Source organism: Lutjanus erythropterus, chromosome 17 (genome assembly GCF_056507025.1).
Source record: "Lutjanus erythropterus isolate fLutEry1 chromosome 17, fLutEry1.hap2, whole genome shotgun sequence".
NCBI classification, from domain to species: Eukaryota; Metazoa; Chordata; class Actinopteri; order Lutjaniformes; family Lutjanidae; genus Lutjanus; species Lutjanus erythropterus.
The window spans coordinates 35,408,567-35,549,034 of record NC_139333.1 but is presented as its reverse complement, the minus strand read 5'-3'; the positions used below and the strand labels follow the sequence as shown (position 1 = coordinate 35,549,034).

Below are 140,468 nucleotides of genomic sequence, written 5' to 3'. Positions count from 1 at the left end.
TCTGTATGCAGACCAAAGCTTTCCATTGAAACCACTGAAATTCATTTAGCTAACAGTTTCCAAATAGCTACAATCATGACTTCTCCTATCGAGAAAACAAACTGAGCTTAATCTAACACACAAAAAGATCACAACGTCCATTTTCTTGTTTTTTTCCTGAGTTTTCAGCCACATCTCATGGCCTTTGTTTGTAGATTGTGTTCTATCTGCTGTTATGTGTGACTGAAAGTGGGTTTTGTGATAATATTTGGCATTTATTTTTTGTCAAACTGCTGTTTTCATTTCTAGAATGAACCTGAAAATATTTTTTAAAGAGTAACTGTAGTATTTTTCAGCCTGGACCTGGACCTGGGAGAGCGCTGCAGCCAGCAGGAACAAAACTGAGCTGCATCACAATCCCTCCGGACAAATGAGCACCGTCAAAGTACGTCTGTGAAAAGTGTCTGTCTTTGCCACTGATAGTAAGCTGTGCATTGGCAATATGGCAATATGTATCACGATACAGGAGGTTATGATTCAGTATATTGCAATATACGATAGATGATATATCGCTATTTTTTATGTAATTTAGGAAAACTGCCACTGCCAGGAAGCACATTTGATACAGCATCACAAAATATAATATCACGATACTCAATATTTTCTTATATCTCTGACAATGTCTGACAACATGAAAAAAATCCCTACAGAGACAGAGCTTTTTATTGAGTGACCAGGCCCCACAGACACAAATAGTCATTTCCCCTCTGGTCTACCACTGCCTTGATCGCTTAATTTGTTTGTGACTTTGGTGCTTTTGTGTATTTGTGTCATTGTGTGAATGTGGTGATTTTACTTGGTGTGTTATTGTGTGACGTCTGGTGTTTTGAAGGGTTTAACAACTGATGAAGGCAGCAGTAGACCTGAGAGGTAAAAATGTCAGTGTTTGTCGGTGGAGTCTGGTTGGTTTGAACAGAACAATATAACAGCTGTGTCTGAATACAAAAACAGTTATTATTCTTTTCAAAAAGTAGTCTTTGAGTAAGGATCCTTTCCATAATGCTGTCAGACACTTAAAATACCAGTCTGAACCTGTCAGTGGCAAAACCAAACACTTTGATGGCGCTCAGTTACCCAGAGAGTTCATCATTTGATTTCATTCCTGCTGGCTGCAGTGTCGACCAATTTCAAAAATGATTGTCCATATTAGTCACTTAAACACAAAAGCACAGGAAAATATGGTTAAGATCAAAAAATAGTTTACCCTTTAATATTTTTATCCCAAATTTGATATGCAATGGTTACAAATGGTTACTCCATGATGAAGCAATCCTGGATAGACCATGAAGTGTGGAAGGCAGGGCATCTTCTCTGTCTCGTTTGTAGTCATTTAATTCATTTCAAATCAACTTATTTAATTCCAGGCCAGATCATTTAAAAAGGCCAAATACTGTGTGTCAGTTTGTATGATACTGCAGTGATGCACATCACCAAACAGTTGTAGATTGAAGCTTTCACAGCAGCAGGTTTTACAGATCGACACCTCTAAAAAAAAGTCAGTTCAGCTCCTCCCTTCAGTCTCATCTGTAGATTTCCTTCCTTCTGACAGCAGCTGTGTGTTTTTCAGATCATTTAATCATTTCCAGTTTGTTGTGGAGCCTCTGTCTGGTCCTGAGCTTTCTCCACACTAACACTGGAGCTACTTTAACACATTGTGTTCCATCTCACTGCTACTTTCATTCAGACCAGTTATATGCACAGACAGGCCTCTTCAGTTCATGTAGCTTGTAATATATGAATATAATGAACCATATGAAAATCCTGATCTTTTGTAAATTAACTCTATTAGATGTATCCTGATTTTAATCGGAACCTAAAGAGACGGGAACTATTGGAATATAATATTTTCTCTAACGTTGTTTCTTTTTAATAAACTTGCTGATGTGTTTGAAATAATCAGAGACAGTTTAGGAGTCTTTTAAAGGATGTTTACACCAGTTGATTTGTTTTATTTCTGCCTTATTTTCTGTTCATGTCTCCATGTCATCTCTGTTTTGAATATTGATTATTGATCATTCCGGCAGCTTTGTGAATCTCCTCTGTGTAGCCTGTCGTGTCATGGCTAACTTACAGAAAGCATATCATGCATTAGTCCACAGGGCATTGTTGATGGACCTGCTTTAATGATCGACTGACTCGTAGTGATGCAACTTCTGACTTTAACTTCCTTCAGTCGGTGTGAAAAATCAGAAAATCGTCATCAATCAATCAGTGTTACTAAGATGTTTTGTGTCGGTGGAGGTGGGCAGGTTTAACAACTGTGTGCTCAAGATCACAGTGGTGCATTTTGGTCTATTTTAAAATGAAGAATGTGTGTATATGTGTGTATGTGTGTGTGTATATATACATAATCTAAAATGAATATCTTTTCACCATTTTTTTTTGACATTTTAGAGTCCAAACAGCTAACTGATTAATCAAGAAAATAATCGACAATGACAGTAATTGTTAGTTGGAGCCCTACATAAAACTAGCCACCAGCAAATGTGGCTCCAGAGCCCCAGGTTACAGACCCCTGGGATAGATGCTAAAGGCTGCCTAGAAAGTAGAAGACAAAATAATTATATAAAGTATATGCAGTTTGTAATAAGTGTTTACCTGATACCAGACTGAATCATCAACTCGTTAGTCCATTTAAAATCAGTGAAATGGAACAGTGCCCACCTCCTCTGCCTGAAAATGTCTCAGTAAAATGTGTGAATGCACCTTTACCTCCACTGGAAACTGATGTGACACCAAAACATTACAGTCTGACGGACTGAATATGATACCAAGAGTCTTACATACGGCATTATATTGATAAGTGAGAACAGGAAACACTGACTGATGAGGGTCCAGCTGTGTCAGTCCAGCTGTGCTTCTGTTTTTCTGACTTTTCCCTTCCGATGATGAGAAAGCTAAATGTCAGACTGACAGTGATTGGACGAGACGGTCACAGTGAATCTGTATGTTGCTCCTCCTCATTTGTTTACATTTCAGTTGCTCTCCTGGTGAGCAGGAAGGTCAGTCTGAGGCCAGAACGTGATCCGTGTTCTTCTCTTTGGTTTGTGTGTCCATCCTGCTCTGCAGACCGATGAGCAGCCGCTTTATCACACTGTTCTCTCTCCTTTCAACAAAACACCCAACATGTCGCTCTCCATTGAAGGAGCATAGACGTGCTGGGACATGTTTTACACCATTTACACAACTGGTGTACTGCACATCACTGCCAGCCATTTTTCAAAGCCTACTGTACACTGTAAAACCTCAGTCGGTTAGATTAATTCAACACTTCTTTTGTTCCTATAATTACATATACCTTTAATCATTTAAGTAGAAATGATGAGTTGATTAAATATCACTGAATTCATCGCATCAGTTGTTGGTTTTTCAGAAATGTTGTCAGCTTCTTGTGTGTACATCGGTCCTGCTTTGTATTTGTCTTCAAATACCCTCTGCAGTATTTGAATTTGAATTAAATTAACCAAAATGAAAATTCAAAGTCGCTGACAAAACTTTAAGTTACTGTAATTTGGAGAGACGTAAACAGAAATTAGACAAACTGAAAGAGAAGCCTAAAGACATCAAGTTAAATAGTCTTATAATGATCTTAAAACTTATGGAACTTTGTTGCTGAGAATCATTTAGGTTTCCTTATTTTTTATCATTTTTACATGTACATGTTAGATTAGTATCTACTGAAGAGGATTAGTGCCTCACTTGAAAAAATAAGTTCTGTGTTTACAGTCAGAATTCTGAGAATTCAGTCCAACTTTGTTCTCAGAGTTCTGAGTTTAATCTCACATTAAAGTCAAAACAAAGAGAACATAATTGGAATTATAAGAATTAAGTCAAAATTTTGAAAATAAAGTCAGAATTATGAGTTGAAATTTAGAATTCTGAAAATTCAGACCTTATTCTCGGAGCTGAAGTAAGTTTTTCATATGTGGCCCTAATCTTCTTCCATACCTTTTAAAAAAATCTTACAGACACCTGAAATTTTGTGAAGATCAGTAAATATTTATTCACATTTAGTTTTTGCCAGGGACATTCTTGAGGTGCAGTGTTACAGGGTTAAACAGGAGCTCTTTATATTTTATGTCCAAGAATACTTTATCAAAAAAAGACACATTTGTACATGATGAAACATCCAAATTCAAATCATGTTTTTATAACATCGATAGGAGGATTTTATCTGTAGATACACAAAGGAGCAGTGACTGTAAGTGGTGCAGCAGCTGCAGAGTGACTGCTGCCTGTCAGGCTGGACATGAGTCCAAAACCTGCTGGGATGGCAGTAATCTGAGTAAATGGGATAAAACATGCCAAAGCAGCAGTGTGCTTCCATAATGGACCTATGAAGAAAAAAGTGAAGGGCGAGGACAAGTGTCTTCTCAGCCAATCAGAATCCTTTGCTTTCAGTTAGGACCACAGCTCACCTGTGTCACTTGGGCTGTTGGAAGAATCATCTCAATGTGAACATCTGAGCTTCTGATTGGCTAATGTCCTCCAACACGTTTTCTTCTGGGTGACAACTTTTGATCCACTTAAGTGTCTTCATGTGATGCCTGATGAACGTTGATGTAAATATACAGTGAGCGGCTGACTGTCGAGTGCTCTCTCTGTGAAACATGAAAACAAACCTGTTGAAAGATTCACAGTGAGTCAGGTCCAGTTCAGCTGCTCCACCAGTGCTGGACTTCTGTGAGTCATCTGCAGACAGACAGACAGACAGACGTCCAACACACAGAGCTGGAGTGAGGAACTGGACCTGGTCACTCTTGTTCTGGTGGATTTTGCAGAGTGTTTGATTTACTGGATTGAACATGTTGTCTTCTAAATGAGCCTGAAGCAGAACAGAAAATATCATGAGTGTACATAAGGAGAGGACGTCCCTCTACAACTACAAACCTGATACTTATTATTTTTTCAGCAATAAAAATATTAATCAAACTCCTCTTGTGTTTTAGATTCTTCTGTTTTGTATTATGTTTTAAAATGTAAGCAAACCACTTTCTGCTAAGAGTGCTTTATATTTCACATTTCACTAGAGATACATCAGTGCATTGATTATTAATTGATTAATAAACTAATCCCCAACTATTTTGATATTCAATTAATCATTTTGAGTCATTTTTTTAAGAAGAAAATGTTCAAATTCTTTGATTTCAGCTTCTTAAATGTGAATATTTTCTGGTTTCTTTTCTCCTCTCTGACAGTAAACTCATGCACATTAGGCTTTGGAAAACACTGATTGATGTTTTTCATCATTTTTTGATGTTTTTACAGACCAAACAGCTAATTGATTTATCAGGAAAATAACTGAGTGATTAATCAACAATGATAATAATCATTTGTTGCAGCCCTACTGAAAACCAGACAGACTAGAGGCTGGAGCTGCAACGAGTCGTCACGTAATTGATTAGTTGTTGACTATTTTGACAATCACACACATCACATTTCCTGAAAAAATAATTGACAAACAATATTAAATAAATAAATAAATAAAACAGATAATATGGCCTCTTTTGACTAATCCAACAAATGAAATACCAGACAAAATGAGGTTCATCATCACATGGGTGCAAAAATCAAAAAGTCTGTAACTGCCACAGAACAGTTCTGCTTATTGATGTGCAACATTCAGCCATCTGATGAAGGCAGAGAGCTGTGACAGTGTTTAACAAAATCATCATCTCATGATATGTGACTGGAGTATCTACGTACATGTATAAAATGTATCTAATATCTCACAAAATGCAGCAAACATTAGAGAAAATCTGAAAAATGACAACAGTTTTGTGTAGCACAGGGGTCTGCAACCTGTGGCTCCAGAGCTGCATGCAGCTCTTTAGCAGCTCTCCAGTGGCTCCCTGTGGCTTTTGCAAAAAAGTATATGGAAATGAATAATATATATATTTTTTTTAACACAAGTTTCATTTGTCATTGTTGTATCACTACACTGTAAAAACCAAAACGTTGAGAAAATGAAACTTTCAAGGCAACATGCTGCAATAGATTTGAGAGTTCTGAGCCCAGCTCAGATTCTTAACTTTTGAAAATGTTTTACCAACTACCGATCTTTTATTGAGATAATTAACTTTTATTCTTTGGATAAACTTAAATCTTTGACTTTTAGAAACCCAAGAAAGTTGTATTTTAAAAAATCACTGAGTTAATTTATTCAAGTGAAAGTGACTGGTGGTTAAAATTATTATATTTTCAATTAAAACCATTTATTTTCACCCCCAAATGCTGACAAATCAGGCTCACAGCTCACTGTGAACAGTTTCTGAAATACATTTTTCTTTTAGTTTCTACAACTCAAAGATTCAAGTTTATCCAAAGGAAATGAAAATCTGAAATGTTGCATTGTTGCAACTATATTTTAACAGTATAAATTCATTCTTAGTTTGTCGTCTAAAATGTGTCATTGCTCACATCTATGGCTCGGTGCCGTTTTCCTTTAGCTCCTCTCTCCAGTCAGGGAAGAGAGAAAATTTAATAGTTGTGGCTCCACTTTTTTCTGTTTTTGGCCAAGAATGTCTTTTTTGATTGCACATGCTGCAAACCTCTGGTGTAGCAGGACTATCTCACTGTCTACAGTGGATACAACCAGCTCCACCTGCAGCCACAACTGTAGAATGCTGCTCTGACACTGATGTATCAGTATTAACTATCAGGGTTGGGAGGGTTATTTATTATTATTATTATTATAATTATTACCTGTTGAAAAATGTAATCAGTATTGTAATCCAAGTATGACAATATTAAAGTAATGTAACTTGATTCCTTTCCATTACTTCCTTTCACCTCAATTTAAAATATGGTGAAATTGTTTAGCCTAATATAATGTTTGTAGGGCTGCAACTGGTGATTATTTTCATTGTCAGTTCATCAGTTGATTATTTCTTCAGTTAATCGAGTAGTTGTTTGGTCCATGAAATGTCAGAAAATGATGATCAAAGTCTAAGATGACATCCTGAAATGTCTTGTTTTGTTGATTTAAATACAAAGAATTTCTACCCACTGAAGCATTTTTTCACTAGAGGTCATGATAATGTGCAGGTTGAATATCATCTTTATTTTAAATGTATAATCCTATTAATAATTCACAGTTTTATTACATGACATGTTAATGAGAGCACATACAATTAAATATTTTAGAAATGTGGATTAAATGCATTTAGGCTGAACTAACAATCCATCTCATTGTTTTTATTTCCTCTTACCAGGAAACAACAACAGACACATTTTAAATGTTTTGTAAAAGCTGTACAGCAGATATAAATCTTATATTTGCAGAATTTCTTCCATAGTTTTTAGTTCACATACTGCAGTATGGATACACTAAAGTGTGAGTATACTGTGTGTATAATATAGCATGTGAATGCCTTACTGTAGATTCACATTTTATTGTCATGTATGAATATGTGGTCCATGCTATTGTTGTAGCGCCCTCTGTGGGTCATGTAGAAGAGCACCACCCACAGACCCTGATGAAGACCTACAGTTGATACATGTTGCTGTTTGATGATGGAAGCCCATTTCTGACAGTCAAAGAAAAAACATCTCCACGGTAAGTCTTAATTATGAGATTAAAAAGTCAGAATTATGAGCCGAAATGTGTTAAATAGACAGTTCTTATCTCATAATTTCAACTTTTTTTTTTTATCTCAAAGGTTTTTTTCTTTCACTGGCTGTGTTCAAAGAATACATTCAGAGAATTATTTCATGAAAAGACTGGACCAGTCAATATACTATAATATTAGTCAAGACATCCTGGACTAAAGAAAACCTGTTGTTCAGCCATCAGATGCTTCATTCTTCTATTGAGTTCTCTTGCTTTTGATAATTTAAGTTCATTTTGCTATAGTAACATTTTTGTACTTTTACTTTTTTAAGGTTTTTTCCTTGTGAGAGTATTTCTCCAGTGTGGTATTACAACTTTTAATGTAAAGTAAATGATCTCATTACTCACACAACTGTACTTGATAAAAACATCCAGCTGTATGCTCTATTCATTTTTATGGATCACTAATAATGATTTACAAAGATGTCTGGAAGAAACATGATAATTATTAATTACAAGTTTGACCTGGTTTTACACCTGCTCCAGTTTCCTCCCACAGTCCAAACACATGAAGGTGAATCAATGATTGATGAATTGACCATTAGGAATTAGATTTATAAAGCATTTAATTGATCTACTATAAAGGAAAGATCTGAAATGTAACAGATTATTTTGATGAGTGCTTTTCATGTTGGCTGACACTCAAACGTGTTTAATATGTAGGCCTTTACATCTATATGTTTCATAGTGTATGTAATGCTGTCAGAGAACATGCACCATGTTGCTGTGGAAATAAAGCTTTGATTGAGGAGGAAAATGCATTTGGTGTTGTTTGTCAATCTTTTAAAAATAACAATTAATTGTTTGTTAATGTTACCAACGATCAATTAAGGAAAGTGCTTATAATTTGCGATCCTACTGGAAACTCTGAATGGAGAGTGTGAACGATTGCCTGTCAGTGTGACAGAGTACCTGTCAGGTTGTCCCTTCCCTCTTACCCAAAGCATGCTGGGATACTCTCCATCCCTGCCCTGCAAGGATCAGAGGATGGATGGACATGTACACTGAGCAAACACAGACACACACAACACAGAGATGGAGAATGAAATCACTGTATTAGTCACACAGCCTGAAGACTTTAATGACATGCCTGAGTTGAATTCATCAAAATACAAAAATAATATTTATAACAAGACAAATCAATCAAATCAAAGTGTGCACTGTATGTCTTTTAGTGACTGCTACAACACTCATAATAATCAGTATTCTCCCAGAGTGTCTGGTAGTAAAACCACAAAAATCTCATCTACACTTCGGTCATCTAAAAGAAAACCAATGTGACTCATTAAAAAATGTGGAATGTCTCTATGAATTTTCATATAAAAATAGATCTTTTAAAAGGACATACCATCTAGGAAGAAAGCAACATTACATGATCCACTAAGGTGCACCATGAGCCAATTTGTCCCAACAATAACTCAGCATTAAACAAATCCCTCTGTTCAGAAAATTCATAAGCATGAAATTGTAAATTAAGATCAAAGCCATCCAGATTGTTTGGTAACTAAGCTGCTAGCCTATGAGATGTGATGATACTTCTGCTCAGATCAAGACACAATACTCGTATGAACTTTACACTGAGGTATGGTAGTGTCTCATTAATGGCCGAATGAGTGTTGTCCCTGTGATTTAAAGGAATAGTTCAACATGTTGGGAAATTAGCTCATTTCCCATCTTTATGAGACCAAGATGTTCAGTCATCAGATATTAGTTTCATGTCTTAATGTTAGAGGACCAGTATGTAGGCTTTAGTGGCATCTAGTGGTGAACTAGCAGACTGCAAACACCTCGTCTCTCCCTCCTGTTTCAACCGTGGAGGAGAACGTGGTGGTAGTGTGAAACTCTACAGGTCGTTTGTCTGTTCTGGACTGCTGTAGAAACATAGCAGTTGCAAAGGACTGATTAAAGTATGTAAAATAAAACTATGTAAAATAATGTATGCATTTCCCAAAATATAAAACATATAAAGTCAGTATCTGAACACAGACTGCGCAGTAGAGACTGGGGACAACCTTTCAACGTTTACTGATAAACCTAGGATGAAATTACCATGTTTCCACCCAAAGTAGCTGGAACTTTCAGTCCCAAGAACTTTTAAAGGAACTAAAAGGTTCCTCCAGCCCACTGCTGTCTGTGTTTCCACCATGATCTTAAGACCTGCAAGACCCTGGTCCCTGTGGTGGAAAATGCACTGAGGACCTCCAAAGGTTCCTATTCCCTGGGACAGTTCCTGCAGTGGTAATGAGACTTAAGAGAGTTTAAAAAACACACTGGCATTACAGAAATCTTGAGAAGAAGTTGTGTAGAAATTGTGTGCTTACTCCTGAGAATGGGGGAGAGCGTAGTTTCCGGTAACGCATAGGTTTGTTAGCACTTGTTCTCAGCAGGGTTCAAGCAACTACCTTACATTGAGAAATCCTTAGATGATCGGTAGGCATCGAGATCTCTGGTTGTCTGGTATCACTAGGGTCAGGCTAGCTGTTTCCCTCAGTTTCCAGTCTTTACGCTAAGCTGCTACATGCCGATTCCAGGTCTGTACTAAACACACAGGCACTAAAAATAAAGCAAATGAAGAAGTGCCAAAAACTGCAGTTCCTGGAATGGCCACTCGAGGATTGCCCCAAAAATAAGTAAATCTCCACAGAGCCCCATATTAAAATGTCCAACTTTACAGTAGAAATAACATGTTTACAGCCTGGCATGAAAAACAGTTTTGGTCTCTACAGCTATTTTCCCCATTCATGACAACTGTACAGGGGAGGAATTTTTACACAACTCACTTGTTTAAATTATATTACAGCTTAAAGTTATGCATAATTAAGGGCGTGCATGCTTTGAGTGACAGGTGGGAGCCGTCACAGATGGCTAGCAACTTGGTAGCTGCCTCAGTTCCACCTTTTTTGCTAACTGTAGGATTATCCAGGAGTTAAGATGGTATTTGTACTTTCCATGTCCATGAATGCATCAGGGCCCGCTAGGGTCCATGTACTCTGTGTGGACATCCACATACCCCCAATTCATTTGTTGTGATTGCTGACTTTTCCATGCGGACACAACAGATGGCTGTGTGGAACACGTCTTACAAGCAGGGCATGTTTGTACCAAGATATAATAATGCAGATGATTGGCTATCAGGTGATTGGCTATCTACCTTTATACGTTGTAGATTCATGCAGGAAAAACACTCCCAGAGTCAGGCACTGTTTTGGTTTCTTTTGTGAGTAATTGTACCGTAATGTGTAATGTAATTTTCCTTTTGCTGAAATGTATTGTTCATGAACCCGTATTGAAGTCAAGGTCTCGGCACCAGCACTGGTATCAAACATTTTTGAACAACACCCAACAATAGCTCCTCCATGGACACAGGCACAAGCAAGATGGTGAAGGCCGCTGCCACCACACTCACAATAGCTCCTCAGAAACCCGTGGGACGTCACAGAGACATCCATGTTTTATAAAGTCTATAGTGTTTCCAAAAATGGTGAACTACTTCTTTGATATCAGTTAAAAATAGTACCAAGAGATGGACACATGAAATTCTACACAAACTCAACACCTTCACAGTCTGCTGTAAGTCATTAACATGTCTTCATTTTTTCTCCCTCTTCTGTTTAATAAGGCATGATTGGATATTCGATCAATATAAGGTGAAAACAAGTTTTTCCTAACTCTAAAACATGAACAAATATCAATTACTGATTTACTACATGTGCAAAACGGGTTGTTCCTGTAATTTCAGGCTGCTGGATTTTCTGCATCACAAAGTTTTGGGATCGCCATGGAAAACTGGAGGTGGATGAAGACATTCTTCTTGCTGCAATTTGACAAGTTTTTTCCAAACTGTCTCTGCTCACTTTAGTCTCTTCAGAGCCTGTGGGTAGTATTTGAGGAAGATCCTGTGGGCTATCTCATATGTGTCTCCCTGAGGTATGGTCGGATATTTCCGGCCGTTGTAAATGAATCCCTTCTCTATTTGAGACACTGCCTGATTGAAGGTGTCCTGCTTGTAAGGTCGTCCGCTATCCAGACACTCGACCAGGGTGTGAACAAACAGGCCCCACCGCTGGGCATAGTAGTCCTCCATGAGGCCTCCCCACTCTTTGTTGGCGTAGTCGAGGATCTCACCAGTGGGACCCCACAGAGTGAGCTGGTTTCTCGCATTCATGTCATAGAGCTGTGCCTCCTTCTCATCTAGGGCTATGGACCGGGCCCGCTCCAGCCACGTCCCCAACAGGAAGTTGCGGTCACTACTCAGCAAACGATTGAGCTCAGGCAAGAGGTCATAGACCAGAACTCCGCCTGCAGTCAGCAGCTCTGGCAGCTTCTGCTTTTGGAAAGCATCAGTGATATCCTGGTAGAAAGATGTAGTCAGGACTTGTAGGACCTGCCGAGTCACATCTACAAGATCGGCCCGGAAGGTCTCCTTGGACATGAGAGAAGGAGCCGCCTCAATAATGAGCTTCCAGGCTTTGTACAAGTCAGCTGGCTCATACCAAAGGTCAGGATTCATGTGAAAGGAAGGCCGGCGCACCAGTGGGCTGTGGTTGTGGTTCCGGTAATGCGGTACGGTGCAGTTGTAGACGCTGGCGAACAGGAGCCTCCATGCAGCTGTCAGGTTGTCTTGTGTGCTGCCATAGCGGCGTGCTGCATACAGTGACGCCCACTTGGACAAGTTGACCGGCTCCTTGCGCCAAGCCAGCTCACTCATCAACTCGAACATCACAGGATTCTGCTCAATGCCCTCAGGTGTCATGCCCAAGCCCACCATGGTGGAGTTGGGGAAATGTAAGGCCTTGAAGGGCCCTGAGTTGATGCTCTCCACTGTGCCAAAGAATCCACTGTTGCCTCCAAAGTTTTGCAGCATGCACCAGATAAATGGCTGTCCATAGAACGACTCGGTGTAGGAGAAAATTGGCTCGGTCTCTGCAAACAGGTCCAGCACGATCATTCTACCAAGGGGTACTCCGTGTAGTAGGGCCTGAATCTGGGCTGGCTTCCAGAACGCTGCATCACTGAAGAAGAGCCAGCCCTGCATCAGCCAAATTGCCTGGGGATCAACTGGGGATAAAAAATGAGATTTGGATGAGGAACAAGAAGGGGACAGTTTTTGAACATGGCTGAAAATCAGGCGGAAGCTTGAGGGGAGCAGTCTGTGGACAACAGGTCATCTTTGGGTCATCAAACTAGGGCAATTACTGAACTGGTTACCCAAAATATCAGAATTCAGACAGACACTTGCAATGTGAACAGGATGTTAGTCAGGCGGACACTCACCTGCAGTCATTGAGGCAAAGACAGAGCGACTGACTGCAGACAGGTAGGTGGGGTCAGAGGAAGGTGGAGTCATCTCATTGAAGGTGTCTGTGTTGTAGATGTGATCTGTACCAAACTGCTTCACCACCTGGGACAGATAAAGGGAGCCAATCTGGAGGAAAAGTGGGTCCCGAGGGTCTAAGATGTAGGAGCATGAGAAGCTGCAGTTGAAATGAGCCCAAGGCCCCAGCCTGGTTACATTGGCCTGTGGATACAACCTGAAATACAAAACACACGAGTTATTCAAAGACAGTAGCACTACTGTCCCCAGACATACATTTAACTTTTTTTCAACATTTTTTCAACAGCATTTGTACGTGAATGATTCTGTCCCAAGTTTTTTGATCCATACAAGCCATTTTCACTGTAAATGTTAGGTAACATGTTTAGAAACACAGCATAGATAGGTGCAAGCATCAGTTTGGACTTAACAGATAGCTACCAAATATTAAAGGACTCAGATCGGGGTCATTCCTATTTGAAATATCACTATCCATCTAATAAGTCCCATGGTGGTCAAGCTCTGATGCTGACTTGTGAACAGAGCAGTAGACAGGGTTCATAACCTTTTCAAAGTCAAATTCAAGTATTTTCAAGGTGCCTTTTCAAGCTTTTACAGCACCTTACAACAGCAATAAATAAACAAAATAATGTTTTGTGAGAGCATTCTAAAGAAGGGTGACAAATTAAAGGAAAACACCGCATAGTTTCATGTTCCAAAATGTGTCTGTAAGTAGAGTTGGCAGCCTGTACAACCAATATGAAACAGTGACTAGACAAATAACTTCAATTTCAATAAAATTGTTACCACTTTACCTTTACGTTACCTAATGATGTTCTACACCAGAATGTAAGCAGCAGTCTAACCTAAAACACTAAAATAATGTAGTAGGCTACACCTACAAATGTTATACAATGTTATATATATCGCACAGGTATTTCATATGATGCAACAAACAACAAACAGTGTAAATAAAGCAGTCTGTAGTTTACATGTCCAAAATCTGTAAAGCGTAGTAAAAGTTAGCCACTAGTTGGCAAGGTATTATTGGTCTAACGTTTGCTACAATTACAGCTGTGGGAAGGAACTAAGTTACTGTAAACATTATTAGCTACGTAATTTCAGGTGCAGTGACTGACTAGTAGGGCTGAACTGATTTCTCAAGAAATCTGAGGAAACTTGATCACTAAGAATAATAAATGCCAGTTCTTCACACAGAAGCTCTGTTTAATCCATCTATACAGAGCAGTAGTAGTAGAATGTAGTTGATGGTTCGTTTGGATTCCCCATGGGTCAGGTATACACCCCATGGGTCAGGTATACACCCCATGGGTCAGGTATACACACAGTATGGTTGGGTGATTGGAAGATTATCACCTATCGATGATGGGCTGAATCCATTGCCATTTGCCATGGCTATTGCTATTTGCTATTTGTCACTTTATTTTGTTAATGTAGTAGTCTGCAGAGTGACAGTCACTCTGCACCACGCTCTCATCCAGCAGCCCAATACGCACCCACTCGGCAAGAGCAGAGTGCTCTGAGCTGAGTAAGCCTGCAGAGTCAGACTGTTTGCATTGTTTTCACGCGGTGAATTAAGGATTTATTTTGACCAAACCAGAGTTGGTGATTGTTGGAAGAGAGGACAGACTAACAAAGCTTTTCTGTCGAATTTGAATGAAGTGCGTTTTTACAAGGAGTTAACAAGCAAGTTAAGGTCATCTTAGATCTGTAAAAGAGAGAAATTTGAATTCAGAAGGTGTGCAGTTGTATTTCTCTGTTTAAAAAGGAAACTAGGTGTGAGAATATTTAATTTCTTGACACTTGATGAGTTTATTCGCATAGAAAACGTTTGCCTGTGCACATCTCCCAGCTGAGACTTTAGAGAGGACAGGAGGAGGTAAGAAGATATTGCCAGTCGCAGAGTGATGGGCTGATGATGGTCGTTTGGAAAATTTTAAGATTTCACCTAACTCTGACACAGAGACTCAGAGTGGCGAGTCGTCTTCATTTTGTGTGAAACTACTCCGTCAAAGAGCAATTTATTATGTGAGTCATGGAGGTAAACACCAAATTCAAGCATTTGCAAGGATTTCCAGCACCTGTAGGAACTGAGAGTTTAACTCTGAAATGTTTGAAATGTAAATAAGCAGGAGTCACCTGAGGATTCCCTTGGGAATGTTCCCAGAGAAGGCCGGCAGCACTGGGATCATGCCAAAAGATCTCATTCGCTCTAGGATTTTAAACTGCAAAAGGAGAGAAAATGTTATGTGAGAGGATTCATTTCAAAGTAGCTGGTGAAGTAAATTCATCAACTACATTTCACACATAACCATGATTTCATCTTTTTCTGTGCAGTGATGAAGAAGAAGAACATTTTATATCCAAATAAAGTGGTTTACATAATCAGGCCAACCTGGGGGTTGATTGTCATTCTAGTGATGCCATGTTGTTAATTTGAGATCTCAGATATTACTTTTGTACAATGTTATAATAAACAATAGGAACTACATTAAAACCTACAAAAATAAGACCCAGGTTGTGACAAACTGGAATTAACCCTTAAGAACTTTGGGTCCTGTAAAAACAGTCAAACAGTCAAAGCGTAAATTATTTTTATACTCTGAAGCCACTATATGTAGAATAGTGAAGTAATTATGGTATTTTTGAATGATTGTGAGGAGTAAAGTTTATGCTTATTGAACAACCCAGGCTACAATTCTGCATGTTGCTTTCAGACCATTCATTCTCAGTCTATGACGTATGTATGACGTACTTATCCGTAGTCAGTGTATGGCCTACAGTAGGTGGAGGTTGATACGCCCGAGTTTGGAAACCCAGTGGGAGTAGTGGTGTAGTAAGCTAAGCAATATTTTCACTGCTTGACCTTGCTGTCAGACAGACTGTTCTGATGGGACAGCACAAACACTAACAGATAAAGGCAGCGGCAGACCAGCAACTCCATTGTTCTGTGACGTAAAATTATTGATTTCACCAATGGAGTTTGGTTGGTTTGCAGAGAGTGATATGTGGCTTATATAACAGCAGTTTCCCATCACAAAAGTCTGTCTGACAGCAAAGTAAAGTGGTGAAAATATTCTAAAGATAGGGTACGTACATAGATAGGTACACATAAACAGATTTTTTTAGGTGTCTAAAATACATTTTGCTGCTGAACCTGTCCATAGCAGGACATTGCCCATCTTCCTACACCGGCACTCCTGCTGCTTCTCCAAACTAAGAATGTGTTGACCGCCATCTACTGTAGGTTACACACTGACTACGGATAAGTACCTCACACAACCAAACTTCAAATAATCCACACTATCTTTTTAACTGTTCAAACTAAAGTCACTGTATGTAGAATAGTTTCTGTGTATTGAAACACTGATTGGTGCAGTCGACGTGCTGCTCTCAGCCCTTTCATTGTCAATCTGTGGTGCCAAAGTCAGAAATGTCTTGATTCTTCACATAGTGGTTTTAAACTGTATTGACAAGGATGGAGGTTTTCAGTACTTGGAGAACGAGCTGGTTCACATGCCAGGACTGCGGCAGAGGCCCACCAAACTTGAACATGTTCCCCATACGGTTCCAGGCAAGAAACGCCGGGCCAGAGAAGAACTCCTCAATCTCAGACTGGTTTAACCCAAGAGCTCTGTAAACCTGAAGGTACACAACAAGTTAATGCTCACACGCTGCCGCACAAATCAAAGTATGTATCAAATGTCTGCTCCAAAGACATCAGAGTCATTGCAAAAGTCAAATTAGAGAAGTTAGAGGTTTCTCTTCCTGTTCTTATCTTAATGACTCTGTGTCCTGCCTTCACTTGGAATCTCTTCCCCTTCCATTTCATCTTCTTCCTCTTATTGCTCTGAATATAATGAATGGATCTTGTTAAACAGACTACAAAACTAAATCTACTCCTTTCTCATTTGATATGCTGCAGTTTTCTGTCAAACACCATCTCTTTAGAAGCACAGAACCATTTGTTGTACCATCTGTTCCAGGAAATATATATATTTAAATCCAGGAGCCAATAATGGAACATACATTGATAGTAGTTGTTTTTAACTGTGTTCCTGTGGTTTCATGTAGGTACTGTAAGGAAGCATCACTTTCAGCCAAACAGGTTCACTCGTACCTCCTGCCACAGGGCTTCTTGGCCAGTAAAAGCCAGTGGCAGATTGATTCCATTGAGCGCCATCCAGTCGATCTCTCTCTCCCATCTTGGCCAGTCCCACCACACAGAGGAGTAGCTGACAGTGCAGACGTTCTGGTAATACCGGAATCTACATACAAACACAAACATCTTATTAGAAAAGCGATAAAATAATAACAAAGGACATTGTGTAACAAAGGGATGCAAAAAAAAAAAAAAATCTAAAATCCAACCCCTGACAATAATGAAGCAGATGAAAACAATGAGAAATGAAATGAAATAATTCAAGCAGATGTAAAGTTCATACACCATCTGAGAGCAAAAAGGTGTTCTCCTCCTGCTGCGCCTCTCATGTATGATCGCAAGATCTGAGTCACAGAGCCTCAGAATCTCTGGTACTGATATTAGAAAAAACAACTTTGCTGCTATTTGGAGGTGTTCTTGGTCAAAAAATATTCCTTGAGCTCATAATTTCTAAACTATTTCAAGATTTATGTTTCCTAATACACACTAATACAGCAGCTTCAGTCTTTATAAGTATGGCACAATATATGAGTGGAACAAACACTTGACTTGAATAACTATCATTCATTCATCTTTATGCTGAAGGACTCACTCCATCTACATGAACTGAGAGTCTGTGATGGAATAAATACCAAACTACAACATCTGATAACACAGGAGGCTGGTCTCAGCTCAGGTGTGTGATCAATCAATAATCAATCAAGCTCAATATGTATGACAGATAATTTAAAAAACAGACAGAACTAGCTACAATAATGATAAAACAAAGTTAGATAAAAGCTAAAATTAAACCAAATAAAATTATAAAAAGCAATGAAGGACAAAACACTAAATAACAGATGAGTAAAATAAAGTAAACAGAATACAAAAGAATAGCAACATAAATACAATAAAATAATTGAATGATGTAAGTTTATAATTAAAGTACAGGATCATGGTACTTTCCCACAGGCATCACAGGTCTGATCTCTGTATGTCATCTGTAGTATATCAGCTAATTAACAACATGCACTCTCAGGATAACGTCAGTGTCCAGTTTTTAGTGCTGCAACTGATGGTTATTTTCAATGTCGATTAATCTGTTGATTATTTTCTTGTTTAATGGATCAGTTGTTTGTTCTATAAAATAAAAAAATGTTGAACAGTGTTTCCCAGCTTGACATCCTCAAATGTCTTGTTTTGCCTACAATCCAAAGATATTCAGCTTACTGTTATAAACTACAGGTTACATGAACTTCTTTTTAAAATATAAAAATACATGCATACCTTATTTTTAAGTGTATTTATTGCTTGAGACTGAACCAAAATCAGTGGATTACTGTACATTGATCTGAGCCTCAGTTACCTGCAGCAGCTAAATGACTGAAGCTTCTGGATAAGAGCTGCTTCACCACTAACTTATAGTCATGGGAAAACTAAACTGTGCCACTCTTGCCATGGCTGCTTCAATCTAGCTACTGTGCACATGACATAACTGGGGTGAGCTGATGCGGTTATAATGCACAACAGATAATTGAAAGGAAGGGTTCTTTAAAGGGCCCGGCCTCGCTACAAGTGTCCATAGAGCTCACAGTAAACAATGAAAAATAATGTGTGACAACGCTCCATTTGTCAGGCACCCATGCATTTTGCTGTGCTGTGTTGCAGGGGAGGGGGGCAGGGTTACATGCCCCCCAAACACTGCCATCACAGAATCCAAACACATAGAAATACACCCGTTTTCTCTACACACTGATAGTGATTCCATGACAATATATAATTGTGTTTAATGTACTGGCCAGCATGCAAACTTTTTAGATGTTCTTTGCTGCTGATAAAATCCATTAATTATCTCAGAACCTCTATGACTCCCATGATAACAGGTCAGTCAGCAGGAATGGCTGCTCTATGTGGTGCAGCTCTGCGGCTGCCACTGAGGAGCTGGCACACAGGCCATGCAGAGCGGTGTGGAGTGGATTTGGTGAGAAAACAATATTTTCAAAGACGGCGTTTTGCTGATGTCAGTAAAATTATTCCATCACTGAATTCTACAGAGCACACATGCACGCACACACACACACACACACACACACACACACACACACACACACACACACACACACAGTCTTTATCTACCTTTGTCTAAATATGGAGATCATTTTTAATATTGTGACATAAATGTTTTGTTCTTTAAAGCCACTAAAAGGAGCTTTCATATTATGTTGATTTTGGAGGCCTCTGTGGACAAAAGCAGTAGTGTTTCCATCATAGTAACAACAAAATAAGAGGGTTGGATGATTATTCACAAAAAAGTCATGAACTCAATTAATGCATCTATACAATCTCTTCTAAATGACAACAATTTGCTTGTTCCTGTTACACTTAGCACTTTAATCGTGCCTGAAAAGTTGAGCCCATTGAGGCCCAATGTCCGAATGAATCCTACCCAAACCTCATTAGCATATTTCAGCCTAAACCCAATTACATGCCGACATTTTTCTTGACAGGCTTTTCTCTATGTACCAAACATTAGGAATTTTCAGTGACACAATATAGGGAACTGGAATTGGCAATGACTAAGCTGGCCAGAAAAATGAAAAAAAAATGGATAAATAAAATATAGTACAGCCCAAACCTGATGTGAGCCTGTGGAATATGTGAGAAATAAGGCTTGACCTGACCTGCACCCGTTGGGTCCCACTGGGTCCGGTCACAGATCTCAAGTTCTAATTATGCTATGCATTCATGTCACACTGCATTCACATTTTGACTGATGAGACTTAAAAAAATGTTGAAAAAATATGAATCATGTGAGAAAATCTTAATTCTTACTGAGAAAAATTGTGATTCAAATCTGAGCAAGTATCATGCAGCCTTACAAAACATAACATCAAAATTTTTAATTATCTTACAAAAACCTCCTCTTTCTTCTTTTAAACTGGCTAATCTACAGCTCACTATGACTCTGCCTGGGAAAAACACTGGCGCCATAATATTTTGGAAAATATTATGGTACAATATTGTCACAATATCAGTGTATTTGGTCAGAAATATTGTGATTTTTGCTCAATTTATCACCTTAGCTTCTTCCACCTTTTAGAGTACACAACATGTTGTCAGTCACAACCAACATGATCACTAATTATCAATACTGACCAATATGAAACTTCACTATCGTGGTTTTTCAGCTATATCACCCAGGCCTCATAACTATACAGAAATAGCAGATCTTCTCGTGGATGGTCTCAGTAACTTATGTCGGTCAAATAGAGATATCAACAAGAAACTGAGACTGTGTTAGTACTAGTTAAAACTCCTTGTAGTAGCTAGGGATGCCACAATACCAGCTTTGCTTGCTTTTCTTTGCCCCCTGAAATAGAAACTCTTCTGAGCTTCACTGAGGGGGAGATTTACTGAGCCACAAATCACTGTCAGGAGAGCATGTTGCTACATCTTGAAAGTAATGCAAAAGTGATTTCTGTCTGTCGCTTTTTCTCTCTCCTTCTCTCCCTCTTTTTCCCTTCATATTTTAACTGTTAATTTTAACAATAGTAGTACACATCTGTAGGTCTATACTGTAGTTTTAGCCTGGTGTTTGACTGCACTGTGTACAAAAAGAACCAAGAGAGTCCACAGTTTCAAGATTTAACCTATTCTGTTGTGCTTCGAGCAGCAATCAGCTGAGCTGACAGAGCGCACTGGATGCGTCACTGTGTGTGTTGCTAGAGAGGAATGTAGAGGGACTACTGCATGCAGTCTTTCTGGAAGTCATTAATTAATACTTACTCAGACTGCTGCTTTGTCACTTCGCTGCCTGTCCAACCCATGGTATTTTCTAGAAAGTAGATCCGAACATGCCTGCCCATTGAGTTAACTAGGTTGAGTGGCACATCACTACTTTATCTTTTGGATGCATGAACATGGAGCTGTTGTTGCAGCTTCACATGTTGCTATCTTACACATGTAGTTGTTGTTCAATGCTGGTAGGCCTTCTTCTCCTTCTTCTGGCATTTAACATAGACTACAGCACTTTTAAGTGTTTATGCTGTCCCTGTCATGTCCAGAGTAGTCTTATATAGCCAGACCTCTCTCAACAGTGCACAGCACTGCAGAAAGGTCTGGCTCCATGCATACACGTCCTGCTATAGGGGAAAAATTCCGTGTCTTTTTTGCATTTCTTTCAACCAATCATAAACATCTTGGGCAGTGCTAAGCTCAGGATGCAGTGATGGTGCAGCTGTAAAATAATGTCAAGGAGGAACTTGTTGTGGTGGAACATTTTCATATCTTGAGGCGAACTCTGGCTTTAAAAGTGCTACATCTATGCAAAAGAAAAGGTAACAGCTCTTAGCTTGTTTATATTCGTACCATTAGCGTCCCAGGTGCTATTTGCCGTTTGTGTCATGTAGGTTGCAACTAGGAGGTTGTTCTTGTTTCCCTTGGACTTTGAAAACATAGATAGCAGACTCCGCGATGCCACTTGAAAGAAGTGACCAATGGCAGGACTTATACCTGCAGTATGCATGTTGTGAGTCAGACTATATCCAGAAGAACTGCATCTCCAGTACCTATGGAACTGTAAAAAAGTACCATCCCAAAGGCTATGCAAATAAATAAATAAAAATAAAAAAAATAAAAAATCATATTGCACTTATTTTGACAGATATTACAGTATGAGTCACAATTTTAGTGGGAATGGTGATTTTGCATTTCATTTCATCAAAATTGAAATGACTGGATCGCAAACCAATGCTGGTGTTTTTTAATGGGTCTGTACCCAACAAGCATGTTCCCTCACATCTGGAGAATATGTTTTGTGAGTCTGAGGATTTCTACCAGATGTTTTATTTTAATTGTATGTTGTGACAAATTTTACCCGTTGCACTTGGCCATATTGTGATTTTGATAATATTTTGATTAAATAAGCCCTATTAATGTATTGTTAAATCACTAAATCATGAGTGAGGTATTAATCTATGATCTGTTTTTTTTTTATTTCATCTATAACAAACCTTGACCTACAAAGTGACTGGCATACCAAATCCACATTCAAACACCATTTAAGAATGTGTTACTTAGGCAGCTGATCAACAGTCTAGTGTTGGTCATGTATAGTATTAATGTCTTGTTCTTGTTCTTGGTTAATACTAGTTCATGAGAATCATTCATGTCCTTACCAGCCTTCCTCTCACTTGGTAAGCAGAATGTACGTTCATTAATGAAACACAATTAGAGGTGCACATAACTGAACATTTATGTGATATGTATATGAATGAATGTATGAATGTATTTGATGAAAAAATTCCAGAACCTCAATATTGTTTTTCTTTTCATTTTTAGGTTTATTTTAATTCTTATCTATTGGGTTATAATGTACTTTGTCGTTGACATTGTACCAAGTCTTGCATTACTTTATTTGAAGTTTTAATTCACCCATTGTTTTTATCAGCTTGTTAGGCAGCTGGATCTCATGATTCCAGCTGCTTTGATCGCAATCATGTGAGAATCCAACTTGGCAGGTTTCAAACTATTTTGTTTGTTACAGGCCTGGTTTTAGGTGTAACGACAACAAGAAGCGTCCATGGAAGCGGCTCGTCGTGAACAAAGTGGCTCCTGAAGAGGTTAGTGTAGATACTGTGATAGCATCAGTTACATCAGAACTGGAGAGTATTTCTTCACTGAAAGAAGAGCAGAGAACAAAACTGAAGGCTTTTCTCCAAGGAAAAAATGTTTTCACTCTTCTCCTGACTGGCTTTGGCAAGAGTTTGATCTGAATGGCTGAAGTTAGCCTGTGTCACACCTGATAGACAGAAAGTTCATTCAATCACCTGCCAAGTGTTTTTTGAAAGTGCTTGACCTTTTCCAAACAGTTTCTAAGGAAAACTTCCCAGATGGTTCTCTGTAACAAACCATCATGCGTGTCAGGTTACTGTTTTTCAGTTTTATTCCTCTTTTAAACTTTATGTCTGCCTGGTTATTCATACATTACTGTGAATTTTAGTGATGTGTTTCATGTGTAATGGATTTTGTACTGTGCTATACAAATAAACTTTCTTATTATTACATTTTCGTAGCTACAGTGGGCTACAGTTAAGTGCACTTACTTTACAATCCTAATAAAAAAAATACACCAGTGTTTCCCCTATAGTGTATTTGGCAGGGCGCCCCGCCCTCCCAACAGATGCCCCCGCCCTGCCAACGGGACACCTTCACAGAAATTCTCATTCTCATTCCAGCTCAGGCACCACCAACAACAACGCAGACACACAGACTGACAACTGTTGTTGTTTAGCATGCTAGACTTGGATTTTGGTTTGGCAAGTGTATCTGGTTTGAGAAGTTCAGTGTACTAGCATTAGTATTTATTGTTGACATGGCTTCAGTAGATGAGTTTTTGCAGAACCCTAATTGGGAGTTATTAAAGACTCTCAATAAACAGGCTCATTAAAACGTAACAAATACACAACAATTCTTATTTTCAGGTGATTATACACTTTATACTTGATGAATATTAAATTCAATTTCTGCCATATTCTGACAATAAATTCCTACAGTGGCATTGTGTCCTTGTTTGGAAAAAAAATCATAAGAATATTAGTACTATGAATAGGCAGCTTGTAATTACCTACCTAAACAGTATGGCCCAAAGTAGTTGACTACTGAAAAGGCTACTGAGATTTAAAAGTAGTTAAAATGACACCCAACTAGGGCTGAACAATTAATCAAAATTTTAATTTTAAGGTCTACCGCAATTTTCAAATCGCAGGAGGTGCAATATTTGGTAAAAAACAGTTTTTGTTTGTAAAATTATTGTGGTGCTGCTGAGATGTGCTGGCCTACACATCAAATTCTACAGACTTAAGAGAACATCTTTGCAGGGCTACAACTAATGATTATTTTTATTATCAATTAAACTGTCAATCTATTGTATGATTAATCAATCAGTTGTTTGATCCATAAAATATCAGAAAATGTTGATCAGTGTTTCCCAAAGTCCAACATCAGACCTTTAACATGTTGTTCAATGAAAATGAGAATAATGATGTAAAACATATCACTCTCTCTAATATCACAAATCATATCACAGTTTCAGTATCAGTAATGATCACAATTAGATATTTTTTCAAAATCGTTCAGCCCTACACCCAACTCCTGCAAAATGTAGTTTAACTAGTAATTGGATTACTTGTTCTGGTTCTGCTGTGCCCCCACCAAGTCTCTGAAAGCCCCAACATGCCATTCACTTGTGTGCGCACACCGTCACATCACACGTGCCTAGTTCAGACGGTGTGCATGTGCACATAAACCTGTCTCCAAGACAAGGAGCTACAGGGAAGGTTCAGGCTAAAAACATGGTGGTGTCTTTCAAATCAACTTGGCATGTTGGGGCTTTAGGCGACTTGGATTGCACCAGACGAACACTATGGCATTTCCTTTTTAAAACTAAGACTAAAAAACTAAAACAGACCTTTAACTGGCATGAAGGTGAGTAGATAATGACTGGATTTTCAATTTTCTTTTTTTTTTTTACCTCTTTAATGTCCTGTTCCATTTAGTGTAACGGAACATTTCTACTGAGCCAGCATGCACAGTAGCAGCACCCTGACTCTATTTGACCTGAACAGAATCTTAATGACTATCATTAATGTAACCTGTGTTTATCCCACTATGTCATGTCAAAAATAGCAAGTTAGCTAACTATGTAAACTGCGTGACCGGAGGTAGTTAAGACACTGAAATGTATGGACTACCACCTATCTGCTGTACACTGCAGATAAAATAGTAACTGAACAACATGTAGTTAACTACACTTCAACACTGCACAGTCTTATTTGTTTGGCAGAAATGTCTATTAATGAGTTGTAATTAGCTAACTAAAGAAAAATCACTCCCGACTACTCCTGACTGGAACAAATTGGAGGTGACACTGTGTGAAAAAATGACATTTTTATTGAAATTTAATTAATTCAGCTCTGTTCGGTGTACTGGATATATGCCGAATTAAAAAGCTGCTGATTCTAGTTGTGTTGGCCACTCTGGCAGGACGGTACACACACTGACCTGTGCCGGGTGTTGATGCGCAGGACGCCGCTGAGCCTCGGTAGAGGACGGGGCAGGTCGAGCTGGTCTCCGGACCAGGAAACATGGCAGTTGCAGAAGTATTTGAGATAGTTGTAGATACCAGAGGCCAGGGCCACCCCGCTGCTGCCTGTGGCCACTACCTTATTGTTCTTCGTGGACCTGAGCTCACACACATCCAGGCTGTCGTTGGACAAGCTCCTGTTGACTGACACTATGAACTCCGTGGATCTGTTCCCCAGCAGCCGCTTGAGCAGCTCCAGCACCGCTCTGCCCTGAGCCTTGTCGCTGGCTGCAGGTTTAATGTGGTCCAGCGAGGGAAACTTACAGCAGGCGCTCGCACACAGACACAAGACGACCAGCAGCACCGGGCTGCAGCCGCTCCTCACACACATTTTGATCCCAGTCAGTGAAGCCCCAGTTTCCTACCGAAGCACACGTTTAAAAACAACTTTATATCTCCATTTGCAGAGAACCAGGAAGCGCTGGTTTACTGACCAATCAGAGAGAAAGCTGCTGCCTCGATTATAACTCACAGCCAATCCGAAGAGGTCGTTTCTGTAAAACCAGTTTTTATGAGAATCTTCTGTTTGTCATATGATCAATTCGTCATGTGATAGTTATATTACAGAAGTGGCCTGATTTCAGGTTCAAGCTTGATGACATAAGGTCATAAAAAACTAAAGTGAAAACCTTTGAACGTGATGAAACAAACATGCAACAGTGAGCAGGGATAATTGTTTGAATGTTGCAGATTTATGTTGCTCATTATCAGTGGTGGACCCAGAGAAATATTCATGTGGTGTCAAGAAGGTGGCATGGAGACTTTAAGGGATGGCAAAATGTATGTATGCAGATTTAAATGGAAAAAAAAATCACATATGTGGCATGTGAGTATGACAAATCTAAAGGTGGCAATCATACAAATATATAGGTTTAAATGTTCAAACATTTACCAAATACCTGTCTTTTTTCACTCAACATAAGCCCATCACCTAAAATATGGCCAGGACAGATCATTAAATTATATGTGTTAAAGCACTGGTTCATAAACTTTTTATATCATATACCACCTTAGAAAAGTTTTGAGCTCTCCAGGCTCCACTTTACTGTTTTGTGCTGTTTGGTAGTACCAGATGATATGGACAAGAATAGCCACGAGTGCTGTTGTCCACTTTATTTTCAACATAGCAGCTTGAAATATTCTCCTCCTGATATGCACTTCTCATCATAATAGTCATAATAGTCATTTGGAGGCACGGTTGCAGTGTTTTTGAAGCATTTATAATCAGTCTCTTCATGTTTCCACCTTTTAATATCTTGCCATCACTGTTTAGCTCTTAACCAGTAATAACAGATGGCATATGCACACGCTTCATGCGTGGTTGAGACTACATAACAAGTTGATACTGAAACAAAAATACAGAAAAACCTATTCTAACTTATAAATCAGTTATCTCATATTTTGCATATCTTCATTCTAAATTTTGCAGTATTTTGATAGTATTGTATATTTCTGAAAAAAGATTATTTCATTTTAAGAAAATATTTCTGATATTCTTCTACGTACCACTAGGAGCTCATGTACTACCAGTAGTACACGTACCATAGTTTGAGTACAATCTCTTGCTGCATTCTCTTGCACCTGGACTTCAGAGTTTAAGTCTTGGAAATTTCCATGCAACCCAACTTTTCTTATATATCGATGCATATTTTGAAGTAGAACTGCTCAAAACTGTGGCTGCAGTTGGGATGGCTAGGTATCTTGTAGATGTGGCAACCACCACTCCATGCCACCTCTGTAGATCCACCCCTGTTCACTATATAGAAAAGCTCCTTTCAATTCTTTGTAATATTATTGGATTATTTTGATTTGTGTCACGCACACAAGGCGCCCAGCCCTCATAGGTTTATAAGACACCATATGCAGCTGCAGTGTTCAAACATTTCATTACTATTTTCAATTAAAAATTACAGTTTATTTTAACCAAACTATTCAGCCTTCTGTTCCAAGCTTGACCAATTAAGTCTGCTACAAAAAAATTCCCTTCCTAAAGCATGAGTCAGGTTTTTCATACTCATTAAGCCAAACAAAATCAACATGGAGGACCTTTTAGTAAAAGGTGTCATCACAGACAAGACAGCAAAACAAAACAAAAAAAATAACCTCCTTCTCAGTTTCATCTAGGTCACCCAACAAGGCCTGTCCCCCACTGGAGAGGTCTTACAGCTGCTGGTCTCTAAAGCTTATGGTAAATCCTGGGTGTCTTTTGTTTAAATCAGGGGTCCCCAAATGGCGGACCGCGTTCCGAGTCCGGACCCACACGCCGTCCTATATGGACCCGGACCTATAACAAATAAATTATTAATAGATTTTATTTTTTTACGGGACGCTTCTATTTTAACTGGCGCAACTTTTCTAGTCTTTCCGGCGCTGGTTTAGCTGATCAGGAAATGCACAGACCAACTGCAGAGAAGCTGCGTGTGGAGGAGACTGTTGTTAATGACGAGTTTATTACAACAGAAACTAACATGATGGTTAATGACATCGACACCAACCAGATGCTCTTATAAAATTAAACAACTGTATAAGGAGGCCTAAACGTAAAACAGGAGAGTCTGTGTTTCTCTGTGAGGAACTTTCAGACCTTCTCACAGCAGAGTGAACAGGTGAGGGAGGAGAGGAGGGCAGACTGATCACTAATCAATCACTGATACCGTTGTTCTCTCGGACTGATTAAAAAAATAAAAATGACAAAATTGGTGAAAAACCAAACCTGGGTGTCCACACAAATAAAGTCTTTGTGTGAAACACTGCAGAGTTTAACATTGTGCTGTTTACAGACAGTCTGCTGTCTGTAGTTTGACAGAGAGAGAGATTTTTTTTTATTACTAAATACAGACGTGCAAACTCATAAGAGGAGAAAAAGATGACATGTTGGTAAACCAGTCCCCTGTCCTCTGTCCTTTGTCCCCTGTCCTCTGGGGGTCTGGGAGCGTCTGTCCTGCTCCAGAAGAAAAATGTTGTGATTTTAACATGTGAACAAAATATTCTGGTGACTGTTTCAGTTAAAAGAGTTAGTTCACTCTTCTGTTTGTGGTTTCTTTGTACTTGGAAAAAAAGTAAAAAGTAAAGTGAAAACAGTAAAAGTAAATCTACATTAAAAGTAAAGTTACTTTGCTGAGTATTTTTACTTTAGCAATTTGTAGATGTTCATTTAATAGACCTGTCTTATCTTTTCTTTTGTATATTACCATTGTTCTTAAATAAAGCAAAAGTAATGTAAAAGAAAAAAACGCAGAACACACAATATTTCTTATCTGATTACTCTATTAATCGGCAGAATAATCGATAGATTATACTTAAATTTTACTGGTTCAGCCCACTCAAGAAAGTTAGACATCATGATGTTCCGGACCTTTGCTTTAGGAAATTTTCTCTAACTGGACCTCTTTGAATTTTAATTGAATACCCCTGGTTTAAATCATATCATCACCATTATTATTACTGATGCATTAACATGTAATCAGTGTGCAAAATACTCAGCTTGGGGGTTCTGCCTCTCTAGTCTTATAATGTTATTGGACAATATACATGATTTGACATGATTTGCCATTAAAGATCATGTAAAGCAACAGTAAATGTGTGTTCTGAGTTTGTCACACTACAGAAACGTGTTATTAACCATCCAGCCTAATTTGAATGCTTCAAAAAAATCATTAAATATATAAAAAATAGGTCTCAAAAAAAGTGAAAAAAATAGTAGTTTTCTCTGCTCTGAAATGCTGGGGGCATGTCCATTTCACTGTCTCAGTGTCAAACACCACAATGACATGGAAATGATCTAAAACATGGACGACCTGTCTAACAACTTTATTGGATGTATCCAGGCATGTCTGAGCCACCAGAGCCAGAGGACAGTGACAGAATGGTATCTTTTTTTCCTTCTGTGTCGGGTTGTCGGAACTGAAGTTAGCTGAAGTGAACGGCTGGACTGATTTGGACTGAACTGACTGTTGGGAATGGTGCGGGGAGGGGGAGGTGGTGTCATTCGTGGGGCTTAAATAGTGTTGTTGGACCATGGCTCTGACATGTCACTGAGCCATGTTTCAGGTCCGACCACACAATCCTGAACACAGAAATCCTAAACAACAGTCTATTGGCCTAACTCCAGAACTTGGTACTACATGGTTCTCCTTAGTTACAATTGTGAGTGTGACAAATAATTTTTAAAAGATTTTTCCAGAGGACCTCCAAAATTTAGCTGTGAAGATTTTCAAGGGGTCATCTGTGTCAGTATTTCGCACCATGCATGTAAACAGCATTTTATACTAAGGCAGAAGAAGGTAGCATTGTAGTAAAGTAGTAAAATATCCTTTCAGGGCCTTTTTTTGCTCTATGAGGACTGTGGTTGCACAGCGAGGGCATCCAGGGCCCCCCAGGCTGTGTAATGTAAGCCCAGTGATCAGTGGGACTGCTCTTGAATGTCATATCACTATGTCACATCACTACATCATTCACAATGATGTATATGGAATGAAAAGCCAGCTAGCTTAATTTTTTTAAAATAAGTAACCTGATTTTTTAGTAATCATCTGTCTAATTTGTTCACATTAGCCAGATATTCAGAAGTATCTTAATGTCAGGGATCCCCAGTGTTTCCCATTTCTCACTGTTTTCTAGAAGTATCTTTAAATTGCTGGGGCCAAGACATCTGATTTGTTTTGAGAGAAAAAAAGATTTAGACAGATTTAGCATATTTTCTTTTAAAGTGCACCAGACGATGGATTTAAATGTTAAATGCAGAGAGTTTGGAGTTTCAGAAAATAGGGCCCCCCAAACAACATTTTGCACAGGGGTCCCCAAAAAGCTATAAACGGCCCTGTATTCTTTAAAGTAAAACAGAAGTATAATACAAGTAAATCTAAGTTGTGTACATATGTTAATGTACTGCATTGTAGTTATGCTGTGTGGGACGCCTGTTATTAAAGGACCGTTGTGTCAGATTTAGGGGGAATCATTATCAGAAAATGGGAGAAACAGAATATAATATTCATAAGTCTGTTTTATTTGCTGTAAAATTACCTGAAAATAAGAACTGTTGTGTTTTGGTTGTAGTGAACCTACTTCCACAGCCTGGTGACCTACAACATTGGCTCCCAACCTGGGGTTCGGGCCCCTCTTAAGGGGGGCACCAGAAATCGCAGGGGGTCCCCAAGACCTTTTCAGCTCTGGGGTCCTCTAAATCAGATTTGCACATCAACTAAAATCACAATTTCTGTGTTCTCACACCTTTTCCAAAGTCAAATTCAAGCACTTTTCAAGCATTTTCAGCTTTTCCTGCACTTCTAGCTGACATATTTAGATCTAAAATGATTATTCCTCCTCTTCATCACATTAAATCAGATATTTTTGTTTTTTTTGTCAACTAAAATGATGGTTTGTGAAAAAAATGTGTCACCTGTCTGTAAGTAGACTTGGCTTCCTGTTAGGGTTGTGAATTTAGTGCATTTTCCTCAACAAATAATTGAAATTGATTAATCATTAATCATTAATAAGACATAACACACATTTTTTCATTTTTAATTTTAGTTTAATTTTAAGTGTCATTATGCAATGAATGACTCCAACAAACAAAACAATGTCAAATGAGGCACTAGACTAATGATTAATTATCAATCAATACATGTTTACTCAGTTAAATTCTTATTTGGTAATTCATTGATTAATGATTAATCATTAACTTCCTGTACAATCTGTCTCAGCAAATATCTGACTTATTTCATTTCTTTATCTCAAAAGTTAATTTCAGGCAGTTTCAGGAGCTTTATTCAAAATCCAAGCACTTTTCAAACCATCCAAAAGGATTTCAGCACCTGTACAAACATGCAATTTATATAAAAGTCTGAATGTAAAAATATTTAAAAAGACACATTTCTTTGTCCTCAGTTAAAAATAATGAAAGAAAAAATGTTGAGCTTCTACTAGAACAGAGACATTTAGCAAAGCTTAAGCTTCTAAGAATGGAAATGATTTAAATGATGTTTATTTTGGACAGTAAATATTTGTAAAGAATCACTTCTTCTTTTAGTGTATGCACACATGTGTTCAGACTGGGGGTTCAGCTTTCCTTAGATACAAGTAGGGGGGTCCAAGGAAAACAGGAGGGGAACCACTCATCTACAGTGACAAATCAACATATTATCATTAATAACTGATTATTTTATCCTCCTTGAATTGCATTAGTAACCAGTTAGAAAATTATTAGATTTAGATTATTAGATTAGATAGATAACAAATTATTATTGTTAGAAAAGAGCCCTTGGGCACAAACACACACACCCACACACACTGAGGCAACTTCAGTGTTTGTCTCTCAATAGTGACTCAACAGGTGAAATAAGTCACATGGAATAAACTTTTTTGCAATTGGTCAGAACTTGTCCCACCTCTTTTAAAGCCTATAAATATTATCAGGACAGCAAGAGACAACTGTCCCATCTTTTGACTGAGAGAAGTGTCCCACAGCCGAGCTCAAGATGGAACAGCTGTTGGTTTTACTGGCCCTGCTCTGCACTGCTCACACTATACAACAAGGTGAGACCACATACAAGTTGCTTCATGTGTTACATTACTGCAGTTATACAACCAGATCTTGTTACCTTTCAATATTCAGTGTTCTCAGGGGTGAAAGTAATTACAAATACCCCCTACTTGTTCTTAAGGAAAGCTGAGCCTCCCCCAGCCCAAACATGATTTACTGTCCAAAATAAACATCAATTAAATAGTTTCCATTCTGAGAACCTCTTTTACACACTCATTCTTACCAAAAGATTATTTTCACAGAGTTGTGGCTCATTAAGCAGACACTATTTTTAACTGAGGACAAAGAAACGTGTCTTTTTAAATACTTTTGTATTAAGACTTTTATATAAATTGCATGTTCATACAGGTGCTGAAATTCTTGAAAACACTTGAATTTAAAGTTTGAAAAGTGCTTGGATTTTTTTAGAGCTCCTGAAACTGCCTGAAATTAACTTTTTAGATAAAGAAATTAAGAAAGTCAGGTATTTGCTGAGACAGATTGTACAGGAAGTTAATGATTAATCATTAATCAGTGAATTACCAAATAAGAATTTAACTGAGTAAACATGTATTGATGGATAATCATTTGTCTAGAAATGGCAATTGTGCCTCATTTGACATTGTTTTGTTTGACATTCATTGGGTAAGGAAACCTAAAGTGAACTTTAAATAAGAAAAAAATGAAAATGAGGAAAAGACATGCACACAAAATTGAAATTGTGATTTTTAACATGGGAATTTCTGGTGTTCCCCTAAGGGGGGCCTGGACCGCAGGTTGGGAACCAATGCATTAGACTGTGTTGAATAAATTGTTACCTCAGTGTGTATCTCAGTACAGACAGCATATTGTCACATTTCTGTGTCTCATCTTTGAATGTGACCACTCGTGACCTACCTGGTGTTTTTAATAGACCATAATCTTTTTATATCATTATATTATTCAGGCCTTGACCCTAAAGGCAGTTCAGACAGTGTTACTGTTGTGTCCTCTGAACTTGTGTACTGAGTTTCATCATGTGTAAACAGTACAAGTCATTTAAGCCCATGTTCACTGTGAATAAGGGTGAAGCTTGAGTTTGAGGACATGATGTCTTTCAGGTTGTCCAACAACAACAAAAAGAACTTTCCTCACCTCAAACCCAGGCTGAATTTCATACTTTCACCAAACTTAAGCTCAGGACCCAAAATGTGTCACAGACTTGTTTCAGAATAAAACACATTCTGCATTTCCTCGAACAGTGACAGGCAGTGTGGAATGATCAGGGTTGGGAGGGTTGCTTTAAAAATGTATTCCAATACAGTTACTAATTACCTGTTAAAAATGGTCAGGAACGTAATCCAAGTAACACAACATTAAAGTCATGTAACTTGATTACTCTATGTTACTTTTGGATTGCCTCTATTTAAAATATGGTGAAGTTTTTCAGCCTAATGTAGTGTTTTTAGGGCTGCAACTAACGATTGAACGGTGGATTATCTTCTAAATTAAGCAAATAGTTATACATATATATTTTCCATCATATTAACAGAAATGGTCCTCCATAGATACAGCTGGAAAAACAACCTTTCCCATCAGAGTTGATGTGTTTCTCAAATTTTAAATGAGGGTGTACATTGGGTGCCAGGGGCCCCTAAGTGGTCAACTATACCCCTGATGGAATTTGGGGGACCAATTAAGACCACTTCAGTTTTACTGTCATTCAGTTGAAGACAGTTTTTATCCATCCAATCTCTCACTAGGAAACAATCAACAAACATGGCGAACAAACATGGGCCCTAAAGTGGAGCCTTGGGGTTCTCCACAGGTGATGGCAGCAGACGAGGAGAAGAGTTTTGCAGTTTTGTCAGAAAAATAATGGCAGACTAACAAGAAATTAAATGCTATGTGAACTGTTCCAGTAATGTACTGTTGCTACATAAAATCACAGTTAATTTTACTCATCTGATATGCAATTATACATGTTGTTTGTGCATAAATTACAGTATATATTCAATGATTTTCTTTTTTAATTTTATCCTGTTGGTCCTTTGCAGATCTCACAGAGAAGGTTTTCACCTTCCCTGTGACGAGTGCAACTTCTAATGTGAAGCTCACTGCCAGTGCTCAGGAGCCCCTCAGAGCTCTGACTCTCTGCATGAGGTTCCACTCTACAGAGACCCGGTCCCAGAGTCTGTTCTCTCTGGCAGTCCCATCTCAGGACAACGCCTTCCTCCTCTACAAGCCCTCTGTCGGTGTGTACAGGCTGCACGTCAGTGGGGCGGCTCTTGATATCACAGGGCTGCCTGATGACACAGATGAATGGAACTCTGTTTGCTGGACGTGGGACTCCACCACTGGCTTGACCACACTGTGGGTCAATGGAAAGCGCAGCTCTCGCAAAGTCCTGTCGCCCTCAGCCACTCTCACCGGTGTTCCCAGTATAATTCTTGGTCAAGAGCAAGACCGTCTTGGTGCAGGCTTTGACCGGAGTCAGTCCTTCGTAGGGGACATCACAGATGTCTACCTGTGGAACAGTGTCATCTCTCCATGTGAAATCAGGTTCTATATGGAGGGGAACGCCTTCACCCCTGCAAACCTTCTCACCTGGAAGAACCTGGAGTACAGCATCACCGGCACCGTGTTCGTGGAGAAGAGTGACTTTGATAAACTGACCTGCTATTAGTTCACTGAGACAAATGAACAGCAGCAAAGCTCCAAGGTTTCAGAGCTACACCAGATAATCCCTCATAAAATAAATGTGTTTTTTTTCAGGACTGAAAAAAAAAAATCTGCATTAATTCAGTTGTACCATATTTCAGCCTGGAAGACTTGTTTCACAAAATAAAGTCTGCCACCAACCTGTGTCACTGTAGTCTTCCTTTTTTTAAATCTTCTACATCACTATCAGTGTCTTGTTATTAAAATTGTCTCTTCAGAAAGTCGCAATGTTGTGATCGCAACTGTTACAGGTACCGGGCTGCGGCACCCATGAACAGTTAAATGTGTGTCCTGTAATACAGGGAACAATGGTGAGACCGGGAGACACAACTGGACTCTGCTGGATCCTCTGTTGTTATTTTATTTACAATTGTCATTCAACACAAATTCATCTTAAACTGTCTGCATTTGTCCTTTTATCCAGAATTTACTACTGCTACACATATTTCGTCCTTTTTTTTGACATATTTTCATGTTCATAAGACACATAACATAAATCTCCAAATCTCAAAATAACATATTCCTTCATTCATTTGTCCAAATACTTTTGGCCATTTCTGCATCTTAAATGCACTAAATTACAGATACTATCAAGTATCGCCTGGACCTATGCTTAACAGTATCAATGATGAAATGAAACACATTTACACACACTAACAGATAACAATCACTCTTAAAACTAACCTACGTCTAACAATGTACAAAATGGAGACGTGTGGCCCAAGCTAGCAAAACAAACGACGGCCGCCATTACAGCTACTCGCGGCAAACAGCCTTTGCGCCAAAATAAAAATAAACAATTTAAACAGTCATTTAACAGTTCTACCTGAACTTAACATTATACATTGCTATTTTTTAACAAACTGCAGCACTTTATGTTAGGTCTGCTGGATCCTCTGTTGTTATGAGGGGAAACCAGCAGAGCAACGGTCCTAGCCACAGACCGGTGCAACCAACGGTCTCACACTGCCACCCACTGTCACAAAGCCGCCACTGCAGTTATCTACTCTAACCCAAAATCCGGTTACTTCTTCACAAAATGAACATAACATTTCCCAAATAAAACAAATAATACACACAACACAAAATGAATTACATTCATTAAGTGGGCATCACACAACAATTAGCACAAATTCAACCAGTCCCTGTAAATTCTGCATGACTTTGACAGTTTTTTCAATCACCACAGTTTTTACACAAATTTAATCCATCATCACAGCTTCAGGGAAGTTCAACACTGAAAACAACACAAGTACTATCATTCTTAATGACATTGTTATTGATGTTTATTATTTAAATAAGATCTCCTCAAACTGACTGTCCCCTCTCTCACATTCAAACTTTGAGATGGCCACTTCCGGTCACTGGTCACAAGCCCCGCCCCACACCTCACTCCCCTCACTCAACCCAGCCACTTATTTATCAGTCACGCCTGGTGACCACAAGTTTCTAGTCCCCTGTTGTGCCACTCTCCCTTTGATAACCTCTATGCCAACAAGTACTATATTCAGTACACCTGTCTGATGAGAGAGTCAGAGGCAGGGCTCATCCCATCCTGTTAGGTCCACCACTACACCTAGACTTTATTTCAAATGTTCAAAACGTACTGTAGTTCCCTCAGGTTTAATTAGACTTCGTCTTCAGTCTAATACCACCACCCCCTTATTATATTAACTTCTGTCTACCAAACCCTCCTACCTACTTTTAAAAACAGAAATGGTCTGGGTCTAATCCACTGAAATATTACAACTCTGATTCAACACAAAACATTTGATCACCTTAAGATTCTGGTTTCTCAAACAGAGCCTGATGTTTTGCTGCTGACTGAAACTTGGTTAAAGAAAAATGTCGGTGATTGTGAGGAATCTTTAAATGATTCTAACCTATTTAGAATAGACAGAAATGCAAGTTTTTTTTTTATTAAATCACCTTATTTGGTTACAGTTCTTAATAAAAGAAAATGTTTTGAATTAATCGCTTTCAAGGTCAACTTAAGGCCCAGTAATTTAGCTGTAATTGGCATTTATGGACCTCCATCTGCTGAACCTGATGCTATTGATAAACTGATTTCATCTCTCAATATAGTAATTCAGAGATGATCACTTTCATTTTGGATGATTTTATTCTTAACTGGTTAACTAATGTGTCCACTTATTGGAGGGAGGTGTGTGATAATCTTAACCTAACTCAACCAATTATTGATCCTCCTAAGTAAAGTCAACTTTCACAGATATGATTCTGTCTGATAGGAGTGATAAAATTGTTGCTACTGGTGTCTTTAATCTTGGAATAAGTTACCATTGCCCCATAGCTTGTGTGGAAGAAGATATTTTATTTTCTTCTATTTGATCCTTATTTTGTATGTTCTGTTGAGTGAATTTGAGTGTGTCTGCTGAGAGTCAGCCTTTTACATTTATTAGCATAATTCTGTAAATGAATCCTTTGTTGTATTGTGAGGAGAGCCCAGTTGTTCCCTGATATCACACCTTACCTCCCCCCAACTGCTCTCCCCTTTTTAGTCCCTCTTAACATGAGAAGCCATTGCTATTATCATCACAGACTTCCACTTTGGGTTGCTCAGACACACTCCCATTGGTTTAGCACCTACTTCACATTTAGGTTCAGGAAGCTTGTTTCCTGAACCTTCTGGTGACATTTGCATTCTAAACCTCCTGTGATTTTCTGCTAACTGTATATAAGCTAACAACAACCTGACTCCAGCAGACAGTACCATATCACCATGTTGTGAGTCTCCACTGCGCAGTGAATAAAGCTTATCCAGAACCAGCCAAGATCTTGGACCTGAAAGAATCTTTTTCTTCAACACTTGAATTAGGGATACGAGATTACAGAGAAGTAAACTGTGAGTTGTTGTGAAGAGAAAAACTCAGAACATGCTCTTTTTAAAAGCAAAGAATTAAAGACAGATCGACTCCTTGGTTCATCTCTGAGCTCTCATCTTTGTCCGAAGTAAAGAATAAAGCTTGGGCTTTAGGTAGAAAATCTGGGGATTCTTCCCACCGGCTTGCTTTTGGGCAGCTAAGAAATAAATTTACACCGTCCATGTGGAAAGATAAATCCTGTTATTATTTAAATACTATCTCCAGTGGTTATTCAAGCCCAGCTAAATCCTGGGAGGCAGTGAATTCCACTAAAACTACTATGTACTATTTCTCTGCCCGCACATGTAACGTCCAGTCAGCATGTCATAACAGATCACATGCAAATATATCAATCAAGCATTCCATATATATATATCACATCGATATATATCAATTGAAGTTCTTTTTAACTACATTTTCTGTACTATGGCCACATTAGTCTGGTTTCAGAGCTAATCATAGCATCTTCTCCACAACATCTCTAATTTTAAATGATATTGTGTCTGCAGTTGATAATAATGAATATTGTGCTGCTCTGTTCATTGAACTATCAAAAGCTTTTGATGCAGTCGATCATTCCCTGCTTTTACATAGACTGTCAAGTATTGGATGTGACCGAATGCTCAAAGATGATCAACAATTACCTCTCAGATAGACAGCAGTGTGTAAAAGCAGTTCTATTGTTATCAAAAGGTGTCCCTCAAAGTTCAACATTAGGGCCTGTTCTTTTCACAATCTATATTAATGATATCATCCAGGCTCTAAATACTTAGACTGTTCATTTGTATGCTGATGATACTATTACACTTGGCTATTGATAATCACAATCTCCATTTAATATTCTTCAGGAAGCACTCATTGATCTCAAACTCATCTTAATGCAGATAAAACAAAATACAAGGTATTGACAAGACCTTAGAAAATCGATTACAGTATGTGTCACATCAGCACTTTATCAGGACCAGCTATCAAAAGAGTCCCACACTATAAACATCTGGGCATCTGGAATGACAATGAATTCGCTTACAAAGTTCATGTTAACAGTCTGGTTAAACAAGAGTGGATGAAACCTTCTCTACAGAAATATGTCTTGCTTCCCAGTGTTCAATAGAAAAAGAATTGTTGAATCTGTGTTACTTCCTGTTTTGGATTTTGGATGCAATATTCCATTGATTCCCAACCTGGGGTCTTCATCACAGTAAATCAGTAGAATAAATTCTACAGATGGGTGACAAATTAAGAGAAAACAAAGTTGCATGTTTCAAAATGTGTCACCTGTCTGTAAGTAGACTTGGTTTCCTGCTAGGGTTGTGAATTCTGTCCATTTTCTTTAACAAATAGTTGAAAATGCTAATAAATAAATAAATAATATATAATAATGGGGTGGGATAATAATAAATAAATGGTTCATTGATTTATTGATTTATTAATTTTTTCCCCTATTTTTTTATTTTTATCTTCAATTCCTTCTTTCTTCCTTCTTCTTCTTCTCCTTTTTCTTTTTTTTTTTTTTTTTTGCTTAGTTTAAGTTTAATTATGTTTTCTTTCATGAATGGCTCTGACAGGTAAAACAACATCAAATGAGCCACAATTAATGCCATTTCTGGACTAATGATTAATTATCAATCAATACATGTTTACTCAGTTTAATTCCTATTTGGTGATTCATTGATTAATGATTAATCATTAAGCTCCAGTGTAATCTGGCTCAGCAGATATTTTTTTCTGTATCTTAAAAATTAATAAGTCATTCATTCAAATTAACATATTATCATTAACCACTGATTATCTTATCTTACCTTAAATTGCATTAGTAATGAGTTTGGCAAGAAGAGCCCTTGGGCGACCCCATAACCACACACCCACGCACACTGAGTGAAAATAGGTGTAAACAGTTTTTTTGATCAAAAAATGAAACGTATCTTTGGAACATATGAAGAGAAGCCTGATATGTCTGACATAAGAAATTTGTTCTAATAATTTTACCTCTCTATTAAGTCTACCAGTGCTGTTCAACAAAAGTTCTCCAAACAGTCTTCAATAGGACAGCATTATTTAAAAAGGTGTTTATAATAATTTGTTTGACTCCATGCTGGGATAAAATATAGAAATGATTGCACATATTAGACATAAAGTATTGCAGGGCTGTTGATTTACATTGTATTAGACCGTGTCAAATAAACTGTTACCTCATAATACACCATATTCTTTCTATATCATTATATTACTTAGACCTTGACCCAGAAAGCCGTTCAGACAGTTCAGACGGTGATGTTGTTGTGTTCTTTGAACTTGTATCATCATGTATAAACCAGGTCCAGCTTTGGTTTAAGGACGTGATGTCTTTTATGTTGTTCAACAACAACAAAAGGATTCATTTCCTCACCTCAAAACCAGGTCGAATCTTTATTTTTGTTTCATTTCATACTTTAACCAGACTTAAGATCAGGACCCCCAGTGGGTCACAGACCTGTTTATATCGGATTTCCAACTGACCCTTTGTTAAGCCCCGCCTCCAAAAAAGCAACTGTCCAATCATAGCTTAGCAACCATAACTAGGGCAGTCAAGCTTTCCATTTCACCGCATGATGAAGGTGTGCAGGAGGCTCAGAGAAGAGTGAGTGAGCGTTTCATGAGTCTGGACAGTGGCATCTTTTTTTGTCGTCTCTCAAAAACATGAAACACAAGAGCACATGTGTGGTGAATGGATTCAACTCTGTCTCCATCTGCTCTGACATTGGCTGCCAACGTTAGTCAGCCAGATTCAGCCTCATTTAGTATTTCTGTTATACCATGTTTGCAGCTGCTAGATAACTTTACATTTACACTGACAGGGAAATATTTAAACATCAGCTGGGGATGTCTCAGCTGATTCAAGGAGTTAGCATTACCTTACATCAACCAGCTGAAATCTGCTTGTGAGTTATTATTTCACTGGACAAAATCCACCATTGTCAGCTAGAAATGAGACCAAGGTTATAACATCACTCCCAAATTAACAATTAAAATCCAGACTAAAAAGATAGGTCTTTACTTTACTCTTAAAAATACTGAGAGAGCTGATCTAATGTCCAAAAGCAATGAGTTCAGTTTAGGGGCATAAAAACAGGAGGCCAGTATGTTTGTGGGACACATGAGGAACATTTAAAAGAAAAGCAGTGGCGGACCTCAGTGATCTGGCTGGAATATAAAATGAAAGAAGATCTCTGATGTATGGAGGAGTGAGGTCATTCAAAGCTTTTTTTAACCAGTAAAAGAACTTTAAAATCAGTTCTAAAATAGACAGGGACCCAGTGACCTGTTTTAAGAAGCGGAGCAATATGATCAATTTTCTTGGTTTTGGTTAAAACTCTGGCCACAGCAGTTTGTTTCTTTAATGACTTTTTGGGTTGGCTAGTAAAAAGTGAATTGCTGTAGTCTAAACACCCAGATATAAAAGCGTGGATGAGAATTTCTACATCTTTCTGAGTTTAACAGGGTCTGATTTTAGCAATATTTCTAAGATTTAAAACATAAGTTTTAATAATACTGTTAAATGAGAATTACAATTTAAATCATAACTTAAAATCACTCCTAAATTTGAGATGCTGATTTAATCTGTCCTTTAAGACCACCAAGCACTGAGTGCAGTTTTTCTCTTTCTGCATTTGGTTCAATTAAAAGAATCTCAGTTTTTATCCTCATTTAGCTTTAAAACATTCTTGCTCATCCAAACATTAACGTCAGTGAGACAGGAGATAAGTGTGTGTGGTGCACTGGGATCATTTGGTGAGACAGAAATGTAGTGTGTCGTCAGCATACAAATGTAATTAACACAGTGGTAATTAATGATGTTTCCAAGTGGAAGCATATATAATGAAAACAAAACTGGTCCAAGAATGCTTCCCTGAGGAACACCATAATCCATACAATAAGTCTGTGCTACATGATCACCTAAACCAACCAAGAACTGTCTACCTGTTAAATAAGACTGAAACCAGGCCAGTACACAGTCAGAAAGACCCACCCATTTATCTAGTCTGTCAATTTTGTGATCAGGTGTATCAAATACTGCACTGAGATCTAAGAATAGAAGGACTGCCACATTGTTAGCATCAACAATAATTCTCAAGTCATTTACAACTTTCAGTAGTGCTGTCTCAGTGCTGTGGTTTGCTCAATAACCAGATTGGAGCTTTTCTGAAATGCCTTTATTAAATGAGCAAGTAGCTGATTAAGAACCATTTTCTTAAAAAGTTTGCCAAGGAAAGGGAGAATAGAAATGGGTCTGTATTTGCTGAGCTCTGAGTGATCTAGGTTGGATTTCTTGAGGATAAGTTTAACTACTGACGTCTTAAAAGCTGTGAGGGAGATGAATGAATTAAGAGAGGAATTTATTAAACTTGTTTTTTTCTTGGAAGAGACTATATGAGCAGGATTTAACCAGATTGGCTAGTATGGGGTCTAACACATGTGGAGGACTTCATCCGGCTAATTACTTAACTGACAGCATCCTCTGACATCATCACAAAGGATGACATCATAGATAAAGGACCCTAGACAGGAAGATACCAAGGACTCTGATTATCTGCATTTGCAATACTAGCTCTAATTTAAACTATTTTTTCTTTAAAAAATGAAGTAAATTCCGCACAATTAGCAGTTGAAGAGCTGTTTTGAAGGCTGGGAGCAGGGGAAGGATTTAAAAGACTGTTGATTGTGGAAAAAAGCACTTTGGGGTTCTCTTGATTATCTGAAAAAATCTTAGAAAAATTTGTTTGTCTTTCTTTCCTGATGGCATTATTGTAAGTTAAAATGTGGTCTTTAAGGATGTTGAAATCAACATGTAGTTTGGTTTTCCTGCATTTTCTCTCAGCTTTACATCAATTTCTCTTCAGCTGACAAATTGCAGCAGTTTTCCATGGTGATTTGCAGATTACATGCCTTTTCTTCATGCAGGAGCAACTGTATCTAGTGATAATGTTCATTTATTATTAAATTTATCTACATGGTTGTCAACTAAGCCAGTCGTTGATGGAGGAAAGGTATTCACCAGGTTTGAAAATCTGTGAATGGCTTCATTGATAATGTTGCGCTTCACACCAACAGTTTCTGGATGGTCATTTGAAGTAAAAATTGTGGTATTAAAAAAGACAGAAATTATCAGACACAGGGACCTTGGCAATGGATGAAATATCAACATCAATACCTTTGGTGATAATCAAAGCCAGTGTATTGCCATGAATGTGGGTGGCACTCTGGACATGGTGAACAAGATTTAGGCAGGCAAAAAGATCTAAAAAGTCCAAATAGCTATTTTTATCAGCACTGGTCTGGGACTGATCAGTACTGACTGTGTCAGACTGATATTGACGAGGTAGTGCTCCTTTCTGTCACAGTGAAGGGTCAGTGCGATATTGCGATGGGTTATTGAGACAGGAATGGAAAAAAGATCACTATTTACAACCTCTGTGTGGTAGAAGAGAATATTTCTATGGATTCAGGTTGCAGAGTGACTGAACTGTAACAAGTTCCTACATGACATTGATGTCAATCATCTGACAGTTGACATGACTTAAGTGTGAGTTCAGTATTGTGGGCTAACAGTCGTTTACCTTTTCTGTTGAGACGAAGTCCATGTGAAGAGGTCAGGTTGCTTCCAAAAAACATGGAAGTTATCCACAAAAGAAATTCCCATCATACAGGACAGTTTTTAAGCCAGCTATGCAGCTGGCGCATCCGGCTGAATTTCACATCACCGAACAGAGGCAGAGGTCCGGATATGCACACTGTCTGCCAGACTCTAGGACAGTGTCAATCAGTTTTGAAGTCATCCTTCAGCTTTTCTGATTGTTGCAACTTGAACCAACATATGTGACTACGGATGACACAGAAGGGTTATCCCACAGCAGCTCATGGAGCTTTGAGTTAATGTAGAGAACCTGAGGCCCCTAATAACAAAAAAGTTTCTATGTTGGGAAAGTAGACGTGCTGAACCATGGATGAGCCCACAATAAGACAGGATGGAAAGGAGGACTTGTTGACAGTGACCCCCTGAGGTCTGCCTTTCACAGAGGGAGCGGCAGACCTGCGATGTGGTGCAGTACTCCGCCAGTTTACTCTGGGTGAACGAGCAGCTGAGGCTGCAGCAGTGGAGGCCACAGGAGCTGCGGGAACATGAATGGCTCTGACAGGTAAAACAACATCAAATGAGGCACAATTAATGCCATTTCTGGACTAATGATTAATTATCAATTAATACAGTTTTACTCGGTCTAATTCTTATTTGGTGATTCATTGATAAATGATTAATCATTAAGCTCCAATGTAATCTGGCTCAGCAGATATCTGACTTATTTCATTTCTGTATCTTAAAAGTTGACTAAGTCATTCATTCAAATTAATATATTATCATTAACCATTGATTATCTTATCTTACCTTAAATTGCATTGAATGAGTTTGGAAAAAAGAGCCCTTGTGCGACCCTACAACCACACAAACACACACACCCGCACACACTGAAGCAACTTTAGTGTTTGTCTCTTAATAGTGACTCAACAGGTGAAATGAGTCACGTGGAATAAACTTGGTCAGAACTTGTCCCACCTCTTTTAAAGCCTATAAATATTATCAGGACAGCAAGAGACAACTGTCCCAGTTTTTTGACTGAGAGAAGTGTCCCACAGCCGAGCTCAAGATGGAACAGCTGTTGGTTTTACTGGCCCTGCTCTGCACTGCTCACACTATACAACAAGGTGAGACCACATACAAGTTGCTTCATGTGTTACATTACTGCAGTTATACAACCAGATCTTGTTACCTTTCAATATTCAGTGTTCCATAAGTGCAGTGAAAATAGGTGTAAACAGTCTTTTTGATCAAAAAATGAAACATATCTTTGGAACGTATGAAGAGAAGCCTGATATGTCTGATATAAAAAATGTATTTCTAATAAATTTACCTCTCTATTAAGTCTACCAGTGCTGTTCAACAAAAGTTCTCCAAACAGTCTTCAATTGGACAGCATTATTTAAAAAGGTGTTTATAATATTTTGTTTGACTCCATGCTGTGATAAAATATAGAAATGATTGCACATATTAGACATAAAGTATTGCAGGGCTGTTGATTTACATTGTATTAGACCGTGTCAAATAAACTGTTATCTGATAATACACCATATTCTTTCTCTATCATTATATTACTTAGACCTTGACCCAGAAAGCTGTTCAGACAGTTCAGATGGTGATGTTGTTGTGTTCTTTGAACTTGTATCATCATGTATAAACCAGGTCAAGCTTTGGTTTAAGGACGTGATGTCTTTTATGTTGTTCAACAACAACAAAAGGATTCATTTCCTCACCTCAAAACTTTTGTTTCATTTCATACTTTTGTTTCATTTCATACTTTAACCAGACTTAAGATCAGGACCCCCAGTGGGTCACAGACCTGTTTATATTGGATTTCCAAATGACCCTTTGCTAAGCCCCGCCTCCAAAAAGGCAACTGTCCAATCATAGCTTAGCAACCATAACTAGGGCAGTCAAGCTTTCCATTTCACCGCATGATGAAGGTGTGCAGGAGGCTCAGAGAAGAGTGAGTGAGCGTTTCATGAGTCTGGACAGTGGCATCTTTTTTTGTCGTCCCTCAAAAACATGAAACACAAGAGCACATGTGTGGTGAATGGATTCAACTCTGAAAAGCAGTGGAGGACCTCAGTGATCTGGCTGGACTCTGCCAGTTTACTCTGGGTGAATGAGCAGCTGAGGCCACAGCAGGAACAGAAACAGCAGTGGTCATAACAGCGGTGGCTGAAGTGATAACAGCACCAGCAACGAGATAGCTGATGTCATCGGCCATGAATATATCCACAGGGTGCACCGCAGCCTTTCAGGGTAGAGCCCAGAAGCAGTTTGAGAGGTTGAAAGCCACAGATGAGATCACCTGTAGATCACTCTTCCTAAGGTTTCTAACCACCACATCCATCCAAGTAGCCTGGAAGTTAGGTGTTGAGCAGGAGGATGGCCTCGGCTGCATCGAGGTCTCCCACAGGATCGTGTCAGAAACGGCTGAACCCAGCACAGCAACTTTATTAGCCTGAGCAGAAGTCGCGTCAATGAAACTGGATAAGAGACTATCCCTTTTTAGTTCATTTGATAGTCTGCAAATGTCTTCTTTGAGGGGAGTGATACTCCAGTATGCTCTCTGGACTCAGTCACTGCAGACTAACAAGAAATTAAATGCTATGTAAATTGTTCCAGTAATGTACTGACGCTACATAAAATCAGTTGATTTTACTCATCTGATATGCAATCATACATGTTGTTTGTGCATAAATTAAAGTATATATTCAATGATTTTCTTTTTTAATTTTATCCTGTTGGTCCTTTGCAGATCTCACAGAGAAGGTTTTCACCTTCCCTGTGACGAGTGCAACTTCTAATGTGAAGCTCACTGCCAGTGCTCAGGAGCCCCTCAGAGCTCTGACTCTCTGCATGAGGTTCCACTCTACAGAGACCCGGTCCCAGAGTCTGTTCTCTCTGGCAGTCCCATCTCAGGACAACGCCTTCCTCCTCTACAAGCCCTCTGTCGGTGTGTACAGGCTGCACGTCAGTGGGGCGGCTCTTGATATCACAGGGCTGCCTGATGACACAGATGAATGGAACTCTGTTTGCTGGACGTGGGACTCCACCACTGGCTTGACCACACTGTGGGTCAATGGAAAGCGCAGCTCTCGCAAAGTCCTGTCGCCCTCAGCCACTCTCACCGGTGTTCCCAGTATAATTCTTGGTCAAGAGCAAGACAGTTATGGTGGAGGCTTTGACCGGAGTCAGTCCTTCGTAGGGGACATCACAGATGTCTACCTGTGGAACAGTGTCATCTCTCCATGTGAAATCAGGTTCTATATGGAGGGGAACGCCTTCACCCCTGCAAACCTTCTCACCTGGAAGAACCTGGAGTACAGCATCACCGGCACCGTGTTTGTGGAGAAGAGTGACTTTGATAAACTGACCTGCTATTAGTTCACTGAGACAAATGAACAGCAGCAAAGCTCCAAGGTTTCAGAGCTACACCAGATAATCCCTCATAAAATAAATGTGTTTTTTTCAGGACTGAAAAAAAAAAATCTGCATTAATTCAGTTGTACCATATTTCAGCCTGGAAGACTTGTTTCACAAAATAAAGTCTGCCACCAACCTGTCACTGTAGTCTGCCTTTTTTAAATGTTCTACATCACTATCAGTGTCTTGTCATTAAAACCTTCCTTCCAAAAAATGGTTTGAACATAACTTACTTTAATCCAAAACAAGAATATAATTCAGTCCCTCCAGGAATTGCAACAATTCCAATACTGAAAAGAATACAGGCATTGTCATTGTTATGACATTTATCAATGTATCTCTGGACCCACTGATCTGGCACAGGCATCCCCAAAGACTGGATCAGGACCTACAGGTGGGTCAAGACTATGGACAAAATTCTGCAAATTTAACAATAATATCTGCAGTACAGCTTTTATACAGCATTTCAAATGTGTTTATTGTTTCAAGGATGAGAATAAAAAAAACTAGAGCCTGTTAATTCTGTCTAAATTCACTTATCTTGTCTCATTTATGAAGCAATCTAAAATGAAGCTGAGAGGAAATAAAAACAATGAGATGCAATGTTAAATCAGACTAAATTAATTCATTTCTCATTTGTTAAGTTTTAAATGTAAAATGTTCAATAGCATGAAGATAATAGAAGGTGATGTGAAAATGTCTGTAAAAATGGGCAGGAGTATTTATTTAATGCACAAATGAACTCTTCCTAGAGTTTATTCATAGCGCCTATTGGGATTTGGGTCACAATAGTTTGTAGTTTTAAAAAGTGGGTTGCCAAAAAAAAAAAAAAAAAAAAAAAAAGAAGAAGAAGAAATAAATGTAACAGACTCTGAGAAGACATTCAACAATACAGTACTTGAAACAGAATTAAAAAAAATAAATAAAAATAAATCAGTGACAATCGAGGTGGACAGAACTAATTACAAATATTCAAGTCACTGTAATTAAATAGCTTTTTGTGTACTATTTTCAAATCTGTACTTTTATTACAGTACTGTATTTATTACACCATGTCATCTACTTACTTTCATAATCATAATTGAGTACTGAGTACAGGTTGTGCTCCTGTCCAAACCTTTCATTTGTATTTTTGTAGCCAATAAGTTTTTCTGATTGCAAACAGGCCAATGAAAACCAGGACATATGGACGAAAAACGCATTAATATTAAATTGAAAGTCTAGAAATAACTGCATCTCATTTAACATTGTTTTGTCTGGCAGAGCCATCTGATGAGTGGGGAAACTATAACTTAAAATGACAAAAGAATGTCTTCTATTGATCATATATTTAACATTAACAGCTAGTAAGCCTCAATTTCCAGGTCCCTTAATTTCATGGTAAATACGTGGTAATTACCAAGAAACAGATTTGAAATTTCTTAGAAATTAATCACAAATTACCTCCAAATTTCATTGTTAATTATGTGATAATTGGCAAAAACTATTTACATGTAGTGGGTAGAAATTACTAAGTAACATGTCAAATATCATGGTAAATAATAATAAAGCTTGCAAGTGTCATTTTTCTGCAAGTAGGTGGTAATTACCATTTCATACATTTGAAATTAACTGCTATGTTACTTAGTAATTACCACCCACTATATGAAAACAGTACTTGCTACTTCTTACATAATTAACCATGAAATTTGGGGGTAATCTGGGGGTAATTTCAAATATATTACCACCTATGTACAATGAAATGATTGGACCAAAGTAACTAATACTAAAGTAATTTTCAAGTACAGGTACAAGTACTTTGTACTTTTATTTGAGTATTTTTCTAACTCCAAGTACTTTTAACTTTACTCCTTTTATTACTGAGTAATATTTTAGTAATGTAACAGTAATTGTGCTTGAGTACAGCTTTTCAGTACTCTTTCCACCAATGATGTCAATAAACCACAGTGGAATATGATTAATAAAAAAAAGAAACATTTATTTTCCATGTCCCCAACCCCGACATCAAACTTCCAGCAAAATGTTGCCCAATGTGGAAGTAAATATGAAGTTCCCAAACAGGCCAATAGACTGTACAGGAGCCAGCAAACACGTTAGCAGGGAGCTAGAAAAAGTGAATTATGGTGACGACAAACATAAATTAAGATGATTCAAAGGCAAACAGAAAGTTGAGACATACAGAAGAGCTGTATTAACATAAGAACATCAAATAACTGCTGGTGTGAGCATCAAAGTGCTTGTTCACGTTTGCTGATTTAGTACACCATCAAAGTCTGTCTCAGCTTTTATTTAACAAAAAACATACAAAGCAAAAGTAGCACGAGCTAGAAAGTTTCCCATCTACAAGGTATTATTTGGTTGATTTGAACTCGTCTATGTGGATTTTCACAGTGAGTTTTCCTGAGGTTTACTTTCATTCTGGGTGAGTTGAGTTTTCTCAGAGGGATTACACATTCCTTAGTTGAGACTGGTAGTAGTGCAGTGTTAATCACAATGGCTTTAAAACGGACAGTGCTGTCCCTCAACAATCCACAAGGCACAAAGAGAACCGAGCATCTCATCTGTTTCTCATTACAAAAGCTCCAGTGAGAGTTTACAAAAAGGTTTAAAAGCAGAGCAAGGTTTATCCATCACGAGGGTGCAGGTCTGACAGAATGATTGTACTCTGGCAGTGTCAGAAGCAGTGCAGAACAAACACTTCTGACTGATAGAACTGTTACAAAGTATGAGAACTCTCCCAAAGCAATCCACTGAAGGTAACTGAGCTTAGCTTCTAGGATAAATAGACTGTACAAAGCACTGAAAGTTCCATTTTGACAATACAAGTTTAAGATTCTCTATAAACACCTAATAGTCCCACTCCCACAACACAACACTAGATGTTGGAGTTGAACAGTTACACACACAAGTAGGGTGTGTGTGGGTTTGACTGCTCATGATTGGATGAAAATATTTTTAGGATTTAGTTAAGTTTTAGGTAGACATGACCCTCAGAGGACAACTTTTTACTTTTATACTCTGAGTACATTTCAGAGCTCTTTTTTAACTTTTACTTTAGGAAAGAAGTTGAATACTACTTTTCTTTTTTCTTTTTTTTTTTTTTACAGACGTATCTGTACTTCTATGTACTTTTATTGTGAAGGTGAGAAATATTATTGTTAAGGCATCTTCACTGTGCATTCCACTAGTGAAAAAACTTCAGTTTACTGATCTGACCTCTTCTTTAATCTGTGTGCAGATGACATCAGTATGTCTTTCTAACATTTGACCCCTGCAGACTAAACTCTCTTTGGAGTTTACAGACTGGTTGTGAGGAGTTTGACAGACACAGGTGTGCTTCTAGCATTTTAAAAATAGATCTATATTAGAGATTAAAGGCAGGTTATTTTGGTCTCTGCTGCTTCAATTTTCACCGTTCATTTTTAAAATCTTCCTGCTATCTTTATAATACTGAATTACAAATTCTCTGGAGACCTACAACACATTGAAAATCAATCAGGACTTCCTAAATACTATGTAACTGGTGACGGTCAGAGATTCCTTTCCATATTTCCAGGCTCAAAGTTTCCATGACCAGCACAAATCTCTAAAACATTGGACATTCATTCACCAAGGCACCAAACATTCACTGACTACAGACCAGAACACCTGTATTGAGTCAATTAAGGCACAGCAACATGTACCTCACTGGTCAGTGATGATGATCATCTTTTTGCCATCTGACATTTAAATGTGGCAATGTTATCTGCTCATCATACTGAACCCCAACCCTAAGGAGGCTTTTCAGATTCTTATAGCTGTTAGGCCATTATGTAAGTTTCATATAATCACCAAGTATCACTTCAAATAGTTCTATTGAACCAGCAAAGTAGTAAAACATCAAAGTTTTCAAGAATTTAAACTAGGGCTGCACAATTAATTGCAATATAATCAAAATTGCAATATGGCTGACTGCAATATACAAATCAACAGAAATCATAAGATGCTCCGGCCTACAAATCTTGTCCTCCAGATGTAAGAGTGTTTTGAAATGTTGCATTATCATGATTTTAACATTTTTTCTGTGAAAATGAAAATTGTGAGGCAAAAATTATCATTTCCACTAATTATATTGTATATTATAATTGCAATGTGAGTCAAAATAACCACAATATGACTTTTTTAGCACATCATACAGCCCTAATTTAAATAAATAGCAGTCACTGACCTCATGAGACCAAATTATAGCACCTAAGACCAGTGGAACATTTTGCTGTAAGGCAGTGTAGTACAAGAGCATCAGAGCATGGCTGGAAAAGAAGCAGTTAAAAAAATATATTATACAAAAAGCACCAAACAATAACGATTACAGATTTAAAATTCAATTTTCAGGATTTAAAACCAGACTATGAAACCTTTAAAAGAAATAAAACATGATTCTCTTACAAAAAGTTGAATTCATAAGCAATATCCTCTGCCTTGTTCAGCTGAATACACTCTGGGGCTCTGCTGCTACAGTCTTACGTGGTCTAGTGTGACCTGTTAGCTTATGGTGGCTAATGTTAGCAAACTTTAGATGAGTATGTCTGTGTACCTGACATTACAGAGTCAGTTAAGCCATTTCTGCTTTTTTGTAACATGCTAAATCTAAGTAAACACTGCTGCTGTGTTACCTAGCCTCTGACTGTGGTAGCTGTAGCTTAGCAGAACAGGTTCAGTTAAAACAGATCCTTCTGAAGTTGAACCTGATTGCTGTGTCAAAATAACTCTGTAATCTGCTGGACGTTCATTATTCTCAAAAAATGGTGGTTAGACAAACTGAGTTTAGCTTTGTGATTTTACAGTTGAGCCTCAGTTCATTTCTCTAACTGCTGAGGAAAAAATTCAGAAATACCACTGAAACAACATACATTGTTTCATCAGCCTATGTACATCATAATCATTTGCCCTTTACAATAATATCTCTGTTGCCTTAAAAATTACTGCAATATCAATAGTCCATAAACGTTTAGTTTAAAACAATTTGAGCTCAGAGAACACAAGAGCTGCTGCTGCCTCGATCAGTTGGTTTGTTTGTGTTATTGTGTGATTTTGATATTTTAAAGTCTAGTTCAGATTCACATAAATCACAAAATAACACAAACTAACAGATGGAGGCAGCGGTAGACCAGGAACTCCTGTGTTCTGTGAGGTAAAATTACTGATTTTGTCAAAGGAGTCTGGTTGGTTTGCAGAGAGTGGTATTTGGCTTAATAATGGTGGTTTCTTACCAGAAAAGTCTGTATGATAGCAAGGTAAAGTGGTGAATATATGCCAAATATAGTGTACACTGAAACTGATAGTGATTTTTAGATGTCTAAAATCTGTGTTGCTGCCGACCCCATCCGCAGCAGTATATTGCTTAGCTTCCTACATCGGTACTCCTGCTGCTTCTCCAAACTGGAGGCATTCTGATCGTCATCTACTCTGGGTAATCAACTGACTAAGTACCTCAGACAACCACACTTCAAAAAATCAGAACTATCCCTTTAAACCTAGATGCTGTGGCCAGTAGAAATCACCTTAACCTGAGGTATAACTTAAACCTGATGCACAGCCGATTTAACTGTGTTTAACTTAAAGGTATCCTGCTAATGCTAAATGCTAAAGTGCTCTAGCTTATATAGTATTAGTATACGTACAGCTCCAGTGCTTCATCGAGTCACAACTTCAGGTTCATTAACAAAATCCTGAACACAGAAACAGTTTGACAATCTATCGCTGCAATTCCGTACTACATAAAACACAACCTAAAAAGACTAACATGGATCATGTTTGTAAGAAAACCTCTTAATTTCCTTTACACAGAAATTGAAGGGTGGAGTTTATGACCACTCATAACACACTTGTGCATGTGCATCTACATGGAGAACAAACATTCCATTCATAAAAACATTACTGATGCAAGTGATCAAAACTTGCAAACTGTTTCTGTGTTCAGGATTTTTTGGGAGGACCTGAAGTCATGACTCAATAGAGCACTGGAGCTGTACGTAAACTAACGTACTAACTACGTAACAGTATATAAGCTAGAGCGCATTAGCATTTAGCATAAGCAGTGCAAATGATGAGAGGACCAGTGTTTTTTTTAATATACAGTAGTTGGAACAGGTTGGTTCTCGGGAAGGTCACTGCCCTCTGGCTCTGACCTGGAAGAAATTATGGGACCTGGACACTGAAGCGTTACCAATTTTTTTTTTTTTTTTTTCTCAATTTTGAAACCTAATTTTCAGTACTTGGTGATTTTTTTTAATCATTCAAATTTGACAGTTTTTTCTGTGATGTTACAATCTCTGAACACATACACCTATTTATTACTGCTTCACATAGACTTTCAGTTTAAATTCAGTTAAATTAGATGTGTAGCAGGTTTATGTTCAGGTTAAATTTCAGCCTCAGGACAAAGAATTGTGTTTTAACAGTTTTAACTTGCTTCTGACAACATAGGTTTAATCCCGTCTTGAAGGTTAAGCCACAGCTAAAATCAGAACAGAGGAACAGCCCAATGGACCTGACCTGCTTGCTGTCCCATCCACACACTCCCAGCCTGGTCACCTATTGAGGACGTCCTTGAAGCAACTGACTTGAGAGAATCTTGGGAAATGAAGAAAAATTCAATCTGCCATGGTCCTGGAAATACTGCTTGGCGTCACAGTGGCTAATGTTCAGCAAAAGTTACAAAGTCTTTTTGGATTTATAAGATACTTATACCAGGTATTGACAAATATTCAATTTGTCAGGTTTTAGTCATGTTAATCAATAAAAAAATGATGGATGGATGACAAAACCTTTAAATCAATTTCAAGTGAAGCTAGCTTGTCTCCCAGTGCCAACTTAAAGCTAACCTGTCACACATGAACGCAAAAACCAACTGTTTATCTCAGCTATGTATAAAAATCCCATAAATGAACTAAAGCAGCTCCACACGACAGTCCTGAGAAACTACGGTAAGTGGGAGAGGATTCTTGATGGTCAGTTTACTGTCTCTACAGACACACTCAGGTCTGGTAATGAATGGATGTCTCCTTGGCTGTCCCCTTCCAGACCTCCAGCGGACAGCTAAACCTGAAACTGAGCAGTGAACTGTGATGTGGATCTGCCAGAGTGACTGATGGAGTTGGTTGAAGTCTAGTCCAGTAGAAATTACAGGTGTAGATAAGATGGAGAAGACCTGACTGAGTGCAGCAGGGTCAGGTTCTGGTTCAGGACTGCTGACTGCTCCACTGGTTGGCCATGGGCCTGCGGAGCAGCTCCTCCACATGGCGGGCCACGTCCATTGTGTCATCCAGGTCGAAGTCTCCATCTGCATCCAACATGGTGTCACTCCTGAGGGGACAACAGCAGAGAGACAACACACTTTCATGAGGGAAGTTCAAAGGAAAATGTGACGTTCTATAACACACTTCACTAATAACACCATTTAACAGTTGCTTGTCTAACAATGTGTATTTTATAATGGTGAAAGAGTTTCAATCAATTACAAATCAAGCAAGAGCAGTTATATATGCTGATGATACAACATATTTACCAGCAGTGCCAACTGGTGAATTGTCTAGTGGTCTGGATAGGGAATTAAATCAGTTGTGGTGTGGGCATGGAGTAACAGGTTAGCTCTTAATTTATCAACAACAAAAAGTACTGTATTTGGATCAAATTTCAGACTCAAACATGAGCTACAGTTAAACTTGTCTGTACAGGGAGCACCTGTGGAACAGCTGAAGGAAACCAAACTCCTTGGAGTTACATTAGATAGTGAACTGAAGTGGTCAAAGCAAACTGAGAAAACTGTTGCAGTCATGGGAAGAAGTCTGACAGTTATTAAGAGATGTGCAGCTTCTCACATTGTCCAAATATTAGTTCTTACTTTTACTCAGTAGTGTGATCAAGTGTCATTGGTGAAGGACAGAGTGGTAATTTCTCTGCTCTGTTTTATGAGAAATATTTAATTGTTTAAGATAACAAATGTCCTATATGATTAACTGTCATACAATAGTGATGGCCTCAGCATTAATACCAGGCATCAAGAGGTTGTTTCTCACTTCCCGTCTCTAAACTAATACAAGGCAGTGTGCTGTTCTTTACAGAGGAATGAAATGAAATTATACATTTAACAAGTAAAGCTGCTTTTAAAAAGACTTTAAAGAAATATTTAATGGCGCTGAACAACAGCCCCTCTGCTACATAGTGTTGGACTAATGGTCAATATAATTTTTTTTCACTATATTTTCTCAGTTATGTGCCGTTTTTAGTGCTACTGTCATTACTTTGAGTGGAATGAAATGCCTTACTATTTTATAATGTAGGAACATGATAACATTATTATTGGTGTTGATTTTGTTATTAAGTGGTTACAGTAGTTTTTGTGTTGTTTTTGTAGTTGGTACAGTATGGTAGTGGCTAGTAGAGATCCACATAAATATATCTGGGGCCCCATATAATTATTGAGGAATGTTGTGTTATGAAGTTTAGTTTGCGTCTGAACTGCTCACTGAAGTGGAATTTAACACATTTCTGTCTAAATTTGAAAGAATAAAAAACTTTTTACTTCAACTTATGACAAATGGGAGCAAAATCAAAAGTGTTTTGTTTATATTTTTGTTGAGTGTACATTAAGTATGAAAAGTAAAAGTCATCTTTGTGAAGGAAAGTGCCCCCTTTCTGTGTAGTGAAGTGTCTTCAGTATATCCAGTCAATGAGTGTGCTTACATAGAAGGGTAGACACTAAAGCTGTTGGGGTGGCTCACAGAGGGAGAAGCTGTCTGGTCCATGAATGTGGGAGTACCGCCGCTGGGTTCAGGGTTCGGGGTGGTGAATCTAACACACACACATGTCATATGTTATTTCAGAAATTAATGTAATGCCCATCATCACATTCTGAACACATCTTATAATAACAACATGGGGAAAATACTCATTTCTAATGGGCTGGCAGGTGTCCATCCAACATGTATATTTTTAATTTAAACAGAATGAATTACAGGTTAAACTTATTGAAAACAAACATTAAAGGGATAAATGTTTTTTTAATTAACAACATAATAATTCATCAGAACTTTTGAGCAGTGACCACAATGTTTAAATCACATGCATGAAAATTGCATGTCACTTCCTTAAACATTCACAGTTCATTCTACAAAGTGCAAATATTCACACAGGTCCACTCAGACACAGTCAAACATTGTCCATATCCCTGAAGACAACAGAGTAGAAGTGCTGCTGGGTCTTTTTGTTGGTCACACACAGGTACTCTTTGGATACTTCAGGTATTTTGTGCTTATCCTTCAGGTTATAGGGCTCATTGCAAGAGTGAAAAAGTCTCAGTAAAAAAATCTAAAACACAAGTCTCCTTGAAGAACACTTCAAGGCACACTGTAAGGTTTGTACAAAATTAAAATGCCTTTATTTTACATGGAAAAAAAAGAGTTAAAAGTGGCCAACGACCACCACAGGTCCTCATCAGGGTCAGTCCAGAGGAACTTGCACACCTGTGCTGTGTTACACTAATGAGTTGAATGGGAGGCTAGTGGCCTGTCAAGGTGCAAGCCTATTGGTCAAACACCAAGTGATACATTATCAAGCTAAAAGGGGACCAAGGGAAAGGAGAAAAATAGAAAAAAGGAAGAGAAATAAAATAAGAAGTACAAAAAGTAAAAACAAACAAGAAAAAGAGAAGGAAGAAGAAGAAGAAGACGACAAAAAAATGAGAATGAGTGAATGGGGAAAAAAGGGAAATGAGAGTAGGGTTAAATCCAAATAATTAAAAAAAGATTGATGTAATGCAGTTATCAAGTCAAGATGGCCCTAATCCTTTCCTTATGTACACATGATAAATTCCATCATCCTAAATCATCCATGTCCATATCTCTGTTTATGCAGATCCAGATTCAGGTACTGCTCAGGGTTTCTGCTGGTTTCAACAAGTTAAATGTAAGACTTTTAAAACCTTTCAAAAACCCTTGTAAATGCAATTTAAGATGCATTTCACATCCCTACTGGCAGAAGATTAGAAAGGTTTTATTGATGTCTGAATCAGGGACTCTTGTCTTAATTGCTTTTATAAGACTGATGTTTAGCTCCTGTGTGTAAAGTCCACTGACTGTGTGCTCCAATAAATCCTGCACATTACTGGTTATTGGTTCCATGTTGGTTTTGTTTGGTAGCTCTTACAGTGTGATCAAGACACATTTTCCCAAAGTCACATTTAAAAGCAAGAGAGTAACTAACTAACTTAATACAATCAATTTTTAAGGCCTGTCAAAATCATATTTCAGTCCTTCTACAACCCCACAGACATCCTGCTGGTAAAATGTTAAAGGTTTGCAGTGATTACACACATTTTCCTTCAGCATCATAATGGACAGCAATTTTAATTGTTACATTCCTTTCTCACACCTTTAAGAGAAATAGCTGAAAGAATACCAGAATTCATCACATGATCCTGTTTTAACTTTAAAGTCATCATGCAGTATGAAAATCTCTCTTCTTCCAGTCTTTAAACTACAAAACAGACAACTGTTAGACATCCATTTCTTAGATGTGTGAACGGTTTCAGTTTCTATCAAGATGGAGGTGCTGCATCGTCTTTTTAGGAAGCAAATACGAAATCCACTCTAAACTTGGGGAAATGGCTAGTTATTCAGTTCTGCAGCAGTTTTAGAAAGAAGAAAAAGGACTTACTCTGGCACAACTTGTTTGATCTGTGGTTTTACGTATCCATCCACTGCTTTTGCTGCAGGAGAGACACATAATACTACCTTAAAAACAACATTTTAATGATTTCACCTTTACAGTGTCATCCATCTACTGAGCTTATTCTAAAGTCTGCTACTACACCACTGAGCAACATAAAAATAACTTGTCTAAAAAGTATTGTTTATGTGTACAGTACTGTCGATTTTTGGGGTCGATATTGTCGGTTCTGTTGTAGTTTGTTGTTTGTTTTATAAGCTGTTGTATGTCACATAATAATGTCTGGGATCCGAGGTTTGTTTACATTGTCTGATGATTGTTGGGAGGCATACAATGAATTTCCGTAAGGACAAATAATCAATCAATCAATCAATCAGTCTGTCTGTCAGTCTGTACGTCTGTCTGTCTGTCTGTCTACATTTCAGAGAAGTGATGATATGAACACATGGCTGATACATACAGAGTGGAGGGGTATAGTACTTGGCGAAGACCTCATCTTTGGGCCGGTCAGGGTAGAGAAACAGAAGGTGGTTCAGGTCACTGATGCGGTCAGCCAGGGAGCGAATGGAGAAGTCCTTGGTTGTATAAGGCAACAGATTCCAGACCAGCCTCTCACCTAGCCAAAGAGAGGAACAAACAAGAATTACAATCAGTGTACCGACTAAGGCTCAGAATCAAATACTGCTGATTAACATATGACACAATGTGAGTGAAATTAGGGGCTGATATTGACATTAGCAAATTGCATTGTTTGTATTATTGTGTGATTTATTTAATTCAGTTACATGTTATTTCATTCTAAGAATGACACTTAGTGGCAGAGGGTCTTTGCTACCTTGTTTGTTGGGGTTCTCAGCCACCCAAGCGATGGTGATGCCTCCGATCTCTGAGTCACTGAAGCGCAGCAGGAAGGTGCCGTTGGGTTTAGACAGCAGCATGTCCTGTGCCTGCTGCTTGTTTACAAAGCCCAGGATGGCCCTACACACACAAACACACACACATACACACATTAGCCAGTGCATCAAAGCCAGTGCTCCTTCTCTGCTGTAGCAGAGATAAAGTTGCGCTTTTTTTTAATTTGCAACATGTTAAATTTGATCCCATTTTCAAAGTTGATAAAAATATGGAATGTCTTGTTTAATACATGCATCAAAAACAGTGGTGTCACTTAAGTCAGTGTCAGTCTGAAGACTACGTTTGAATAAGAAGAAGATCTGGGGGTGTGGAATCTCTGCAGCTTGCTGCTCATCTCTGCTTCAGGCTAAAGGCTCCAGGCTATATTCTCTGTTACTAGTCTAACTAGAACAACATAGATATGTGACATGTAACCTGTAGCTGAGTGGGAAGCAGAGGGAGGGGCCTGTCCTGATCACAGTGAGAACAGCTCCACCTGGACAGCTGATGCAGCACTTCACCTATCAGGTGAGAGTGATGTCACTAACCTCTGACCTCAGGTGTTCTGGTCCCAGGTTTACTGTTGAACCACCTGATGCTGATGTTGAGCACTACCACACCCAAATTGCTGACGTTCGTAGTCAAGTGCTTTGTGGGTAATGTGGGTAATGTGGGCACCAGATTTTGACAAAGAAGACAAATGCATGGTAGGCTTGGGCGTTATCTATTTTAGGACTCACAATCTTGTCATATGAACAATAGGTCCCTGTTTGGATCTATGTTTCAAGTCTTTCCTGTACCGATTATTTTCATTTGTCAATCTGCCAATCATTTTCTCCACCAACCAATTAGTTGTTTGGTCCATAAAATGGTGATGTTTCTCAAAGCTCAAGATGACGTCCTCAAATGTCTTCTTTCATCAACAATCAAAATATATTCAGTTTACTGTCAGAGAGGAGTAAAGAAACCAGATAATATTCACATTTAAGGAAGCTGATATCAAAGAATTAGGACTTTAAAAAAGGCTCAAATTATTAATTGATTATCAAAATAATTTGCGAATTAATTTAATAATTGTTGTTGACTCAAAGCTATTTCTTCATACCTACCTGACATTTTAGCAGGGTATGGGTATTATTACAGTATTCGTATAATACTGCAGATAGTACTTCCTCAACGTAGGCGGAGCTGACTGTCATAGTGACACTATTCCTGCAGTTGAGAAGCAGCACACTTACAGAACCTTTGTTTTGGTGCGAGAAGCTGGAGCTTTTATTCACTCAATCTCACACCTAAACTTACTGCCAGACTGACAACTTTACTGCTCACCTTTCCCTCCACTCAGCACACATTCACCATAACCACGTACTCACTCACTATAATACTCTACTCTGATCATCAACAGTCTGTGGTGTTTGCTGGTTCACCTTTATCAATAGGACTAAACTAAAAATACTTCCCAACAGAGGCAGAGGTATCATTCTTTTTTTTCTAACCAAAATACAGCACCTCCGTATCAGTTCAACAGAAAGAGGAGCGTCTGTATTTTTGACATTACTGAAAATCAAACTATCTGGATTTCTCCAGGACCCTGTGACATCACTGCTGGGTGTCATTACGGGTGCAACAAAGCACTCTTCAGACCGCACCCAACCACAGCCAGCAGGGATGAGTGCTGAGGTCAGATATGAATCAGCAAAACACTGTGAACAGCCTGCTATTAAGTCTCAACTCAGTTGCCACAAGTCAATTCTCAACTTTTGGGAAACACTGGAGTATCTCTATGGAAATGTTTGAGTTACACTGCACCTCTGTTTTCCCATACTATGTTTGCCATCTTATTTGTCAAAATAAAACCAGCAAAAGAGCCAGCATGAGTCATTACTGTTACAACTGTGCTATAGCGTCTACCCGTCTTATCCTTCCTGTCCTTTGACAGAGCCAGAGCTGCAGCTTGGCTTTTTAAGTGTATTTGGGTGTTGTAATGGCTGGGAGTCTAAAGGACTACAACTGGACTGCACTGGGTTTCCAGTGTGACGTCATGTCCTGTTCTTTGGCAGGGGAAAGATTAGAAAAGTCGCTGTAGTTGAGGGATGAGAAGATGGTTATAAGAGTAAGAAACAGCAACCTTGAATATGGATGTTACACAGAATCCACATCCACAGAGAACTGTTAACAAAGGACATTTGACAACCCCTCACTCCACACCAAAATCAAAACCCTTGAACAACACTGAGGAATGGCAGGAGCTGGCTGCTTTGACAGTGAACAAGCATATTTGCACACACTGTACTGCGCCGACCTGGCTAACCCCCAGTAAGCAAGCTGCCTGCACCCACACACCTCTGTTTACCACATCACTTCTGTACTCTTTCCACGATAACACTGCAGCAATGATTGGTCATTTGTCGACCTGCTGTTAACAATGCATACAGTTGGGGCTTAGTCGCTGCTAGGGCATAACATTATTTATACCCATCATTCCAGTGTGGCTTGAGATGTTTCTTCATGAGCTCCACGACTCCATCAAACCACTGCCAGAAGGTGAAGCTACGTCCAGGTAAATTCTCCTGTACAAATTAAACAAACTCCATCAGTATGTTATTTAGTGTTGCTTGCAGTGTAACTGTGTGTGAATGTTCCAGTCAGCTGTGTGGCCTCACCCGGTTGAACTGGGCCCAGGACATGGTCATGTTGCGGTAGTCCTCGGGGTTGTTGCTGCTGCTTGTAAAGGCCTTCTGTGCCAGGAAGACCAGGTTATCCTCTGACAGGCCACGGCCGCTGTGCATCTCTGCCTTGTACTTCATATCGAGGGCCTCGCACAGCTGGGGCCACAGTACCTTGTCTGGCACAATGAACGGCACCCTGCCCTGAGGAGACGAGGAGGGGTGGTCAACACAAAAGCTCCTGACTCCACCAGTTTATTTGTTCAGTTGTCTCTCTCAGCTGAATATTTTACAAACACACAGTAAGCAGTGCATTCAGAGTAATGAAATCTGTTTAAAACAGTGTGGCTTTAAATTTAATTATCTGGTGTTTCTTATTGTCAACACAAAAAAACAACAATGTGTTAGTCGATCTTTCAGGTTACTGACTAGTTAATTAATCTATCAGTCAATCAACAGATGATTTATGTATTATTTTGATATTTGAATAATCATATTCTTAAGCAAATCAATACCACACATTTGCAGATTCCAGCTTCTCTGACAAGATTTGGTGATTTTCTGTCATACATGACAATAAACTCAGTGTCTTTGTAGTGTTGTACTGTTGGTTGGACAAAACAAGACATCACCTTGGGATATGGGAAATTCTAACAGGAACTTAATTTCCTTCATTTTTTTCTTTTAGAAATCTCTGTAATTTCCTAATACAGTGTTATTCACATGGGGTTAAATAGTGCATTTGTTGGAGGACTTTCTCAGTGACAGGCAAATCCCCATTTTTGATGGAGTCAAAATAAACTACAGTGTGTGTGTGTGTTCATGTTAATGAAAGAACATGTCACACACAGCAACAGTGTGGCTCATGGATTTGTTCCTTATAATTTTTGGAAAACAACAACAAACAACAAAGACCGATTTTTTCCTAAGTCTGTAGAATATAATGTGTAAGGATGTCGGGATGTCTCTGCAGCATGACAAATTTAAGAAACTGTCATAGAAGAAGTCATATTTGGCGATTATTTTAATAATTGATTAACCGTTGTAGCTCTAGTTGTTGTTTCCTGCAGCCAACATCTGCAAACACCATGAACTCTGCGTCATGTTAGTTATTTGGATGTTTTATCAAATTGCTTGTGTTGACGGAACCACTTTCCATAAAGTGGTATCAGAATAGTAAATACTAGTACATGAGCACAGTATTAGACAGATACCTGATACTGGTATCTGTGCATATTTAATCAAATGTGAAAAGTTGACAGGTTAGTCGATATAATCACCAACTGACATGGTGAAGTACAGAAAGTCCTGTATTAAACGTCCCTGTGAAAAACAGCCAACTCACCGGCTCAGCAAAGGCATTGTCCCACAGGACGGTTGCTGTGGCGTTGTTGTCCTGACTTCCATGGACGATCACAACCACAGGCAGGGATAAGGTCTGCAGGTTACAGACAAGAGGGAGGGTAACATTCAAATGAATCAATTATTAATAAATGCTTAATACTGAAAGCATTAAAGAAGTCTTAGACAAAGCAATAAAACTCTTGTTGAACTAGTTGGTTTTCAAGTCTTGCAAAGGAAATCAAGACAGTGGAGATGAAATCAGTAGCAGAAGGCCAAGGAGTAAATTGGACCATTCAATAGCCAAGCAGGAGCAGGAAACCCAGTGCTGCTCCGCTCTTATTCACAAACATAAAAGCTCAAATGTCCCATGTGATTACTTTGACGTGGAAGACCAGCTCGTTGCCCCCGACACTGAACTGTGACTCAAACAGAACTGTGAACTTCTCCTCCGTCACCGACTCTGCACCTCGACGGTCTGAACGCTTGATCCGCTTTAGCGACTGGAAACACACACAAACACACACATGAGAGGTGATCAGAGATGCATTCTGTCATCACAATAAACGCAGTCAGTGCAGTGCATTCTGGAAGAACCGAGCCACTGCATTTTAAAACTCTGGGGAGCACCTCTGTGTTGAGCACACATCACTGCAGTTAAGACACACAATGTTTGCTCTAAGAATTCAGTCATTGTTGGCTCTCATTAATTTGTTAATAACAACATAAAATATCACCAGTTTTATGCTTCATTCATTCGTTTTGTTAAATTTATTGTAAATATGCATGGGTGCATTTTGTATACCAGTAGTTCCTAACCTCTTGCTTTGCACAACCTCTCTTCTATAAAAGGTAAACTGAGGAAGCCTACCTAAGTGACATACATGTTGATGATATTTCATATTTCATTCAGACTGTACAACTGACCCAAACAGTGAACACAGCAACTCTGGGCTGATTGTGTAAAAGGAGCCATTTAGATCAATTTTGAGCAGATTACTTCCTGTGAATGTTTCATCAGAAATGGTTTTTTCTGATGTTTTAGGAACTTTTTATACAGTTCTGTCAGTATTATGTATTCTTATCTTTTTTTTTTTTTTTTTTTAACAATCATACATACTTAATAGACATCTTTCTCTGTCAAACCCAGTGTTTTCTTCCACTTGAAACTCTACTCAATTGTTCTACTTGTTTTTTGGTTGTCCCTCTTTGTAATGCAGGATGAGGGTGTTCAGCAGAGTGAAGAATCAGTGAATATAGCTTGTCTTCAGTTCTTCATTGTGCTCTCATCCTGTAAGATGTTTTTAATGTTTATATCTTAAATTACCTATGCATTAAAAATAATGATTTCATTTATTTTTCTTATAGAACAAAATTAAATGCTGAGATACAGGCCCACTGTATATATGTTTTTTCTTAAGTTTGGATACACCTCTCAAAATTAAGAAGGCTTTGCAACCCCCCATGAATGATGGGAACCACTGCTCTATACTACTTCTGACAGCATTTGACTGCGTATTGTACTGTCCATACAGGAAATCATTTTCTCTTTGAGTTTTGTGCTGATGGTCTTTGCTTTCCCTCAATGCAATGTAACATAAAAATGAAACATCTGCTGCTCACTGATGGAAAAGTAGCACCAGTTTTTAGAAAACAAAAATACTCTAACAAATTGAATCACAATTTGTGAGGTTCTTCAATTTCAAATTGACAGCAGTCTTTCAAGTCCACCAGAGCACTGTCAACATTAAAACATTTTATTATAACTTCATAGTATGACAATACATCATGCAGTTTAGACATAGTTTGTGCAGTTACTGATGTGTGCATTAATGTGGGAGAGGGTTGTAAAATGGGAAGGGGATGTGTCCAAACCTGTAATGTACCTTCCTCTTTTCATGTGTTATCTGTGCTGTCTCTGTGGTTTGGTTCAAGTTGCCTAGCACAATAATTTCATGTTAAGGGGACAGTTCATCCAAAAATGAAAATTCAGTCATTATCTCCTCACCCTCATTCTGATTGAAGGTCAGGTTTAGTTTTTTAGTCCACAAAACACTGCTGGAGTTTCACAAGAAAACAGTGTTGCAGAATCTCCCAAAGTGAATGGTGACCAGTTTTCAAAAGTCATAAAAATGTCCTTCACTTGTGTGCACACACCCAGTTCAGACAGTGTGCACGTGCACATTGCTCCAAGCTAAGGATCCACAGTGAAGTTTCAGGCTAAAAACAGGGTGTAAATTGTATTTTTCAAGTCAATTGTTCATGTTGGGGCTCTAGGGGACTTGGATTATACCAGTGTTTTGTGGACTAAAACACTGACCCTGACCTCCAATCAACATGAGGGTGATTAGATCATTTTCATTTTTGGATGAACTATCCCTTTAAGTTGTTTAAGATAAAATGTACTATCAACTGGTTATTGTGTAGTTTGGTTGTTAAAGGGTGGCTGAAGGGTTTCATCTGCCTTACATTTGGATGGGGGGATTTTATTGTATTAGAGGACAAAAATGTCCAGATTATTCACAACATCATATATTATTTTGGACATTTTCTACAGAGAGTTTTTCATTATGGGTTTTTTGTAGCCTTCCTTTGCTAGTGAATGTCTTCAAGTAGGTGGAAGACTCTATGTTTTTAATAATATCAAAGTATTAATGTATATGTAATGTATACAATTTATTTGATACAATTTACTTCATTTATTTCCTCTACTTTACTCTGTTACTCTGAGTATATTTTATTTGGAGTGGTACAGTTTTTTTCTTTTGTATGTTGTTTTTTTCTCTAATTGTTACTGTGTTCCTTTGTGTTTTCTTCTGTCTTATTTGTGCATACACTGTCACCAAATGTTTCCTATTATTATCCCTATTATTCCTATTATTTTTGTTAAAAATCACAAAAAAGCAAGAATATTTCAGCAAAAATCAAAGTCCTAATTTGGTAGAACCAGTTAAAATCTGGGCACAAATATGTAACTAACTGTGTGTCATCTTCATAAAAATGAAATGAGATGTCTTGGTGGTTTAACACAGGTTCCCATTAAGGTAATATTTCCCTTGTTTTCAGTTCTTGTCAGTGTTTCCTGTTTTATTTTGGTACTCACCCTTGTCTCTTGTTTCAGGTACTTTACTTCCTGCCCCTGTGTGTTGCTCTCCTTTGTGATTACCTGCCCTGCCCTGATAGGTTTCACCTGTCCCTCGTTACCCTACCTTCCTTGTGTATTTAGTCCTTTTGCTGCCCTTTGTCTGTTGCCAATTCATTCTCAGTTGTTTGAGTGTGTGTTCTAGCTGTTCTTCCTAGTGTTCTCTTAGTATTTGACCTGATTTTTGCATTTTTGACCCTGCTTTTGCCTATTGCCTTCAGATATCTATATTTGTGATTGTGGAATGATTATTCTGTGTACCGACTCCTTTTTTTCAACGGTTATGTATTCCACTTGTTAGGGCTTAACGAATTTGAAAAAATCCCTAATTATAGTTACTTTGACTGAAACTGCAACTGCAATATAATTTGTGACATTAGAGGAAATTATAATTTTTATGTTATTATTCCTATATTTACTAAAATACATATCAAAAATTAGATGAAAAAGCCACTCATCTTGAAGGTCTGTAAGAGTCTCCCATCCTATGCCAGTTCAGCAGCCATCAAAGTCAAAGCTGACTGGAAGTGTGAACTAGTACTGAACCTGGAGGACAACTGGTGGGACGTTGCTCTTAACAAAATTCACACAAGCTCAACATCATGCTTCATCCTGCAACCTAACTCTATGTTCTATTCCTGCCCATTATTATTTAGCTTTAAGCTACTTTGTTACCATTTCAAAAATACTCTTGATAACTGTAAATGTCTCTCCCTATTCCAGCTTTCACTTCCTTTCTGGCTGGTCTACCAAAGCTCCTTCTAGCACTCAGTGGCTCAGGGATGTCATGTCCTTTCTAAAGCTACAGAAGATTAAATATTCACTGAGAAGTCATTCTGAAAAGTTCTACATGAAGTGGAAATCCTTTTTAATGTTCTTCAACCTCTGTCTCCTGATTGACTGACGACCCCCTATCTTTTTTTAAAAATTCTCTTCACTTTCTTTTTCTTTCTTTTCTTTTATAATTTATTTATTTTGTTACAATCATTTCTGGTTGTTTGTTTTGTTTGTGTGTTTGACTCTTGAATAATATGGAAAATGTGGCTTGTTTTTTCTTTTGATCTATTGAGATGCACAGTACTTTGATGACACTATTGTTATTTCTGTTTTAACCATGGTTCTCAATGTTCAACTGACACCGTCTTCTCTCATGTGCTACATTTCTTAATAAAAATATCTAAAAAATATCATACTGTTATTTTTGTGGAGAGTGGTACCAAACAAAGCTGTTTCTTTCAGTCTGTAGAATATGTGTAGACCAGGATATTTCTGCAGCACCATAACATTTAATTCATAATGGAATTTTGACATACATTTCACCCTTAAATATTGCAAATCCTGCAATTTGAAAACTGCACTGGGCCATATTTCAATAACATTTCAATTGTTCAGCCTTGATTCTTAACTTCTAAAAGGCTAACCACAGAGCGTACCATGTTTCTGAAGTGTGCACTGAGGGTGCCGGTAGCCTGGTGATACTCCATCACACAGTTGTTGTTGAGGATTTCTCCACTGCTTTCACTAACAGGGCAAAAGAAAGGATGAACATTCTCAGTGACTGGACAGACATCTTCAGTGAAGCAACTCACATATCTCACAAAATCACTAAATCTCCATGAAAATGTTTGTTTAGTAACAACCAATTAACATATAAACTGCCTTTTAGTATCTGCTTCAGTAGCTGCTGTAATCCTAATTATTTATGTCTTGCATCAGCCAAGAGTCCACACAGTGTTTTATCAATCCACTTATCACGTGTCCTCACCTGTGTGTGCTCTCATTCTTCAGCAGAGCTTTGGCCTGCTGCTCGCTAACAATGACAGCCTTGACCTGAGGTGGGTTCATGTGGACGTTGAGCTTCCCGCCCACCAGGAGGCGCACTGTGGCTGCAAACTTGGTCTGGGTCTTTAACACCTGGGGTGGCTGCTTTTCAATGATGAAGGTGCTGAAGAGAAAAGGGGAGAATGATGGGTTGGTCAGTATTTTCTCTCATGGGAGAATCTGAGTCATCAAACAGCAGTGGTATTGATGTATGAGGGTTAGCTCAGCTAATTCCTTTAATATAGTAAAGCAACTGGGAGTACAAGGCCACATGGAAGGAATTAGAGTTTGGAAACCCTACTAACTTTCCTCTACAGGCCAGACCTGCTGACAGAGGATTTGCAGCTCAATTGGAAGAGAAAAAAAAACCCTACCCCTAACCCTGGAGAAATCTCACAGAAGATGGTTAAACCTTTAGACCCCTGTGGAATTTTAGAAAGTTACTGCAGTTCTGTGAGAGAAACACAGCTATGTTATAAGAATAATCAATAGTGATGTGGCAGTAGGCAGTGTTTTAGGCAATTTATATGAGATATTTAAAAGAGAAATTTTAGGCAATTTATAAGAGAAAAATATTCACAATATCAATATTCAATACATTATATTACTGAACATGAGTACTGCACAGCTCCCGGTAAAAGGGGCAGTACAAAACAAAGAGAAACTCGATTTCAATATTGACCGTACCACACACTGAATTAATCTGTTTTTCTTCTTTAAGATCGACATATTGTCCAGTTTCAACTTCCCCCAAGAAAAGAGCACCCATCTCCAGCAGCGAAACACAGGAAGGTCCCATTTCCATACAAAACTACACTACAAAGTTTTCAGTCATTACAGGACAAAAGCAAGAATGACTTTTTTTGTGGGTACCTCCATTATTTCAGTCAGAAGTACATACCTACAAATTTATCTACAGCAGAATAAGTCAGTCTCTAGATGTACAAAGCTCTCTTTCATGCTAAAAATGAAAACATTATGTACATTAAAGATAAGTGGGAAAAAAGGAGCAGGAATATGGATATCTGGGGTAAAGCTTGAGATCTGTTCACGAACCTGAAAGGGCCGGATCGGTTCAGGTCAGGGCGGGTCAGGCCTCATTTCTCACATATTTTATAGGCTCAATTCGGATTTGGGCTGTTTATCTATCTATTTATTTATTTATTTATCTCTCTAATTTAGTCCTTGTCAGTTCAAATTCCCTTAATGTATTTTCCTTCTCACTAAAAACTCCTACTGTTTAGAAGCAAGCTTGTTAAGAAAAATGTTGGGCTGTAATCGGGTTCGGGCTGAAATATGCTAATGAAGGTCAGGTCCAGGTCAGTTTCAGACAGAATTTTGTTGGCATCAGGCCTCAACAGGCTCAAGTTTCAGGCACAATTAAAGCTCTAATCTGGGGAGGCTTGAAGGAAATTTGCAGCTTTCAATGGTCCAACAAACTCTATGAATAAAAAAAAAAAACACTGCTGGAAAATTATTATTAGGTTATTTTAAGACCCCAGACCAGGAAAAATACAAGAATAGTTTAATGTCCTGGAGACAATGTGGCTCACTGGAGGAAAATCACTTCCAAATATTCTGGGACTGTCCCAAACTAAGTTAATATGGGAGTGTCATCCACAAAACACTGAGTACGTATTCAAGACTCATATACCCCAAAACAGAGACTCTTCATTTGGGCAACATTTTGTTTTTGAAACAGAGGAAGGATATAAAGCTACTGCAGACCATGTTGGTGGCTAGTGGAAAAAATAAATAAAATACCACATAGAGTGGAAGACTGTAATAACTGTAATTACAGTAATAAATCATAAAATGACCACGATATGTCATCAGAGATTAAAGAAACTTGACATGAACACTGCAGTCGTGGTGTCCCACTTTGATTTATGTGAAACAGATACACAAAATAGTTATTCCCGTCCAGAATGGAAATTTCAAAGTTCAAATTAATGCTGAATTTTCACTGGATGTATAAATGTCTGTTTATAAGTCGTAAGAAATCATTAATAATCTTGTCGAGGAAGAAAATGTTTACAACCTTTAAACTGAGCAAAATGTTAATGGAGATTGGCAGCAGTGAGACAGACAGGTACTTAACTCAACATCCACAGTGTGTCATTTCCAGTGGTGGACAAAGTACTCAACCCCAGTACTTGAGTCAAAGTATAGATACTCCTGGTCAAATATTACTCAACTACAAGTGAAAGTTGCTCAGTCAAAATTTTACTCAAGTTAAAGTACTAGAGTACTTGCTTTTAAAAATACTTAAGTATTCAAAAGTACATGTTTTTAAAAATACTTAAGTATTCAAAAGTACAAATTACAAAGTACATTTTCTAATATCAATACATTCTGTATTGTTCTCATGATGCATTTACAGAAGCTTGTAACTCTCTGAAACCATCTAATGATGCACTGATGCTTGTAGAACCACTCTGCTACACAAAATCTACAGAAACACCTGTAAAAACTTCAGCATAGAAATACAATCATAAACAAAAAGGACAGCTATTATCAATTTCTGATGTAACTGTATTAAAATCACATCATGAAAATTAGATTGAAGCCAACTGTAAGGACTTCACCAAGTCTGTTAAATAACTGAGATTTCTTTCTGTCTTCAGAGGCAGTATATAGACATGAATTATGTGGTATTTTTCACCCTGATAAAAACAATCCAACTTTAAAAGCTACCTGGAACAATTAATAATTATAATAACATCTTGAGATTTCATTTTGTCTTTCTCCTGCCGTCACCATTACTGCTTTTTGTTTGAATGACAGAGGGAGAGCTTGCTTGTTCTTGTTACAGAGCGCCTGGATGACGTGTTTCCACTTTTACATCAATCCAGAGGAGCTACTGTGATTGGTTTTCTTTTGTGAGGAACACAGCATGTGACCAACTGCATTTTAGAAAAGAAAAACACCAACAGCTGACTTCAAAGCTCAGTCGAAAAGTAACAACAACCTTCCTAGAAATGTAGTGGAGTCAAAAGTAAAATATTTGTCTTTGAAATGTAGTGGAGTGAAAGTAATAAGTTTCCAAAAAAACAAATACTAGAGTAAAGTACAGATGCTCAAAAATTGTACTTAAGTACAGTACTCAAGTAAATGTACTTCACTACTGTCCACCACTGTTCATTTCAGAGCAGTGGACTTTTGTTTTCAGGACAACAGTCTTAACTTTACATTGACAGAAAATCAACAGTTATAAAAAGCCATTCAACTTACAGTGGAGGACTCACTGTCACTTGTTATTGTCTATTTATGAGGTTGTCTGCATCCTGCGCATCCTGTGCTCCTGCAGAGCTCCTGCAAAGCTCCTGCAAAGCTGCCTGTCTGTGGCAGAGGAGGGGGTGGGGGGAAACAACTCGCTTCAACCACAGACTGTATATTAAACAGGAATAGAACCTATTTAATACACAGTCTGTGGCTCCAACTCTCTATTTAGACTGCTGCACTCATTTTTGCATGAGCAATGGCTACATACTGCTCATCTGAAATGCAAAAACGGACCCATTCTTTGAGGACTGAAAATGATCAGTTCTACTAAATTTAGAATAAATGGATTAAATTTATAACCCCAGCACAAGCTGTTTGACTTCACCAACATTTCATGCTTCCACTCTCTACCTGATGAGAACACTAGAAATGAGTTGCTCTTAGGGCTGAGCTAAGGACTGCAGCTTTGAAATACTGAACCTCTTTCTGTACATGTGCATGTATGTAAAGAACTGTAAAAGAGATTTATGAAAAAAAAGCCTTATAAATAAAAAAGACTGTGCACTCTGTCATGCTGCCTTTTTCCAAATAAAAATAAAATTTAAAAAAAGGACACAGTGGATAAAGAGATTATATCAATGAAAGTCAACAAGAGAATCAGTAAGAACCACAACACTGATGAAATCCTACACCCACAGAGACCATGCTTCTTGTCATGAACACGACATGACACAGCTCTCACTCTAGTTACAGCAGGACAAAATGGCTTGTAGTAATGGCAAATGGAGAGTCTCCTAATTCATTGACACTAACTGACTGTGTGGTAATAGAAAGAGAAAGTGAGCATATTTGTGAGAGGGTGGGAGAGTGAGCATATAGACAGAAGTGAAACTAAATTTAACTTGATTCAGTAATTGTGCAATGTAATACTGGTGTAGTTCTGTGGTTAGGCAGCAGTGTAGATTGAACTGCACTGCACACCGAGTCTCTGATAAAGGAGAAAAGCAGAGCTTACAGAGGCTGAAAGCAAATTCTCTAGTCTGTATGTGTCTCCTATATGAAATGGGTATAATTACAGGTACTTGAGAGAGAGGCTTTATCCAATTCCACAATGCACATGTAGACTGGACAAGCAAACTCTGTCCATTGTCACTGCAGTAAGACAGAATCTGCCTTGCGGCGTCCATACAACATTGAAGAGGTGAAAGTCTAACCTGGTAACCAGGGCGGAGATGATATCAGTGATGTCAGCGTTGAGTTTGCTCAGCAGCTCTTCCATGGGGCCTGGCAGAGGAAGCTGCTGGGTCAGATGTTCACAGCGCCGGATCTGCTGTCGGTTCTGCCAGATCAGGTCAGCCAGCTTCTCACACCTGGTGGACAGGGACAGGAGGGGGAGACACCACCACAGAGTGGAAGGGGAGGGGCTGGGAGTGAGTATATTATGTATATATAAAGTGTATGTATGCATACAAATCCTATTATTACATTTTTCTGTTTTTTTATAGATTTATGAGGACTATTTTTTTTTTTCAAAGTTTTAGTCAACACCCTAACTAGAAGAAAAAAATCATAAAATCTCCACCATATGATTCAGTACGCAAGTTAAAATAACAAATCAACATGTTCAGTATATACCAGGACTGGAGAACATCCAGTCCCCCCTCATGAGGGCCCCCATTGCCTGCCAGCTGCTGCCTCCTCTTCCACTGGATGAGTTCCTCATCAAGGATCAGAGTCTGCTGCTTCCTCAGAAGGGCCAGAGTCTTCTGGTGTTGTTCTGACAGGTCCTGCAAACACACCAGCAGCCACGTGCTCAGAAACATCTCATATGGAACACTCAGGGCCCGATTTACTTCAGGTTTTTCATGAGTAAAAACATGGGCAAACTTGACATCAACTGCAAACACATGTGAAAGCTGATCTACTAACAGTGCACACATTTCTTTTTATTCTCATTCAATAATCCTCAACGCAGAAAAACACCACGATTAAACATTAATTTATTGTAGCTCATATGTAGCCACACCAAACTGAACATTCACAGCCAGTGTAGCCTAAAGAAAATTAACACTGACCTTTATTATGTCTTCCTATTTCCTTCTTTTTTGCCACAAAAACATTACATTTTGAACTGGGTTTTTTTGGGAGGTTGCACATTTCTGCCCCCAGGGCGCATCTCTCCTCTCCAAAAGTGGGCACCTCTCGTCCCCTGCTGCTCTGCTGTGGGATCACTTGGATTGAGAGACCTCACCACTGCCTATACCCCACCTTCAGTCCCTCTTGTCAGGGGATTTATCGCCACTGTCAGACCAGATACAGGCTGATCAGCTGCCCGGTGTGTGCAACAATGGCCTGAGTGTTCCACCTGCGGACACAGCTCACACCTCGTGCTCAGTGAATTTATTATTTATTTATTTATTGGAGATAGCTGAGGAAGTTTTATTATACGCTATTTTTTCTTTTGTTTTTCACCTTTTATCTTGCCATCTTCTCTTAATTTCATCTGTTGTTATTGACCTTTTTTTGTTGTAGCTCAACAATATGTTTATGTTTCCACTACCACCTCATTGGATTGAATTTCATTTTTTGCTTGCAGTCATTCTACTCTGCATCCAAACTCCCCAGGGTGGAAACCTATAAAACACGCAAAACCTTCAGTTAAATCCTGCTGTCTCCAAAGTGTTTGCACCTGTTGTCATTTATGCAATTATTCTTAGTCGATTACCTGCAAAACACATACTGACCAAACATGCAATATGCTAGAATGCACACGCAATTTAGCACTCTTTATTTGGGATGTCAGTAAATGAGGCCCTCGGTGTGTTAACAAACACAACAGGGACCATTAGGTTAGCAGGAGTCTGGACAGCATGTTTGCATATACGATAGTGTCCTGATTATTCTAAGATCCACTTCACATGCTGCCATGGTAACTGGTTGAGCTGTGGAAAATGACTTATTTAGACTTAAAAGAGATGTTTTTACTACATCTGTATAAATTAGCATCAGAGCTAATGTACTTACACTTTGACTCAATTACTTCTGTAAAAACATAAAATATAAAATGACTGTGCTGGAGCTGTTGTGAAGAATTATAAATTCAGGAAAAATACAGATTCAAGCAGGGAGAGAAACAGAAGCTCATGTGAACAACAACAGGTTGTTGCTACTGCTTACTGCTGTAAGTTTATTTGATCTACCACTGCTGAAATAATACAAATAAATAAATAAATAATTGATAGCCACAAAAAGTAGATTTAGGGTTCAGCTCTCAGCACTTTTGTCTCTGTGGTTTGAGGTTTAGTTTCTCTCCGGTGTCCCTGCGGCAGTAGCTCAGTCTGTAAGGACTGGGGTCGCCAGTTCAAGTCCCACATGGACCATGTATGGAGTGTGGACTGGTAGCTGGAGAGGTGCCAATTCACCTCCTGGGCACAGCCGAGGTGCCCTTGAGCAAGGCACCAAACCCCTAACTGCTCGGGGCGCCTGACTATATGTATGTGTGCAGCCCCCTCGCTCTGACACCTCTCTCAGATGCATGTCTATACCTCCTGTTTGTGCATGTGTGTGTATGTTGAGCCTGTTTATGTTATTACAACAGAGTGAAAAGAATGTAATTACCCCTCAGGGATTAATAAAGTATGCCTTCTTCTTCTTCGGGTATCTGCTTCATTTTACTGTTTGATGTTTGCTTTCAGTTGGGTAGGAGTCGTGTTGAGTTAATGCCAATGAAGACTTCCAGATTTTGCTACTTCATAATAAAAGCGTTTAAATAACAAAATGATGGGAGACTTTTATTGTGAATAATCTATAAGATGTGAAGTCTTTATTCACAGTTTTACAGCCACTTGACTCAAGCTAAGGTCGTCTTTAGTTACATGACATGTCTTGAAATGGGTGTCCCTGTTGTAACGGAGATGCAAATCCCTGCTGTGCCGAGAAAAACTGAGTCAAACCAGGCCAGCTCATGTGTATGGTACTACCTTATCACAACCGACAGCCTAAAAAGAGAGACTGATTTACTGCATGGAACTACTTTTGAAGTTTGATTGTAACCATTCCTTCATTTATGAGCACACAAAATGTCACAGCCTTTGTTATTTGCAGAGTTACAGTATGTGTATGTGCATGTGTGATGTCTTCATACAAGCCTGTATTTCTGTAGTGTGCTGGCCTCTCTGGTGAGCCAGGCCTCCACAGTGGCTCTCTTGCTCTGTAGGGTGGTCTCCCGCTGAGAGCGCTCAGCTGGAGGCAGTGAAGACAGGCTGCTCAGCTGGGCTGACAAAGCAGGACACAGGAGGCAAAAGACAGGCAGGACATTACACACAGCAGCTGCGTAACTTTTCACCAGCCCCTGATTGCAGAGTCTTTTCAACAAAGATATGTATCAGTCAGACAGGCTGGTGATGGTTGAACTTGTCCTCCTGGCAGGACAAAGACACAAAACTGAAGCTAGAATGGAAGATAAATTCTGAGTTCTGTGCTGCTTCTGGTTTGTTGTTTGGATTCACTCATAACTTTTCATGTACCCTGGATGCGCAGGTTCTCCTGGTACTGGATGATGAAGTACTCCTGGCTGTGCTGCAGCTTCCTTAGTTCATTCTCAGTCTCCTGTGTGGCCAGGCGGAGCTCCTCAAAGGCCTGGTTAATCTGCTGGTGGCGCTGTGACAGGCTGTCCATGGCCTGCCCCCCACTCCCACAGCTGGCCTACACAAAACATTTAAAAAGCTCCAGATGTTGTCTTAATTTTTCCTTTCTGTCCTGTCAGCTTGGTTCTACCAATATCATGACACTAATGCATGTAATTATTGTTTGTGGATAAAGGCAGACAGTATTTTTCATCCTGTTTCAGAGGCATCTGTCTCAGCCCAGGCACTAATAATGACATATCAACAATCACCTCAACACTTACATTTGTAGCTTCTTGAACCAGCCTCTGCTCTGAGTGCAGGATGTGTTTTATGCAGCGCACCAGCTCCAAAGGACAGCGGTCATAGGTGCTCTGCAAAGACAACACACAGACACAAACACATGATCAGCTCAGTCCAATACCATACCAAGAAGTGGCCAAGCTCTCTCTGACCAACATGTTTAGTTTATTTGCACATTAAATATGCATATAAAAAGACAATTTAAAGTGATTAAAAAGTTAGAACATTGTGCAGGAGAGGCTGAAAGCCAAAAAAAGGCTTATTAAGATACCTCCCCTATATACATACCAATGGTCATACTTCAAATGTCAAAACTAAAGAGTAATATAAAATTGATTTGCAGAAGTGAATGTATACAAGTTGTGATGCATTACAATGAGATTCAAAGAGTGCTACAAATTTTTGTTCATTACAGACTTTTTCAGATGCTTGTTGAACAGTGACAATGTAGATGTTGATTGTAGTGACGTAGGTAGATTGTTCCAGAGAGATGCCCCTCTGTAATTCAAGTTGTATTGATTAAGAGAAGTCAGACAATACGGACAATAAAGGTCCTTTGAGTGTCTCATATAATATGAGTAAATGTCTGAGGAAAACGTCTAGAAAGCACCAGGCAATTCATGAATTAGGTGTACATATTCATACATAAACATACTAGTCTGGAATATGTTCACATTAAAAGTCGATAGCAGTCTTCTGAAAATGGCTCTGCTCTTTTAAAGTGAGACAGGGTCTTTTATTACTGTTACAAAACTGGTTTACATTTCTAAAATGTGAAAATTAGCAATTTTGTTTCTGAGAGTTGCCATTCAAAAGTTACAATTTTTTTGTAACTTTTGTAAATTTTGTTGCCAAACTGCAACAAATTCAACACTGCACTCCCTACCTAGTATGAAATAGATCAGACAAACGGCTCTCAAGATATTGCAGCAACTTTTTTTTCCCCTACTGAACTATACCTGAGCTGTACGTTAGCATCACTGAGCTGGCTAGCACGGTCATACAGTTGGCGGCCAAAGTTCAGTTGGTGAAAAGCAGGGCTGGGCAGAATACTGGTTTCATAGAGGAAAAAGAAAATGTAGTTTTGATTTTTGGGTCAACTCTCCTTTTAATCCATGATTTGTTTTGTTCACAAAATGTCAGAAAAAGTTCATCACAATTTCCCAGAGTCCAGGGTCCAACGGGGTCTGGCCATCAGTCCAAAACCCAAAAATATTCAGTTTACTGTGATATAAAAAAACAAGAAAGCAAATCTTTGATTTAAGAAAGTGGAACCAGAGAATGTTTGACAGCTATTTTAATAATTTACTTAGATGATTAATCATCAAATTTTGGCATTATAAGCTCCCAGTAGATACCAATCAAAGTAAGGTCAACTCGCCTGTGTGGCAGTTTTTGGATTTTTCTTTAAGTCGGACAACAACTATCAGAGGGTGACGAGCTTGGACATTTATAGTTATAGTTGTGTGTAAACTGCAGGAAACTTCCAAACCATTTTATTTTTTAGTAAATTTTTCGACACTTCCTTTTTATTGCATTTTCTTTTTCACATATAACAACAACATCAAAACAAAAGCAAATAACATCACTGTTGGTGTTCATAAATATTCCTTACAGTCACAATCGTATGGTTTTCTATCCACTTGCATTTTCTTTAGTGGTGTTGTTTCTTCTGGACCTTGTCCATTTTTCCTTTTTTCATATTGGGCTTCTTGTATTTGCATTAGTTTCTCCATCAAATGTATTTCTTCTATTATATTTAGACACTGCCATTGTGTAGAAGAGCCCTGTCTACACCACTTCCTAGTAATTATCTTCTTACTAGCTGCCAGTACAACCTTATCCTTAACCAGAGAACCTCTTCATAACATAACATCACAACCATATCCCAGTATATCTCAATTTTTGGACAGCTCCAAAATATATGTGTGATGTCTGCAGCCACGTCCACACATCCACCAGCACGGCTGCTAGCTGTCTACTCTCTACATTTGAGATTTTGGGATTTAGATTTTTCCAACAGTACTTCAATTTTTGTGAACTGGCAGATGTCACGTCTTACACATATTATATCAGTCATCATCTGAGACTTTACATTTCAGTTCAGTTTCTCATTTCACTTTAATGTAGAGAGAGGAACTAACTCTAGATTCCTTTAGACCACAACAAATTTATTTTTTCACCTCAGCTGCCTCCACCCCTTGGAATACACATCATGTTGTCACTTATGAGTGATATCACTTATATATCTTCTGATATGAAACTTCACAGTTATGATAGACTGTTTAGCTATAGTTCCAGGGCCTACTACTAAGGCTGAACGATTCTGAAAAAATATCTTATCGCGATTATTTTTAATGATAGTGCAATAGCAATATGATATGAGGTGATGATCATTTTTACATCCTTATTCTTACTTTGATTGAAAAACATGTTTTTTTTTGCAGGAATCTGTACCAAATGAAATCTGAAGAATCTGATGTGTAGGACAGGACATCTCTGCCTCATGAAATTCATTCATTTAAGTTTTATGACAAACATTTTGCCTTTAACAAATATTGCACCTCCTGTGATTTGAAAATTGCAGAAAGCCGTATTGCAATTTAGATAAAATTTTGATTAATTGTGCAGCCCTACCTACTATTACAAAAACAGCATTATAACAAAAGGTCATATTCTACATTCGCCAATAGTGACACAGATTCATTCTCTTGAAACATGCCACTTGTGGTCACATATTGGCCTAATACCAACAAAAAATACTCTACAGCCCAATATGATAGATTAGGGTTAAGGCTAGACAAGCATGTTGCTTCTTCCTACTCCTTTTTGGACATCAAATTTTCACTTATGTCAAGAGTTCACTTATATCAAAGAGAGAGAGAGAGAGAGAGAGAGAGGGAGGGAGGGAGGGAGGAGGGAGCACATCTGCCCTTTACCTGACGTATGTGTGTGACATACAGTTGTATTATTGTGGGATCACTGTCCCACACTTTTTAATCTGACAAAGCACACAGAGGAGGATACAAGCACAGCAGTTAAACAGCTTTTGACCTGTTAATCATGGAAAATACCTGCACTGAAGTACTTCCCTGTTACTAAATGAATTTCATAAATATAGGTTTCACATGTCTTACATCATCAGCAGATGGATTTATTAAACTTTTGAAATCGTGCTACACACATCACATCTGCTATCACAAACTCCTGTGTTTGGTTCATTTGCTTTCACATCATAAATGAACTGTACCAGAGTTCGTTTGGAACAGCACCAAGACCCACCTTTTCAGGTGGACTCTGTCCAGTTCTTTGGTCCACACCAGGGTTCAATTGACAGCTATCACACCAGCTTGAATGAAAATTATATGCTGAACTGGTCACTGTTGTTCCTCGCAGTTGCTTCTCATGTTCTGTCAGGCACTAACCGATTACTTGTCCTTGAACACACAACTGTCCCTTCAGAGTAACAATTCCTGATAATACAAGCACATTCTGACCCTACTGATAAGCACTTTCTATTCATTCTTTCCCAACCAGATTCACGTTCTCCCAAACTATTTGTGTTCCTTACCCTATAAAAGACAATGCGTACTCCTGATTGTTTCCTTACACTTTGTGTGTGACTGTGTGCTGATCTTTTGCAAAGTTCAATCAAAACATCACAAAGACAGTCTCGGTCATTGTGCCTGTCTTCATTTTCAGATTTTCCACCACAGGCCCCCAGAAGGCCCCCATGAAATGTGGCACTAGCACAAGTCTTTGGGACTTTTTAAATTGTTTGCATCTTGTGGCTCAAGATTAATGAAAGGACATTAGGGGACGGAACACAAAATTCACAGTTTTGATTTTCATTTCGTTTTCGTTTCATGCTTTTGAGTCACAGATCGGGTCATTTTTTGAATCAGCACATAAGAAAAAACAGGTAGGATTAGTGTTAAATTATTTAAAAAATGCACTTGGCTTTGATCTCTCTCTGTAGTCATCACCACAGTAATGTAATGTAATGTAATTATATATGTACACACACACACACACACACACACACTAATTATATGTGATGAAAAATGACACTGTAATAATACCATACAGTATACTTTGAATACTACACTGTATAGTACTATATTATAGTACATAAAATAGATAATTACACACTGCACAGTGTAATACACTACTACACTCTGTAGTCTGGCTCTGATCGGTTAGAAGTCAATCAACACAAACAGACTGTGTCACAGACAGGCAGACACAGAGCTGCACTGGTGAGCAGAGTGGAGCTGTGTAGAAGTACAGACAGCAGATATCGCCAAAGTTTCAAGAAATATCACAATCTTATAATCTTTTCTTCGTTGTACCCCTAAAAGACACTGAGTCACTTCATAGTGTTTGTGACGCCCAGAAAAACATATTCATAGTCTGGGAAAGGTTTTCTGTTTCAGTGGGTGTCACAAGAGCAGACAGGACAGGTCTGCTTGAGCTGACAGAGAATCACTATAGCTGACAAATGAGCCCTGCTTCTTGTTACCTGCACCAAATAGTTTCAGCATACTGCTGCAGTGACTGGTCAAACAAGGTTTCAGGGTAGACTTCTTTTCTTGTCTCAAGCTGTGTTTACACTACATGATTTTCAGAGTGGTCAGATGGCTGTACTGTTCACACTACACTATATTCTGCCTGTAATTGGGAATCTTGAAGTCATTGCGGTTTGTATGCGCATTACAAGATCTTTCACCAGCTCTACAATCTGTGTTTTGTCACAAAAACACACAGGTGAGAGGACATTAGATTATCTAACTGTAACATCTGTAGTGCTGTAGCTGTGGAGGTGGAGCTAGTTTGAACTACTTTAATAACTGCTTTTTGTTAATTTTTCTTCTATATTTGTCTTTTTTGACTGCTGCTCCAGTGCTCTTCCATTGCTCTTTCTTAACTCCTCTCCTTACCCCATCCTGAACTCCCCAAGCCTCTCCCACACCAACAGATATTAAACTTGCTTGATATCTTTTGGGTGTCTGCAAGGCATCAGTGAGCTCTCAGAGCTTTTTTTTGAAGGTTAGAGCTGTTTTTGGAAGGTTCACATTAGGCCTGAACGATTTATCGTTTTCTGATCGAAATTGCGATTTCAGACAACGCGATCACGTGATCGCCAAAGCTGCGGTTTTTTGCAGTGCTCCTGAGGGCTGTACTACGAAGCAAGCTCAACACAGCCAGGCTTTCTTTGTATGATCTGGATCGACAAAGCCTAAAACCTCAATCAGAGATAACGGGTATCACGACGGTGGTTATCAACTCACTTTCTTAATCCAGGCTTTCGTCTTCAGACTCTGTGCGCGCTCACATAAAAGGGACGTTTGTTGCGTCATTTCACTCTTCTTCCGCATGAAGTGAAGCGATCGCGAGCCACTTACTTAAGTCAAAATGATCAAGTTGTTATAATTATGAGCTGTGGAAAGTATACTAAATACATTACAGCAAAAAACAACATTGTTGCTGCAAATAAAGCAGGATAAGAAGAATGATGTCAGAAAATGACTGATGGACTAAATGCGGTCTTAATGCTGCCGTTTATTCTAACATGAAAACTGCACATTAAACAATAAAACTCCATATAGCAGATTTAAACATGATGAAGTCTGTCTGACACTGTCCTATGATGACAGAGACATGGAGATCACAGAAGTTTCTGGTTAAACGAACGTAAAATGAGTGTTACTGATTTAAGACTGTCTGTGATAAATGATGATGAATTTTCTAATCAGTGATCTGAACTGCAGTATCACCAAGACAAAAGACATAACAGTAAAAAGTATTCAAAGTGTCTGTAGTTGCTTCATCATTATTTTACTGTGTGGATTATATACGATGTCAATTTAAAGTGTTAATATGATCTGGAGCAAACGGGAAAAATGACTCTGCATCACCAAACGGAGGTTACCATCATGACAGCGCGATGCATACAGTTTGTACCGCTGTTTCATTTTTACATTATATGGATTCGTTCGGTGATATAACGAACATACAGCTCAACAACTTTTCATTTTTAATGTCTTCCCTTAGTTTTAAAGCTATATCGCTCATAAACAACCTTGTTAGGACAATTATAAGTTACAGAACGGCGCGTTTTACAGACGATTTAATCTGAAACTCTTAACATAACCTGCTGCCGACCAGGTCATGAGTTTAGCATAAATTACCACGGTGATCTATCAGGTTAAAAGACAGCCACCTTCATGACACTGAAAACCCTGGATTTAGACTCAACATAGCTCGCTAACACATTAATCTCGCTTCGTAGTTACACTCCTCTGACGTGCATCACAACCAACAATGCAGCGAACGTCATATGGAACTTAATGAATGGACCAGACCTGTGTGTGTGTGTGTGTGTGTGTGTGTGTGTGTGTGTGTGTGTTATTAATTTATTTATTTATACGAATTTAATGTGATGATGTGTGCGAATTGTCTTCAGTATAGTCAGTAGTTTTTCTCTTAATGTTATTTTTCTTTGAAGCCCTCACAAATACCTAGTTTGAATAATTAATAATGATTGTAAATGTTACTATACATTGTGAATATTGCACTGAAGCTTGATTTGAAGAAAAAATCGTGAATCGAATTGAAATCGCAATATCTGCCAGAAAAATCGCAATTAGATCTTTTCCTAAAATCATTCAGCCCTAGTTCACATGTTGCAATTAAGCACCGACCGAACACTGATTTGGGGGCTTTTGTCAGCAAACACCAAAAACAGTTAGCGAGTGGAAAATCAGGCTATAGTCCTGTAGTGTGAACTGGACATTTCAGTAGCTGACTGGTACCTTGAGCTGGGTGGCATAGTGGCCCAGCTTGATCTTCAGCAGAAAGCCGTCCTCTCCTCCCTGAAGCTGAGCTTTCCTTTGCAGCTCTGCCACCAGGTTGTCCAGCAGACGCTTGGCCTTGGCCTCCTCAGCTGGGTTGTCTAACTCTACTGAATCCCTATGAAAGGCACAAACACATTTTTGGATTTTTAAATCAATCCCAAGCCAATGTTAAGATCAGTCGTCCATCAGTTAGTCTGTCTACTTAATAGCACTTCAATGATAAATCAGTGATCATTTATAAATCAATTACTACATTAATTGACAACCATTTTGTTAATATTTTCTGGTTTCTTTACTCCTCTCTGCAAGTAAACTGAGTATCTTTGGGTTGTGGACAAAACAAGGATGTCATCTTGGACTTTGGGAAACACTGATCAATATTATTCACCATTTTATGGCCCAAACAACTAATTGATTAGAGGAGAAAATGATCAACAGAGTGATCAATAATGAAAATAATCGTTACAGTAAAGACTTGAAAAACAGAACCACTTTGGAACTATTTTTCAACTGACAAGATTGTGACAGGATTAATCAATCGATTATCTACAAAACTAATTGTTTAATGGAAAAAATGATCAACAGATAATGAAAATAATCATTGAGGCCGAGATGTGGAGCACATGGACATCTGAAATAATCATTACTTGCAACCCTACAACTTTGACTATTAAACACCTTATGAGTAAATTAAATTCCTAATGAGTAGCACAATATTATAAAAATAAACTTCTGTGATTATACTATTATTATATTATATTATGTTATTTAAAAACAAAGAAAAAAAAAATCCAGCCGGAGGCAAAAAAAAAAAGACTTTTCCATTTAAAAAATCTGAATAAAAATAAAGAAAAGGGCTTTTGCATTACCAAAGCTGGCTCTCAATCCACTGGGCCAGGTAGTGTCGCACCTCAATGGGGAAGTGCTGACCGTACAGTGCCTGCATCTGGTGCAACGCCTCACCCTGCAGCTGCTGGGCTTGGATCCACATTGCCATGGTGCTCCTGTGGAGGATGGCAGGAGAGGAAGCCAGGGAACGGATGAGGGAGAGGGAAAAGGAACAGTAAGCATGAGTAGTAATGAGGAAGATGACCAGAGGGAGATTTAGTAAAGAGGAATAAGAGGAAAGTTGATGAGAAGGAAATGGGAAAGGCAATGAAGAGAGTAGAGCAAGAGAAAAGAGTTGTCATTATATTTTATTGATGACTGGAATGGAAAAAAGCCTTTCAGTCCAATGAATGCCTTCCAGAGGAAACAGTTATGTCGGTAAATAACACAAACCAATATCTGCCAAACTGGTGAGCAGATCCAAAGAGATCTTTCCATTCATGCCTTTGGATGAAAAGTCCTACAGCTACATACAGACAATCCTGACAAAATGACAATTCCCACAGTTCAGTGCCATGTTATTTGTTTAAACCTCATCTCCCATTTTGCACACTGATACAATCAGCAGATGGATTAGAATTAATTCACCTCCGCAACATGTAGAATCGAGGCAAATAAATCCAGACTCAGTCATGTCAATGATAAGCACATTACTGAAGATAGAATTCTTACATAAAGCTATGAGCCCTATCATCATCTGTCCATGTACTCAACTGCTGTAAACAACTGTGGGAAAGGAGCACTCCCCTCCATTACTGCCCATTAATTACACAACAAGAAAAACAACACAAGAAAGAAAGAAATAAAAATCAGTCAATATGTCAAATATTATTTCTCAGTCTGAGGTATGAGGATTAATTTAATGAGCATCATTATATCTGACCTAAAGACAGTTCCAGAGAAATGGTATCTGATAAGGACAGTACCCACAGAGTAATATAAAATTAATGGGAGGTAAAAGCAACACTTTTACTTTTGCTCCCATTTTTCACAAGTTGAAGGGCTGCATGATATGGTAAAAAGGTCATATTGTGATTTTTTTTTCTTTTTGGACTGAAATTGTGAGTTCTTGTTTTTTCATTACAATTTTTATTTTTACTAAAAACAATAAGAATAATAATAATAAAAACTATCAAAATTGCGATGATGTGACATTTGTTGAGGTGTGTACTCAAGAAGCTTGTTTTTTTTATTTTATTTTATCTGGAGATAAAAGATTTTTAGGCCTGGTCATCTTTGCAGGACTACAATACCTCATTATAATGCTGTTTTCTCACACATTTTTGCTTTTTCAAAACAACTGTGATTCGATCCTGGTTCTGCTATTTGAATATTGCACTTGGCCATATTGTGATATCAATAATATTGCGATTAATTGTGCAGCCCTAGTTGAAGTGAGACTACTACATAGTAGCCATAGTTCAAGTGAAAACGTCATATTTAGGCCTGGGCCATATAGCTAAAAACCTGTCACGATATGAAAGGTCCATATTAGTCGACATCGGTAATTATTAATCATGTAGGTTATGACTGTAGACGTGTTGTGTACTTCAAGGGGTGGAAGAAGCTAAAGCAGAACTGGGGGCTGGATGCAGCCCACTGAAAGGTTTCGTGTGCCCCGTAAGATCATTATGGAAACACCAAAAATATTTTTAACACATTCATGACGGAAAATAAACCCGTTGAGTGCACAGAATAAGTTTGGGGTTTTTAACTTCAACTCATGAAAAATGAGAACAACATTGTTAGGTTTATATTTTTGTTGAGTGTGTACTCTGAGCTAGAGTACAGAAAGTAAGCAGTTCCTTAATGATGTGTATATTCCAAAAACTGACCAAAACATAAGTTGTATTTTGACTCGGCAGGTCATTTAGCTGAGAGCACTGACAGAACAGTAGCAGTCAGTTTATTACATGTGTGTGATGACTTGGTGTTATCTTCTCAGGCTACAGTAGAAAGCGGAACGCATCAGTGTGCAGCAGCAGGAGGGAGGCTTGTCCTCCCAACAACTTAGACACATAGCTTAAGCCTGCTAACATACTCAACACTGACACTGGCTTGTTGGTAAACAGGGATTAGATGCAGCAAACATGCAAATGGCAACCTGTGGGTATTGCTGAGCACATGCTGAATGTGAAGCTGGTGAAACTTAGTGGGTATAAGACAGCGGAACGTTAGCTAGCTAGCGTAGCAACTAGCACAGAGGAAAGCTCTATGATCCAGTCCAGCGCGAGAGCAAAACTTCACTTTCATGCGCCACAAGTAGTTCACCGCCTGTCACGACTTAAACTCACCTTTAAAGAGACTGCAGCACCTTATAAAAACACCATGGACCAAGACCGTCCAGCACACACACACACACACACACACACTACTGTAAACCTGACTGCTTATTTGACGTACATGTCACATTGCCAACTACTTTATCGCCGTCTGCTTTCTGGTAAAGCAGCTGTTGTGCTGTTGACTACCATCAAGTTAAAAATGAATATTAAAGATAGTTTCCGATTTTAAATTTCAAAATAAATCACTACGATATGCCTAATCGGTGTATTGGACGGGGATTATTTTTTGTTGCAGCTAGATTACTACGGATATAATATGATACATAAATGAAATGTTTGTAGGAACATTTGTTCCATTTTTGCCCAATAATTGTAAATATAATTTTTTTTACGCTTTTATTTAGGTACGGAACTCTACATTTCCGATCCGTATTGTGCTAACTTCAGCTAGCTTGGAACAACGCTTCTATTTCCGCTAACTGCCCCACCTCTGTGATGATGAATCAGAATGAAAGAAGGCAACGGGTCAGAGTTAGAAATAAAATAAATAAATAAATAAATAAATAAATAAATAAACAAACCGAAGCAATAAATTATAAATATTAAGACCATTTTATTCTATTTCTTTCTGTAAATTTTATTTTATTGTTTCCCTTTTCCTTACATTTTGTATACAAAATCAATTTTGGGTTTGCCTGACACTTTCTATAATAAATGACCTATTTCAAATATGACATATCAAATTCTAATTGTTGTGACTTGCGGCTGTTGATAACTGTTGTCCTCTGAGCATATATACACAGTTGGCATGGGTTGTGGCCATTGACCTTAAAGGTGCAACATACAACATTCAGCCTCACTAGATGTCAGCAAACAACTATTTGCTAAGTAAAGATGTAGCTTGGTGGAATTATGACATCCTGAGCCGATATGATGTCACGCTCCCTGCATATTTGTTGTTATACAAGTTCTCAGGGATTGAAGCACATGTATGTTTCTGCACGTGAGACCCATTTTTCACCCTGTAACTTTGTCATATTACAGCTAAACGATCACTAAAATATCTTTCTGAACACATTTTAGGCAGAATTAAACAATGTAGTTACCCAATCTAGATCCATATTTGATTAGCACTGTTAAAGTTGCCAGTTTTATCTGAGTTTTGTGAGCAGTGTGTATTCAGACACTTTTTTTTTCCAGTCTTCATTGAGGAAATAACACATGCTTTTGTTATGGTCTGAGATTCTGGTGGTCAACTGAGATCTCTCAATGAAGATGCCACTTAAAGCACCTTTAAATCTGGATGCCTGTTGCTTACTGGCATCATTTGCAATATGTATATAATGTGAGAATTGTAGAAATAAAAATCTAAGATTTATCAAAACATAATGAATAAGAAACTGTTGTGGGAGAAAAAAAGACAGTGAGCTGGTTCTACAATTTTTTGCCTTTAACTGCAATGTTGTAGCAATGTTCCTATGGACAACTGGTGGCTTTCATCTTATTAAACTTTAAAGGTCCATTGTGTAAGATCTAGGGGGAATATTGCAGAAATATTCACAAGTATGTTTTCATTAGTGTATAATGACCTTAAAATAAGAATCATTATGAGATGAAGCACTAGACACCACTAAATCCTACAAACTTGTCCCCAACATTTAATTTGCCATGACTGACAGATATGTTAGAATGGAAAACACAAAAATAAAACAAAAATCAGTTACTAAAATAAACCTACCATAGCATGTTGCATTATATCATACAAATCTACTTATTTACTCATACCAATAAGTTTTGAAATTTTTGAACATATTTTTTGTCCTCTCCTTCACTTTTTCTTGCAAACATTCAAGGAACAGACAGAAACTGTGAACCAAATAGCTTTTATTAATTAAATCATTAGTGGTTAAGCAATGAAACATTATACAGGAATCAGTTATCAACAAAACAAAAGCAGGGAAACAGTTAAGTGTGAACTACATGTTGTGTTCCATCGACACAGGCCTCAGCACAGCTGCATGTTGTTACTGCTTTGACGGGCATGGCATTGTTAATCCCCTTTGAATGGCTGAGCATTAAACTACTGAAAGAATTCTTTTGCATGATAATTGTGCATCAGGAAGCTAGAATATTTTATCCTTGCTTACATGTCAGAGTGCCAGATTAGTCATGTGTTGCACTGTGTAGTCAGTGCACACTTAAAAATGATTTGTGCAGAAGAGGTGCAGGCAGCAGTAGGCAAGAGGCTCGTTGGAGATTAAAATGAAATGATGATCTGCACTGGCAGTGATTCACATTATATACCAAAAAAAAAAGAAAAAAGAAAAAAATCACAAGTAAACTGTGTTTGAGCTAGAAGCTAAACTTTGACAATACAAATACTGTGGAAATGTGGTGAACTTTGCCATTAATGTGTTAAATTGTATTTTATATACTTTGGATTGATAAATTTCTCTTGTGTCTGTCTCTACATTAGCCCTTTGATAGACTGCTGACATGTTCAGGGTGTTCGCTCCTTCAGTATGCCGGGATAGCTTCCAGCCTCCACTCACCTGATGAGCATTAGTTTGGAAAATGCATTTACATTTATCTTGAACGTACTAAAAAAATGCAGTCAGAGCAGAAACTCAAGAATGAAAAACATTAGTTCATGAATTCATTCTTGCAAGGCACTCTTGAAATTATAAAAGACATTGATACATCTTGTTACAAACAAGTAAATGCGGTCAGTAAAGGACACCTATGTGGAGATATTTGAATGAAACAGTTATTTGAAAGAGACATATGTAGAAATGCACCTTTTATCTAGAGCTGAGCAAATGATATTGAGATGACTGGACACTAGGGGTCAGTGTCAGACCACAGCAATAACATACACTCTAGACCTATGAATAGACAAGACCCAGAGAACACAGTGCTGATAAGAGTCTAAACTAGTTCTACCAGAGGTTTGTGAGACTTGCTGAAAGTATTGGTCCTTATCTCAGTTTATTAATGAAACACGTCTTTAAATAGCACATAACACGCTTTTGAGAATAAAATTCTCATGAGAGAATAAAGTGAATACTGTTGGAGAGTGAAATGTAATGGACCTATGAGTGAGCTGTCTCTGCCTTATGTTTTGCAGACCTTCATTTATATGGGTACTGGTTATTCTTTGGGAACACTGGCAGTAAAATGTTACATAAGAGTATTGCATGAAACAAAGTGTGCTGAAGGACAACTACAAGCCTACATTCTGACAGTAATGAAAAGGAGAAGACATCAGCCTAGTGTAAATTGTGCTCTCATACAAAATCATACACAAATATTGAACTGTGAGTTCATCAAAACCTAGAAATGACAACAGAATCACTTCGCTTCTAAATAATGGGTAAATGAAGCAGAGTAAGATAACATTTCAGTATTTAAACAAATGAAGAACAAATGGGGTGGAAGGAATAGTTTTGTGTCTGTGAAATGTAAAATATTTCTAAAACACAAGAAATATCTGAATAAGCACGAATATATACTTAATGAGTAATTTGGCCATTAGGAATCTGCAACCCAACAGTCCATGAGATCAGTTCAGATGGCAGGAGATGAGTCATTTCCATATCCTCATCCCACTAGTTGTGATCATTGACTGTAAATAATATATATGTCAATGGCTGTGAGTGCTTAGCGTCTTGATTCAAAAAAAAAAAAAAAAATGAAACCGTTAAAATGCTGGAAAATGACATTTTCTTACAATGGGAATGATGGTGTCCCCTCCTAACCACCTCTTTATCACGTCAGTTTCTGCCATGGCCCCGCCCCCTTCCACAAGTCCCACCCACAACAAAGTTAATTTAATGTTTCCTCCTCCCATTTTCTTCTTCTTCTTTCAATTTTCATGATCATCTACACCATCCAAACACAAACGGACTCTAAAACAACCCTTGAAGTGCTTTTGCAAATACATTTTCATTAACTTTTCATTATGTTTTTAAAGAACACACCCTGTAGTCAAACAGAGTAAAAAGTAAGTTGTTAAATGATAAATCTGTTTGTTTCCAACTTGGGGAGTTTTGGCCATCATTCCTACTGGTAATGATAACATTGTCTTAACCAAGTTAACTGCTGAGATCTGGAAGTGCCGCAACCCATGGTCAGATTAACCTGCTAGGACTCTCTTTTTTGTTTTGATCCTCAGTTCCTGGAGATGATGGAATACTACTAAGCCCTGGGTTTGATCTTTGATCAATTGTTGGCCACTTATAGGAAAACTGTAAACACAAAACTGACATATTATCACCACATAAAGTTCATATGGTGATTGTGTTAAGGCTAATTTATCCCACCTTTACATAAAGTAGATCCGTCCATTTTAAAAGATAGCAGGGATGTCAAGCAATACATCTACTAGAGGGCGCCACTCATGTTTTATGCCAAAAGGACGAATCAAAAGTTTCTGACAATAGTTGTGATGATGTAAGAGACAGAAGCAGAGGAGGCATTGCAGATGGCCATGGTCAGTATGGCCATTAAATACATCAGGAGGTGAACTTTTTCTTCGTGTCCTGTGGGGATGGGAATCAAAAAATGTTTTTTGTTGAGAATCGGTTCCCAGTGTTTCAATTCCTTGGAATCATTTACCTATTTTGCAAACGATTCCCTTATCGATTCCAGTGGGCGTGAATAACGTCACCACGCACGTTGTGTAGCTTTTGCAAGCTATGCAATGTGTGTGGCAACATCATTCACCAGTGCAGCCAGCAGGAAACATGGTGCCAAAGCGGCACAAATGCTCAAAAGTTTGGTTACATTTCATGAGAAAGGATGACAACAGGGCAACTTGCAATACTTGCAAAGTGGATATTTCATCAAAGGGAGGAAATACTACCAATATGCAGAAACATTTGCACACACAGCATGCAATAACTTTGAATGAATGTCGTGTTTTCGATCTGCTCCGGAGTGAATCTCAACCCAGCAGCAGCAGCAACGTTAGCACGTCCTCTGCTGTTAATACTGCAGGAAACTAACTAACTAACACTGCCTATCATGTTAGCGCCATTTGCCTCATTGTAAAACCTGCTATTACTAACTGTTAACTGTTAAGGTTAAATGAATGCCTTCTCATGCATTACATTTAGATGACCATGACAAGAGACAGAGTCTGACTGGCTCAGAGGCTGGCAGTACTCGCTCCAGTTCGCGTCTAGCTTCCTGTTTGTTCTCCTTTTTTCCAAATGAGAATTGATACGAGAATCGATAAAGAACCGAATCATTAAGCAGAATCGAAAATGGAATCAGAATCGTAAAAATCTTGTCAATTCCCATCCCTAGTGTCCTGTGGTCATGTTCCACTTGAACTATTGGCTACACTGCCCTGCAGACCTACCAGTGGTACTGGTGTTTGGTACATATCCGTAAACTTTAAGAAAATCTGCACAAATACAGACTAAATAAATGTAGAGTACATACAGAAGGCTCTCTCTGTATCCGTATGCAGGTCTAACGTTAAGCATAAACGTTGCCTATTTACACACCTGGCAGACACGAAGCCATACTAGGATTCATCTGAAGGTGTGCTTCAGTCCACCTGGCAAATGTAAGTCCAATATTCTCTAGCTCTGGTTTGGTCTCCACCAACTCCTGAGAAAAAATATCTGTCTCTTTAGCTGCTAAATGCTCTACTATGTTCACCAGCTAGTCTCTAAAAAAATTCAAACTGTGTTTGAATGCTGTTTGGTGCTCAGCAAGTAGTGCACAGTGGATTTAACTGAGCTTTTTCACTGAAAACAGCTGCTGCCAAAGATGAAAGCAGTGAGACTGAACCAAAACGGCTGAGGGCCAAAACCCCAGAACATGAGCAGACAGACCCAATATATCTAAGGGAAACTGTGAGAACAGCTTTATATAATGAAGGTCACTTCAAGGACACTTTTGAAGACAGCGTCTCATGATTAGGAGAAAAACCAGGCCCTTAACATGTCAGTTTGTCTTGTTCTTTGAGGATGTAATTAAGTTTTAGTTGTTTTGGAAACTGACACACAAGGTGCTTTTAAAGGTGAGTTCAAGAGCAGTTGTCTGCTCTGTCCAGTTGGTAATCAAGACATGAGCAACCTTGCTGAAAAATTAGTCTGATGAGTCAAGAGACAGGAGCAGTAACACAATCAGACATAACGGAAACAAACGCACAGGTTAGCCAAACTTATTTGGAAGAGAAAAAGATGAACATTACCAAGCAGGTGCAACTATCACCCACAATACTCCATGTAGTTGTGTTTGTACACAATCTTCCTGTGTAATAAGGATTATTATTGATTATTATTATTATTTGGGTGTTCCCTTTCTGTGTCACCTCCAAATAAATTGAGATAATCTGGTTAAACTGTTGGCTTGTTAATCACCTGTCTGATCACCTAACTGACCCATCAAACTTGTAGCGATGTCGCCATGTCCCCAGATCTCAGCAAATACTTTGGTGAGTACAATGTTATGATAACTAATAAGAATAATGGAACATTATAAAAATAAGACCCAAGTTGCATTTAACTGTAATTACTTTTTAGCAATGTCAATACCCACAATTTACTCAGTTTTTACAAAAGAACCTCAGGGTTGGTGCAAAGGACTTTCTTATGATCTTGGCAAATTTCTTAATCTTTATCTAGTCGCTGTCTCTATCTCTGTCTTCATTCTCCTGCAGGACATCGTGGCTGTCCTCCTCTTCATCATCCTCAGCCTCTTCTTCATCCCCTCCTCCATTCATCATCTCCATCTCAACTTCCACTGCACCCTCCTCGAGCTCCCCATCCACCCCGCTGAAGGGCTCCGCATCTTGGGACACCTCCACCATCTCGGTGCCGTGGACCACCTCGACAGCGCCCTCGCGTATTTTCTTGACGTGGAAGGTGAAGGGGGGCACCTTATACACGGCAGTCTTGGACCGGGCATAAACGACATGGTCTGGTGTGAAGGCCTTCTTCACCTTGTCGCGAGACGTTTGCATCTTCTGCTTGCGCTCAGCGGTGACAGTCATGCGGTTTCCAAGCTTTCCCATCTTCTTCTCAATGTTGTGACGTGTCTTCTCCAGGTTCTCCTTGGTCTTCTGCTTGGTCTTCTCTATGTTCTCTTTAGTTTTCTGCCTGGTCTTTTCCAGGTTCTCCTTTGTCTTCTGCCTGGTCTTCTCCAGGTTCTCCTTGGTTTTTTGTTTGGTCTTCTCCAGGTTCTCTTTGGTTTTTGCTCTGGTCTTATCCATCTTCTCCTTTGAGAAGACTGTCTTCAGGTTTTGTACACGCTGCAGGCTGCTGCGCTTGATGCGCTCAGCACGAGACTCCTCAATGGTCTCCTCAACCTCAAACCCTTCCTCATCTGATGAGAGGTCTACATGGGGTTTGTCTGCCTTCTCTTCCTCTCCCCCCTCCTCTCCAGGCTCTTCCGCAGCTTCCTTGAGCTCAAGCAAACTGCCACCTCTGCTTCCCGACACAGACTCAGAAACTTTCAGGGATTTAGAGATGCTGAGTTTTGAGGGAACCTTCACTTCATCCTGTAGAGAGAAAAACATAAAGAATGTTAATACTATTTAGAAGAAAAATCTTGTTGAAATTCAGGTTTTACACATAAAATTATGATCCAGGATGGCCAGTGAAAATGTAGGCAGATGTCAAACATTTATTTTGTTAGCTACACAAGGTAAAACATGCAAATAAAAAGAGAAAAGAAAAATCTCTCTTGCAAATCTGTAAACACAAATCTACAACAATTCAAACGGTTAGCACGTATTATAATGAGAAGGACACTCTGAGAGCACAGTCCTCTGCCAAGGCCATTTGCCCTGTCTCAACAATGTTAATGAAAGTGAAAACTGATTTGTGCATCCGCCCTGTGATTTGCATCCTCTGCAGAAATTCACTTTGTTCTTCCTTGACCCATGCTCCACCCTTCCTACAATCTTCATGAAAATTGGGCCAGTAATTAATCTTGCTGACAAACAGACAAATAAACAGCATCGAAAACATAATCTCCTTGGTGGAGGCAATTATTGTACACATGTGTTAAGCTGACAAACTTGTAAAGTTGAGTTGATGGCTTGAAGAGGTTGGCTGAGATGTAATAAATACAGAATTCCCCCAATTTTTTCTTAATAAAACTACAATACAGCAACACAACAACAAAAAGTTCATGTTATACATAGTCCTTTCATCCATAATTGAAGGGAAAGTTCACCCAGAATAAAAAAATATATATATTTCCCTCTGGTCTATAGTGCATTTTTTCCATTTATACTGTTTTGGTGTGAGTTGCCTAGTTTTGGAGATATGGATTTTTGTTTTGGGAGATTTCTACCTTTTTTCCAGTATAATGGAACTAGATGGCACTAGTCCTATGGAAAAAGACACTGACATTTTTTTTGGTGTTTGAACACTACAAGCCAAGTGCCATTTAGTCCCATTATATTAGAGAGAAGGCAAACGTCTGTATAGCCAATATCTCCAAAACACAAAAAATACAGATGGGTAAACAGCACTACAGACCAGGGGGAAAATATGTGTGTATGATTTTGGGGTGAACTGTCCCTTTAATAGAAACATTTGATTAATGCACCTTTATGGTTAAAATTAGGTTTAGCTTCATCTATAGGTAAATGCAGTCATTTTAAGATGGGCCCAGGTTAAGACGGAGGGTTAAATTTAAGGTTTGGTTTGTGAACTGGCATAAACAATGTCTTTAGAATGGTGGTACTGGTAAAAGGAATGGAATGCATTAACTATTATAAAATGCATGCATCTCTATTTGTGCATTTTCCCTCTCCCTTTCTATGTGCATGGGTACACACAGGGTAACTGAGGTGAAGGCTATGACTCACCAGTCTGGGTTTGCTACACAATAGAGGCATTAGAGGCCAGCCTAAGCAGAGATGTGAGCAGATTACGTTTGGCAGAGGCTAAGACCAAGTGGAGTCTGTAACAAGACTCCAGGGTTCACTCATTTATGTCATACCACAGGGAGACATGACAGAGAAAAATGTCTCTGAGACAAAGAAATGGAAACATGGAAATAGATTGGGGGTGTTTTCTGTTGGAGCTGTGTGCAAAGTGTTGAAGTGTTACACAACAAAATCACAGTTTGAGTGCAAAGCTGCACATACCGCTCTGCTCACATTAATAAGATATGCATGGTACACGCACTCAAACACACTGGCTGGATGCAGAGGGGAGGAGAGAGCTCCAGGATGTTCCCGTCAGGATCAGGGTGAGTTGAAGTTTTGTGGTCTGCAGGCTGACACATGCTCTGATTCTCCCTCATCGTGAATTCAACCAGAAACACTTTATTATCTGCTCACAGAGACATGAGCAGCCCCAGCAGGAGAGAGATGTATGACAGTGAGACATATTCATGTATGTGTGGTAATTTCCCCTGTAGTTTGTGATAGACAACCCAATAATCCAAGTATTGAAAGTATGTTGATTTTGTGTGTTCATGTTCACCTGCCTATGGCTATGTATGTACCATAAGTCTGGAAACCAAAAGTGAGACAGAGTCCTTGTTTTTGCACGTCACAGGTATTGTTTACATACAACACTGTCTGTTTTTTGTTGACAACAATTTCAGGGGTGGGGTGGATATTAAGGCACCCCATGGTCAAAAGTCAAGACTAAGTGATGTTACAAGTCACTGGTGTTAATGTCATAGTCGAGTTGCATGTCTTTTCTGATGCTTTCAAGTCTAAAGTTATCAGATTCATTACTCGAATCAGGCACAAGTTGGGCAACAGAAAACAGTAAACTTGCAAACTGGATGTCCACAAGAGATTTGACCATTCATAGTAATGACCTAATGTGGTTTGGGACCATGTAATCATCACCAACATTTTGTCCTCATCAATAGAATTTGTTCAGAGGCCAGGGACAATATAGTTAGCAAATGCATAGCTTTATAGACAAGATTAAGAACAGGGATATAATAGGCACTGATTAGATCAAAATTGAATAGACAGAACAGCGGTGGACTTAGAAGACAACAAAAGTGCACTTTTGGATGCCCCTATGGTAGATCAGACATGATCTTGGGTGGCCCAATGTCCAAGACAACATATTAAAGTGTTCTCTAGGGTGACCTCCCAGTGAGCAAAGTGTGGTAAAATGCACTCTAGAATGTCTTTCCAGTGGACAAAACATCAAAACATGATAAAGTGTCCTCAGACAACATGCTAAAGTGCCTCTAGAGTGCCCTTACAGTGGAGAAAACATGATTAAGTGCCCTCTAAATTTACCCAAGATTTCCATGCAAGTTGCTCATAGGATGAACCATTTTGGTTTTACTGACCCCATGAGCTTTCCTCTGGCACCCCCTTCAGGACAAAGTAGCCTACTGCATAAAAGGCTCTAAGAATAGCAGTTTGATCATTCTGGGTGTTGGAACCTTACAGCCTCCAGGGCCCACTGGTTTGGCTTTGGATGTTTAGTTTTCTTACATAATGTTTTGCTCAGCTCAGTTTTTACACCTTCTGTACAGAACGCCACACACAAAACACACTCCACCTGACCCCGGCCCGCCCTGATAAAGCATTCCTGCACAGTGCCACTCTTTTCCTTCTCTCATTTCTATTCCTCCAATCCCCTGGCTCTTCTATCTCCCATCCACCTTTTTCTCACCCTTCCCCGTTTGCATTCCAGATGAGGGAGCCTTTCTTTCCCTTTCTCCTGCCCCCGTCACCTCGTAAATACAATGCTCCGGCTTTTTAATGAAGGGATGGAAGAAGGGGTGAGGGGAGGGGGGTCTTCCTCTTTCCATCACAGCAAATCCTCATCCAATTGGGCTCCTGAATGTCTGCATGGGAGCCAAAACTTGTTGTACGTATTGTCTTTTCCTCTCCCTCTGCACTGCCTTTATGGTCAAAACAGGAACACAGCCGAGCCAGAACAAAGGAGCAGGGGGAAGGAGGGGGGTAAGGTGTGGAAAGGGGAGATATTTCTCTGCTGTCGTATGAATCGAGTAATAGCACAAGTGGGATGATGCTTCAGAGTCTTGGAAAACCATCTGCTCAGCAGGAAGATGATAGCATCAAAGTGTTGGCTGGAAGGTGGAGGTATGAGAGTTGAGGGTGGGGACCGGGGGGGAGGGGGGGCTCCTGTCTATTGTGTTCTGTTGCTGCATGATGGCGGTTTTATGATGGTATTGTACTATGGTATCTTGGGTAAACTTGACCTTGGATGAGGGATCTTGGCTTTCCTGAACAGCTGTGTTGACAGGCGGGGGTGCTGGAAAATACCTGCCTCACTCAAATTCATTACATCTTGTTTCAATCTCAAGGACAATGCAGTAAGTGTTGAAAATCGCTTAAGTGTGTGGTCCAAGGCCCTGACAAGGCCTCGCAGTTTGTCACAAGAGCTCTAATCAGGTCAAGGTTTTTTTATGCAGCTCTTCCTTGTGCCCATACATTACTTCTTTCCAAGGAAAATGGAGTTTTCCAAAAGCACAGTACATGACACATATCAGATAACATAGTGGGTCTACTAAGTTGTATTTGTGTCAGCGAGCAGGACAAATTTTCTAACAAATTTAATCAAATTACCAAACCCAACTGACTGACCCTATGCAGTAGTATTTGAAACAGTGGGTCTTCTGTTCCACAGAGAAGTAAACAAAAGTAGGCTTGTCATTTCTAGCTCACCGTGGATTTTGTCAGCTAAAATGTTGACTCCTGAAATATGGAAAGTTACTCAATGACTAAAGCTGCATCACAGAAAACACTGGGAAAATTGGAAAAGGAAGCAGAGGCATTAGATTAAATTTAGCGTATCTTAAGACAATCACCCAGCCAGACCACCATAATCCCAGGAAGAGAGCTGGGATAAAACTAAGCTAACCTGTCATAGATTTCAGAGACCAGGCCAGAGACAGACTGCACCAGTCCACACCCTCCTCCCCTAACCCTGACATAATTAATCCCAATATAACCACCAGGAATGAGTTTGGCAAATGCAGTGCTGTCTAACAAAAGTTTGGCTAGAGGTAACATTACTAGAGAGGAACCCCAGAACCTGCAAAAGCTCTTGCAAGAGTGATATTTTTAATCATCCCAACCCTAACCAAGTGTTTTCTGTCTCTATACCTACCCAGATTTTAACCACAGTGTTGTCACATTATAAAACATAATTAGTTTGTACAACGTACACAATGAAAAAATAATGCTTTTAATCTTGCAAGAGTTTCACAGATCTCAGACGACTTTTTACTACAGCTAGTACACTAGCGTTACTTAGGTGGACATGCTAAAGTTAGAGCATGATGGACATGTTGGACCACAGAGTTCTAGCCACACTCATCTGGAGTCATTTTAGGCTTCATGGAAGTCAGTACACTGTGTAACCCAGAAAAAAGGTTAATATAGCTGGATCCATTAGCATAAAATGAAGTGTGGCCTTATTTTGAGGGTGCTGGACATACAGTGTGTACAGTGTGTGCCTGGGAAAGCCCAGTCTGTCAGAGAGGAGTGGAGGAGGTCACAAGTGAATGTGTTTGCATAAGAGGGATCCAACACAAGCCAGTGCACAGGAGGGAATTCTGTGCTGCGTGCATGTGTGTGTGTCCAAAGTACATGGAAAGAGTGTATTGGGAAGTTCAGGCATTCACCTTGGTGTGTTGACTTCCTGACCCTCCTAATTTAATGGGACATTGTTCTTCCATGAGGCTACTGCGTCAAAGACAGGAAGGTACACTCAGAGTGATGGAAAATAGACGAATGAGGTATGTAATGGTTCTTTGACTAGGTGTGTGTGTTCGTGCAAGTGTGTGTGTAGCACTGAGACTACATTTTGCCTTTAGCTCTTGCAAAACATACATAAGAAGATAATTTCCATATCTGGTTTGCACATAAATTACAAAATAACAGTCAGGAGGGAAGTTAGTTGCAAAAGACACAGAAACATAATGTGTGTGTGTGTGTGTGTGTGTGTGTGTGTGTGTGTGTGTGTGTGTGAGAGAGAGAGAGAGAGAGAGAGAGAGAGAGAGAGAGAGAGTCCTGCAGCAGTGGGAGTAGTCGTCTCATGATTTGTTTCATCACAATATGGGGTGGGGCTCTTTGCTCTTTATCTCTTGTTATGCCCTCATGTTGATTTGAGTGTATGATCTGTGTTGTGTGTGCGTTCAGTGCACTGGGTTTCTGTAACCACTACTGCATTCCACTCTAATAACACTCACCACTAATAACCAGTGGTGGAAAGAGTACAAGTGCTGTTAAATCACTATACTATTACTCAGTTACAAGTAAAAGTACTCGTACTAGAAAAATACTTATGTAACAGTACAAAGTATTCTTCTTGAAAATTACTCAGAGTATTAGTGCCTTTTTAACGGTTGATGTTTAATCAGTCCCTCCAGGAAGTTGCGATGTTGATGATTCAATGCAAATTCAACCAATCTTCATGAAATCTGCGTGATCTTGCAATTTTTGGCAAATCTCTGCAACTTTTCAGCAAATGTTACCAATCATTATACCTTCCCACGAGTTCCAACAATTGTAGAGGCTCCCCACACAAGTGTCATACATGTAGGTTTCAATGAACCAACTCAATGGTTGATCATTTATTATTTTTTGTATTTTTATGTCTTTATTTTGTCACAGGTACTGAAAAGAACACGAGGCTGGTTGGTGGTCACTGTCCTCCATATGTCCTGGTTTTCATTGGCCTGTTTGCGATCAAATAGCATCAAATGCCAAAAAGATGCAGATGAAAGGTTTGGATATTAATTTAAATTGTACTCAGTACTCAATTAATTTTAAAAATAACTAAGTAGATTATATAGTGAAATGCATGCTTAAGTACAACTTAAAGTGTAAGCTTAAAAACATATTCATAAATGTACCAGCCCCCCCCCCCCAAAAAAAAACAACTTAATTACAGTAACCTGAGTTTTTGTAATTAGATACTTCCACCCCTTGTAATAACACACAAACACATACATTCCTATATTACCAACAGTGGACTATAATGCTACACTGACCAAGTGTGGACATCTGTTTCTGCTCATTAAAAGCAGAAGCAAAAAGAAAAGTAAATTTCAAGATCTTTTACCATAATATTACTGCAAATATGCTTTTAAAGGAATTGCCAAGAGGGGACTTCAATCCTTGAGAAACCTATCAAAGAGGGCATCTCTGTGTATTGCAGTGGTACTGTCTGGACCCATTCTTTCACCTACTCAGTGTTTGTTTACTGCAAAGACTTATTTAAAAAATGGATCATTTAACTTTAATGTTATCAGTGTTTAAGAAATGTGTGATGTTATATTCTGAAAATAATCATAGACATTTTAATTGAGATATATATATATGTATATATATATATATATATATATATATATATATATATATATATATATATATATATATATATATATATTTTACCTGCAAATCAGAAGTTATTGCATGCACTAATATGAAGGACTGCAGACACTCTCTTTTTCTTTCTTTTTTTTCTTTCTTTCTTTTCAGTCTGTCAGCAGTGGACGGATTGCAGTGACTCATGGCTGGTGGAAAAGTCATTCATCTGAGAGGTGTTTACTGTGCTTTTACTCTGGCACTCTCCCTCTAACAACCTACCACCCACCCTGCATATGTGCACCAATGCACAGAAACTCACAGCTTTGACAGGTATAACACATTGTATACACTGTTAATAATATCACTAATATGAAGCGGATATCATTCTCTAGTCTAGGCCTTGATCTTACATGATGTGTATGTTCAGAGGAACCTGTATGTAAAACAAATTATTTGTAAATGAGATGAGGAACTTAACATTGCCTGGTTGCCAGCTGTATCCAAGCCAGTGTCCCAGTCTTGTGTCTTATTCTAGTTTTGATCAAATTCAGTATGTGTTATTTACATGGAACATGAGTAACTTTGATCTCCCTGTAAATATGCTTTGGACATTATTCAGGTTGCTGATCATCTGCAGGGAGCTGTGTCTTTGACTCCTCGACATCTAGACACTCACTGGTATATCTGTGCTGACTGAGATATCTGGCCTCAGCTGGATTTTCTGCACAACCAGAACATGCAACATTAATGATCACACTGCCTGTAAACAGGTAACTGTCCGGTTACAATTACAAAAAAGTTTGCTCAAACAAGGCCGCTGTTTCCTCAACAGAAATGTTAACGAAATGAGGGAGGCAGCATCAGGAAATAAAGAAGAATATGAAGCCGGTGCTGGAAGATGTAGTCTTTGAGCTACTATAATGTGAATTTCCCCGCTGTGGGATAAATAAAGTTTATCTTATCTTATCTTATCTTATCTTATCTTATCTTATCTTATCTTAACTCATCTCAACATGTAAAATACACACTGCTGCAATAATATTAAAACAAATTCACTACAGTTTATAACAGATCTTTTGGCAGCAGCCATGTTGGATATTGGACCATGGAACTGCTAAAACTGCAGACCGTCAGCCCAAATTTCTGATGGTCCAAAAGACAGATTATTGATTGTTCAGGTAATTAGTTAGGCATCAAACAACAACTCACCTGGCAGAAATTCATGCTAAAATGAGTCAGTGTCTGTCTGGCTTGCACATATTGTAGATTCTTATTAGAAATCTGGAGAAGAGAGGGAAGCTAATTCCATCTTAAATCACAGGTAGCTAATAAAACAGTCTACAGCTCTTTAAAAGCCCATCACTGAATGCTTGTGTGTCAGTTGCTGAGATCAGCTGGCTGATGCTCTGTGTTGTCAGCACAACGCACTGTTTCTCTTCATGATGAGTGTGCATGGTGACTTCTGTCCTACTGACCACTCTGCTGCTGCAGAGCATTCAGGCCTGAGCCCCAGCACTGTTATACTCAGTCAGTGTTGTTTTACTTCTAGCTTGAATAAATCTTATTTCCATTTCCACGTATAAAGACTATACCTAATATAGTAAAGTAGTACAGTAACATTTAGAAGATAGTGCGGCCTGTGTTGCTGTTTGCCTGTCTTTTTTGTATAACCACTAGGAATTGTCAAATCATTTGTTTAAAGGGTCATACATGATGCATGTTTAAAGCCATTTACTACAAATTGCATATAATTTATAGCTAGTCATTATGTAAACTAGGAATGAAATGGTTACCAGTTTAATGATAAACCACCCTGAAATTCTTGATGGCAAGTATTACTGCTTCAGTGATCATTAAAACTGTGTTACTCACAGTAAATACTGTCTCCCAGATGTGGGCACGCAGACGCAGCCTGCAATGTGAGTTTGTTTTGGGCCAATGAAAGCATGTTGGGAGGTAGTGACAGCCGTCTGGACAGGGACTAGTGTGTTTGTATTTTGGTTTTTATAAGAGTGCTGAGGAAAACTTGATCAATGATGGTTGTTAGCTGTTGGCTGTTATACACAGCTGAGGACAGGAAATGAGTACAAAATAAAACCAAAAAAAGTTGAAAACATTGCTCTCTGTAATAAGTAAGAGTACTTTGTTTCAAAATTTGAGAGCTATAACACAATAACACAGCTATAAAACAAAAATTCAGTTAGTTGTAGGTACTGAGACAAAAAGTGTTACAACCATTGCTGGTCTACCCTACTTTATTTTTAATTGAGTCTAATTAATTAATTACTTGTATTTTAATGCCGAGAGATTGGAAAACAGGACCACATTTTTTTTTATTGACAGAGACAATGATAGTTGCTAAGCAACCAAGATACTTCTCCAACTGTGTAAAAAGTACTAATACAACAGTGGCAACTTCCATGTGGTCAGTATGGCTGAAATAGCTAAAAACGATCATATTTGTCTAATTTATATAAAAATAATTTAAATGAAAATGCAAACACTTTTAAGAAAAGTCATGTACTTGTAGCATTGTATTTTTTAATGCCAAAAAAGTGTTTTGTCTTGCTCTAATAAGCTGACTGTATAAGCAGAGGTGTCGTGATATATTACTAACACAGAGAAGGCAAAGCTTCAGTGAGCATTTAACCCCATGTTTTCATATTTGGATTTCCTGGGTGTGGCCAGTGGTGAGCCACTGTGACTATCGACCAGCACAGGGAAACCATGGCAACAACAACAGTGCCAGAGCAGTTACCTCAGCCAAGTGTGTGTATACATCCTGTCTGAGACCAAGGAAACTAAAAAGAAGGAAGGGTCATTACATCACTAGAACATTCAGCCTCTAGTCAGTTCTGTTGAAGCGTATGGGAGATGCAATGTCATGTTATTTGAGAAGCAGCAGGAGTACCACCACTTGTGATACACATGTCACTGTCGCGCATGCGTCGGCGTTTTGTCAGCGTTTTGTCCCTCTGCTGAACGGTTCTATCATAAACTAACTTTTATGTGTAGTTTCAGCCATATCTCACGTTACACTTTTAATGCCCTGAACGCTTTTAATTATATTTATAAATCGGTGTAAGGCTTTTAGCAATCGGGCACTTTGATCTCAAACTAACAGAGGATCAAGCTGTACACACAAGCTAAGTAGCCATGGCCCCACTTACCTCGCCATTCGGCTGCAAGAGCTGTGTCGACCTCGGCAAAAAGGTCGCTGAGTTGGAGCAGAGGATATCCACGCTGTATAAAATCCAAGAAGCTGAGAGACACTTGGATACTATCCTCTTCGGCCCCACACAAGGCTCAGTCAACAGTGAGGAACTGGAGGCCACTGCTCCGTACTTGCCTGACGCCCCTGCTGCTCCGGCCACAGGGCCTTTTCGGCCCCGCAGCTCCACTCAGCCCGCTGCTACTGGTCCGTCCGCTGGCTTCATTCCACCGACTGCTGCTGCTGGTGCTCCGGCTGCTGGCTTCATTCCACCGACTGCTGCTGCTGGTGCTCCGGCGGCTGGCTTCAGTCCACCGACTGCTGCTGCTGGTGCTCCGGCGGCTGGCTTCACTCCACCGACTGCTGCTGCTGGTGCTCCGGCTGCTGGCTTCACTCCGCCGGCTGATACTGCTGCTGCTCCAGCCGCTGGCTCTACTCTTTCTGCTGCGGCCTGCGCTCCGGGTGCTGCGTCCGATCCTGCTCCAATGGATCCCTGGCTCCGGCGAGGGGCAAAGCCAAAAGCCCCAGTCAGTTCAACTCCATCACACCCGGAGCCCTGGGTTGCTGTCGGCAAGCGCGGAAAAAAGGGGAGGCTCTCCGCTCGCACTGCTGCAGCCTATGGCATCCAGTTGGAGAACCGATACGATATCCTCGACCCGCATGACTTTCCCCCACTATCCGGGAACCGGCAGCCTCCTCCACCTCCCGGGTCCAGCGGATCTCCATCTCCCACGGTCAACATACCTGGACGAGCCTCTCGCCCCACGCCCCGCCGCTCAATGCCGAATTTCACTCCGGCTCCGCGGGGCCGTTACTCCGCCATCTCCCCCGTCCAGCCCCCGTACTCGGATACCTCACCGAGGGAGAAATCTACATCTTCGCCGCCATCAACCACCATCATCATTGGAGATTCCGTGGTGAGGAACGTGTGGATGAAGGGGGCACTCACGCTGTCTTTCCCAGGTGCCACCGTTACGGACATAACAGAAAAAATTCCAGACATCAGGAGATCTTATCCGGAGGCCGACAGAATCATTATTCATGCAGGTACAAATGATATCTCCAAACAGCAGACCGAACTCCTGAAGCGGGACTTCATTCACCTTTTCAACGTGGTCAAACAGTTTCAGTCAGGAGTTTTTATCTCTGGCCCCACCCCCACCTGTGGCCGAGGAATCGGCAGTTTCAGCAGGCTGCTCAGCCTGAACACCTGGCTGTCCACTGCCTGTAGATACCACAAGATGGGCTTCATAAACAACTTTGATGCATTCTGGGAGAGGAGGCACCTTTTCGGGGCAGATGGACTGCACCTGAACAGATCCGGCAGCCGTCTGTTGTCCGCCAATCTGGCATACGGTATCAAGCACGCACACACATCATCCACCTCTCCCTGCTACAAGCCCACACCTGCTGACCAGCCCATCAGTGATTGATGTCCCCCGGGTCCAAGTCACTATTATTTTAGTTCCACTTTTAACGATGAGAGCTGCATTACGGGACTGGGACCCTCAGACTTCTCTAACAATTCATCTATCCCTGTTATTATTACCACCAGAGAACATTTAAAATACCACGACAAAGAAATATCCTCAGGCCCTAATCTCAATAACTTGAAATTTCTAAACATACGTGACCCCCCTGCTGTTCCTCCCCAAACATCACAGAGGTCACTAAACATGGCACTTTTAAATGTGAGATCTCTTTCAAATAAGACCTTCCTTATAAATGACCTGATTTTAGAGAACAATCTTGATTGTATGTTTTTAACTGAAACGTGGCTCGGCACTGATGGACCTGCAACCCTCATTGAAGCCTCACCCCCCCAGTACGACTTTTCATATTCTATTAGAAATGGTAGAAGAGGAGGGGGGACAGCCACAATCCTTTTAGCAGCACATGGTTTTAAAAACTTTTTATTTGGTGAATACATGTCTTTTGAATATCACTCTTTTCTTTTTAGCAGCCCTCCCACACTATGTCTGACAATATACAGACCACCCAAACGATGTACCTCTTTTATCACTGAATTCTCAGAACTCCTTTCAATTATCCATGCTAAATATAACAGGATTATTATTTTAGGTGATCTTAATATACATGTGGACAATAAATCAGACTCCTTTAGTCTAGATTTTTTAAACCTAATTAACTGTATGAATTTCATGCAACATGTTACACAGCCCACCCACAACAGAGGACATGTATTAGACCTGGTCATAACCTATGGCCTGTCGGTACAGGTTTCCTCTGTTGTGGATGTAGGCCTATCAGATCATTTCTGTGTCTTTTTTAAAGTGAACAGTTTTAAGCAACAAGAAATTCCAGAACATACTGTAAGGAAACGCTATCTGACATCTGACGTGGCTGCAAGTTTTATTGATATTTTACGTGATATTCCTCCAGAGATTCTACCTTCTTCTTGTGATTTTATTGTTGATAATTTTAACAGTAAACTCAAGTCAGCACTGGACATAGTTGCACCAGTAAATCTTAGAAAGATTAAAACAAAATCAAAACCTCCCTGGAGAAACAGTAACATAATAAAACTGAAGAGAAATTGCAGAATAGCTGAAAGAAAATGGCGGAAAAACAAACTAACAATTCATTTTCAAATGTTTCAGGAACAGCTGACTATCTACAACAAAGCAGTTAAAAATGCAAGAAGAGAACATTTTTCAAAATTAATCAGTAACAACCACAAAAATCCAAGAGTCCTTTTTTCAACCATTGACCATTTAATTAACCCTGTTTTTAACCGAAGTCTTGAACCAGACTTTTCATGTGAAGATCTTGCAGCCCACTTCAGAAGCAAAATAGATACTATTAGATCTAATATTTTACATTGTCAGTCTACACATTTTAATGTTTCAAAATGTTCACCTTTAAATGAGGAAACACTGGAGAGGTTTGTCCTGGTGGACGCTGAAATGCTTGAGAAAGTTATCTCCCAGTTAAGTTCAGCAACCTGCCTTTTAGACCCCATTCCAACATCATTTTTTAAAGACGTTTATAGCTTTTTAAGAAACGATCTGCTGACCATCACAAATCATTCACTTCAGACTGGCGTTTTCCCCACTGCTTTTAAGACAGCAGTAGTTAAGCCACTCTTGAAGAGGAACAATTTGGACACATCACTACCAGAGAACTATCGACCTGTTTCCAATTTGCCATTTTTAAGTAAGATTTTAGAAAAACTTGTTTTTAACCAGTTAAATGATTTTATGACCTCGACAAACGCTGCTGAAATATATCAATCTGGTTTTAGAAAATATCACAGCACAGAGACAGCATTAGTGAAAATTGTCAATGACATCAGGTCAAACATGGACACAAAAATGCCGTCTGTCTTAGTGCTTTTAGATCTGAGTGCAGCATTTGACACAGTAGATCATACCATTCTTTTAAACAGACTCCATAATTTAATTGGCATCTCTGGCACTGTTTTTAACTGGTTCAAATCATATCTCACAGACAGGAAATTCTTTGTCAGCATGGGTGAACACACATCTAGTTTTTATCAAATGAAATGTGGTGTTCCCCAGGGGTCAATTTTAGGTCCAACTCTTTTTAACCTCTACATGCTACCACTTGGAAATGTCATCAGGAGGCACGGTATCAACTTTCACAGCTATGCAGATGACACACAACTTTACATCGCCGTGTCTCCTGATGACACAGGACCACTTGATGTCCTTTTTAAATGTATTTCAGACATTAAGTCCTGGATGGCAGAGAACTTTCTTCAGCTCAACCAGGACAAAACTCAGGTTTTAGTTATTGGTACAGGGGACCAGAGAGAGAAACTGGCTAGCAAGCTACAGGCCCTCTCTGTTAGCCCGTGTCAGCAAGTCAAAAATCTTGGTGTAATATTTGATGCAGAACTGAATTTTGAGGCTCATATAAAGGATGTCACAAGAAAGGCATTTTATCATTTAAAGAACATCGCCAAAATAAGACAGTTTCTCTCTCAAGCCAATGCAGAGACACTTATTCATGCTTTTATTACTTGCAGGATTGATTACTGCAATGCTCTTCTTTCTGGTCTCCCTAAAAAGAATATTTTACAACTACAATTACTTCAAAACTCAGCCGCTCGGATGCTGACAAAGACCAGAAAGAGAGCTCACATTACACCAATTTTAAAGTCTCTGCATTGGCTTCCTGTACGTTTTAGAATTGATTTTAAAATTCTTTTATTGGTTTATAAAGCTCTTAACGGTCTTGCCCCTTCTTATTTATCTAACTTGCTTTTACCCTATGAACCCAGCAGAGCCCTCAGGTCTTCTGGAAGTGGCCTTTTAACAGTGCCAAAAGTTAAAACTAAAACATACGGTGAGGCATCTTTTTATTACTATGCCCCCCGTTTATGGAATAGCCTGCCTGAAGATCTGAGGGCAACATGTAATATTGATATTTTTAAAGGCAAACTTAAGACCCACCTTTTTAGTCTGGCTTTTAATTAAATTTCTAATTTTATCAATTTTTTTTTTTTTTTTTTTTTTTTTTTTTTTTTTTTTTTTTTTTTTTTTTTTTTTTAGGTATTTTATTCATTCTATTCCATTTAATAATTGTCAAATATTTTATATTCTTTTATCTTATGTATTTATTTATTCTTGTTTTTATTATTTATACTTTTATTGTTTTAATATTTTAAATTTATCTCCTGTGTTTCCTCATCTAATTTCTATCTAATTTCCTCATTATCATGATGTAACATGAGTGCTGATTGTATGGGTTTGTGTGATCCTGTGTGTGGGTGTGTGGGCGGGGTTGGGGGTGGGGGGGTATTCTCTTAGCTATGATTGTAAAGCACTTTGTGCTACAATTCCTTTTGTATGAAAAGTGCTATACAAATAAAGTTATTATTATTTGAGGACGAACAGCAAATGAACAAATGTGCACATTTTGTTTTTAATGTTCTTTCACTGTATCAAAAGTTATGCAACATCAATATGTTGGGTTTTACTGTGCTTCTCCATGCATCTCCCATGAGCTTCTATAGAACTGGCACCAAAGAATGTTGGTGATGCAATACCCCCTCCTTCTTTTTTAGTTTCCTGTTTATTGTGTATTTTTTCTTAAGTGAAATTTGTGCTTGTGTGCTTTATGTCACTGTGTTACAGTGTAGTTTGTGGTAACTGTTTTGTAGAAAGTCCAAAAATAAAAAATCATCCCAGAACGAACCATTCTCAGTTTTACTGCCTCCACTTGCAGTCAAAAACATTTAGTTGTACTTGTGTCTCCATGGTAACAGTGGTGAGGCTGACTGGAACTATAATGTTTCCAGATGAAAGGAAAAAGACGTTTCATGAGAAAACAGACGAGTCAGAGAGCACACCCACTACCGCTGCAGTTGTGTGTGTGAGCGTGCGTTGATGTACTTAATCATGTGAATGTGTGTGATTGTGCAGTCTTTGTATGTGTGCAAATCTGCACTTTAACTGCGCCTGTGTGTGAGTGTGTGTGGGAGACAAGAAACACACCATGGAAGCTTTCCACTCTCAGCCCACACTGCAACCACTCATCAGAGAGAGAGAGAGAGGAATCCCACTGTAACACACACACACCCTTCTCTGTTTCTGTTTTCCTGTTCAAACTCAAACCACCGAGAACTCCCCTGCTGCTGTGGAAAAGACGTGTGTGTGTGTCTGTACTGTACCTGCATGAGCAACACGCATTCTGTGCCATGCCGTATGAGTGTACATTCCATTACACACACACACACACAAACACACACACGCACACAATGAGGGGATTTTCCAGTAAATCCAGGAAAACGGGGAATCCTCATGATATAACTGCTGATGTAAAGAGGAACAGAGGCACTCACAGAAGCAAATGAGGACATCCAGTTTCTTTTTCTGGAGTTTCTGGATCATAAAAAACAACTCACTTCAATTGAATAAATTATTTTGATTATATCACATGATGTGGAGTTTGCCAAGTTGTCATGGAAATGTAGCTACATCAAACATACAATGTAACATTATTGAAAACTCCTTTCTCCTTTCTTTGAACCTGAACTCACTTAACTCATCCACTTAATTTCTCATGCTACATGAGCTCCAAAAAGCATGCAAGCAAAAAGAAAAAAAGGGAAATCAAGCATCCAAAGGCCCTGGTGCACCTCCAAATTTTATATAAAAGAGCTTTTCTTGGATGCACAAAGGAAATATTCCACTTCTAAGAATTAATTACACAGCAGCACACTGTAAAGCCACTTCAAAAACAAGTGGCTACACACAACAAAAGCTCACCAGGCATTTTATGAGGCGGAATCCTGCTGAAATGGAGTGTACTGTGTGAGGCACAGCAAGAATGATTTTATATCTCAATCAGTTGATGATCAAACAACAACAGGCAGTGATGGAAACATTACCTCTGGGTGGACGCACTATAATCAGGGTGAATTAGGGTGTCTAAAATCCAATAATCACAATATTAGGCCATAAATATGATTTTGGCAGGATTGGGAAATCTTGATTGTTCTTTAACAATAAAGAAAACCAACATGGAACCAATAAAAATGAATGCAAACCCAGTCAGAATGTTTCAGAGCACACCCAGTTGGGATGTGGTGTGTGGGTTAACCCACCAGTGACTTATACAACTAATAAATAAAAATACTTTCTCTTAATGTTACTTTCATTTAGTATGGGTATACATGCAGCTTCAGCAAGGTCTGGCTTGAGTACACCTCAACACAATCAATGTTCAATTGAAGCCTGTTGAAAATAACAAATCTGAAGCCTTCCGAACCTTGTACAAGAAAACACTCAAATTACAAGCTTCAGTTTTAAGGTATTACATCACATGAGAAGTCAGAAAAAAGTAAAGCTGCCAGACAAAGCCCCCTGCCATCACCTGATATTGTTGTCAGAGAATTAATGAGAGAAGAAAACTTTTTAATAACTTTCATAAGTGCCTGGTGTATAATTATGCCTGACGTGGATGAGAGGCTCTTTCAGATTAAAGTGTTTCATGTTTTGTGTTAGCAGTGCCAGCCTGTCTGATACACACATATCTCGAGCCTTGGATAAAGTCCTAACAGCTTTTGTGTCATTGACATTGTTGCGTCTGTCATATAGCGCCCTCCTGTCTAGTGTCCTGATGATACGTGATTCTGCATGACATGAGACATGCCCTATAAAAGATGAGAGCATTAATACAACAATTCAGTGCTGCTGCCCTCCCCTCAACACACTGAGGTCTCTTGCCTGTCTGTGACACAGCCTTTAGTGTTGATTAGAGCACAGTTTTGACAAAATGTCAAACATTTGTTGGTTGCAGCCTCTCAGATGTGAGGATTTGCTGCTTTTCTTTATCACTCGTGACAGTAAATCAAAAGTCTTTGGGGTTTGGACTGTTTGTAGGACAAAAGAAGCAATTTGAAGATGCCACTTTTCACAAAATGTTTTTATTGTACCTTTAAGCTTTTTTGCTAGGTGCCAAGATCTCAATATGTGTGTTATTTAACTTACATATTCAATCAAGAAAAACTGAGGGTCCTCAGGTTTATTCTCTTGTTCTTCAAAGCAAAGTCTGCAGCTCCAGTAAGAGACAGCATTTGAATATGCACCAACATTAAAAACTCTGGATTTTACACATGGTAGCTGAACAACAGTTAAATAAAATCATATTTTTTTTTTTCCAATATGGACATGAAATAGGTCTTAAACTACATTTATAATAGTCTTAAAAAGGTCTTCTGAAGGTCTCAAAATGAAACTTGCAGAATCCTGCTAATTTTGCCCCTTTTCTTGCATGATGCATGATGAAGGCCTGTTGACTGTGTTGGTAATTTATGAATTTGAAGGGAAGCTGCACTAAAAGATATGAAAAAGTAACTATTTTCTAATGTTTGCTAATGCTGTTTTCCAGCACGTTTGTGACGTCACACATGATACATCTGAGAATATATCGCCTATATTTAGCCAGTTTTCTCTTTTAAAAAACGTGCATGTATGAGCTAATTTGGGTGTAAAATAAAAGATAGTAAAATAGTTTGGCTTTGAAGGCAGATTGAATATTTGTGGGTTACGGTTAGGGTTAGTTACATAGCATTCAAAGTTGGGATTCTTCCCGGCTCAACGGCTCCTCAAAGATACATGCTTACGATCTGGCACCTGGTAGCTACATTTTTACATAGTCCCACCCTCACACACCCTGTGCACTGTTATTGTCTCAGGGCTACACGACCACTGCTCAGAGGTTGACACACACACTTCCAGCGGGTCATACATGAGTGATGCATCAATTCTGCTTCTGTAAGTGAAATGATATCTTAACCTTCATACAGCAGAAGAGACAGTTGATACTGTTTTCTAACTAAAGCCAGTATCATGCAGCTCATATCAATCTGAGACCAAAGCCCACCCTGTCACACTGGCTCCCTTGGGTGATGGATGTGTACATGTAGGCATACATCACACTAACCAGTGTGTGTGTGTGCATGCGCGTGTGTGTGTGTGTGTGTGTGTGTGCGTGTGTGTGTGTGTGTGTGTGTGTGTGTGTGTGTGTGTGTGTGTGTGTGTGTCTGTGTGTGAGAGTACATTTCTCATGTGAGTGCCATGGGAATGAGTGTGATGGTCACACAAGCATTAAACTCTGGGGAGAGAACTCCCTGCTCTCCTCCAGTTTTCCACTCGTCCTCTTTAATCACAGACATGGGACCAGGGAGAGAGAGAGAGAGAGAGAGAGAGAGAGAGAGATTGCTATATAAAGTGATGGCATGCCGCAAGTCCCTGAGGGGGGAGAGAGGGATGAGTCACTGGGCCTGTTGTTGCACTGGAGCACAGCACAAACTTTCTTTTTCTTCCTTCCTTTTCTTTTTCTCTTTGTCTCTCTTTCACCTCCTCTCATTCTCCACTCCTTCCTCCAGGCCTTCATTCCTTCCCTCCTGTCTTTGTCTCTCCCTACCTTCCCTGGTCTCCTCACCGTCAGCAGAGTAAACTGACGCTCTCAGATCTCTGAGGAATGAGACAGGTCAGCGTCACAGCTCCATGGCAACCCAACAAATATTCCGGTGCCAGTTGTGTGCCAGATCATCTCACTTGTTGTTTATTCAGTTTCTCTTATTCCAGGAAGTCATGACCTGACCAATGACATGGAAGAGACACATCAGTCAGATCACTCCAGTGGTGTTGAAGCTGACTTGCATGGAAATTAGTAAAATTTGTCTAAATACTGCCATCTTATTTTTGCATTTTAGTAATATATTCATCAGAAATGTGGAGGAAAAGAATGAGAACTTCATTTCTGCAGAAAAGTTAGCAGTTGTCTTTGAACACATCTGTACAGGTGTTGCACACGATAGCTTGTTAATATACAACAAGCAACATGCAACTGAGCCACCTTTTCAGTCCATCCAGGAAGTTGCGATCGCAACAGTTAATTCAAATTCAGCCAAACCCCATGATTTCTGCACAGCCTTGCAATTTTGTCTTAGAAAAAGCAGTGTAGTCTGAACATTTCTGAACATGTCAGATGTTGGTGAGTTAACACAATGATCAATTTGTGATGCACGGGGCACCAGATAAAATCATACTCCGTTTGATTGTTTTCTATTAAGTTACTCTAATTCATTCATTTAAAAATTTAAAATGCTTAAAATGACTTAAAAGTTGTAAAGAGGTAATGAAATAAGATAACGTTCGGTGAAACACAATTGTTTAGCTTAGCTTAATTTTGCTTAGCGTAAACTGGAACTGTTCCTTGTTGGACAGTCAGATGCAGCGACTGTGTGCAGCATTCTGAACACTTCGTCGTCACAGTGAGGTTGCCAGGTTTGATACTGTTCCCTCATGCCTGAACACAGACCAGAAATTAAATCTGTGCAAATGGATAAAATGTTTGTCAAGAAATAGCTCTGGGGTCAAGATGCTGACCACGATCTGCAACATCCCCGATTTTCAGTCTGAATGGGGCCTTTGTTACGTCTCTCTGCCTCGCCTCCTGTCATCTCTCTACTGGCGCCATCTAATAAAACGCTCATAAAGCAAAAACAGACTGACATTTTTATGTTACTGTTTGTCCACAAATTAAATAAATGAGATAAAATGTGTTGATCAGTGAGCTTTAAAGGTGTTGGCAGGTTTATTTTGGAACTTCAGACAGACCCAGACTAGCTGGCTAACTAGAAGAAATTAAGCAGTAGGGGTTGGAGGAAAAGTAAGTATGGTGATATTATTTTATGATTTTAAAATTATTCTTTTTTAGTTCCTGAAACAGGTTTATGTATGCTAATGTGTATACGTGTAGTCTGTCAGCTCAATGCTAAGACATAATGAGAAGTTAACATCACATTTCACTTCACATGCTCAACATAAAACAACATGTGAGCTCAGGCTTTCAGGCAGATTTCCCAAAAATTATAGGTGGAGACATGCAGCACATATATGTTTATATTTTATACATAATTTTTTACTTTTATAGCACTAGCTTGATGAGTAGGAGCAGCTAAAAGGAAACCTTTAATTCAGAAAGTATACACTTTTTATTCATTCTATTGTACATTTTATTTACTACTTGCATATGCAGCCACGTCCAGGGTTTTGAAAGTTTTTTCAAGTTCAATGCCATAAATAAAGTATGTTCATTCAACGGTTCACATTTGGACAGTGTGTGTTTTCTGGGCTCTATTCATTTCGTCTTAACATATTATTTTACTTAATATTATTTTCTTAAAGCATTAGCTTACTGAGCAGTAATAGCTAAATATTTGCTGTGATTCATTTCAAAAGTTTTTTATTTAGCACTTTTATATGCAGTAAAGCAATGATGCTGCTGAAATAACAGACTGACATGATGAACATTGTTTTTGTAAATATAACATGATAATCAGTCTATAGAAGTTTGTGATTTAACATTTTCCTATTGATAAAAATTGCAATAAATCATAATATCAAATCTTAATACTTGAGAATCACAAACATAGCCAAGTGACACCTGAGTATTATGATAGCATTAGTGATAGGAAGTAACTAAGTACAAATTATGTAAAAGACATAACAAGAAAAAAACAAGGTAACATTACATAACAAGACCAAAATTACATAAAAGTCATAACAAGACGAGATGAAAACTGCATAAAAGATTTAACAAGATATGAATGATGTAACAAGACATAAAAGGTCAAGAATGGCATAAAAGGTGGAACAAGACATAAATGATGAAACAAGATATAACAATACAAAAATGATATAAAAGACGTAATAAGAGGAAAATGACATAAAAGAAAAAAAGTGATAGAAGATGTAACAAGACATAACAAAACGAAAAAGACATAAAAGGAGGGGACTTTTTACTTTTATACTTTGAGTACATTTCAGAGCCTGTACTTTGTCACTTTAGTAAAACAGTTGAATCAGTACTTCTACTTTTACCAGAGTGTTTTTTATACAAGTATCTGTACTTCTAGTTGAGTAAAGAATGTGTAGACTTTTGCCACTTTGGGATAATATGGAATCATCATGTCCCAGCCCTTGTATTTGCTGAAATGTTGAACTATTCCTTTTAATAAGTTTCACCATATCCATTGTTAATATTTTCATCGCTTCCTTCCTGTTGGCATTTTGTTAAAGCCAACATGTGATGACAATATTTCCTATAGTGCTTAAAGGCAGCACAACATGTTTGATTGTGTATTCAGGATGTGGAGCTTCACACCACAACAGTTTGCATAAATCCGTTCTATTTAAACATTGAAGCTTTGTGAGGACACGTACATGAATCTAGCAGCAGTGAGGATCTGTTGAAGTGTTTCCACGGCTGCAGACACGTGTGTGTGAGGCAGCTCATTCTCACTCCTCTCTGCTCGCATTGCAAGACACAGCTTGCCATTGTTGACTATCACTGGAGGTTGTTTTTATGACATACTTCACTTTGCCAGTATTCTGATCATGTACTTTCATGTAGGAGCACACACACACACACACACACACACACACACACACACACAGGCTCACTACACAATCCTCTGTAGTGAGTAAACATAGAACCCCATCATTAATAATTCCTCCTGTGAGTGATAACATTCATGAATAATATGAAACATTCCAGTGTCACATCCAAACACAGCTTTCTGCAGGTTCCATCACAACCTTCAGCTCAATTCTACTAAAAAGGGATGTGATTATGATGGGGCCGTGTCCCTCCTCTCTGGGTTTATGTACAGTTCCCCACGCTTGACTAACGGGGACTTGGACAGCGAGGGATGACAGTGGTCGTTCCCATGGCCACCCCGTGTTACTCTTTCCAATAACAATGGAGGAGGGCGGTGTTTATGGAGAGATTTATAGAGCTGCAGAAGAAGTGTCTTCTTCCTCTGCTGTTTGCTCCTGTCCGTCTCTGTACAGTGTTTCCTCCACTTTAAACTCAGAGGAATGTCAGGCTACTGATGGGCTCGCTCATGGACAGCAGTAGTTCTCAATCAGGGGTCTGGGGACCCCAGAGGTCTATGGCACTCTGCCAGGGGGCCCATGAAAAGTTTTCAAATTCATTCATTTAAATTATCATGGTTTATTACAAAAGGTTTGCTATTTCTGAATGACATACCATTGCCATAGATGGAGAAGAGCAAAACAATGTTTTTTAATTAATATGTAGTGTAATTTTTTTATATTTAATAAAAGTAAGTAGGCGGGTAATAAGCAGGATAATGTACACATTGTTGGAGTTCACAGTAATCACCCCATTATCCCTTACATAAGAAATTGCTAAGCAAGAAGGGAACCCTGCAATAGTGGTATTCGTGTGTGGAGAAAATCCAAAGTAAAAGAGGCGGAGGAGGAGAAAGCAGACCTGGTTGTGATGAGTGAAAAGACGTCAGCTTGGGGTGCAGATTTAGCAAAGAGAGCTTGAGGTAACATAAAGTGTGTTTTTACGCCTACATAAACACATTCCAGCTGTATTTCTGTTGATTGGTTAGTAGGTGTAGGTCATAGCAGCAGTGACATTGTAACGTGGTTATCATAAACCATTCTAAATCCTACAAAACCAGACGTCAGAAGTTTGTCTCAGAAGACCAAGACAACAGCCAGCTTTAAACAATTCAGCTCAACAATTTTGTAAGTCCTAACAGCTCCTGTTTTCCTTCCAAACCTCGTCTTTTTTGGGGACATCCCAACGAAAAGGGTGCCATGGATCATGAAAGGTGCCACCTCTCAACTTCGTTAATTAGTCTTGTCCTCCCTGTTGACTGCTAAGATCAGAGGGGGGCAGAAAAATCAAGGACACCCACATCAATTTTCAAAGAAAACAGGTTGGAGGTGAAACAAATGTTCAAAACTTGGCAAAATAGAACCAGGGTGAGCGTTTTTTGTTTTTTTTCCAATCCAGCTACATGTTGCTCAGCCTTTTCCTTGATGCACGGCTCAGTTTTACTCCTCATGATAAATAATGTGTAAAGTAGGTGGAGTTCCCCTTTAAGTCCTTTGATCTCTAGATATATATCATAACTGTCTTTGAGACAATACATACATTGTATTGTGGTGCTTATATTTCTTGTCAAATATTAAAGGTGCGGTATACAATACAGTGGAGTAATGGCATCCTGAGCAGAGAATGAAGTCACACTCCCTCTCTTTGGTCCAGCTGCGTGTGCATGTTAGTGCATGTGAGTCCATCTCTGTCCTCCTTTCAACATGGCAGCCTGGTAAAAAAACTTTTGCATATTACAGCTTCACTAAAATATCTGAAGTGAGAAACAGAGAATTTAGTCACAGACTCTTGATCCATATCACTGCCTTGTCTGACACTTTGATCTGAGGTTTGTGAGCAGAGTGTGTTCACATGCTGCTTCTTTTCTGACTTTATCAAATTAACAAATTTTGCATTTGTTTTGGTCTGAGATGCTGGTACTGTACTATGACCTAGTGGCAGTGAATGTCACATACATCACCTTTAATTTAGTTATTTGTCTCCAAACATCACACTGCTGAGATGCTGTTCAGAAAACGTACTGACTGATGCTCCAACACACACACACACACACACACACACACACACACACACACACACACACACACACACACACACACACACACCTGTTAGTAATCAGATCCACAGAGTCCCTCAACAAACACCTGGGGAAGTTTTGATGGGGAAATTTATTCAGTGTTTTGATAAATCATCTTTTTGGTAGTGAAATGGAGAGTGATATGACCTCCACATCTGGTTGTTACAGCTGGAGCCTGGATTTGGTTAGGTAAGGAGCTATTTCTTGAAAAACAGCAGCCGAGCACAGTGACTGTTACCTGACTGTTACCTGAAACCAAACTCAGACACGGCAGAAACTCAGCTCAGGCCTAAAGATAAGAGGAACTGAATGCAGATTTGTGGGGCTCATTGAAGAAAAATGCAAACACCTCCACAAACTGAACAAATTGGATGTTTTGGACTCAGCAGTGGAACAAGTTAAAGACCTGAAAGAGGTTGTTACAGCAGGCAAGGCAGAAACACAGCAGCTGAAAATGACTGTTTCCACTTAGGAATCCAAATTTAAAACACTGAGCGATGAGAGAAAGAAAAAATCACTGCAGTAAAGCGTGCTGGACCTAAGGTCCTGTGCTCCATCAGGGATAAGACTGACTTTCAGAGGAGAAAATTCAGTCTTCAACAAAGATTTGACTTAAAAAGAAACTGTGCTGTAATATATTTCCATGTGCATCACATCAGTAAGAAGAAGATGCCATCACTCGTGGAAGTGGCCCAAAAAGATCTACTTTACTTGCTGCGTGGAGTTGAGCACAGAGTATTTCAAACACAAAAACATATACAAGAATCCTGGAGGACGACTTAAAGGGAAAACTATCAGAAAATCTTCTACCACTAATGTGATTAAAGGCATAAGCTTGTTCAAACAGGGATAGCTGATCTGTCAACTACCCTTGCAGCCATTTGTTTGGATGGTCAGCCTGTATATGGATGTATGGGGATATTTTTCCTTTCATCATCTAAACCACCACTCTTGCTAAACAATAAGAAACAGATATATTATATTTTCTAAATTCTGTCTCAAACGGAAAAAACAAAAAGAATTTGGTTCTTTTGTCATTGTCTAAGTGAAAGGGACAGAAATGCTGAGGTTGGAATAATGACATGATTCTTTATATCAAGATAGCAAGTATCACATTCTCAGCTTTTGTAAGAACCATATCTCGAGGCAGAGTTTTGTTTTCCAATAATCACGACTTCAGTGTGTCGATGTGGCAGGACAACAGGCCTCTATACTTTTTCTGTATTCTGTCTTAGTGAGTTTTATCGTGGAGTCATTCCACTCAGCCTGGAGACAAAGGGGAGTCCCAGAAGTGAACTGAGCAAACAACACATAAAAGGGCTACAATTAATACTGAAATAAAAAAAAAAGTTTGTGTCCAGGCTGAGTTAAAATCCTAAAAGTTGACTGAATTTGAAAAAACAAGTTGAGGTAATTATGTAATGACTCAAATCAAATGAACTTGATTTTAATTCAGATGTACTTGAGAGAACATGTTCGATAATCTTAACTCTTTCCCCAACATTGATGAGATATTCTGTCAATCACTGTTTTCACTGCCAGGCAGTGGGGGGACGGTGTGACAGATCATCTGACAAAAACCTGTCATTCAAAGACGAAGAGAACTGCAGGAATTGAAAAGTAAAAGAAGAAGATGATGTTCTGTAGCATGAAAACATTGGTGCTCAGCCGCAGAATCATGGGACAGAGAGCACCGCGACCCACCTGCAGAGCGGGGCTGCTTACACTGCAGACCCCAGACCACACAGTGAGGCTGTGCCCAGCAGCCCTGAGGCCTCATGGGCAGTGTTTTAGGCAGGGGGTGGGGGAAACAACCAGATATATTCCATGTTAATATATACACAGAACTGAACATTCTAACCCTAACCCTAACCGACAAACATTGCACACAAATTAGATTTTTCATTTTCTTCAAACTATAAAAAGAAGGGTCTCAGGAGAGTTTGAACTTTCAAGTAATGTAATGCATGCTGGGAAGTCTAATGCTAATATGATGATGATGTTTCTTTGGAAACGTAATTTAATGAGTTAACGCAACTCTGGACAGAACATTCATTCAATTCATCCTTTCAAGTCAAAAGACTTCAAAAGAACTCAGATTTTTAAGTTCTGACATTTGAATATAAATACTAGAAAACTGAAGTTTGGATAACTTGAATAAATAAAAGATAAAAGTAACGAGAAAAGATTTGTTAAAGTAATGTAATACTTTGGCAAAAAAAAAAAATCTCCACTAAAGTTGTACTTACTAGCTTCATCTCAGAGCTTTTAGTTATCCTGATGATTATTATCATATGACCAAAGTATCATACTTGAGTCATGTGATGATGGCTTAATGATGTCTTCATGACAATTTAACAAACTCCATCCAATAAAGCCAATAAAGGAAATACTGGTTTGATAGCTGTTAACAGTTTGACTTGTCCGAGCTGCTCACAAACATAGCAGAAAGACGTCAGATACAGATGTTTTGTGTTGGTAAGGCAACAAAATAATGATAAATACATGCAGAGACACTTCTAATGGGTCATGAGTGATGATTGGAAGGGCTTATAATTCTAATAAGTACTGCACTAACTGCTTAAAACAGAGGTGCATTGAATGAAGTGAGTGAACTCCTAACATTCAAGTCATCACAGTACTAGATGATGATGATTTGGTGAATTATCACAAAAGTTCCTCTGTTCAGGGTCGATAATGTAACGAGCCATGAGAGGATCCAGAGAGAGCTGGAATCATATGATGGAGTGGATCATATGAGGAAACAAACTAATGTTTTCGATAACCACAGCTTTTGACTGTGAGTCATCGACGTCTGACTCATGTGGAAAAGCTTCTGCTTAGAAATAAAAAATCATTTGTGGTAAGGCTGAAAGATAACTCCTCTATTGATGTCAAGTGAGCAGTATTAGAGCACATTTCTCACTCATTTCACCACAGCTGAAAAAATGATGATGGTGCTTTTGAACAGCCCAAAGCTGTACAAGCAAAGGTGTGAATGTTAACTTTGAGGTGCAATGCCACTTAAGTCAATATTACAATAAATAAATAAATAAAATAAAAATAAAATGAAATAAATAAGAGGCAATAAATATATCATAAATGTAAACATATGAATGAGTTAATAAATAAATGAATAAATGGGTTTTTACTATAAAAAGACATTTATGTAAAGGACTATTTTTATTTATTCAGGAGACTTTTATTTCATAATTCCAAATTTATTTATTTTGAAGGACTGATATTTATTAGTGCATTCATTTTCCAGCTCTTTTAATTTCTATTTGTTATACTCAAATGAATGGAGCATGGTTATCTCATAGATTCAGACCAATTCAGCCTCTGAACAAAGGCCAGTTCAACGACAGGGAACACAGTACCAAGATGGTTCTCTTGTTGGGTTTGGGCAGGAGGAGGAACAGCGGCAGGAGGAACAATACATGGGGGGAATTTGAACTGGCAAAAATAAAAAAAAATACTACTACTATTACTACAGATACTACTAATCTACTACTAATAATAATAATAACAACAACAACAGCAACAACAACAATAATAATAATACAGCCCAAACTGAATGTAAGCCCATGAACTATGTGATAAATATGGCCTAACCCAACACAAACCCATCAGGTCCCATTGGGTTTGGGCAAAGATCTCAAGCTCTACCAGTTGGCTCCCTGAAAATATTGGGAAAGGTTAACTAGGCAGGAAGTACTTGTAGACTAGCTGACAAAATCAATGAATGAAAGAGGGTTCCTATGAAACAACACGAGTAATGTTTATGTATAAGACAAAGTTAGGTGAATGTTTTTCTAGCTAGCTGCTAGTGCTAACATCAGATCTATCCTCTCTTGTCCTGAAAAATGAGTCTTCAGTAGAGTTGGACCAATGGACAGACAGACAATCATCTGCACTCAGCTCTCTATGATAGTAACATTGTGATTTAAAAGCATTCTGTATTTGTTGATGTTTTACTGTGGACATGCTAATTTGGTGGATATTGACCAGTTCTAGTCTTCACTATGAATTCAGTCATTGTCTTATGTTGCACAAGTTATTTCATTATTTTTGAAGGGACTGGTCTGGATTCTTTTTGTAAGGAAAATGGTCTCTAAGGACCTTTTGGCAACGCATAAGAGAATATTGAAGTAGCTAAGAGCAAACACTTAGAGATGAAAATGTTTTTCTTTGCAAAATCCTGAGGAAATCCTCCTGCTGATTTTATGCAACTCGTTCTTCCCTAAGGCATTTTTAGATGAAAATTTAAGGGAAACCGTAGCTTAACTGGTTTTATGCAACAGTAAGAAGAGTCCATCAGTCTGACAGTGTTACAGGAGTGAGATGATAAATCGGTAGAGGACTCTTTGGTGAAAAACCAACTTGCCACAGCAAAGCAATCGATGATTGCAGCGGGAGGAGGTCAGAGGGAGGTTTTCATCACAGAGACTGAGGATAGAATAAGTGAGAATGAGGATGAAAAGCAACTTCATAAACCTGCATGTGCAGATATACAGCCAATATACTTGACAGCAGCTAACAATAGATCATGAAATTAATGATGATAGGCTTTATAACTAGATTTAAAATTATATTATAATTTGCAATGCAGTCAAACAGTATAATATCGACATCATTATGAGGTGTAATTTATTTTTTAAACTCAAAATGTTTTCAAACTAATGAAATATACAGTCATTAGTGAAAAACTTGGGTTTGTATACCAGCAGATTGACTGCACATGACTGTATGACAGGTCTGGACGAGAAAAATACAAAAAAATTGTTCTCTTAAATCGTTTGTACGCACCAATTAAGAACAAATCTATTTGTACAAGTGATTCTTGCATGAAGCCCAATGTCACAAACAAATACAGAATAAACCTTTTTTCCAAACTGATGACAAATGCCTGAACGTCATGCATGAACAAACAAGTTGTGGTCTGACTGTCAGCACCACTTGTCTTGGCCCGGCCTCGGATTTCTTCTAAACCAAACAGGAACATGATCTCCTAAAGGCCCTTTCCTTCTCACAATCAAACAAGTATGTGATAGTCACTATTTTTAGACGCCTCTCTTCTATTCCTCTGTCTCCATAAGCCCTCTGTTAGCTCCCTCTCTGTCTCCTTTAACCTCTCTCCCTCTCTCTTTCCCTTCCTCCCCATTTCGTCAACAAACTCCTGACAATGTCTTGACCGTGTTGCCTGACATGCACACCACCCCTGCAGTACCTACTGTAGCCCAGCCAAAAACAGTCCACCAAAAAGCCCTGCTTCCAGCTGAAACAATGTTACACACAATCTGCTCTGTAAACGGAGCTGGGAACTTTTCTCCTCACATGTCCTTATATGGACCTGGATGGACCTGTGTGAGAAGAATGGGTCCTCTCCTGATGAATTTACATGCAAACCATTACTGGAGTCTGATCCCTCCCGGCCAGGCTGCCGTTGGACTTTATAGAGCTGCAGATCTGGTTTCAGTTGTTTTAAAGTAGATGAACCAGGAGAGCAAAATGTTCAGAAAAGCTCATTTGTAAATCATTTGGATGAAGCTATGATCACAATGAAATAAGATGGCAGTTTGACAAGGTGCGATTGATTGAATAAGGTCGTGTGGAGGCAGCAGGTGTTTTGGGCTGTGTTGGTGGAAAGTATAACATAGAGAGAAGGATGAACAAAATCACTCCTGACAGATTGTGAGATATTCTTTCCACAGTCCAAGATCCTGATTCCTTTGAAGGTCAGGCGGAGTAGAAGAAACAAAGACGCTGAGGTACAAAGGAGTAAAAAGACCTTTTTTCAAGGTTTTTTGTTTTCTCCACACCCTTTTTCTGACCTTTTTGCAGTTGAGAATCATGGAGGCTGTGATGGCAACTGACCCGTCCTACCTGGCAGAACCTTGAACAGCTTTCATCTTTCCTATTTTCTGTACTTAGATATACTTGTGCTAGACTTGTCTATGTAGAAAAACACATTTTGAAGATGGTTAAATGATGTTGTGTAAATTGATTTAGATTAGCTGGCTTAGCTTTGCTAGATAATTTGCTAGCCAACATTAACTAACTTGTGGTTCCCAAACTTTTTATGGCACGCCCCCCTTCAGATGCCAAAAAAAGTTCAGCCCCCCGCCACTATTATTATCATTCATTAACGATAATTGAGGAAGGAACTGATAAAGAAAAGGATTCAAAAGTTGAATTTCAAGGAAATAAAGGTCTCCTACATAATTCATATTCATTCAGTTTAATTTAATTCTTCATTTCTCTCCTGGTCAGCCATCATCCATCCATCTGTCCATCAAGCTGTCTTCAAAATACATTTTAATACATTCTGCAGGGAATCTTATGTGACGGAATCCCAGAATAACATAAAAGCCAGCGAGCTCCTTCACTAACCAGCTCACACAATTCATTCAAAAGATGTACTGACTGTTGTCTCATGACTGACTGCAGCATTTCTGTTGTGGAGAAGTTTATTCTCCAGCAGAGCAGGTTTATATAAAACTGCTCGGGGTGACAACGTGATATGATAGCTCTCCCTGACTGGGTCTTCCTTCCTTAAAAGGTCAGCACTAACAAGACGGTTCAAGTTTAGGTCATCAGTGCAAATATGTCAAAGTTGCACTTTACCAGAAACCTCAGATTAGCAGTTGCTCTGCTGGTTGTGATGATTTCATCTACGTACGATTTTGCAGTAGCAAGTAAACACTAAATATGCCATGCCTGCTGACAATGTTTACTGAGGTTATATTCTGTAAGTGGTTTTGTTGATTGCAGAGATTTAATCATTGATTTTGGAATCTCAAATTCTGCTGTTTTAGATGCTGGTATGTTTTTTTTGTTTGTTTGTTTGTTTGTTTGTTTTTAGATTGGAATAAGAGCCATTTTCCTAGACTAACAAGAGATTAAAGGAATTATTCAATTTCTTTGAACTGGGGTTGTAGAAGTACTTATCCATAGTCAGTGTATTACCTACAGTGGATGGCAGTCAGCATGCACCCAGTTTGGAGAAGCAGCAAGGATGCTAACCAATGTACTGCTGTGGACAGGCTCAGCAACAACAGGAGTTGTAGCCCCTTAAAAAAAGGCCCACCCCAAAACAAATCAACATCAGTTTTTGATGGTTTAATTTGCTGTCAGACAGTCTGTTCTGACAGAAAACTGCTGTTATATAGGCCAAATATCATTCTCTCCAAACCAGCCAAACTCCATAGGCAAAATGGGTCATTTTACCTCACAGAAGACAGGAGTTGCTGCTCTACTGCTGCTTTGATCTGTTAGTTTGATTGTGTTATTGTGTGACCTCTGTGAATTAGAGCTATCCTTTTAAAATACCAAAGTCACACAATAACACAAACAAACCAACTAATCAAGGCAGCAGGAGACCAGCAACTCCTGTGTTGTATGAGGTAAAATTACTGATTTTCTCTATGGAGCTTGGTTGGTTTGGAGAGAGTGATAATTGACTTATGTAACATGGTTTGCCATGAGAAAAAGTTGTCTGATGGCAGTGAAAATCTTCTAAATATATCATACACTTGAACTGATGTTAATTTTTTTAGGTGTCTTCAATACATTTTGTTGCTGTCCCTGACCACAGCAGTACATTGGTTAGCTTCCATGCTGGTGCGCCTCTCTGCCTCTCCAAACTGGGGACATGCTGACCACCAAACGCCTCTTCAAATAATCCAAACTATCCCTTTAAGAGTTCCTGCAGAAACAAAAATTCCCCAGGCTCATGACCTGATTAATCAAGAGGACAGATCCAATGAACTCTAAAATAACCAAGCAAGAAAGGAAAAATGATCAAATGAGAGGAGAGAGATTAAAATGAAGGAGTGGTGGTGAGGGAGTAGGGTGGGGCGGGGTGAGGAGGACACGATGTGGAGTGAATTATCCTGGTGGGCAGAGGGAGGAACAGGGCTGTGACTGCTCCACATGAGGAGGAGGAGGAGGCAGGAGGAGGTTAGCATGGAGAGCTGGGGATGCCTGTGCAATGAATCAGCTGTCTAAATATGGTCCCTGCTCTTCATCGCAACACACCCAAACACTCCCTGTACAAAGTGGATGGACCTCTCCTCTTCTTCCAGTTTATCTTTCGCTCTCACTCTCTCACATATAATCATGGGACTCTCCTCACAGTGATGGAGGAAGCATGCTGGGTCATCTGTCACATATTCTCACTACACTGTATGGATTTCTCTCAAACCAAACAGCAGACACCTGGTCTTCACAGTCACTGTCCCTAAACTACCATGATAGAGCAAAATGAAGTCTCAGTATGCTTCCTGATTAACCAGGACGTGACAACGTGTCATTGTGCGCCCACAGGCAAAAGTGTTTATTGCTTTTCAAAATGGCTGCACTCAAATGCGGGTTGAAAAGTCTACCATACAAGAGAACATGCAGTCATTGTCCCAACGGGGATGAGGGAACACATGTTCAGACAGTCTCTCCTCCGAACCGTTTAAAGCGTTGGAGATAGAAGGAGTTTGAAAGATGAAAATAATAGTTTGAAAGACAAAGTTTGACCCCTGTCCACTTTCACTCCACATACGCATAAAGTGAGAGCGATAGATTAGATTCAAAGCAGCTGGATTTGTGATATTGCAAGATCACGTGAGAATCTATCTTGCCGGACTTCCAGTTATCCCTTTGTGTCCACACCAAAAGTGGTGCAGCCAATCAGCATCCTTGGAGGGATTACTGGCAGCTACGGGCGTGGTTTTAGGTGCGCCGACAGCGAGAAGCATCCATGGAAGCGACTTGTCCCGAACAAACAATGGCAGCTCCTAAAGAGGTTAGCATAGATACTGTGATAGCATCAGTTATATCAGAACTGGAGAGTATTTCTTCATTGAAAGAAGAGCAAAGAACAACACTGAAGGTTTTTCTCCAATGGAAAACAATATTAAACAGCCCACAGGAAACCCTCTGAGAGAAGGATATTTTTAATTTATTTGCCCTTACTTTAGTTTGAAGGTGAATTACTTGAATTTCAATCTCAGACATAAACTCTGTGGGTTGATAAAACATACATTAATCTATTTTTGGCCAGTTGGGTGCAGCAGAGCAAGCTGAAAACACAACATTGACATATGATCACCTTGTAAAGTTGTTATGGTGAACTTTTAAGCTAACAGTTGTTCAGCAGACACTGAGCAACATTAACATTTAACTGGCAGAGTGAGCCATAGAGCTACTGGTCACAACTAAAACTATGTAGTGCCTAAGTAAATGTTTAAATGTCCCATTTTCTTCAACACAACTGCTGCATCTTCACATGGATTTGTTTTGTCACTGCTCTTTGGCGGCTCATACAGATGTGCACAGTAGCTGTTAGCACACTAGGTTTTGAAGTGACTTGAATGTAAACCCATCTGTGGCTGTTTAAAATGCCCAGAAAGAGATAAAGAGGGTGAAGGCTGCATATGGACAGACTGAAGTGTGAGCATTTCATAACATTAATAAAGTCTTAAAACAGCTTTCTGGAGTCTCATACAGACTCTGAAGGGTACCTTGTGCTTCAGTATGAGATGCTGATTGTCGGAGACAAAATGTCTCTGAGACAAGTTGGGATGAGAATGAGTTGGAACTGTTGCTTATAATTCTCTTTCGCTCTGTCATTATTTTTTCACCTATTAATTTGATCGATTGGTAATATATGAAAAACACTAGATAATTCAGCTTTAATCAGTTAATATTTTCATCACTCTGCCTGTCTCACACATACACACTCTGTGGGGTCATCACATTCCAGGTGAGTGCAGTAAGCTCTGCTCTGTGGCAGCATGTGGTCTCAGCTGTCAGAGAACTGAACACAGATGTGAGGGCTTACTGGACACTCAGGCTTACATCAACCGAAGGCACATCCACCCCTGCAGACACAAACACACCCACTCACAGACTCACACACCCCCGGAGGACAGCTGTTCATGCTAACAGGGAGACAGTCACTTCCATCTGACGTGCTGACAGAACTGCGGCTGATTAGCCTCCACTTACACTTCACACAGTAGCCTGAGCTCATCCAGCATACCGATGACATTATGAGCTTTTGTCCGCATAGTGACATGAACCACAGGTGGTTTTGGTTTGTGTTTGACTGACTTTAGTTTTTGACTGATAGTGATGATTTGTGGCAGAGTAACATAAAATATAATCTGATTTAAATTGGGCCAAAAAACATCCTGTGATTTTGGGAAACATACATGCATTTTTGCATGGAATCTTCCTATAGACTATCAGGAAGTTTGTATTAAAATGCATATATACATATTTATCATATCTGTGCTTGATGACATTGTCATTTCATGATGAACACAGTGATAAACCCATCAGCGTGAACCTTGTTAGGACCACACTTGTGGGCCCAGGAGGGAGTGGTGTGAAGACTGGCGGGTCGACAGTCGGTAATAAAAAAGAGATTAAACTCCCTGCGCTCCGCTACAAAGCCCTCTTGCTGTGTCCTCCCTGTGTGAGCTGGCCCCGTGTAACAGTAAACACCACTCACTAACTGTGTGCTTTTATTATCAGCAGAGAAGTGTGAATCAGGAGTGTGTGTGTTCCAATCTCTCAACTCATTTCACACCTCACATAAAGAACATAAGAACTGTTTTAGAAGAATGTGTGGAAGAGATCTGAAAACAGATTATTAATATTATCATGATGTTAATTTTGTATTTACATGTCAATTAGGAGATTTTATATTAAAAAAATATTTTTAGTTATTCCTGTGCATTGATTAATAACACAAACGGAATTAAAACCATGTAAACTAAGACTAATCCTTGTTTTACTGATGGCTGCAACATGCAACACCAATACCTCTGAATATCCCCAGACCAGTCAGAGAAGAATGCTGCTCGTATGAAGGAAGAAGATGAAATATAAATGCTTTTGTTTTTCCTTCCACACAAAAGTGCACACAAAAGGATTATTTCTCACAAATTTTGTTCACAAATGTGTTAAGATCCCTGTTTATGAGCATTTATCCTCTGCCAGGATAATCTGTCCTCCATCCATCCATCCTGTGGCGTATAGAGATGCTGACTAAACAGCAGGATTGTTGTGCATAAAAAGTGGCATTATATTTTGAAATCAGACTTTTATTAGGCACTGAACTATGGCTATTTCACAGAGGGCTATAGATTCCACTTTTTTGCCCAGGAGGGCAAAGTCATGACCCATCATATACACTCAAACTCATGAACCAAATGTAAACTAATCAAGTAAACTTTATTCACTAGATCACACAAGGAGGCTGTGTGCTACACTCCAACACAGTTTACATAAAAGTTTGCATTTTCATTTATTCACACTGACTCAACATGATAGAAAAACGTATGAAATTGAACTCTTTATATTGAACGTAAGTGATAAAATTACATGGAAAATTTACATGTAATTAAAATAAATTCAAGTTACCAAAGTTACCAAACCGAACTGATGGAGACAACGAGTGATCACAGGCTGAGTAGGACAGGTCATGACTTTGCCCTCCTTGGAAACAATGTGGTATCTGTAGTCTTGTATGAAATAGCCATAGCAGAACAAAATTTGTTAGAAATAAACCTTTCGTGTGCATCTTTTACTTCAATCATCAAATATTAACCCAACAAGCCACATGGTTTTCTGCACAGAACCATCTGTCTATCATATCTAACTTCAATAAAATCAGACCAAACTCTTGCTGAGGCTGACATCTTTTCCATGGAGAAAAGCCTTCAGTGTTGTTCTTTGCTTTTCTTTCAATGAAAAAATACTCTCCAGTTCTGATATAACTGATGCTATCACAGTATCTGTGCTAATCTCTTCAGGAGCCGCCATTCTTTGTTTGAGACTAGTCACTTCCATGGACGCTTCTCGCTATCGTCACACCTAAAACCACGGCCATAGCTGCCAGTAGTCCCTCCATAGAATGCTGATTGGCTGCACCATTTTTGGTGTGGACACAAACGGATATTTGCAAGTGTAGTACAGTTAAATTGCTGTTGTGAATGGCGTTGACTTGTTTGTGTACAGTCACCAGGAATCCTAGCAAAGGCCAAGTATTTGTGTTGACACACTATCCGAGCAGCCAGATAAACAGTGTTACAGTTCACTGGGGGTGTTGGTGGAGTCTTTCTCTGTCTACTGCTGATTTTGAAAGAATCTGCCCTTGAAGGGCAACAGAGGAGCACAGAAAATCGAAAACAGAACAACACATTGTGGTTCTCCTTTTTTAATGAAGATGAATCTGACGTTATGTCATAGTTGGCAACCATAAACAAAGCCAGTGTTTTGAGTTAGTGAGGGAGCCAGAGATAGGCATTTCAGGGAGAGTTTATCTTGCCACGGGGCTCGAGCAGTTGGCTAACACCAGCAGAATCCCAACCCGTTCTGTTTTTCACTGTGCAGTATTTCAGGCGATTGCACTGGAAACTTGCAACCCCCACTTCAAGACTTTAATTAAAATGTTGATTTATGATCCCTCCAGATTGAGAAACGGTTCAGTCATCGAATTCCTTCAGAAGTGATGATGGAGATTAGCTTTTTCTTACTGAGATCTCTGCCCTGCTCATCTGTGGATCATTATAATAAAATCTAGTGCCGGTATGCCAGGAAAGAGAAGCCAAATCTATTGTGTAAGCATGTTAGAATAGCATTAATTCATAAGCATTTGCAGTCAGACAGTCTGGGTTGCCTAAGATGGAGCTCTCATTTGACTCCTGCCCAGCTGTTGGACAGAGACTGAGAGAAACAGGCAGTGAGGAGTGAGCTCGGTCCAAGCCATGATGTCTGAGTCAAGGGTGGAAACTCTGAATGTTCTCGCGCCACTGTGCAAAAAGCTGCAAGCTATTACACATCACACTGCAGCCTCACAGGCTAAAAAAAGCAACAGGGCTCCCCTCAACTCCCCTCGCAGGAGAAAAAAAACCCTCTGCTCTCTGTCTTTTCAAATGAAACATCTGCCCTCTCGCAGCTCTCCTCTCCTCTCTCCTGTCCCTTCCTCACACCACCGCTCCTCTGCCTTAAACAGGACCTCGAGCGTGCTTGTGGTATTTTCCATCTTTGTTTAAAAAAAAAAAAGGAAAAGAGTGAAATTACTTTCCGAATAGATTCCGTATGACTTGTGAGCATGGCTCACATGTGAAGGCTTGTATTCTTTAGTCCTATACATAGTATGCTGTTGAAGGAAAGTATCTGGGAGCCACCTGTAGAGAGTATTGAAGCAGTGTACAGTAGATTTGGGGTGGGGTAGCAGGGTGAAGAACAACATCTGGAGGTTAACAATTGCAGTCGCACATGATCACTGCTTCTGTATGATGTCTAAGAACATAATGAATTATAGCTAATAGCTTAATGAACAAGAGGCTTGATTTTATTTGTATTTTAGTTCTACTTTATAAGAGCTCATTTATGAATACTCGGAAAATGCAGCACATACCGAAGTGGAAAATGACTGGAAGCTGTGTTTTCCGATAAATAAGTGTGAGTAATGTATCCGCTAATTGTTTCCATTGGAGTGCATGTATCTCAACAGTTATATTTGATTATATATTTGGTTGTCCAGTACAAAAACTTGATTTCTGTTATACTGTACATTGGTTAGTGCCGTACATTTTACTGCACATTCCAAAACTGTTACTTTTCAGGAAATGGAGAGAAATATGTATTTTAAAACTAATTTAATGCTACTTAGTCAAAATTAGTAGCTCAGTTAAGTACTTGTAAAACCCAAAGACAGACATAAAGGACCACCAATAGCATTGATTTATGAAAAAAAAACTAAAAATGTCAAAATATGAAGATACAAGGTTTGTGCCCAACAGTTACAATTAGTCAAATCAAACTACCCTTACAAAAACAGTAAGAGGAGCTCTTACTTAAATATTCAGCGTCCATTTTGCAAAAAGAAGAAAAGAAGAAAAAGTCCATTATCCATAAATCATCATTAAAAAAGTCACCATTAACAAAACTGGCAACCTGAGAGAAGTAACTTACTTTGATATCAGGTAGAACATACTCACCATATATATCATATTTGTGCCAACAAATGTAACCTGTAATGCTCAACAGTGTAACTACAACATAATTGCACAATTTTTCAAATGTAATCTGGGCTGATTATAGTTGCTTATTTTTTTGAAGTGTTTGTACTACTTGTTATCCAACTCAACCCTGTACATGTCTGATTACCAATTGGTGTGCACTCATATTTTACATGTTGTAAGGTTTATTGTTCATCCTGTACATTTTTCTGTCTTTGTATTATAGTGTAGCCGGGATGGTTGACATCATCAGAAACCTTTGTGCTTAGTAAAGTTAAGGATTATGGTATATTAGTAGATATTTTTAAGTGTAAAACCATCAAAAGTACAGCACGTCAACCTTAAATATATTGAATATTCTTATGTGTTGTGGGTGATTATGTATGTAGCCAAAGAAGTAAGAGATAGATTACCTTTTTTTTGTTAAATATGATCTGCCCTGGGTAAAACGTGACTTTTTGAGTGGCATGTTGCTTCAGTGATGGGAGATAGCACAGCCTGTCACTTGAACACTTGCCAGTGATATCTGAGGTAACCTTTAACCACTCCCTGAAATCCCCTGCACCTCAGCAGTTTGACTAACATCTCTGGCAAACCAACACTTTCCTCTTCACTCATATTAAATCACTTTCAACAGGTTTTGTTGTGGCACACAAGATTTTCATTCACATTCAAGAAAGCAATAATTCGTTTGGTTCACCAGTGGGCCACACCCATGCCTAAACCAATAAGGTGTCATGTACACTTTACATACACAACCTCACACCTCAAACAGACAAACCACAACCACACATTGATATATTTATGCACACACACACACACTCTCACCTGGTAGACCATGACTTTAAAGTTGCGTCTTTTTAGCAGCTCAGCCTCGTTGTTCTCCAGCTTCTTGATCTGGCCTCCTTGCTTTTCCAAGGTGGCCCGCACCGTCTTCACGTTGACGCTCACCTTGCGCACCTTCTCCATCATCTTGTTGACGCTGTTGGACGTGGTGCTGTGGCTCTTGGCCAGTTTGGTCAGCTCACCCTGGATGCCCATCACAGACCGCTCCATGTCCTGCTGTCTGGCCTCCAGCCCGCTCTGGGTCTGCTGGATCTGGTCCACCGCCCCGATGATCTTGTCAAGCAAAGACAGGACCATGACTCCGTTCACCTGTGGGTCCATCTTCACGGCATCGTCCTGTTCCTTGGCAGCGTCCCCCTCTGTGTCAACAGTGGACAGGTCTTTCTTGGCTGCGGCCAGGGCATCATCTTCGTCATCTGAAGGTGGCAGGTTAACCTCATCGTCTGAGATCTCAGTGAGGCTTTGAGGCTCTAGCTGGGCACTTGAGGGCATTTCCAGTGCTTCCATGGCTGCCATGTCAGTGGATCTGTAGTGTACGTTTCTTCACCGCTGGTTCTTCTGGATTTCTTTTTCCACTGTTTGCTTTCTCACCTGCTTCTCTTCTCCGGACCTCTGTTCTTTTTCCTGTCTACTTCTAAACTCACTTATCTCTCTCCAGCATACATGCACTCTGTCTCCCTGTCTGTCTGTCTGTCTGTCTGTCCTGTCTACTTCAAATCCCTGGACTCAGGCCAGTGTGCAGGGGAAGCCAAGCGATGCTGGATGTTACCACATGAGCGATAGGATGTGAATGCCACACCAGGCAGAGAAACCCTCCAGTCAAGCTCCAGCCAGCAGGGTTTTTTCTCTCCAGCCTCCACCCCCCCTTTTTTTCCACTGGACTCCCCCCCTCTCCTCATACTCCTCCCTCATCTCCTCCCTAAATCCATACACACATCAGTAAGACTCCACCTACAGCTGGCAGGTCCAGCCCCTCAGTGATTCAGAAACACACCCCTCTGGTTGAGCCTTGTCCCATCAGCATGGTTGGAATAGTTAGTTCAGAGCCGCACTGATCTGCTTGTATACAAGCTGAGGCACAGCAGAAGGAGGAATGTCAGGCAGGAACTATCTCTGTTTCCACTCCTTTCTCTCTTCTATTCAGAGCATGTAAGGCAGTTAGTTCATGGAAGGCACGGCTGGATATATTTTGCATAAAAGAAACCAGGAAGGACAAGGACAGACTGTAAAGAGGCTAACTCAAAAAACAAGCTGATCTTTTGATGAATTCTGGGAGTTGATGTAGTGTTGCTGTAGAAGTACTAAAGTAATGTGTTTGACTTGGTGTGAGGACAGGAGTTTGAATGAGATGGATTGAATTTAACACTTCCATAAAGCTGGGCATAGATTTTAGAAAGAATGGTCAGAATGAAAATAGCAGAGGTGAAATCACGAATTATTATATGGCCTTGTTAAATACACAATTCTGATTGCTCAATTAAAGCAATGCTGTAAAGCATTGCTATGGATGCACTTCTAATCGTAGACTGGAAAAGCAATAAAATTATTTTAAAATTATTATTATTATTGATTTTTTTTTTTTTTTGGTAGTTAACCATGTATTAAGTGGGATAATGTACAATGAGCAGGTCATTATTGTGAAATAAACCCCCTCGGGGTGATTCAAGACCCCTCTGCTTTGCATCAGGATCCCGCATCACCCTGTCAGGGTTTGTTTCGCAATAGTTACCCACTGTACAATATCCCTTACATATTCTGGCATTTAGTCTTTAGTATATTAGCTTGCAAGGCAGCTGGATTCGCGAGATCATGCAAGAATCCACCTTACCAGGCTTCAAGTTATCCGTCTGTGTCCACACCAAAAGTGGTGCAGCCAATCAGCATCCTAAGAAGGACTACAGCCAGCTAGAGGCGTGGTTTTAAATGTGAGGACAGCAATAACCATCCATGGAGGTGACTTGTCAAGTGTTCATGAGTTTGATCTGATTGGTTGAAGTCAGCCCGTGTTAGACATGATAGACAGATGAGTCATCCAATCACCTGCCAAGTGTTTTTTGAAAGCGCTTGCCCTTTTCCAAACAGTTTTTCCAAACAGGATGACTTCCTTGATAGTTCTGTGTAACAAATCCTCTGATGTGTCAGGTTATCTGGTATGGGTCCCAAAACACTGCCTCCCATATTCAATAGCATCTTTTGTTGATGTCTAAATAAACCTGATCATTAAGCAATATTACACTTCAGGGTATGCTTTACCATCACTATTAGCACAGCTAGTAGCACCGTCACAAACTGACACAGCTGATGGTGGATACTGAAGAGAGTTTCTGTGTGATTCAAACATTTCCAATAATTCCAGAGCATTAAGTCCAAAAGTCTAAATGTATGCATACTTTTAAAAAAAGATAGATTTCCAAAATTCAAATAATGAAATATTCTACTTCAATACATATTTGTTGGCGTTTGGCCTTTCAAAAATAACATTTTCACTGCAGTAACAAAACTGTTCTGCTGCTGCTGCACAGGGAGGCACCACCTGTGTTAATGAGGTGATGGAGCAGCAATCTAACTCTGTATACTAAATCTATACTATATCATTTATATAAGTCTGCTGTGGTTTATGATTTATTTCATGAATAAAAATGTCCCAAAAACATCCCCCTCTGGGTAGAGTAATATTTTTAGTCAGGAGCACGGCGCTCTCATGCTGACTTGAGCACATTCTAAATCTTAAGTTGACCAGTCAGATTGGTTGGTCAGTACTACCTGTTGTATAATCAGCATTATTTTCTCAGACTTGACAAAAGTCCACAGAATACATTAAACTGTTTTCATTGGCTGAGTAGTAGCCTTGTTGAGTAGGGGAGAGGGGGGCATCTTGTAACACTTTTTGCTTTTTTTCTTGAATTTGTCAGTCTCAGCACATCACAGTCATTCATTTTCCATATTGAATTAAACAATAAATTCTTAGAGGTTTTTACTTCTCACTTTAATATAGTTATAAATGGTACAGAATGTGAATTTGTGACAAGCTGCCCCATCACTGGGCAAGTTGTCACACTATGTGGAGTAAATTCATATGACATTTTTCAGCAATAAAGAACATATATAAAAGTAAAGGTTTAACATTAATTTTTGAAGTTACAAGACAGATTTATTAAGACAGATGTTTCAAATATTAATATTTAATTAGTATTTTCCAGCTGCCCAGCTTTACCCACTTCACTGCCCTTAGCGTTATGTCAAGTGGTACACTGCCACAAATTAATACATGAAGGTTAAAAGAACACACAATGACTGAAACTCTTCAAGTGTTGAAGTGCTGCGGTTGAAACAAACCAAACAGCAATACACTTACTAGTGAGTATGTAGAGCACGTGAGTTGACAGATTAAATGCTTTATTGCTATTTCAGCATAGGAGAAAGGAATTTGGAAAAACAAAAACGAAACAAAAAATAAAATCCGTCTCACATACAGTGACCATCTTAGGACATAAACTAAATTAAGTAAAAGGTAATGATAAAAAAGAGGACAAGCATTCCCATGTGTTTTCTATCAGTAGTAGTTTGATGTGTACCATTGCATACATACCATTACAGTGTCTTACACACAGGAATAAAAACAGCACATAACTATTTAGAGGTAAAGACACAAATGTCTCTGGTACAGAACCTGGCTGTCAGAGTTCTGATACTTTTCAGTCTTTTAAAAGAGGATGGAGTTAATGAGATTATAAGCAGGGTGAGAGGCGTTATGGCCCTTTTTCCAAAGTCTTCCAGCATGGGATGGTAGCTCCTGCTCTGTGATTTTTGATGCTCTGCGTATCATTTTGTCCAGATGTTTCCTGTCTTGGGCTGAGGTGTTTCCATACTGAAAGTGAGGATGCTCTGGATCCCAGCATGATGAAATTGCATCATACATTTGCATGATATGGAAGATTCTTTCAGCTGTCTTAAAAAGAAATGTCCTCGAACGCCATGGTAGCTCATGGGGGCAGAGCTTGAGCAGAGTCGGGGTAAACCATGTGCACCGTGTCCTGAGGCTGAATCCTCTGCAGTGGCCTCGGCAAGATTTCATTCAATGGCTTCATTGTGACAGTTGTTAAAGATAAAATGAAAAATGCCTTTTTAACTCTTATATCACATCTCCAGTCACCGCGTGCATCTATTTAACAATATATATTTAAAAAATATATGTATAAAAAAAAATAAATTTAAATCAGTTTAAAAATCTTCAATTTCAATTTCAATTTCTTTGTGTTTTTATATCAAAATCATGGAAAATGTAATCATGTTTTCTTCTTGTAAAACCAAATCTAATGCATGCTTACATGAGTTAGAACTTCTCACTTTCAACCAGTAATATCCTGAATCCACCTATAAATCAATCTTCAACTATTAGGTCACTAGCTACCAACATGGTACGTCTGTGTGTCTTTGGATGTTCACCACTTCAAACCCAGGTCAGCTTCACCAAAACACTGTGGTCACAGGTACATCGGCTTGAATTTATTCAGTTTGGGGAAAGTGGTATCTGTGACAGCAGTTTAGACTCAAGACATGAAACAGTGCTTCAGAAACTGACTACATGGAGCACATGATGGGCTGAGGGCCAGACCTCATACTCCAGAACTAACATACTACAGGAAAATACAGTACAGAAGTCATTTATCATTTATGGAGTTTCCTGATAGAAAGTTTTATTTGTCGCTTAAGTAGCTAACTGCTAACTGCCATTAGCTCGATTAGCCATGCAGCTCAGTTAGCTGACTCTCTGGTGTCAGTAGCCAAACCACACAAGCAAACCGCCTTTCTATTGTATGCCCTGACATCAAACCTCTGTCAGTCTCAGAGGCTGCTTTCAGTCCCAGTCTGGCTGTTAGTGTTGCCATGTATGATAATTATTGTACAGTATTTGTACCACAATCTTAACAGCTGTACAATATATGATCAATAATTCCAAAAAAAATTGACAATGCCATAAACCCAGAACAAAACTTTGTTTGAGAGCAACCAGTTGCATCAGACTGATCAAGCAGCATGGAAGAACAGTAACCCAGTCTGGGGCTTTTATTTTGACAGATAAGCACAGAAGGAGTGTTTGTGTGATGAGCTGCTGAGCAGTTGATTCTATGTAAAGTGATAAATGGTTGCTGCCTTGTCAGATGACGGAGCCTCCGTGTAATATTGTGCACATGGCAAAGTTTTGCCCTTCCCAGGTTGCTTCTATATGTTTGATAATACTTGTTAAAATACAATCATTTTAAAGTCACAGTACAATATTGCTGTAGTTACCATCTGGTAACACTGCTGGCCATGTTCACTTGGAGCTCCCAGTCCAGGAAGACTACTACTACTACTACTACCAGTGTATACTACTACTACTACTGTCCACTGCAACAAGTCTCTCCTAGTGGTGTGGAAGCTAATAGCACTCTGCTTTCTGTTTCATGTGGACTTTAATGTAACAGCTCTATAATCACAAACAAAAATAGCAGACTTAAAACATAAATTCAGCAGAAACTGGTTAAAATTTCAGGAGGAATTAGGGCAAGCCCATCAACACTCCATTTCAGGGATTTCACAGATGTTCAGTAATTAAAAACAGAGGGATCGCAGGATCTAATGAAGGAGAATAAGGCAGTTCTGTCACAGCCTGAAAACTCATGTGTGCGCCCATGAAAAGGAAGAATAAAACTTTCTCCATCTGTAACTGTTCGTAGCTTGAAGCAGTTCAACTCATTTGTTCGAGTTGATTTGCAAACATGAGTCTTGCAATATTGGGTTGTATCCACATGGTTGAATGCATTCACCATAAGTTTTGGATAAAGGCGTCAGATAAATTAATGATATGTAATGTACAGAGCTGGTGTCAAACCTGCAGCAAAATATATTCAACTCATCAGGCAGGTCAGAATCTGTGATGACAGCTTTTCTGATTAATTGCATGCCGGTACCAGACTTAGAGTTCAATTTATTTTCAAGTTTGTTTTCATCAGGGTTGGGAGGGAAACTTTAAAAATGTTTTCCAATACAGATACTAATTACCTGTTAAAAAATGTAGTCTCTACTGTAATGATATCATATCATATCATATCATATCATATCATATCATATCATATCATATCACAATATTAAAGTAATGTACCTTGGTTACTTTCTGTTACTTTTGGATTACCTCAATATAAAATATGGTGAAATTGTTTAGGCCAATACAGTGTTTTTAGGGCTGCAACTAACAATTATTTTCATCATCAATTAATCAGGTGATTATTTTCTCAATTAACTGATTAGTTGTCTTGTCCATAAAATGCCAGAAACGGGTGAAAAATGTTGATCAAAGTTCAAGATGATGTCCTCAAATGTCTTGTTTTGTCCTCAACTCAAATATGTTCAGATTACTGTCAGAGAGGAGTAAAGAAACCAGAAAATATTCACATTTAAGAAGCTGAATCAGAAAACTTTGACTTTTTTTTAAGACTCAAAATGATAACTTGATTATCAAAATAGATGCACATTAATTTAATAAGTGCTCTAAATGTTTTATGTTTGTTGGGTTTATTAGTTTGTCCAGCTGTTCTTTCCTTTGCTGTGCAGAAATTATTGATTGGTTGATTGATTTAAAGATAAAAATGACGGAAACCTCATCCATTGAGCCACTGAGCCATGTTATTGATTCAGAGAGCACAGTGGTTGCTTAGTGAAAGTTTATTTAGGTTATCAGCGCTGCCTTTTTGAACTTATTAATAGCCAGGGGTCAAAGTCAAATAGCTGCAAGAGAAACACATTTTTGAATAAGACTTGAAAGAGTCGATCTCCCTCTTTTTTTTTAGAATCCATGGAAAGTGATTTTCCAAAGGGCACCTTCCAGTCATTACCTTCATATTTTACTCCATATCTCAGTGGTACCCTTCTGCTCTACTTTCCTCTGCTCAGTAAGCACACATATGACAATCACTAATCCACTAATGCACACAAATTATGGAAACCACATGGCACCCTGGAATGAGGCAGAAAGCTATCTTTGAGAGGCTGCTGCTGCTCGTAGAGGTCTGCAGCAGTAATTTATGTACATTATGGGAGTTCCATGGTTCCAAAATTGCTCGCTGGCAGCCGGCCAGTGTCCTGGTTTAAACCCTGCACCATGTGGAACTGAGAGGGGGTGAAACTCCACTGTGGCTGTTTGCAAGAGGAAAAATTCTACAGGATCTTGTTAGTACTGACTCAACACTTGGCCAGTTGTGGACTATTCCACCACATCTGGTAGACCTTAATCTCATTTAGAGGAGTGCATTTGGTAGCACTTTACGTAAGGTGCTACCAGTACAAATTAGATGTCATAAGCATCTTACAGGCACAAGTTAGTGCATAATTAGACAAAGTACAGACTGTGAAAAATTAGGGTGGGGTTAAATCTCCACAACATGACAAACGATAAAGGCAATAATTGACAATAATTTGACAAAAATACAAAAAAAGAAGGTTTTATTTCTCCTCCAGTCTATGATCAGAACTGCATCCATGGTCTCTTCTTAGCAGTAACAGTCTGCTATAAAAAGATAATAGACCTTAGAATGCTGTAATTGACCAATCAGAATAGAGTATTTTAAAAAGGTATGTAATCATTAATGACAAATGTCAGAATATTAAAGATGCTATAAATATTTATAGATCAAACACAATACAGCATCATCAGGAACTGCAAATGCATGCTAACACACATTCCTGGTATGTTACTTGTAACTTGAGTCCTGTATTGCATTTCTGCTGTTTACCTGGATATTGTTGTGATGGAAAATAAAATATTTGCCACCATGATGACCTGCCAGAGTTGTGCAATCCTTAGTCATAATTTCATTAAATCTCTGTGCAGTGTTTTTGTGTCTGATAAACCTGCAAACCCACTGATCTATCATTCAAACAGCAACTAGTGAGAGTAAGTAGAGACCAAGACAGAGCTAAAAGAAGAGTGAATATTGGACTTACATTCATCTGATGGACACATGCACAATACTACTGTGAATGCACACAGAAAAGTTAGTGAAGTGTCAAGACAACAAATAAGTGAGAAATGAGTAATGGACTACAACTAAAAGTGTGTTTCAGAAGGGAAAATGAGAGAGAAAAAGGAAAGTTTCCAAAAATAGTCAGTTTCTTTAAAATGAGAGACAAAGTAGTAAGCATGAGTTGAGTTGTTCCCATTGATGTACTAAGGAGACTGTGCCAGTAGTAGAACTTATTTGTAATTTAATTGACTAATACTCAACTCAGCAACCCTGCTCAGAAATGAAGAGTACTAATAGTGGTGCACTAATCAAAGTGATAATGCATAAGTTACTTAAGGTACAATGTGCAGATGTGCTGTCACTAATTAAATTTCAATGTTATTGTGCTCCAATGTCAGATTTTGTCAAGCAGACTGGTCTATCAATATCTTGGCCTTGCTATTATGACTCCTCTTTCATATAACAGTGGGCTGTTTTCTAGTAATCATTTAATTCTGACTTCAGCTGCACAGTGTGTTTTGCAGTTGCTGGTCAATTTAAAGCTGCATGCTGTGACTTCATTCATTAATATTACATATGATTGTGATGGGTAGGACTCACTTTGATGATCGATGAATATTATATTCCATTTCTGGCATATTCTGTCAATAAATCCGCCTAAATCTGACATACTGGACCTTAAAGCATAACATGTTCATAGCCTGACCAGACAGATGTCTTTCCTACTTTGTCTTGTATGTCCATCTGCTCAGTGGTCACAGCTGTAGCCCATTTTCTGTTTTGGATCTTATTTATAAGATGCATTAATCAGCCCTATATTCTCCTGGTAGTAGGATAGTAATGGTTGCATTTAACATTGCAAATTTAAAATTGTTTGTTTGCTATCGGCACTGATGTTT

At 38.9% G+C, this 140,468-nt stretch overlaps 5 protein-coding genes across 5 annotated transcripts; 2 read left to right on the top strand and 3 right to left on the bottom strand.

Moving 5' to 3' along the window:
* Positions 1-11,254: 11,254 nt before the first annotated feature.
* naglu (N-acetylglucosaminidase, alpha) lies at positions 11,255-25,670 on the bottom strand. The gene is made up of 6 exons (XM_084741377.1): positions 25,189-25,670; positions 17,107-17,254; positions 16,482-16,628; positions 15,126-15,211; positions 12,926-13,182; positions 11,255-12,709 (listed from the first exon to the last, which is right to left on the bottom strand). Exons 1-6 carry the CDS (start codon positions 25,599-25,601, stop codon positions 11,502-11,504), a joined length of 2,259 nt encoding a protein of 752 aa, XP_084597503.1. The 5' UTR covers positions 25,602-25,670; the 3' UTR covers positions 11,255-11,501.
* A 5,980-nt stretch (positions 25,671-31,650) lies between these two features.
* On the top strand, positions 31,651-34,634 carry LOC146312527 (serum amyloid P-component-like). Its single transcript, XM_084741619.1, has 2 exons — positions 31,651-31,804; positions 33,827-34,634. The coding sequence occupies exons 1-2, from the start codon at positions 31,747-31,749 to the stop codon at positions 34,453-34,455; spliced, it is 687 nt and encodes a 228-aa protein (XP_084597745.1). The 5' UTR covers positions 31,651-31,746; the 3' UTR covers positions 34,456-34,634.
* A 9,359-nt stretch (positions 34,635-43,993) lies between these two features.
* Positions 43,994-46,551, top strand: LOC146312526 (serum amyloid P-component-like). Its single transcript, XM_084741461.1, has 2 exons — positions 43,994-44,107; positions 45,745-46,551. The coding sequence occupies exons 1-2, from the start codon at positions 44,050-44,052 to the stop codon at positions 46,371-46,373; spliced, it is 687 nt and encodes a 228-aa protein (XP_084597587.1). The 5' UTR covers positions 43,994-44,049; the 3' UTR covers positions 46,374-46,551.
* A 6,796-nt stretch (positions 46,552-53,347) lies between these two features.
* On the bottom strand, positions 53,348-85,344 carry LOC146312525 (signal transducer and activator of transcription 5B-like). Its single transcript, XM_084740027.1, has 19 exons — positions 85,176-85,344; positions 82,863-82,997; positions 81,952-82,108; positions 75,118-75,207; positions 74,735-74,912; positions 74,353-74,483; positions 71,844-71,995; positions 71,423-71,578; positions 66,928-67,107; positions 66,596-66,683; positions 62,401-62,523; positions 62,025-62,117; positions 60,677-60,883; positions 60,489-60,583; positions 57,955-58,097; positions 57,580-57,735; positions 57,108-57,159; positions 55,137-55,244; positions 53,348-53,756 (listed from the first exon to the last, which is right to left on the bottom strand). Exons 2-19 carry the CDS (start codon positions 82,988-82,990, stop codon positions 53,633-53,635), a joined length of 2,361 nt encoding a protein of 786 aa, XP_084596153.1. The 5' UTR covers positions 82,991-82,997; positions 85,176-85,344; the 3' UTR covers positions 53,348-53,632.
* A 6,001-nt stretch (positions 85,345-91,345) lies between these two features.
* Positions 91,346-132,405, bottom strand: cavin1b (caveolae associated protein 1b). Its single transcript, XM_084740730.1, has 2 exons — positions 131,549-132,405; positions 91,346-92,682 (listed from the first exon to the last, which is right to left on the bottom strand). The coding sequence occupies exons 1-2, from the start codon at positions 132,080-132,082 to the stop codon at positions 91,804-91,806; spliced, it is 1,413 nt and encodes a 470-aa protein (XP_084596856.1). The 5' UTR covers positions 132,083-132,405; the 3' UTR covers positions 91,346-91,803.
* Positions 132,406-140,468: the final 8,063 nt, after the last annotated feature.

Coding starts and splice junctions, on each gene's coding strand:
- naglu (XM_084741377.1), bottom strand. CDS start 25,601: ATGTGTGTGAGGAGCGGCTGCAGCCCGGTGCTGCTGGTCGTCTTGTGT. Junction 17,255..25,188: donor CGCATCAACACCCGGCACAG/GTCAGTGTGTGT, acceptor GTTTGTATGTAG/ATTCCGGTATTACCAGAACG. Junction 12,710..12,925: donor CTTTGCCTCAATGACTGCAG/GTGAGTGTCCGC, acceptor TTTTATCCCCAG/TTGATCCCCAGGCAATTTGG.
- LOC146312527 (XM_084741619.1), top strand. CDS start 31,747: ATGGAACAGCTGTTGGTTTTACTGGCCCTGCTCTGCACTGCTCACACT. Junction 31,805..33,826: donor TGCTCACACTATACAACAAG/GTGAGACCACAT, acceptor GGTCCTTTGCAG/ATCTCACAGAGAAGGTTTTC.
- LOC146312526 (XM_084741461.1), top strand. CDS start 44,050: ATGGAACAGCTGTTGGTTTTACTGGCCCTGCTCTGCACTGCTCACACT. Junction 44,108..45,744: donor TGCTCACACTATACAACAAG/GTGAGACCACAT, acceptor GGTCCTTTGCAG/ATCTCACAGAGAAGGTTTTC.
- LOC146312525 (XM_084740027.1), bottom strand. CDS start 82,990: ATGGCAATGTGGATCCAAGCCCAGCAGCTGCAGGGTGAGGCGTTGCAC. Junction 75,208..81,951: donor ACTATGCCACCCAGCTCAAG/GTACCAGTCAGC, acceptor TTGTCTTTGCAG/AGCACCTATGACCGCTGTCC. Junction 74,484..74,734: donor GGAGAACCTGCGCATCCAGG/GTACATGAAAAG, acceptor CTGCTTTGTCAG/CCCAGCTGAGCAGCCTGTCT.
- cavin1b (XM_084740730.1), bottom strand. CDS start 132,082: ATGGCAGCCATGGAAGCACTGGAAATGCCCTCAAGTGCCCAGCTAGAG. Junction 92,683..131,548: donor TTAAAGTCATGGTCTACCAG/GTGAGAGTGTGT, acceptor TTCTCTCTACAG/GATGAAGTGAAGGTTCCCTC.